Consider the following 144,179-nt stretch of genomic DNA (forward strand, 5'->3'; position numbering starts at 1 on the left):
ACGCCAGTTGGCAGTATCTCATAGACGACGAAATGGCCATGTTCCCAATGAAGCTGTCGTCGTGCGTGACGAAATGTCCGTCGGCATTCCCTAGCTTTCGAGAGAGGGGCTGTGCATGGACTGAATTTCGGTACTTTCCCTTCAGGCAGGTTTGTTCTGAATTCACGGTTATTGCAAAAGTATTTCGCATATGTGCACAAGTAACCAAAAGAAGAGGAGATACACTGCATAAAGAACAAACGTAGACCTTATGTTACGTAGGCGCATGCGGTAACAGGCTCACATAAAAATTATACAAATCCCACACACTATGGGAAACGGCAAACATGAGCAAACAAGGCAAAATTCCGCAGCATGACAAGATAGGAGCTCAAGATTTTGGAACAAATGTATCCCTCAGCCACCAGAATGGACCTTGAAGAGCAAGTGGAAATTTTATTAGGCATTACAGAATGTGTCATGTCGCTAAACGCGTCGTGCTCGAACCTGTAGAATTGCGCCCCACCAAAATGAATGTCCTATAAAATATGCGTATTGTGCTCCGTGGCTTGAAACAAGCGCTGGCTGTTTTTTTTTTTTTTTCGATGACAAAGATGGGTCTCGGACCGAATGGTAAGACGTGAGCTTTATGCGTGGCGCAAAGCATGTTTTCCTGTCGAGGACAAGATAAGCACCCGGAAATCTCCAAGCGTGAATGGGGCTTTAGAATGTGCTGATCTGGGGTGAGATCGTTCTTCAAAATGCGCGTTTAGTTTCTCCTCACGCATATAGGCCGCACCGACGCGTCAGCCGCCGACTGGGCTGACAAATCGCGTGAGGCGAAACTGAACGCAGACTGAACGCGTGTTTGGATCGCGTCACTGATTGTGTTTTTTCTCGAGCTTTTATTTCGTTTGATCACTTCTAACTAGCAACCAGAGCTTCATTCAGAATGCTTTTATTTGTTACCTCCTTATCGCGCCTATTTTACATATAAGCACGAACTATGTCTAGAATCATCTTAGTAGCGTCATTACCGGGCTTATGACTGATTCGTTCAATGTAAGTGCCTATATTAGATTTTCAGGGCCTAAAAATTTCTTTTTGAATGTCTTGTGCTAGCCTTGTCTTGTTTGCAATGTTATAACATCCTGGCGAACTGGACTGAAGGCAGCCTATAACGCTGTGGCGGCTGTTATTAACATCGTTGCAACTGGCTAGTGCATTTCTGTGAGAAGGGCTGAAACTGCTACACGCGAAGATACACTCGGATGTCACATAATCTACTTGTGGGTTCAACTGATATCTTCAGCTGACGTCAACTGGAAACTTGAATGCCTGGTTGCGACTCGGACCACGAGTGTGGGGCTAACTTCGAAGTTTGAACCTCCTGCTGTTAAAACTATTTAGAAACTTCAAACTACCTGGTACAAAGATATAAGCTGTTATGTATTGAAAGAAGTGTTGCAGGTTTTAAACAGCGAACATTTTGAAATTCCATAGGGCAATAGACCATCAAACGTACTGAACCAGAGGTATGTGCCGGTGACTTCGGTGGATGTTGAGCGTTGTTTCCCTACACAAACTAATGCCCAGAAAAAATAGGCACATCGTGAAACACGTAGATCTTGAGGTGGTACTTGATTGTGACTCCTGTAACAACTATTCCTGTGGTTCCATGTCTAGGCACGCTATGTTTGAGACAGACCTTGTAACCTACGTACCTACCTCCTTTTATTGTATTTAGAATATAAGTGAATTCTCGTAACAGGCAATTAGTGGGCTTTATTTCTCAAAAAATCGTAAGATGTTCTCAGATCAGGACAACATTCATTTGGGCTAGATGGCGCATACTTAAATTAGGAAGAAACAGCGCCAGCTAAGACGATCACAAGTGGGGAGAGTCCTGTGTCGCTCTCCCCACTTGTGATTGGGGAGAGTCCTGTGTCGTTCTCCCCACTTGTGATTGTCATAGTTGGCGCTGTTCGTTCCTAAATCAAGTATTCTCAGATGGACAGGAGAAGTTATTTTAGCCTATACATGGCTAAATGTTAGTTTTTTGCGTCTACAAATGCGTAAGTAGCAACTCTAGTGCCTGTTGAAGGCGGCTAGAACCGCGTTATGTAGTGCCTAAGCAACCGGTGTCTAGTTATGGCAAAGTGCTTTATAATTCCTTGAGTTTATTGAAAAGAGAAAAAGTTAGCGCTTTCCAGAGGGGAACGCCAAGTGGCGCCGAGCAGTGCGGACGCTCTCTCAACGGCTCCTTTGACGATTGTATCCTGTTGCGGCCAAACTCAACGGACAACTCCCGAAATTGGACCAGATATACCGGAAGGCGTAAGGATGTTGCCAATACCAAGTTTTTGGTGATGCGAATTCCGGTTCTTCCGAAATCGAAGATCATCGCCTGCACGTCGACTCGCCACGCTAACCCTAACAACTGGTGCGGAGAACGCGGCTCCAGGAGCCCGTACGCGGTGTAACCGCTACGTGGCGAGCAGCACTCCACCCGATATGGACGCGGACCAACCAAAGACCCCAATGCACACGGACCAGGACTCCGAACGTCACATGGAGGCAGTCACGAGTGTTGATGACGACTTTCTCTCACCTGACGAGGTGAATTACGAGGAGTCCACCACCGACGCCGAGAACGCCGAGGACATCAGCACGCAAGTTCAGTGGCAAATTGCATTGTCACTACGAACGCGCAAGAAAATCAGAAAGGAAGCGCGGACCGCCGAGTCGAATGGCGGGGTCAACCACCCCAACCACGAAGCAGGGGCGGAGCGACGGGCCGGAGACGCTCGGCGCGTCGCGCTTGCACAAGGACAACGGGGGCGCCCTAGCTTCGGAGGAGCAAGCGACGGGACCCGTGACGCAATACTACCTGCAGGAGAGCGAGGTATGAGGCGACGCATGGCGGAAAGGGGCCACCCACGCCGAAAAGCACCCCCTCTACCCAAGAATGACATGAAAATCATTATTAGACCGAAGCCAGGATTGGCGATTCGGGAATTGCGGACGCATGAGGTATCCAGAGCCATAGTCCAGGCGTGTGGCGGATCTGCAAACATCACAGGAGACGATTTCTTGCTGCGGATACGGCCGGGCTCTAACATCGTCATAGCAAGCGCACCCGAAGAACGAACAGGGGAACGGATCCTGAGGATCAAGGAGCTGGAGCTGCGAGGCAACCGACATTCTGTGAACACATACATCTCCATTCCCGACAACCTCCTTAAGGGAGTCATACATGGACTGGAGCCTGGCACTACAGAAGACGAACTCATACACAACTGTCAGGAGTGACAAGCGTAAACGAAGAAAGAGGACGAGGAAGAAGGAGTGGAGCGGGCGCGTGGAGCCGCCATCTTGGAGAAGGGGCGCGCGCAGGGAAGGACGTGGTGGCCAGGGCGCAGCGTTCCAGGAGAAGACGGCCGGAGATCGCCTCTCTGGGTCCTGCCCCAGTTCCTAGGCGACACATCGACGTCCCGCCCGAGTACCAGGCTCGGCGAGCAGATGTCCGACGTCCCCGGAACTACCGCTGGCCCGGACCTACCTGCCAGGTCACGTCAGCGTTTGCGCCGCTGAACGTAGACGCGCGGAGGCTGGCTACAGCCAGTCACCGTCCCGTCCGGAGAACTATGCTGGGCCGGCGCGCACCGGGAGCGCCAGCCGGCATGAGCCGCGCTCTGCCGGAGCGTGACAGCCCCTCAGCGACCGTGCCTTCGTCACGTCGGCCGGGGCATCGGTGACGCCGGACACTAACAACGACTGACGACGACCAGATCGCATCGACGGACCACAGACCGGGGGACGCCGATACCCGCGTCGAACAGAACCGGTACTGTAAGCGCCACTACTACAGCGAATAGACGATCGCCGCACAGACGTTTGTAAACGCGGTAGTGTGAGCGGAAAGCTTAGCAAGGGAGGACGCATTCCGTGTGTAATAAGTGTTGAATCTTACCGTGTGTTCCTGTTACTAAAATAGCCTATTGAATGAATGTTACGTGTGTGCTGCATCTTGCGTTCGTGTGTTCCTTTCGCCCGCTGAAACAAGCGTACCAGGCGTTAACTTATGCGCGACAACAACCTAAGAGTGCGGACGCAAGGGGTACGAATACTCTACGCCCGTATGCTTGGCAAATTGAGGACGGCAGTGCTGACGTTCGATGGCCCCATCGTGCCACGCTACGTATATTACTACGGTGGCGAGACGCCATGTATACCCTACCAACCCACTCGACAATACTGCAAGATATGCCAAAATCAAGGACATAGGACTGATGTCTGTCCAACACCAACTGTCAAGGCTTGTGCGAAATGTGGCCTCCGCGACCCACCAGCGGACCATGAGTGTCAGCCCAAGTGTGCCCTGTGCGGGGGAGCTCATCCTACAGCGGCACAAGAGTGCACCAAAAAACTGAAGCGCGTCCCGCAAAGGGGAAGACAGCGCATGAGACAACGTAACCACGTGACAGGGACCCCCAAGAAGAGGTGGCTCAGTTCGGATCGAGAGAACTCTGGCTCGCGGGAGAGATCCCGCTCGCGTACCACGTCGACCTCCCGAGGCCGATCCAACTCTCAGGGCAGAAAAAAAGAGGAGAAGCAAAGCACCAACCATCAGAAGAGCAAGAAACAATGTCCGAAGAATGAAGGCGACAAAAACAAGGTGAGCTGGTCAGCAATAGCCTCCCAACCCACACCTCAAACAACTGCACAGATAACGCGCCTAGAACGAGAGCTAGAACTCATGAGAGTTCACTTAGGCGACCTAGAGCGTGAGAATGCGATACTAAAGCAAATGCAGTCGCAGCAACAGAACACACAGGCAAAACCGGACCAGTCAGAGCAAGGTTCGGGGCAACTGTACCAGCACCCCAAAAGCGCCCTAGATTACAGTCGGTCGAAACACTCCAGACACGAATCCAAGAGACTTTCCAAAACTGTTACCATCATTCGCAGAACAGATAACCCAACAGGTGTCAGCCCAAATAACACAACAACTAACGCAACAAATGTCTGAGTTTGAAGTGAAGTCCGACAAAAAACTCCAGGCTCTGCAAATTGAAATCATGAAAACGGTGCGTAAGCAAATTACCGGAGCTAACATTAGAGAGAGAGCCGAGAAGCCATACGCCAGGCCAGGGCTAGTAGCCATTGCACAGGAAAGCAACCATGCCTAAACATCAACCAACTATTACGGAAAATTGCGAAATCTGGCAGTGGAACTGTCGTGGATACCGACGGAAAAGGGGACTTTTGACACAGCTGGTAAGCTCACAGAGTGATGCACCAGCTGTCATAGCCCTTCAGGAAGTCGGATCCCCTCCAAACCTTCAGGGATACGAGGTGTACACACACCCGGATTCGGAGAAAGCAATAGCTACTTTGGTAGCGAAATTGATCACCGCAATCAAACATGATCCTTTTACTGACGCGGATATTAAGCATTTATTAATAGAAATCATATATAAAGGCCTGAACAAAAAGAGTGCCTTTATACTAAACATTTACAGTCCACCAAGCCAGAGAAATACAAAGTTTGATAGCCTCCTCCAGGAAACTGCCCGCCTGGTAAAGGGAAGACCACTCGTAATAGTAGGTGATTTCAACGGCAAAGATCCTAGTTGGGGATACCCAAAACAGGACGCTAAGGGCAGAAACATTCTAGAACAAACGGAACAACTCGACATGACAATTATAACGGATCCTGCAGTGCCCACTAGACAGGGCAACAGTGTGCGCATGGACACCAGCCCTGACCTCACGATAGTGCAGAATTGTGAAGATGCGCAATGGATAAACACCCTAAACGATTTAGGCAGCGACCATTACATCATCAGCACCACAATTCGGACTGGGAAAATCAAACGACACATAGGAATAGCCAAAATTACCGACTGGGTGAAATACCGCCGGATGCAAAGCCAACAAAGCACCACAATCGACGATTTAAGTAAATGGTGTGAAAATTTAAGAACACAAAAGGATAAAGTCACAAAAAAACTAGCCTGCACATGTGATATACCTCAGATAGACCCTCACCTACTGCATCTCTGGGAGGCACGCAGAGGACTAACAAAAAGAATGAAGCGACAGTCACAGAACCGGAAGCTAAAAGTACGCATTGCAGAAATCACCCGCAAAGCGGAGGAGTACGCAACGCAACTAGCTACGTCCAATTGGGAACGCTTCTGTGACTCCCTTAATGGCACACTGAGTACCGCAAAAACTTGGCGCATACTAAGAGCAATTATGGAACCAACCAAAACCAAGAACGAGGGCTGTAAAGCGGTGGAACGGCTAATCCATACGTACCCAGGGACGGAACAAGAACTCAAAGAAGAATTATATAACAAGTGCTTCGGAACAGACTCATCTCCCGCACCCTGTGAGAGGAAATACGGGGGAGCGCCTCACCCTGAACTCGATGAACCCATCTCCATCGAAGAAGTTAGAGCTGCCATAGCGAAAATGATCCGAAACACAGCGGCAGGCAAAGTCCGGATAACTAACTCCATGGTTAGAAACCTAAGCGATGAGGCTTTACACGCATATACTACCTTTATTAATGAACATTGGCAACAGGGTACTATTCCAAGGGAGTGGAAGCACGCTCAAATAGTTTTAATTCCCAAGCTTGGCAAGAAATTAGCAATTAGTAACCTTCGACCAATCTCCCTAACTTCCTGTCTGGGGAAACTATTTGAAAGAATTGTGAATTCTAGATTACAAAACTACTTAGAGGACAATGAAATCATTCCAGACACTATGTTTGGATTCAGACCCAAGCTCTCAACTCAAGACATCCTCCTACAGTTGAAGGAAGAAGTCCTAACAAATATACCAAGATCAAGCGAACACGTTGTCATGGCCATCGACATAAAGGGCGCTTTTGATAACGTAAGCCATCAAGGAATACTCGATGGCCTGGCTGAAACAAACTGCGGAGAGCGGATATACAACTATGTTCGCAGGTTTTTAAACCAACGAACCGCTGAGATTAAATTTGGCGCAGTAGAAATGAAGACCTTCAAGGCACCCAACAAGGGCACTCCCCAGGGCGCAGTGATCTCGCCAACGCTATTTAACGTGGCGATGATAGGCCTTGCAAGGAAACTACAAGCCATCCCGGGTATCCAGCACGCCCTATATGCGGATGATATTACAGTCTGGTGTGTCACGGGGTCGATACGTGAAAAGGAAGAACGATTACAAGCATCTGCCTGTGAAATCCAGATATACGTGCGAGCCAGAGGGCTGCAATGCGCATCAGGAAAATCTGAGATTATACGAGTCTGGAGAGGGAAAGGGAATCGTAACGTCCCGACGGACCCTGCCCTTAAACTGGAAATCAGACTTGGCAATGATGCAATACCTGAGAAGACCACAATCCGGGCACTGGGCATGTGGCTACGATCAAATCAACACTGCCAACACGGGCTTAACCTCATCAAGACGGCAACACAAGTCTCAAGAATGATAAAGCGGGTAACCACTAAAAGGAGGGGGATGAAGGAATCGGACACCCTTCACCTAATCTGAAGTCTGGTGGTTAGCCGCTTCATTTACAGCTTGCCGTATTACGAGCTAACGAAAACAGAGAGGGATGCGATCAATTCGTGCTTACGGAAAGCATACAAGATCGCCCTACAAATTCCGCAATGCGCCTCAACCGAAAAACTCATGTCTCTTGGAATTCATAGTACATTCGAAAAACTGGCAGAAGCTCAACTGATAACTCAAAGAAACAGACTCGCACAAACGACCACGGGTAGGAAACTCCTTGGCAGACTCGGGTATCACGAGTTCCTAGAAAAACACAACCAAGCTAAACCCATCCCCACAATAATCAGAAACAGCATCAAAGTGGCGCCAATACCCAGAAATATGAACCCAACTCTACATGCAGGCAGAAGAGAAGCCAGAGCTGCATACATTGAGAAAACGCATGGCGATAAACCAAACTCCCGCTTCGTGGACGCGACAGGATACCCAGGCAGGCAGAAAAGAACGGTAGCTGCTGTCACTGACTATTTGGGCAGAGAAATCATTAGCGCCTCCACTCGCAACACCACTATCGTGGAAGCAGAAGAAATCGCAATAGCCCTTGCTATCAAAGCGACGGAACCAAACCAACAACAAATAACCATCCTATCAGACTCTCAAGCGGCATGCAGAAGATACCTCAGAGTATGCACCGCAGCCTATAGGATTCTACGAGATATAAAACCCCGAGCCAGATTTCACCTTACATGGGTACCCAGTCATGAGGGAATCAAGGGAAACGAAGAGGCTGACAGAGTAGCTCGTGCGCATGCTACACACCACGGTTGCTCACAGGACACCTCTTAAGACCTGATCCCGATTGACCAGAACTACTCTGCAATTTTAAACTACCACAGAGGAAATAGAATGAAACTACCACCCCCAGATAAAAACCTTAGTAAGGAAGAACAGGTTATATGGAGAAAGCTGCAAACGTATACATATAACAACCTGCACATTCTCCATAAAATTCACCCTGAAAGATATGCGGACACATGCCCATGGTGCGGAGCCACGCCAACCTTAGACCACATCTCATGGGCATGCACGGCATATACACAAAAGACAAACACAGAAATTACGGATCATACACAATGGGAGGCGGCGCTGTCCAGCTCACAGGAAGAGGTCCAAAGGGCCATCATCCGATAAGCGAAACGGCGTGCGGAAGCCAGTGGGGCCCTTGTCTAGGGGCTCCAACCATTGAGCGTTTTATTCTTCAATAAAGTTGTTCTATCTATCTTCTATCTAGCGCTTTCCAACTCCTTTAGTGCGATACCCGACGAAATACAAGCAGGCCGACTTGTTGATGTCTGCTAGCTTTTTTTATTGAAGAAGTTACACATCAACCATTAATTGATAATAAATTAGTACACTCACTGTGCACACCGCCATCATAGCTTTACCGATGTGGTGGGGTTCACTGGATATAATTATGACCACCTGGTGACGTGTTGCTGTAAATTTTCCTGAAGAGCGTTGGGCTTAGAGGCAGTAACGTGCTCCCTCGTCCGCGGTCTGGTTTCATCTCTGACTCTATGCCCACGTGTACACGCGGAAGGAATACAAAAGCCCTCGTACATGGAAATTTGGTACACTAAGAAAAAAATTGGTCTATAATCCTCGCTGTTAAGGTGGTTCGACAGCGAAGCTGTGAACAACTAGAACAATTATCCATTGAGACGTAGTTTCAAATGATTCACATGGGGACATTCACATGTACGTTACCTAATTATTAGGCTATACCGGTTCAACGGCTTGCGACTTGTCTTCCGCCGCTACTTTGTGCACCTACAAAGAGTGGACTAGACTGATTGACTTAACCACACTTACGCCGCACCTCGTATGCCCGCTTGACTTCAGAAGTCCTCACTATACGAGGCCTTCCCATAGCACTGTCACACCACAAATCGGTTCCTAGGCGGGTTCTTTTAAGCACGAAGGTGTAGTTACATCGCTCCGCTCTTCGTATGCTACAGTTGCCGCTTCCCGGCGGCTGCAACGTATGCAGCCGTAATCTTTGCAAGAAACGCTATGCAAGAAGGCCAGATTTCTTGTTATTTTATATTTACCCCGAAGGGCTGGCGCCGACGCTGCCGCGGAGGCGAGCGCCATATGCTGGTGCTGCAAGAACCCCAGCGGCACAAGCCTCCCGAGTGTCTTCCCTGCGGACACGACAGACCCATTGTGAGGTGGCCAATACAGCTTCGCGGTAAAGAATTTCTCGCACAAAATGTCGAGAATATTCCGGAGCCCTCAACTGAGGCGCACACTTTGGCTTTGGGAAATCAAACGCAAGAATTTATTTTATGGTTGTCACCTTGAATAACAGCACATATCGCAGGGATAAAAGAGCGTGCTTGAGAAGTATTTCTGTGTATCTTTATTCTTCCGCTTGCAGAGATTTATAAACTGCACTCGCTTCAGGGCTACCCTATCCACTAAGCAACTGCGTCACATTTGTTGGCGCACACGCACACACATACATACACACATACACGCACACATACAGACGCACGCACGCAAGTTACCTCGTTTGGGAAGAGCGTATTGACGACTCTGAGCCACTTGAGTGCGCTTGTCTCCGAAACTGCCGTCATGAAAGCATCCAGCGAAGCACACGCTTCCTTGGAAAGATTGGTCAGTCGCACGTGGTCCAGAGATAGTGCGGCGAGTCGCGACCGCAACAGACGAGTGACAGCTGAGAAGACCGCAACCGTGATCGATGTATTATTTAAATCTGAATCACTCAGGTAAAAGCAGCTGAGTGAAGTGATCCGCTTCATGGTGTTGCACATCAGTGAATCGAGGTTACGCTGTTCCCGTGGCTGGAGTCTTAACTGCGAAAAAAAAATACATGGTTATGTAAACCCCCGGCTTCAGTAGTGGTATCTGCATTATACAACAGTTGAAACCTCTGCGTTTTAGTAGCGGCAACAACGACAAATACCGAACTGAATGCAAGCGTTGTCCTTTCCTAACGAAACGATGACATATTTGACCTCAATATAGAAGAGAGCACAATTGACATATTTTAGGATAGAAAGTTTCTTGGTAGTACTTCAGTAAGGATACAGCTTCTTCGTCCGTCTCAAAAGTAGAGATATTCTTTTTCTAGTTGGGCGTCCGATACACACCGACAGGGAGGACATCCGCAAGTGAACAATACTGCCGGGGCGATAAGTTCGCAGGAAGCTTAAGGTGGATGGAAGCAGACACATTTGAAACTGATATTTACAATTTCTTACAAGAGAGAGAGAGAGAGAAAGGCAAAGTAAAGACAGGGAGGTTAACCAGAGATTATCTCCGTTTGTTCTACTTAAATTGAGGACGACGCAACGAGCTATGTAAAGAAAGACGATGGGTTTAAGGTTAAAGGATAAGAAAAGAGCAGATTTGGTGAGGGAACAAACGCGAGTTAATGACATCTTAGTTGAAATAAAGAACAAAGAAATGGGCATGGACAGGACATGTAACGAGGAGGGAAGGTAACCGATGGTCATTAAGGGTTACGGACTGGATTCCAAGGGAAGGGAAGCGTAGCAGGGGGCGGCAGAAAGTTAGGTTGGCGGATGAGATTAAGAACTTTGCATCGACGACATGGCCACAATTAGTACATGACCGGGGTTGGAGAAGTATGGGAGAGGCCTTTGCCCTGGAGGGGGCGTAACCAGTCTGCTGCTGCTGCTGCTGATGATGATGATGATCTCCGTTTGGCTACCCTGTACTTAGGGAGGGGCAAGGGGATGCGATAGGTGAGAGAGAGAAGGATTAAAAAAAGGAAAAAAAGGAAGCTACACACACAGGCACGTACACACAAACTGTTTCTGTGGGCACTGTCACGCAGTCCACACAGCCGTTCCTAGTGTTATGCAGTGTCACCGTACAATCCTGCGTCACACAGTGAAGTCACAATTTGTCAGAAAGTCCAGTGTCTTAAATACCGCAGCAGCGCCTTCATAGACGATTGCGCTGATGTTCGCGTAGGCCTATTACACATAGAAATGCAAGGTAGAACAGCAACACACAGTGTGACCCTATGTTGGCAGAGCCGCCATATGTTTGAAGCACCGCGAGTCCAGAACGCTTAGTCGGGGGAACAGGGCGATGTTTTCTATTGTTCGGTCAGCCCGAACACCGACGAGTATTGTTCACTATGGTCCACCGGTACACCGATCGCCAATCTTGTACAAGCATCGTCGCGGGAGTGGCTCGCCGACTATTCAAGCTGGATGGATGCTATGAGCGTTCCTTTTAAAATGGTGTTGGTAGGTTGCGCCACCAATCTCTTGCTATTATATTGCTAAGATCTTACCGATCTTAAAAAGAAAAACATGAAAATAATCCCGAGGAACTCCCATCACACATCTTTATGAACCCATTTTGGCAATTTTATTTCTGTACGCCTCCCATGTTTGTCCTTTCCCTACTTTTCTCCTACCAATCTTCCAATCGCCTCTCACTAATCTATTGCGGACATATTTGTTTTCGCCATGCCTTCGCTGAACCCAAGGGCTTGAAGGAGGCCAGTGGGGCCTAAATACACCCCTGGGCAGATCACATTCTAATAAAACATGCTCCATCGTTTCCCTAGCTTTACCATAGCAAGCACATGCTTCTTCCTTGTTGTATCTCGGTTTATAAGGGCGTGTTCTAAGACACCCTGATCTCGATTTGACAAGTAATGAGCTTCTCTTTGAGTTATCATAAATTGCTTCTTTCCTGATTTCATTTCTTGCTCTTATGTAGTTACTCGTAGCAAGTTTCTGTTCCATTGCCGCCACCCCATAATATTGTCGTAGCCTCTGTGAGTTGCCGCTTGACGTTCTTTGTTGCTCACCATACTCGTCATATAATTGCTGGAAAGCTTCCTAGTTCTTTTCCTCTACTGTGAATCAATGTTGCCCCTGTAAAATTATCTGAACACTCTCCCAGTCCATTTACGTACTTCCATATCCCTCAGTCGTTCTTCACAATCAATTTTACTTAGACCTTCCCTCACTTCAAAATTGTCTAGCCCATATCACAGGGGACAGCTTCATTTGTAGTCATCCCGTGAGCGCCCGATGCGAGGCGTACCACTGTCCTTTGGTTGTCATCGAGTCCACATTGTACCCCTGACTTCAAGCAAACAATCGCGTTTCCAAATGTAAGTCCTTGAACCATTACACCTTGCCACATACTCCGGAGCACCTCGTACCTATTTTATGACTATAGCGCTGTTTCATTATGGTCGCATTTCTCTTCCCCTTTACTGTTAGTTTTGCCTGTGTTTCCATATATCTTTTGCCTTCTTTATACCCATATACCAATGTATTTATATTCTTTTACACAAAGTATTTCCTGGCCCTGTATTGTCATTATCTGTTCGTTGTTTTCATTGAATACCACACCACCTGATTTCTGAACACAATATTCAAGACCTAACTTATCACCTAACGCTATTAACGATACTATCCAAGCGCTGCATATCACATTGCTTGTTAGCTATGAACACAATGTGGTCCGCATAAAGCAAACCTGGAAGCTGCTGCTCTACTACTGTACCCACTTGTTTGTATAAGAGATGGAACGTGGTATTACTTGCTTCTAGCGCCCTAAAAGAAAGAAGAAAGAGATAAGAGGCAAATTGAAAGAGGCGAATGATAAGAGGAGGAAGAGTAAGCTTTCGCCATTTATTTCTTAAGGGAAATTTTAAGGGACCCAGTAATTTTCCCTCAAATTCGACCTTGTCATATCCTGGGAAAGATTCGGCTGCTGTTTTTGCGGATGTAATTTAATGACCCTTTCTCTTCAAATTTGTTTCCAACTTCGTCTACGTAGGATACGTTTTTTCTATTTTTGTAGACTTCCTACCTAATATGTTTATGTCGTTCCAAAATATTCTAGATGCGGTCTTTTTTTGCTCACGTATTTCTAACAGCCGACTTTCACTTTCACCTTTTATGTTTGCATGAACCAGTATTTGAACCATAAATTGTTTCTGCCCGTATATTTCTTATTTTCTGGCTACTTCACCCCGTGGAAACTGGGCTTTCTGCCTACCTGTGCTCTCGGGATGCTTTCTGTCGTTCGGCGATCACTGCTCGTATCACCCTGTTCCACCAGCTTTCGGTTTCTTTTTGCCTTTCCAATGAGCATGTTCCTTCTTTTCCTGTATTTCTGTCGTTACTACACTTACAAGCTCACTATATTCATACTCTTTGCTTGGGCATTTTCCAAGTTCTTCCTCGACTTTCGTGGCCATCTTTTATGTTTTCGGCGCTCGAACTTGGACTGGCCATTATTAGCTCCTTGCTCGCTTCCCCAAGTGCATATCCTATTTTCAAAACGATGCGTTGGGCTTCGTCTACGCTCGCTTACGTTTACTTAAGTTTCAGGTGTTTGCCCCAATCTCCCTGAAACAACGTACAAAAGTGCGCCAGAAGGGAGAGAGTTACAAACACAGTCCCGCGCAAAGTCTCAGAGCATAAGACAATGGGTACAATCAAATACTAACAGGCAGCACCTGGAAGCTAAGGCGGCAGGGTGATTCACCTATGCCGTGTCGCCCCGTACAGAGCTCGTAACTGTGTACCCCCTTTAGAAAAACCGATAACCTAGCAGCGTGGCAATTGTGGTCCATACGACTATAAAAGCTATCGATGCGGCACTTTTGGCTCGCGGGAACTTGTCAAGTAAATGGTCGTCCAGAAGAAGATCCCTGCAGCCGTCAATTGGCCACGCTCTTAGAGGTTGTCACAATGGGCATGATGCGCGCAGTGCCTGATGAATAGGCCATTTACGCGTTCTGTGCGGTCGCCGTGGTAGTCACCCGCCTCTGACAGCCAATTATCCCATTGTGCTTTGCTCGTTAAGCAAGCGTCATCGGCCACATACCGCTAGCCGTCTCTTCACCCTTCCTTAGCAGGCGTATCCTTCGATTGGACCAAATGGGGGGTAAATGCCGATTTCATGCTTCCCGAGGTAATATTAAAGAAATAACTTGTGATTTTCCACCAGCAGGTTTACAACTTCGTACCAGGGCTGCGAGCACGTGTGCTTTCTCGCGTCGCGAGTAAATTTCGAACACCTGCAGGTGGTTGTAAAAACTTATATTCGTACGAAAATTTGATTCATATATGAAAGCAAAGTATTTAGAATCCATAGACCTAAAAAAGATTTACTTTCGCGCACACTTGAACTTTCCTATTGAAACATGCAAAACGCTGAAATGCTTTTATGGGACAACCACTGAAACGACATCTATGAAATTTGAGGTAAGAGCGAAATTTTACTGGCTGTAGAAAGGAGAATCTTGATTGAGGGCCTGGACGTTCTGAAAGTATTGTAAAACTCGGAACGTTTCAACAATTTGCAATGCGCTGTTCAGAAATCCGTAACACAGCACCAATAACAAATATTGGCGTTCTGTGATTTGCCTATGTTGTAGCACCAGATGCGAACAAATCTGATACATAAATTTACAGCTTGTGCAAGTTTGTTACAACTTTTTCAAATTTTTTGAAGTCCTACTCAAAATTAGTGGTATATTTCTGAGGTGTGCAGCAGTATTGTTACGCTTAAGAGTAGGCTTTCTTAATTGCTAACTTAGACTTGTAACCACAAATTCTGCTTTAAATTCTAGAATTTCGAATTTATCAAGGCATTGACGGCCTTAACGTGAGTCATAACGCAATATAACAGGATGTGAGAAAGGGACAAACAGCGCTGCTTCTTATGTATCCAGTAGATTGTAACTTTCTCGTTCGAATTTAAATGGTTTCATCAAATTCAGTGAAGTGGTTGTCAGCAAAAACAATTTCTCCATTTTTATGAGCTTAGATAAGAAACACAGGCTAAAGCTTCCACTTCAGAGGAAGCTGTAACTCAATGCTAACTCCAATTTTCCTATTCGAACGAATACATGTGTAACGCCAAATTTTTTTAATGCCGGAAGCGCTACTACAATCGGAATACTATTTTGGGTTGGGAACAGGTAAATTTTAGTGTTTGTACATGCAGAACTTAATATAGGGTCGGGAGCTTTATAAAAGGTTTGTTGAGAATCACTAGAAGCGTTGAAGAAGAGATTTGCCAGTGGTGAGTCGTAGCTGTAGTTTCTAAGGGAACACGAGAAATTAAAAATGAAGTATCCTGAAGAACTGCCATATCTAATGACACGTTCAATATTTGCAGGAATTTTTCAGAAAAACAAAGATGAGCTGGGTTGGGAGAGTGAAAATGACTAATAAATGCAATCTCAATATTAGATGTGCCGTTAAGAATACATACGCCTAAAATGAACGAAATCATTTTAGCACACATAGATGTCTTCTCGAACGTAAATATGACCCATTCAGAAAGAGTTCATAAAGTTGGAGCGTAGCATGTAAATTAATGAGAAATGGAAGAAATTCATAAAGTTAGAAATTCAATTCTGGCGTTTTACATGCCAAAACCCCGATATGACTAGGAGACACGCCGTATTGGAGGATTCCGGATTAATTTTGTCCGCCTGGGGTTCTTTACCGTGCAACCAATGCCCGCCACAAGGGCACTGTTGGATTTAGCACATATTGAAAAATGGCCGCCGGCGCCAGCATTTGAACCCGCGACTTCTTCCTTAGCAGCGCAACGCCAAAGCCACCACTCAACCACGGTGGGTGTAAAACGCTTCTAAGGAAAAAAAAAGCTTGAGAGGTAAGAAAGATATAAAGAGCTATGGCTTCATTTTACGAAACGTGCATCAGTTGAACGCCACTGTTTAGCTGATCTTGTCAATAGTATAAAGAATAGGCTACCAGATCATCCTTTGAAACAATAATATCTCTTGGCTGCGCCTAAATAAAATTAATTATATCACGGGGTTTTACGTGCCAGAACCACGATCTGATTTGGCGGCACTCGAGGCCAATCGAGAATCTGCTTCGTGCTAGCGTGGCGCGTGTTTGCGCCGTGCGTTAATCGTCCAGTGCTCGAGGACGATAGCGTGCTTAACGAACTTTGTTGCAAGACTTTCGGGGAGTCATTTTTAATTCCGTGCAGTTCGACTTGTTCCAAAGTTGTAATATATCTGTAACATTCATTCTGATCCTGCGACGCATCCTGCTAGTGCCTGTCCTTGGTAAGGACTACTCGCGAACGCCACCAAGAAACCAAGTCGCTTCGAGTGGCGGCACACGAAGTTTGCCTTTCCTCGTCTTCGCGCACATGTATGTCTGCACGCTGCGGGCATAAAAACGGCACCGTACTTAAAATGTATCACGTGCCTTTAGGCGCTGCTGAAGAGTTCGTACGCTGATATGGTTGCCTTGGGGCAATGTTTTCGAGCCTACGGAATATTCATAAAAGTATGTGTGGAATTTTCTGGCGAAGATGGCTTTTCATAGCGATTATGACTTCCTTTTTCATACATCCTCATACACGACATAGTTTGGTCTTCGTGGTCATATTTAAAATGAAATCCCCATCGCTCGATGGTTCTGCAGCCAAACGTGATTAACTCATACAAGCCTAAATTTGACAAGGTCAGAATTTTAAAATAATGTTTGGTAAAAAGCCCTTCAGAGGCTCCAGTATGCAGCATCAGCGATTTATTGATAGAAAATTTATGTGTGGTCGTTGGTTTTGTGCCATCTCACGACACTATGGGAATGCACTCCTTATTAGAGCGATAGAATTAAAGCTATTGATTCCGAACTCTGGGGTCACATTTCTGCCAACGCACTGTAGTTCTCCTGTGACACTGGAAACATAGTTTGCCTGTCGTGTAAAATCACAATTTTGTCCAATCTGGCCAATCAATATAGAGTTTGCACGAAATACTGTTGGCTGTTTGAATGCAGTGACTTATATATAAGCTTTCTTGTAGGTGGCGGCTTTGGGCTTTTCAAATGTGAGCAGGTCAGCGTCATCACTTCCTGCGCTGTACTGCTAGAACGCATTCATATGCATAAAGAAGGTATGCAAGTATAGAAAACTACCAATTCTTGCTCGTGTAACAGTGCAGTATGTTGCAATGGTTTGTTTAAACCTCTAGACTCCATCCTTGTTAGATTATATTGGGTGGTTATAAAAGGTGCCGACTCCTGACCACGGCATTTGAGTAACTTTCTAACCAATCTCTTATTATCACATGCTGGGGCTCCACACAATAAACGTTAGACGTGACTGTAGCCGTACTCTAGCATTTGCAGTGAGAGACGATTGCATCAGAATCACAATCAACTCGGTAATCAAAACCTTGCGCCCATAATTAAAAAAAAATACTTCAACAAAGTTCACTAAAACTGCATCAGTTTAGGAAAGACGCTCGTAAAAGAGCTCTATCCTATATCATGAATATTCCAAATGGGTATTAGACTAGGCATAGCAGTTGGTCTTATGTGCATGAAAAGTGAACACTTCGTCTAGGAAAAATTTCATGTATATGTTCCAGACAGGGTTGCATCTCGATAAATTAGCGTGTTGCAAGACTAGGTGCTATACAAACAAGTTAAGGTCATGCTTGCGCTTACTTTCTGCATGCTTTGACATTTTAGTGGTGGTTCAGTGATAAATAAATGATCATATCAGCATTACAAAGCTTTGCCTAGTGCTTCACCCATAATAGGGCTGCCCGATGAATAGTTCATGCAAGTGGCCTATTCATTATTGCTTTTTTCCTCTGTTACTAACGCACCGTACTATCAGGTGGAATAAGGGAGATTGTTGAGTGCACCTCATTATAAATGTCAATGTGGTTGAAAATTTTTTTCAGACTTTGGAGGCGGGGGGAGGGGGGCAGCTTTGGTTTGCAATAGCCTGATATAAAAATATCTGCCCTCCTAATAGGACCAAAACAAATCACGGCTACATTAGTTTATCTGCGTTAGGATGTTCGATACCCCATTTACTATAGGTTCTCGAAACCTCACCCAATCTGCCTAGTGTCCTACATATAGGTCGCTGCAGTTTCAAGTGCTGTAAGTCGCGAAATTTTAGCTACACAGAATAGGTATACTGCCGTATATACATTTCGTCCCTTATGGACATGCAGTCACATTCTCGGCAACAATCAATTATATTTCACTTCTTATTGGTAACTTTTTCCATTAGGTGGTGCCCTTCACCAAGTCACAAAATTTAATGTTGCAGCGGTCATTACACAGAAACGAATACACACACACACACTTACCAAAGTTGGCACAGAGAAGAGATATGACCTTCTAGATACCGGTTGCCAAAGTGGAAGCTTTTACATAAGAAATGTGAGGGGGTACTGCCAACGGAACTGTACTACATGTAGGACACTAGGCATATATTGGTTAAGCGCAAAGAGCCCTTCTATCATTCTTTTCAGTGTGACAAATATCGAATCCCGATTATAACCTACCATCTTGCTCAAATTAGTGTGCTCATTTGCGAATCATTTGCCGCACGTAAGCGACGCCTGACGAGTAGGTAACGAGCATGCATGTTTTACGCTTGCGTTGTTCTTCACATGCTCACCCATCCCTTCCATTTTACGATATTTATACTCCCTACAATTTCTTCTCCTGTTCTTCGCTCGCTATTCTTTTTCTATATACCTTTCGTCTTCTAGAGCCGACACGCGTAGTGTCTCTCCTGGTTTATGTCTCTCCTCTTAGGTTTATGGGTGCAGACCAAAGAAGTAACTAAAAATATGCTGCAGTAAGTGACCGACAACGGTGGACAGGGGCAGGCAACCGTAACAGACACAGTTCACATACGATGAATATATACGGCGTTCGGCATGTGAACTTAACTACGACATGGTACAGCTACGTATTGAATGAAATGAACGAGATAAGCGTGTGGAGAAATCTGATATAAATAATTCCTAGCCTCATCCTAGCCATATTTCTGTATGTATGTAGGTAGGTTTATGTCTCGCCTCGTTTTAATACAAAAATGATTATGGTGTGACCAATAGTGGAATTGAAGCTCATCCAGAGCAACTGCCCACGACTAACCACTAGGCCAAAATTGGACGCACACTTCTCTGCCACAAGCCTGCCAACTCTTTGAAACATTTGGCTAGCGAGTCCCTATGCCCTGTCTCTTGTTTCTTCGTGACATACGACCCTTTAGGGCGCTCATTAATTCAGCACTACCTCCGCGATCGGCCACATACCCCAGCACTCTCTTAGCAGTAGATAATGCTATGTAAAAGCTGTGCAACGTCGTGCCGGCTTGATCAGGCCAAGTTAATTAGGTTTCAACATTTCTTCCCGGCAGTAGAAGCACCATCGTTGTGCTAACATACACCGCATGACATACACATGGGCATGCACGAGTGCAGAACACTCAGTTGCAAATCATGTCACAGTCTCTCCCCAACTCCCGTTGTGTTCCTGTGTCCAACCCAACTATTCGCAAGTGTAAATTTGAGTTTAAAGTCCACAGCAGAAATCGTGCCATACGATCGTCTTCAACGTGATCGTCGTCGTGCTGTAGATGTCATATACTCGCTCTTCCGCGACACACACACACACAACTACTGGATTTACACCCACACGCTGGTCCGCCTGGTAACTCTTTGCAGACGCAGTAGCACATTGCTTCGCATAAAACCGATCGCCAGAGCGCGCGGGACCTGTCCATTTGTTTCTTTTTTTGCATTTCGTCTTCAGTTAGCATTTCAGAAAGCAAAATTGGCCGGATTTGGGTCGAAGTTCAGATTTAAAGAGTTAAAAAGTCGGGAATTGAAATCGTGACGTCGGGCTCAGCAGCAGAATGGCATGGCCACTGGTTCACCACTACACTGGCTAGCCACGCTCGAATGCGATTGCTTGAAATCTTCGTCGCAGTGCCATATATGCTGCAAACCCTGATCTACGATCGCAAAGTTACTATTCAATCATGCAAAATATCGTGAAAAGTCAATGACCGAGGGTTGCTTCTTCCCCGGCGGCTGCTACGTTGCCTCGTTGTCCTCCTCGTCCGTCGCTCCGTACAGAGTGGAGACAACCGCGGCGTCTACTGCCGCGTTGCCCACGAGAATTGCGGATGCCGCAGTAGACGCTTTGGCGACGCCGTAGGGACGCATTGCCAGCGCTCGTGTCTTGAAAGCAATCTGCGACGTGGCTAATGTGCACGCCAGCACGGGCGTCATCTTCAAGGTGATCTGCGAGGTTTGCAGAGTGCGCGTAGTGCCGGCAGCTTCGTATGCGCTTTGCTTTCGACAGTTCGTACGCGCTGAAGCGAGACATGAATGAATTTCAATTCGCTTGCTGCTGCCGCGATTCCTAGCTCCAGCATTTTCACAGACAGTTTCCGCTGTCATCGAGCTATGTGCGCTCATGTCTACATGTGCGGCGTGACACCGTGCTGCTTAATTTAGTTAAAAAACGCTGATGGGCCAGTTGGCTTCAGTTCATGATAAAATATATAAGTGCGACTGAACAAGGACGTAGAAAGAAGCAGACACACAAAGACAGCGCTGTCTCTTCATTCTTCCTACGTCCTCGTTGAGTCACGCTTACATATTCTATTATTGTTAATTTTGTTAGCAAGCAAATATTTACAAGTTTATACTGCCGATCAATCTACTATCCGTACTTCATACAGCTATCTAATTATTTGCTATCGCAATGGGCGCTTCGCCTTTCCGACGGAATTGCGAACTTTTGTTTAGCATACTTCGATAAAAAGCGTTTCTTACGCCATTGAATACAAAAAAAATTCTTTTGTAATTTTTTTTTTGCTGTAACTGCCGGTCTTCTGCCGTTCTAGATACAGGACACCAGGAAAATTTTGTCGTTACCAGGCGTGTAAAATATAGAACAATTCTTACGAATTCTCCGGTCAAATTTTTTACTACGCATGCTAGTTTCCTTAAGGCAGTGAAAATACATAGTTTGGCCTGTGAAGTCAAGCGCTTGCTAATGGGCTAAATCATTTTTTTCTTTTCAACAAATACTGTTGCCACTTTTCATGCAACGATTTATTACGATAAGCCTTCTGGTGTGAGACTGCTAGTCGCCGTTGAAATTCAAGCAAGTCACATTTATCACTCATCTTGTACAGCTAAAACGGATTGTTGACACACACATGGTAAAATAAGCAGCCAAGAATGCCAGCTCTTTCTTGTATACAGTGCAGTATACTGCAATGATTTAGTAAAGTGTGTCAAATTTACGTTGTTAGGGATGTATCCGGGGATTATAAAATGTTCTCTCTTTTACCACGACTTTCGAAAAGTTTTCTTTGTCCCATTATCACTTGTTTGTTTTCCACACCGTGAGCAGTAGGCGCTACTGAATCAGGTAATCCTGCATCACTGTAACCGCTACCAAGCAGATTCATAATGAACTCGGTAATGGAAAGCTGGCAGCCATACTTTGAAAATTACTTGAATTAATAAGGTTTCAGCGGTACTGTATCAGTCTAGGAAAGGCACGCCAACAAGAGACTATCTCAAAGCACTTCATCGTATCCCATAAATCGCGTAAGCATTGATTTTGTTGCAGTGCATCGCACTTTGCCCTATCTAGAAAAGAGGTGGACATTTCATCGGCGAAAATATTTTCCAACATATCAGTTACAGTCTGGGCTGCTTCATAATTTGGCGTGCCTCAGAACTGGGTGCTAGAAAAACGCGTTCTGATCACGCTTGTGGTCTGTTTCTACAAAATTTTGGACATTGCGCTGGTGGATCAATGATAACCTAGTTACCCTCACTGCATACAACGTTTTGCCTACTGCTTCATCAAAAAACGTTCTCTCCGGCAAATCGTTTATGTTTCTGTTGTGCTGGTGTCTGATTTCTTCATCAGTTATTGCCGCAGCGTGACTTTAGAACCGAATAATCTAGAAAGATAAGGGTAGCTGATCAACAATGCCAGTTTAGCCCAAGATTCTCTTCATGCCATTGTGGAGCCTTGTTTGCAACAGCCTGAGCAAGGAATTTGTTCTCTCCCTAGAAAAGCGAACGAAGTAGTTTACGCGACATTACGTTAGTCTATTTGCATAGCATGTCTGGCAAACCCATTACCATATGCTCTCCAAATCTCACCCAGTCTGCCTAGTGCTCTGTGTATAGGACGTCGCTTTTTGAAGCGCCGCAGGTGGCGAATATTTTATTACACAGCGCAGGTACCCCGTTGTATAAGCATCTCATCAGTTAAGAACAGGTAATCACGGTTTCGGCAACAACCAATTTTGTTTGAATTACTTTTGTTATCTTTTTCTGAAGTGGGATAGCGCCCTTCTCGATTTTGGCGCGGCCACGATGTTGCACCTTTCGTCACGAAGAAACGGCCGAATACATACTTACCACAGCTTGTGCAGACAATAATTATCATCTCATAAATGCAGGCTAGGAGCCTCAAAATTTTCTATAACAATGTGGGGGTGTTGAGTAACAAAATCATATACTACGGCTGGGACACGTGTGTATGGGCCAAGAGGAAAAGGGTGCATATGAAGTACAGGAGATTAGCATGAAGTTCTCGTTGACTACTCCGCAGATGGGGCAAGAAGATCAAGAAAGGGGGAAGAGCGGTATATGCAGGAAGAAGTGTGCACAATATCGAGCAGTACCAGACGGCGTTCATAACCTCTTAAAGCCCAACGTGTCTTTTCGGAAAGCTGATTTTGGCATCCCAAAATTCTGATTTCAGGAAGGGAGAGAGAGAGAGAGAGAGATGGGAGCAAGAAAACGCAGGGAAGGTGACCAGACTGAGCCCAGGTTGCCACCTTACGCGTAGAGAGGAGGTTGGAGGAGTGACGGAGAGAGAGGAAATCAGCAACCACACTTCCACATGCACTAAGTTAGGTGCAGCATGTCTGCAGTCCGACACTCGTCCGTTGCCTTCGGGTACTGAAGAGGCACTCGAGTGGCTTCCTGGGCTAATGAAGTGTGAGGCCAGGTTCCCAAGCCCTTTGCTTCTGCAAATCCTCTATCGTCTCCTCTGTTCAAGGTACACAGGAGAGTCTGACGTTGGTCATGGATGCGAGGACAGTGGCACAGAAGACGACTTATCTCTTCACACTTGCACTTAGTGCACATCGGCAAGTCCGCCATTCCAATTGGAAAGTTGTAGGAGTCAGCGAATGCTACTCATACACACCGCCGACACAGCAGGGTTACGTCACTTCGTGAAAGGGTTGCCGGTAATGTAAGTTTCAGTGATTGGTCGAGGCTGTTTCAGCGATGGCCAGTAAACAAACGCGATGGAAAGAGCGAGATTGCGAATCACTTTTGCAGCGTTTACTCTCGATAAATGTATAAGGAGTGTCGGTGCTCCAGCCTGGGCACCTAGAACAGCGTCATTGGCGAGGACATGATATAATCTTTCAATGGCCGCCGTGAGATAATTGCATCGTTAGTCATCATCGTAGGGAAAAGAAATTTAACCTAGAGCCGATATTGAAACTGTTAATGAGCTGTAGCGGCATTTGTTGCGGAGAGCTTGGAAAACAAAATTCTAAATGTGTATTTACTATGTTGCGCGGTTACCCAAGTAACTTCTTTTTTGTAGAGACGAACTCTCAGTGGAGAGAAATATTGCTGAACTATTTGCTTTGAACATTACATGGTGTGGATCACTGTGTTGGCATTACCGGGTCAAAGTTCTTTATGTTAGGTGCGGTAACCTGAACGTAACGATAATCTGGTAAGCATACCTCAAGTATGTCGACGCAGCGGTGCCTAGTGACGATGCAGTGGAGGAATATGATCGCTGTCACCATGTGGTGGTCTCTCTTGATTTGTTCATAATTGTTGAAGCTTGTGTAGCAACGGACAGCAATTTTTCCCGGCGCGACTTCAGTCAATTCAGCCCCTATGTAGTAGAGCAGTTCATTCAGTCCTGGAAGCTGCTTGAGAAGGAGGCAGGCGCTCGCCTGGCTGTCGGTGCAGTGTACAGGCAGCGGCAGGCTCGACACGCTGGCCTCTGTTCCGAAGGCCGCTAGTCTTCTGGCTTGTGCAGAGACGTCCTCTACTTCCGAGTTCAGGAGCTCCATGCTGAAATCGTCGTCCAGAAAAGCGTTCCAAACCTGTGGTCGTTCCATCACTTCCTGCAGAAATATCGAACACCGAAACATAGAAGCATCGAATTAAGTCTAAAATATACTGGTTCTGGAAGTTATGAGGCTACAGTTTCCTACATGACAAGGGCGAAATATCTCGTTGAAATTGTTTAGGAATCGTGGCAATGATAGGTGGGCAAATATTTTTCTTAATTACAACGGCCTCTTTGAGTGACCGCCTGAAAAATTTTTGTACCTCATTTAGTTCAGTTTGGTCGCGGGCGGAACTCCCAACATTTTTTTTTTCTTAGGAAATGCCATGTTTCAAAGACGATTAATTTATTTTTCTCTGAATATTCCGTACGAATGAACAATTGAACACATAACTGCACTATCAGTGTCTTAGAAGGGAATGGGTATAGCCCTGGAAAACGTGAATAGAAAAATTTAGAGTACTCCTATGCGCTTTTTATCAGTTGTGAATGCGAAAACACAAATGTATGTGAACGCCACTGACCTGTCCTATTTATGAACTCCTCGAAGGCAAGCGAGCGCGTTGAGAAGTTTGAATAGCACCTCCTAGATAGCACAATTCCGTGCACCTCAATCCATGACGTCATGCTATCGTATAATCTAATGGGGACGTTCCCCTATAAGTCTAAGTAAGCCACGTTAATTTTGACAGAGTCGCTTTCGTCACGCGGGGCTTGGCAATGAGCCTTTCGATTTTCGTTGTCCGGGTAGCCAGACTGCAGCTCTGACAGGAAATTACGTCATATGGGCATTGTGGCCACGTGGGACAAAATTTTCCGGCAAGTCTCGGGCAGGCCAAGGCGCCCGGGTCATACGAGCTTCGCGAAATCGAACAGCCGGCAGTTGGCGCTAGCGTGCCGAGGCTGGCGTTCACTCAGTGTCGTCTGCTCCGCCGTGTGTTTGAACAAGATGGTGGCTTCGGCGGACGAGATTGTTGTGCTGCTTCGAGCAGTAACCGAACTGTCGCACGCATACGAGGCTACTGAAGAGGAACGCGACGAAGTGGACGAGCATGTCGTGAACCTTCTGCTCGCCCGTAATTCATAATATATTACCTGTGTATGCCATGCCTGTCTGCATACTTGTAAACATAGCACACAGCAAGCGCGAAACACAGATGATTTTTTTTACTAGGTAACTAGTGGAAAAAGCAACATACCTACCTGCTTGTTAATTCGAACAGTCGGTGCTCAAACGGGAAATTTGAAATGAATTTCATAAGAAAATATGCCTCTATATTCAAATATATGGAAGTTATTTCCACCTATCCTTATACAGACACAAAGAAAAATTGGAAGCAATATCTTTTGTAACTAGTTTTGGCAGTAACTCGCGTATGTAGTGCTGCCCTGTACAGAGGACTGGGGACCAGGGAAGGCGTTTTCTGAAGTTTAGACTGGTTGCCCCGTTCATGTAGTTTTGTTCTCGCAACGTGCCCGGACCTTCTCGTTTGAGTGCTCGGATAACAGCTCTGACTTCTGGCTCAAGTTCACTTGTAGGTCGCCGACAACGGCAGCTAAAACCATTTCCCGCTTAAAAAATTGCTGGCTCTCTCGTAACCGAGAACAGACGTAAGCATAGAATGGCAACCGGCAAAGAAGATTGGTTGGAGATGCCACGAGGCACAATCTTAAGATGGGTGTAGTGCATGTTCGCAGCGGCACACCCCACCACACCGCACCGCGAGATATTGTGCCCTGGTTCATATGGTCGCTGTCACGGAGCAAGGATTCTTGAGGAGGCGATACCAGGCCCCGCACACACTCAGGTTCCAGCGATCGCCACAGAGGGCGAAAAATCAACCGCGGCGCGTTCCAGCATAGGCTCGCAAGTGGAGCTACTGTAATTTGGTCGCATACTTTAATTTGTATACTTTTTGCTAGGGGCACTCAACGAGGCTAAATATTGAATTTATGAATGTACATATTATAACTGTCAAATATAGTTAACGTGCATTTTTTTGCAAAATAAACAGACAGTTGTTTTTATTAGACCTATGTTATCAAGACCTGTGCTTTATTACTTGAATAAAGGTTTTAAGACCTCACTGACGCGTGGTAAGCGGCAGCCCACTGGTATCGATTGCAGTCCGTGCCGTTTATCGATTAAATTGTACGGCAGCTATATTTGCGAACGGGGTATAGTCGTTTCTTTTGTGCAGCATCACGCAGGTTCCCATTAATTAGACAACAATAATATCTCAGCCAGTTCGTGCGTCCGACATTCGATAGCCGCTACCAGGCGCACGTGTTTAAAGACGGTCAATTTTATCAGCTGTGGAGTTTCACTGGCGTAATGGCTACATACACGGCTTCCATAGTCAGTGATCCGCCGCCTCTGGCGCATAATGACAGGTTGCTGACGTAAAGCCATGGTGTAAGGCCGTGGTATATTGAATACCTTTGAAATGTGGAAAACAGTATATAGGCCAAACTTCAAGATGCACAAACGAAAGACTAAAGGAATCTAAACTTGGCGTCGAGCAGGCTAACAGGAATCTAGTTATCCATGTCAGCGATTGCCCCTGTAAAGCTCGCGGTGCAGAATTCAGACGCTGCGAAGTGCTGAAGAAACACAATGACTAGCTGGTCCGGGAGATAATTGAGGCAGCCGAGATTACCAGACTTCATGACCAATGCGTTAGCACGCCGTCCTTTTTACTGACAAAAAAAGAACTTGAGTTTTTCACGTACAACCAATATCTTGAGTGCAAAACAAAGTGCGTGTTTCACATGATGAGCGATCACGCACACTGCGACACTTGTAGGCAATGTTATAAGAAGCCGTGTTTCTTTCAAATAAACGTTGTTGAAAGTCAGCGCTTGTGGTGTCGTCTTCTCGTCTCGTGTCTCGTCTACGTTTTGCGCTGTTAACACCAGGGTTGAAAAAAAAATGTACTAGCTAGCGTGAAAACTCGTCGCGGCAACCGAGCACAGTCTGTCTGGAAACAACCCAAGAAAGTGGATTAACCTTGCAGCCTCTGGGTGTGTACACCGGTGAGTAAAAAAACACTGCTTCGCATTTTCAACTTTCAATCTCTTCGGGTGCGAGGCGGATAAAACAGAGTCCTGTAGTCAATTTCTTTTTTCACAGTGGAAAATCATAATAAAGTAATTGCTCTTCGAAGGCAATTCAAATAAGGCTCTCGTTATTTTAACACGTTGCTAAAATTCCTAACACGGAGTACAGTATAAAAAATAAATAGTTTTGGCTGTGTGTGCATGAATGATACACTGCGATAAATTCACAGCGCATTAGTGTATCATTCATGTACACACAGTCAAAACTATTTATTTTTTCACAGCACATTAGTGCAAGTGGAAGAAGAAGCGAACCGACAATGCTTTGTCCGCATCGGCTCCTGTTTTTTTGGTAGTTTCTGACCGGATTTCTTGCTTGTGGTCGCCCAATTCATGGTCGACGGATCCGTGAAGTTGAGAGCTCCAACTGGATACCAGACTGTTGCTAGTGAGTGGACTTCTTCAAATTTTAGGGATCTTTTCACTTCAACCGCGTCGCCGGTGGACCATAAGAGTTCGTGGCAGGAAACCGCTCCCGGCCTTTTGGCCGCTCGGCGAGACCTCTTCTTATGGAATATACAGTGCAAGGGGAGGAGCTACGCCCCGGCTATTTTCTCGAGGATTCCGGCTGGCAGTTAGCTGGCCGAAAACACCATTTGACGAAATCCTCGAAAGACAGGCCCGGCAATGGAGCCAGGCGTAACGCGGTGCCCAAACACAACGGTCGTGGCAGGACCGGAGCTGGTGTCAAGAGCCGCATTCTTCATCGTGGTAGAATGCCGCCGCTTCCCAGGGAGAGAGAGAGAACTAAATTTTTATTTAAGAAACGGTAAACCGAGTCAGAACCCGGTTCACCCTAGGTGCGAGGATTCCTCATTCCAAGAACCTTCTTGCTTGGGCTGCCTCCTTGGACCGGGCGACGAGACTGCGTTGGTCGTCCAGGTCATCGGAGGAAAGCTTGGCCTCCCACGTTTCAGTTATCGTATGGTTCTGCGGTGAGTTGGGGCGCTCTTTTCGTGCTTCTATGGGGCGGCTTTCTTTGGAGTCGTCTTGTGGAGCTTGTGAGGTAGGGTCTGCGGATGTGTCACGCAGTGGGCAATCCTTGACCATTTGTTGCCGGGTGTCTGGAACGTCGCAATGGGGGCATGTGTACGAGTACTGCGTAGGATACAGTCTGTGAATGATTATTTCGTGCACGTAGGTGTTGGTCTATAGGCGGCGCAGGATGACTTCTTCCTCGTTGCTCAAATTCTTGCGTTGTAAAGCGTATGTTCTTCTGCTGAGTCGGTGGTGTTGCAGAAGCTCAGAGTACTTTTGGGCGATGTCATCAACATTAGTGACCGGCCTAGTGTGGGATGGCAGGAAAGCCCGGCTGGTATGCTCGCGGGCAGCGGCGTGTGCCGCCTCATTTCCTGTCATGCCCTGATGGCCTGGAATCAAGTCGATGTGGGTGTCGGAAAGCGGGGCGCATGCGATATGATTTCTTAGTATTTTGAGCGCTGTTACTGATACGCGTCCTTTTTGATAGTTGCGAGCTGCTGCTTGGGTGTTTTAGTATTACTGCTACTTTCGGGCACGTTGTTATTGCCAGAGCGATTGCCGCTTCCTCTGCAGTCTCGGGGGCTCTTGCTCGGATGGTGACAGCTGCAAGTTCTTTGCCTTGGTGATCAGTGACGCTTAGGGCAAAGGCGTTTCGTTTAATATACCGGGCAGCATCGGTGTACCTCGTATCAAAATCTCTCCCGTATTTCTCGCTGAGTGCGCGGATTCTGCTTTGCGGACGCTCCTTATGATAAGTTGGATGCATATTGCGCGGTATACTTGCAACGCTGATGCAGTCTCGGACTGCAGGTGGGATTCTTACTTTCTGGTCTGTGTCTGCAATGAAGATTTCACTGTAGTTGAGGTAGCGCAAAACTGCACGTCCGGTCGATGTGAGGTTGAGCCTCTTTTCGAGGTTCCGGAGAATGGCTTCGTGGCTCACGTTGTCGAGTGCGCCCTTTACGTCGATTGCCAGGATTCAAAATTTGCGTCTGTGATCGAGGTAGTCAAGCAAGTCTTCTTTGAGGAGCAGGAGTACTTCCTGCGTGGACAGATGCTGTTGGAATCCGAACATGGTATGCGGCAAGTGTCCGTTGTCCTCGAGGTATCTCGCTAACCGGTCGTGCACCATGTGCTCGAGGAGTTTGCTTACGCAAGATGTGATGGAAATGGGACGGAGGTTTTCGATACGAAGGGGTTTGTTGGGTTTGGGGATCATGGTCACCTCCGAATACTTCCAGGCTGTTGGTAGGTCCCCCTTTTCCCAGCAGTCGTAGTAGTATTGTAGCAGTGCTGTAGTGGCAGATTGCGGGAGGTTCCGTAGGAGCTTATTAGTTATTCTGTCCTGGCCGGGACTGGTGTTTCTAGTGAATTTGGCAGCGTGCAGCTCTGCCTGGGTGAATGGTCGATTGAGATCTGGGTTTGGTACACCGCCGTACATCTTTCCGCTCGCTGATGAAGTGGGCTTGTCGCTGCTAAGTTTTTGCTGAAGCTCACGAAGGAGATCATGCTCCGATCCAGCATGATTGCGGATCAGTCTGCGCATATCTTGCCTCTGTTGCGTTTTGGTGTGATAGGTAGCTAAGAGAGCGCGTAGGAGATACCAGGTTTTCTTGGTGCTGAGTGTCCCTTGTATGCTGTCCCAAAAGGCGTGCCAATTTTGCCTGCTAAGTTGATCCGCGTAATCTTGGGCCTGTATGGTGAGAAGGGCAATTCGTTGCTTAAGTTTTCTATTCAGCTTTTGTCTCTTCCACCTCTTCAGGAGGCTTCTTTCGGCCTCCCAGAGATGAAGGAGATACGGGTCGACTGCGGGGGTGTTGGTGCTTAGCTGGATGCTCTTGGTGTGATTTTCTGCGGTGATGAGAAGGCCCTTGAGCCAATGGTCAATGTCGTCGATTCTTGTGTTGCCGCTGAAGTTGTCTCTGAAGGACTTCCAGTCTGACCGATACACTGCGATAAATTCACAGCACATTAGTGTATCATTCATGCACAAACAGTCAAAACTATTTATTTTTTCACAGCACCTTATTCCAAGTGGAAGAAGAAGCGAACCCACAATGCTTTGTCCGCATCGGCTCCCGTTTTTTGGGTAGTTTCTGACCGGATTTCTTGCTCGTGGGCGCCCAGTTTCATCGTCGACGGATCCGTGAAGTTGTGAGCTGCAACTGGATAACAGACTGTTCCTAGTGAGTGGACTTTTTGAAATTTTAGGGATCTTTTCACTTCGACCACGTCGCCGATGGACCACAAGAGTTCGTGGCAGGAAACCGCTCCCGGCCTTTTGGCCGCTCGGCGAGACCTCTTCTTATGGAATATACAGTGCAAGGGGAGGAGCTACGCCCCTACGATTTTCTCGAGGATTCCGGCTGGCAATTAGCTGGCCGAAAACACCATTTGACGAAATCGTCGAAAGACAGGCCCGGCAATGGAGCCAGGCGTAACGCGGTGCCCAGGCAGAACGATCGTGGCAGGACCGGAGCTTGTGTCAAGAGCCGCATTATTCGTCGTGGTAAAATGCCGCTGCTTCCCAGGGAGGACATAAAATTGTGATCAGAGGGACGGGTGGCCTGAATAGATCCAGGATATCCAGGATATATCCAGACTGGTGGTGGCTGATGCAATCAACACCGCTGCTTGCATCGAAAATTCGAAGCATGAAGCGGACACGATCTGTCCTATCAACAGAATATCGTCGTGGTCAGTACCCCCGAGGAGGAGAACGCAACCAAATATGGTAGAATCAAGAATATTTTGGTGGCGGGTTGTCTGCACGAGGTAGTGGCATACCGGACGACACCACATGCTACGTGCAAAGGTGTAATACGAGACGTAGCCCGTTGTGACGGGCCAGAGGTGTTGCAGCGCAAGATTGTTAATGCAGGAAACCCCCTGGCGCTGGCACCCAAGAGGATCAAGGACACCGGCACCGTCATAGTTGCCTTTGAAGGATACCGGGTACCCAACTACGTCAGGTATGACAACGCACTGGTCAGATGTGCTTTATATCGTAAGCAGATCGACATCCGCTACATTTGCAGAAGGTTTCACCATCGTGCCGACGTATGTCCGACGCCCAGCGAAGCTGTATGCAGAGGATGTGGAGCCTCGAACCAAGACAAGGAGCATCAGTGCATGCCTAAATGTAAGTTGTGCGGCGAGAGCCATCTCATGGAAGGAAAGGAATGCAGACAACGCTTTGAAATCCCATACGTCGTTCGACGTCGTCAAAGACAACAAGCCAGAGCCGAAAGGAGGCATATGAGAAGCCCTACCCCGGATTACCGCGGTGCCGAGCTCCAGTTCCCGGAGCTCCAACAGCATCGGTGCCAGCAAACAGCCCCCGAGGAAGGTCACCGTCGCTGCAGGTGATGGTCTAAGGGTTGCCACCGTCCCAGGAGTTTATCCCGGAGCCATTCCCGTGGTGGCTCCCGGGGATGGTCTGCTTCCATGGTTTGCTTCAAGCCCAGAAGCCGATCCAGGTCAAGATCCAGAGCCCGGGAACATCATCGTAATCAGGTGATCCACAAGGAGGGCCGCCCTACTTGGGCAGATCAGGTCCGTGGAGGACCATCAGAGGTAATGTCGAGGTCGCTGCCAGAGCATGATGATAGTTAGGAAAAAATCAGGGGATTAGAGCGCGAGAACGCGGCCATAAGAGAGAACATTAACAGGCTAATGGCTGAGATAGCAAAGATTAAGGGCGCTAGGAACTCGCAACCCACAGCTACCGTCAACGCGGAAATTCCGGAAGTCCTTATGGCTGAGGGTAGCGACGGATCACGACCACCGAAGAAGAGGGCAATAGCTTGTGATCAGGAGAACGTGTCACGTAAAGCTAAATCAGAGGTGCACGAGATGTTAACCGCTCTCAGCGAAAGTATGAAACAGGTGATAGGATCACTGAGATGCAAAGCAAGACTACGAACTTAGAAGCAAACACCAGCCAGCGGTTGGCCAAAATTGAATCCTTTTTCGAGTTTGTTGTGGGGCCGGTAACGCCACCGAACCCCCGGATACGTCTTTCTGACCCAACAGCTAGCAACGTAGACCCGATTCTAGTCCCATCTAGGGTCGGTGTCCAGCTCGTAAGAGATAGCTCCGCCCCTTGAGACATTCCGAATTTGGCAATGGAACTGTAGATGCTTCTCTGGGAAGAAGGCTCCCCTACAGGAATATCTACGCAGTTGTGAAAAGATACCCCAGGCTATCTTACTACAGGAAACCTTCTCTCCTGGCATTTCTATGACGAGGTTTTGCTCGGTCTCCGTGCAGTCGTAGAGGAGGGGGGTATGCACTCTCGTTAGTAAGGAACTCACTCATGTGACACTTGATCTCAATTTGGCTGGTAGTAATATTGAGTATGTTATGGTAGAGATCATACCTGGTCGGGTCAACCGAGGCCGCATATATGTTCTTAACATATATAGTAGTCCCAACGAAAAAAAGACAGATTTAACTCTGCTCTGCAAGGGCGTAGACATGGCACGCTCAAGCCCTCTTATTGTCGCAGGGGACTAATGCCCCGCTTCATGTCTGGGGTTATAAATATAATACCAGTAAGGATGAGCATCTCTGGCAGAATGTCGTGGATCTGGACCTGACGCTTATCACTGACCCTAACTTTCCAACTCGAATCAGGACATCCACGTGTAGATACTCTACCCCTGATCTCATCTTCGTCAAGAACGTGACTGAGGACAAATGGAATAACTTGGCTGAGAACTTTGGTAGTGACCACTGTATTTGAGAGGCCCAGCTTCCTATTGTGGGTAAAAAACAGCGGGAATTCTCGTACATGGACTGGGATAAATTCCACAAGCTTCGGGAGGAGAGGCCTCCCTCAGATTCCCGACCTACCGTAGAGCAAAGGTGGTTCAGGTCCAAGAGGACGTTCGGCGTGCAACCTCTAAGGTCTGCACCGTCCTTCCTGTTGAGAAAATGGATAGCAAGTTAGCCCATCTGTTAGAGGCCAAACAGTCCATTCTCAACAGATGGAAGTGTCAACGACTTAATCGTAGGCTACGCAAAAAGATATCCGAGATTAACAAACACATTGACGAGCATTGTGTAACCCTCTCTAAACAGCAGTGGGAAGAGTTTTGCTATTCGATAGACGGCCAAATGCGCAACGGTAAAACTTGGAGCTTGCTTAAGCATCTGCTTAACGAGACCAATGCTAAGTTGAATTAGAGGCATGTCATTGGTAGAACCATACATGAGGCCACACGAATGACCTCTGAGGTCGAATTAATCCGCCGGCTTGCTAACAAATATCTCCCAGTAAAATCAGGCGGTCTCCTGTACATCTGGATTACCAGGGCCAGGCCAGTTCCTACCTGGATGCAGAGTTTGGCGTTGAGGAGATTCGTAGGGTTATACATGGACTCAACGGTAGATCCGCACCAGGGCCGGATGGCATCTCCAACAAGGCGTTGCGAAATCTACATGAAAAATCGATCGCATACCTTACAGGGGTCATTAATGAAATTTGGAGGAATGGAACCGTCCCATTAGCTTGGAAGACTGCTCTCGCAGTACCCATCCCCAAACCTGGCAAAACACCTAGCATTGACAACTTGAGGCCCATCTCGCTTAGATCCTGTGCGGGTAAGGTAGTGGAGCGCGCGGTGCCGAATCGGATCTCTCGACTCCTGGAGAATAACGACATTTACCCCCATAGTATGATGGCATTCAGACCAGGCCTATCCACACAGGATACCATGAAACTGATTAAGAATAAAGTCATAGACAACGACTCTAGCGACACTCGGGCCGTTTTGAGTCTTGATCTTGAGAAGGCCTTCGACAGCGTTCTATATTCTCATATCCTAGCCTCGATATCTCGACTCAATCTGGGTGAGAGATTTCACAACTATGTTAGGCTGTTCCTCTCGGATAGGAAGGCTACCGTCCGTGTGGCCGATCTCGAATCCCAACTGCTGGAACTTGGCGAGAGGGGCACCCCACAGGAGTCTGTCATTTCCCCCTGTTTATTCAATATAGCCATGGTCGACCTAAGCAGAAAGCTTCTAGAGATTGAAGGCATCAAACATATGGTGCACAGGAGGAAATGACGGTCAGGTTGAGGGAGCCTTACAGGAGGCCATAGACACTATCGAAACCTATCTTGAACACACCGGTCTCAGATGCTCCCCCTTGAAGTCGGAACTTTTGCTGTATAGTCCCAAGAAACGCGGTCCAAGGCCCAAGGGGTGAACATCGTTAGAAGACAGAGACATTAACCTATATACAAGAAACGGTTGCCGTATACCCAGAGTCGATTCAATCAAGGCCTTGGGCATGATTGTTGAGTCAGGGGGTACAAATGGCAAGACTATACGCAAGCTAATTGCTAAAACTGAAAGTGCTGTTCGTTTAGTTCGGAGGGTTTCAAATCGGCATCATGGACTCAAGGAGGATAACCTCATTTGACTAATGCATGCCTTCGTTCTGTGCCACTTTACATACGTAGCAGCCATGCATCGATGGAAACGGGCAGAGCGGGATAAATTGAATGCACAGTTTGGGAAGATTACTAAGCGGGTTCTCGGGTTACCCGTATACACTTGTACAGAGCACTTAATGCAGCTTGGCATTCATAACACTGTTGAAGAGATTGCAGAGGCCCAGAAGCGCGCACGGCTAACTAGCCTCACAACAACGAAGGCAGGGAGATCCATCTTCCAGGAACTCGGATATCTCCCCGATAGAGTAGCGGAAGAGTTCTCTGACGTTCCTCCGTCGATTCGTGAGGACACTACGGTCACGGCACTACCTAGGAATATGCACCACGATCATAATCGCGGTAGAAGGAGGCCAAGGGCGGCCAACCTCCTTAGGCAAATACACACTGATCAGCGACAGGTCAGCATTGTGGATGCCGCTTCTTGTAAGGGACGTCGGTCGTTCACCATCGTCACTGTCGATGGTCGGCAAGGAATCACCAATGCTGCCTCGGTTCGGACGAGGGACTCCGAAATAGCTGAACAAATGGCTATTGCACTAGCCCTGCTGGATAGCTCACAGGATGTCATCTATAGTGATTCAAGATCTGCAGTGAGAGCATTTGAAAAAGACACCGTTTTCAAACAGGCCCTCAGACTTCTTGGGGGCAAGGCAATCCCGCACCACTTCATTTATTGGTTTCCCGCACATCAGGGTCAGATAAAGGGTGCTCCTCCCAACCTCAATAAGTCGGCTCACGGGGATGCGCGTGAACTTGCCCACCGCGCTACCCTCGACCAATCAGAAGCCGACTCCGCAGAGAACAGGGACACGCCCTCCACCTACAACGAGATTACTAAACACTACTATCTAAGCCGTAGAACCTACTTTGTTCCTCATCCGCGCCTCAATAGAGATAAAGCATTAACGCTCCGTCTACTACAAACGAATACCTATCCCAATCCGTCGCTCTTACATAAAATCTATCCAGATACTTACACCAATGCTACCTGCCACAATTGTAGAGAAATTGCCACGTTAGACCACATGCTCTGGCGGTGTGCCCGGTCAAGCTCTATTATCGCTAACAGCTCGGACAGATGGGAGGCGGTTCTCCGTAGCCCTTTCCTGGCTGACCAACTCTGGGCTGTCCAGCAGGCCCACGATGCGGCCGAGAGGCTCGGCCTTCCGGTTCCCACGTGGGAGCAGCCCGCTTCGTGAAGACGTCATTAAACTTTTACCATACCATACCATTAGTGCAAGTGTACTTCCAGTGATACAGTTTGACTAATATTTGATACATAATAAGATTACTGTGTGAATTACCTAGTAGCTCGCAATAATTTAATGGACGCTTCACTAAGCACATCCCGCAAACGGACACTATTGAAAGAAATACACACTCAAAACAGTGGTGTGTGTGTGTGTGCTTATCTGCCACGCAGCGTTTTGTGCACTGTTCTTAGCCGTACATGAATCACAAGCTCACCCATGCTTCCACCATTGGAATTGGAGCTTTCTTCTTTTGCCTCCAGCCTCCAAGAGGCTGCTCATATTTGATCACCCCTTTGCACTCTATTGTCTCTGAACGTACAAGTCAACAGTGGATGTAACACCACAGAGCCAGAATCCCCACAAGGTAAGTTTCTGAACACTTCAGCGAGAACTGTGATTTGTTTATTAATTGGACAAACTTTGGTTCAACATTATTTGCTTCCATGTTTGTCATGGCTTCATGATTTCCCTTTTCAGGAAGGACAAAGATTATTGCTTCTCAAGCTGCCCACGCCAAGCCATAAGAAGCTCAACGGTCACCATAATGACAACAGGTCCTGTTGAACTACGTGCCTCACCATGAAATGTTTGCAAATTTACCAGATAACGGGCTGTGAGCGCTATCATGAAAGCAGCAGTCTACAGTTTTGTATCGTACTGAGTGGGAATTATAAAATTTGACATACAAGCTTACTTGATTTTAAGGGCGGTTTATAACAATCGGAGAAGTAACGAGTTGAGACCCGGCTTGTTTCTTTTCTCGTCATGTAGCAAGCTTCTACTTGGTAATGCACACATCATCTCCTATTTTCATATCAGATTGACGGGCGTTACCACCAAGTCTCACGTGCTCCCTCATAGCGTTAATTTGTTACATGGAACTACAAAGAATATTAAAGGCTTCAAAACCGCTAAGTGCAATTTTGAGGAAATGACGCTTCATGTTCACTGAAACTCTGGCAGTCAGTCCACTTTATTATTATATTTTTCATTTAAAGCACCCTCAGAGCCATATGCCAATAAAGAGGGAAGTGGATATAATGCAGTAGAGTAAACAAACCAACAAGAGCAGTGAGTTCTGGTAATACGATGATTCTCCTGATTCTACAATGTTAGCTAATGTTTTGCAAGAAATGCTTGTTATCGGTGATGGCTACGATACTTGAGGGAACGTGGTTCCATTCCTGAGATGCGCGGGACATGACATATTGAAAGAAAGACTGTGTAGCAAGAATCAATACCTGCATTACTGAGATGATCGATGCAGTTTTAAATGTACATGAGGCCGCGGTATGAAGTAGTCGTGAAGTGTGTTATGACGGAAAATTTTATGAAATAGTGAAACAGGGCAACTGCGGCGATTAGCTAGCGGAATAGTTGCTGGTCAGTTTCATTAGGGAATTGAATTGAATTGAATATTTGATGTTTATTGGCGCAAGGGCCAGGTGCGGCCGAAGAGCGCCATGCTAGTGATAATGAGTTCGCAGCGGACTGATGGGTTCTGTGATCTTAATGTACCGTGGCTGTAAAGGGGCCTAAAAGAGTTGGTGTAAATTCCATAAAATCTACGTGTAATAAAATTATGGGAATGACTATTGGCGTGTACAATAACGTTAGAATGCATTGAGAAAGAATGATGCAATATATAAAATACGTGAGATACTGAAATTGTCTAGAGCACTACTGCCTCACTAGAGCCCTTGAAACCCAAGGGCCCAGGGGCATGTGCTATACAAAGCGAATTCCTAGCGATATCCTCTAGAAAAAGTATGCGCTACGAAATGTATGGGCTTGTAACATGTAGCACAACATCTTTCAAGAAAGCCAGGACTGCTTTAGTCTTAAAAAGCGGTTCTCCACCAAGAAACATAACCGGATACAGGGGAATGCAATGACGGTATACAAAAAAATATTTCCTCCTGTCTCTTTCGGCTTCCCGGTATTCCAGGAAGACATGCAGGACAGTCAGCCTATCGCCACATCTACCACAGGTTGGAGGCTCGTTAGGGTAAGGTGAAAGTTATGTGTGTCGAATGTGTGTCCTATTCTTAGTCTAGTGAATAGGACGTCTGTTCTTTGTCTTTTCGTAGTTGGGTGCCAGAACCTAACTTGGGCTTAATTAGGTGAAGCTTATTACTCGTTTCTGCGTCCCACAGGCGTTGCCAGTGGCTTCGCAGTTTGCTTCTTAGGAAAGGCTTCATGTCTGTGGCAGGGGCTGCAGCAGAACTAATACCCTGCGATGCTATTGATTTGGCCATTTCGTCGGCAATCACATTTCCCTCGATTACTCTATGGCTAGTAACGCAGCTTTGTAATCGTAGATATCGTAGTAATCGTAATTAGTAGATGTTACATAAGAGTGAGCAGAGTTCATTGAAGACAGGATTTGTATGTTTTGTAAAGGAATGAGTGTTTTTACAAGACTTAATGGGTCTGTGACTATGATTGCTCTTTCAAGTTTCAGTTTCTTGACATGTTTTACTGCAGACAGTACTGCATAGGCTTCTGCAGTGAAGATACTTGTTAGGGGACACTACACGTCAGATTCAGAAAGAGAGGGACCAACAGCAGTGTAGCATACGCCAGCATGGGATTTTGACGCGTCTGTGTAGAATTCGGAGCAGGAGTACTTCGATTGAAGCTCACGGAAATGCATAGCAATTTCAAGCTCAGGAGCGTGCTTTATGACCTTTACAAAGGATACGTCACATTTTATCACCTGCCACTACCAGTGCGGTAATAGTTTTGCTGCAGGCATTAGGCTATGTTCGAGTATGGGGACATCCATTTCTTCACTAAGTTCTCTCATACGCAGTGACAAAGGAAGTCTCATAGAGGGTCTGTTACGGAAAAGTGTTTCACATGTCAAGTCGTTAACTGTCGTGTAACACGGATGTTCCTTATTAGAGCGCACTTTGAGAAAAAACGTGAAGCTGATGTATGTTCTCTGAAAATGAAGTGACCACTCATCTGACTCTACGTATAGACTTTCGACAGGGTTTGTACTAAAGGCGCCAGTGGCCAGGCGGATACCCAGGTGGTGGACTGGGTCTAACATCTTTAGCGCGCTCGGGGCGGCAGAGTGATAAATCAGCGCACCAGAGTCCAGTCGTGATCCAACTAGGCTCCTGTAAAGATTCGGTAGACACTTCCTGTCGCTACCCCATGTTGTGTGAGGTAAAATTTTAAGTAGATTCATTGTTTTAAGACATTTCGCTTTAAGATATCTTATGTGCGGAATGAAGGTAAGCTTGGAGTCAAGTATGACACCTAGGAATTCGTGTTCCTTGTTGACAGGTATTTGTTGTCCATATATTTCGACAGTGGGATCTGTAGCAAGCTCTTTCTTCCTAGTGAAAAGAACGCAAGAAATTTTCTTGTGGTTCACTTTGAACCCGTTTTCGTCTGCCCACTTGGAAACTTTGTTCAAGCACTGTTGTACTTGTCTCTCATAGACTGTTAGGTTGTAGGATTTGAAACCTACTTGTATGTCGTCTATGTAGACGGAATAAAAAATAGATGGTGGTAATACTTTGCGAAGCGTGTTCATTTTACCGACAAAGAGCGTACATCTCAGTACGCCTCCCTGGGCTACCCCAGTTTCCTGTATGAATGCACGCAACAGCGTATTACCTGTTTTCACCCGGAATGTACGGTCGTGCAGGTAGCTTTCTATAACGTCCAACATAGTGCCGCGGATGCCCAGCGTCGATAGGTCAAGCAGGATTCCGTAGCGCCACGTTGTATCGTAGACTTTTCAATGTCGAGAAACATGGATAAGAAGGATTGTTTATGCACGAAGGCTTCACGAATGTTTGCTTCGATGCGCACTAGATGGTCCGGCTGTAGATAGTCGTACTCTAAAGCTACACTGATATGGATCCAGAAATTTATATAGTTCAAGGAAGTGTAAAAGTCGACAGTTTATCATTTTTTCAAAAAGTTTGCATATACAACTTCTGAGGGAAATTGGGCAATAACTTGTTACTAATGTGGGGGTCTTTGCCCTGTTTCAGAATCGGAATGACAAGGGCTTCTTTCCATGCGGTGGGAAGGTACCCCGCAGCCCATATACCGGTAAAAAGCTCTAGCAGGGTAGTTTGAGTACCACTGGGGAGATGTTTTATCATGTCGTACATGATTCTATCGGGTCCAGGTGCAGAGCTATCACACGCAGTCAGGGAGGCTCTCAACTCGGCAGTGTTAAAAAGGCGCATTAAAGGGTTCGTTCTCTCTGCATTTGCGGTGAAGCCTTGCGTTTTGCTACTTGTTGGTGTTTTAGGAAAGCCTTTGGATAATGATCAGAACTGGAAACGCGCTGGAAGTGTTCGCCAAGGGCGCCAGCTTGGTCTTCCAAGCGGTTCGCTTAACCGTTCACTAGGGGTGACGGATGGATTTCTTTTCCATGTAGCCTTTTCAGCCCATCCCATACTTTTGTTTCTGTGTATACGAATTGATACTTGAGAGAAACATCTGCCAAGTTGTCCTCTTTGCCTGCTGTCGCGTTCTTCTTCCTTGTAATTTAACCTGTTTAAATTCTATTAGATTTTCGGCTGTAGGACTTTCACGTAGTTTGTTCCAAGCTTTATGTTGTCTCTTCCAAACCTCTCTGCAATCATCATTCCACAAGGGGACCCGTTTTTTGGATGAGGTGCCTCTTGTTTGAGGAATGAACTTTTCAGCGGCGTCAATGATAAAAGCGGTGAAGTATGAAACAGCATGATCTAAAGTAAAGTAAAATTATCTACAAGATTCCGTGATATGTGGGTCGATTCCCTAAAACGCTCCCAGTCAGCTGAGGCCAATTTCCAGCGAGGGAAGTGTGGAGGAAAATCAAGTTTGTTTACGAAGTTCAGCGTTACTGCGAAGTAGTTACTTCCGAAGGGGTTAATTACATACCATTCTAGAGTGGGAAAGATGGAAGCGGAGCCGATCGCCAGGTCTATTGATGAGTACGAGTTATGATGGGGGTTATAATATGTTGGTTCTTTCTTATTAAAGAGGCACGCACCGGAGGTTAAAAGGAAATTTTCCATGAGTAGAACTCTCGCGTCGCATCGTGAGTGTCCCCAAATTGTGTTATGAGCGTTAAAATCTCCCACGAGTATATAAGGCTCGGGACGCTGGTCAATGAGATTATAAAAGACTGTCTTTTCGAGATGATGGCTCGGGGGTATATAAATGGTAAATACAGTGACCAACTTATTAAACAAAATGGCCCGAACTGACACTGCCTCAAGGCGTGTCTGATGGGCGACGTGTCGGCAGGCTACCGCCTTGCCGGCTGCTATTGCTACACCACCGGAGGCATGTGCCTCGTCACTGTCTTTTCGGAAGATGGTGTAGTTCCGAAGAAAATTTGTGTTGGTAGGTTTGAGATGTGTCTCTTGAACGCACAGCAACTTGGCATTGTGTTTTTGTATTAGTTCTCTAATGTCGGCAAGGTTATACAGAAGACCTCTAACATTCCATTGTAGCATTTGTGTCTCCGTTATGGTAAATGTGTTGGGCGTTGTGTGTTTGAGAGATAGGGATTTGCTCACGGGCCCTTTCGACGCCCCGTGACGGGAGTTTTGTCTTTCTTGGAGCGGTCGAAAGGTGCTCGCCGCTCCTTAGGCGCTGGTGGCGCCGTCTGGCTTGTCGTTGTGTCCATCGCCTCTTGCGAGGCGCTGGGCACGCGCTCTTCCGAGCACTTTGTTTTGACGTGAAGGCCTCGGCACGTTGGACTAGACCTTTGAGGCCACCTGCCCGGCGGTAGATGGCTCCGTCTGCTGGGTTGGCGTAGCAGCGCTAGCTGCAGCCGCCGGGGAGTTGGTGGGGGCGGCGGATGGCGTAACTGCCGCCTCACTGGGTGTGGGTCGGACAGCTGCCGGATGCCGTTGTGGCACTGCCCTGCCGCGCCCCTTCGATAAAGCTGGTCTTAGGCAGGTATGACACCAGCCTACGTGCCTCCTTGTCGATATCTTTTCTTTCACTTTGATCGTGACAATTTCTTTTTCTTTCTTCGAAGACGGGCACGACCACGAGTACGCGGCGTGCTCTCCATCACAGTTTATACAGTGAAAAGAGTTCTCGCAGGCTTCAGACGTGTGTTCATGGACACTGCACTTCGTACATGTTTGGCGGCCTCGGCATCTCTGCGAGCTGCGGCCAAAACGTTGGCATTTAAAACATCTGAGGGGATTTGGCACATGTGGTCTAACACGGACCTTGGTGTAACCTCGGGCAGTATACTTGAGCCGAATGTAAGAATTGTGTGTTTGGTCGCGATTTCCTTACTATCCCGCCTCAGCTAAATTCTCTTGACATTGACAACATTCTACTCACTGAAGCCCCCCAGGAGCTCCGCCTCTGTCAGCTGGAGCAAATCATCATCCGAGACAACGCCGCGGGTAGTGTTCAGATTACGGTGTGGAGTTACTGTCACGGGAATATCCGCAAATGAAACTAGACTGGGCAGTTTTTCATATTGTTTCTGATCATGCAGTTTTAAAAGATCACCACTTGCCATTCTTGATGCCTTGTAGCCTGGACCAAGGACATCAGTTAAAGACTGAAACTAGAAATGGAGAAATATTGCGTACTTGTTTACCTGATTTTTCCGAGTGAATGATGTGAAATTTTGAGAAGTTGGGTCTTTTGACGTCCAAAGAACTGAAATACATCTTCGGTGCACTCTCTTTTCTGAGGGCGATCTGGGAGGGGAGGGAAGGAGCTTACCATAGAAGAATGTAATTTTCGGCAATAACGCCAGCCACCCACCGTGGAGCCCTACAAGGGGACGCTACCGGGACTGTAAAACATGTCCTGCAAACGCCAGCCGTACGTTATCACTATGACCAAATATTAGATAACCTAGGTTGGCTATTCACACAAGGTTAACCCTTGCTTCCTGAAAAAATTGGAAGTAAGCGGATGCTAGGAGAAGACGGGAAAGATGAAAAGTGAGAGAAAGACGAAGGCTGGAGGGAGAGAGAGACAGGAAAAGGCAAGCACCGATTTCCCCGGGGTGGTTCAGTCCGGGGGTGCCGTCTGTGTGAAGCAGAGGACAAAGAGGTGTGTTGCCTCCGACGGGGGGCCTTAAAGATCCAAACAGCCAGCATTGGCTCAACCTCCAGGATCCCCCTTTCTCCAGACACGGCTAAGCCGCGCACGGCTACACGCGGGAGGGGCCGACCCTCGTGTGCTCGGGTAGGTGGTGTCGCAACACACCAAACGCCTGCTGACGCGGACGCCCCTGCGGGGTTCATTAAGGTTTTACTTGCTGTACGGTTATAATTAGAAAGAATGTTACGCGAATGAGATCCCATATTGTGGATGCATATTCAAGTTTTGAGCGTATTGTAAAGGTGCAGTTTTAAAGTAGAAAGTGCTTTGGAAAAGGTGCACTGTAAGTGCCTGAGCAGGTGAATAGCATTGGTAATGACATACTCCATATTGGTCCGATTTAAATTATTTGTAATGTGTACACCAATATATTTATAGGTCACGACAAAATCTTTGGGAACGTTGTTAAGATGGTAAGTGATAGGATTAGTATTAGATCTGGATATTGCAATTTTCATTTGTTAACTACAAAACGCTCATGTACAGCTTGCATTAAATCAGTAACTAGGCTAGCCCCGCACCGTAATTGATGGCTAGAACAGACAACTTGACACAGCTGGCCTACTCCACACTTCTCAAACATGACAAACCAATAACATCAATTTTTCTTTCTCTTCAAACAGCAGATCACATGCCTTAGGACAGTGTGTTCGCAAAAAAGTTTGAAATATACTCGAAGTTTGGCATAACATTTCAGCCAATCAACAGTGGACGAGCAAGGGAAGCCTCAGCATGTGAACTTATCTTCGTCACGGCCCTCACAAAATGTTTGATTGCTGAAACGTAGGCTACAGGCTGAGGTTTCCCTTGCTCACCTCTGTTACTCAACTGAAGTGTTCAATTCCTTGTAACCTTTTTGCACTGTTTGAACACGCAAACTGAGATGTTTTTTTTCAACATCAAACCGTAAATTGAATTTTACAAGGTTCTGTGAGCATTAGTTGGGCGTACTTATATGCTTATTTAGTGTCCTTGTTTATACACAATATTTTCAGAGGCCCTTGTAAGCACTGTCGTCTCAATAACATTCCCCCGCCTTCCTGCGAGTACTCCACTTGTGTCATAGCCTTTACTGGTGCACCTGAACAATGAATGTGCAGCAGAAATTACAAGAACGCACAATATGTTATCTAAAATTTAGCATAAAGCTTTTTTTTTCTCTAGACTTCGTGCCTATAGCAAATGTGTTATGAAGACAATGCGACATTGCAGCGCCAGCTTACCTTACTGAAAGTACATCATTGCCAAGTACTTCTTATGTTCCTTTTTTTAGTGCAGCTGAAACCATCGAAGGCAGACGACGTACGTATAGTATAAAACACGTCAAACAGCACTGTACGCAACGGAAGTACGAGCGTAGCCAAGCACAATATCGTTGTCCTTGCTTCAGCGGCATGCCACACACAATGAAACAACTTCGCTCGATTTCAGCTTTTCATTCCGTTAAATAGATTACTATCTGTGTTTCTGTACGTTGTAAACTCAGGGATTGACGGCATTAGGTCCACCTGACCTGTGCGAAAATTGTAGGCATGTACTGATTCATACACGATTGACAACAAACAATGTAAGCGTACTTGTCGGACGTGCTTTTTTTTTGTCAGTTGAGGCCTCTCGGTCACCTGGCGATATAATAAAGGTATCGGTAGTCATTTTAGAGTATCGAACACAGGAACACCTCTCCGAAAGCGGTAGCAAAACGCCCAAAAGTAGCGAGCAAGCAGCGCGACGAACCCTACCAGCCGCTACCGTAACGGCCATATTGCTCACTACAAAATGATGATGATAGTTTTGATTTTGCCTGCGCCATCTCTCGGTCGCATACTTTAGTTCACAACGCCATCGCTACTCTTATTTCAGTTGCACTGTGGAAGGTACAGTTGCCCTTCTCTAACTTTGTATAGGTGTTCTGTGGCGAAACAGCACTCGCTTGGGTGTCCCAATGAAATCACGGCGTGGGGCACGGCGCTGGATGACCCTGTCGCGAGTTGGCTCGCCGAAGGGGCGCGCTGGTTCAAAGCGGTTCGAGGGCGATTCACCACTAGAGCTTTACGCACGAATGAGTTTGTTTTTTGCTCCAGTTCGCCGGCTCCGAATGCCTTGAAACAATTAACAAAAGAAATGTGTCACTTACAGAGCGATTACCTGCGTGATGTAGTTTTCAGAACCCGAAATCTATAATGTGCGATTTTCAAAACGCGAGATGGATAAGTTAGGTATGATTTGTTCCACCGAATGACGGTACTTACCCTCTATGCCGTTAGTTCATATTTAGATACAATACCGAGAAACGATATATTTTTGCGATACACACAAGGGAGATACTTTTTCGCTCTGCTTCTATTGCAGTGCATCGAATAAGAATATGGAGGACTGTGAGGTAATTGCCGAACTTACTACATGTAGGAGGATCCCCACTGTCAAGAGGTGAGAGCGAGTACCGTAAGTGTGTCCTATTCTTAAGCAGGCAAACAAGTACTACCTGGCACCGTGCTGTTTTCTCACTTATCCAGTTCCCTAGTTTTGGTTTTATCATGTGTAGCTTATGCAATGTTTGGGTATTCCACTCTCCTTGTCAATGCTTCCTCAGTTTACGGCGTAGAAAAGACTTTAGGTCCATGGCAGAGATGTGTCTGTGTCTCTAAAATCTGTGTCTCTAAAATTTACTGAAGTAGCGTTTTTTGTCAGCAGCTCCGTTATCTTTTATACCTTTGCGGCCAGGCACCTAGCATAAGACAGTCACTTGGTTGCATAGATATGCGGAGAACAACAAGCTGTACAGTTCATTCAAAACATAGTTTTTGTTTTCGTAGGCTAATTAGAGTCCATTTAATTTAATTAGCCTTAATTAGCCTTAACGACATCTGTGGGCCTCATGTGTTGAACAGCCCAGAGCATAACGTGTGCTTCCGCTGTGAAGATACTGGTGTGCAGATTTCGTGCCCCAGGGGTCGGAAATGAGGGTCCGAAAGATGGTTAAGCAACACCAGCAGGAGACTTCGAAGCATCTGTGTAAAATTGAGCACAGGAACACTTTTCCAGAAGTTCAACAAAATGTGAATATATATTTGCCTCAGGTGCTCCCTTCGATATTTCTATGCAAAAGATGTCCCACTGAATAGTCTGCAACTCCCAAGTCGGTGGAAGCCTAATAGGAGCCACTTGGACATTCCATAAACGAGGGACTCTTGTTGTTTCTAAGAGTGCATCCAACTCGAGGGACACAGGAGGCCGGATGGCTGGATGGTTACGGAACAGCCTGAAAATGGACGTCTCGAATAGTAAACTGACATGGATGCTGAATATCTGATTTGATTTTCAGGACGCAGGAGAAAGTTAAATATGTCCTTTGTAGATGTAGATACAATTCCTTGCATTCAACGCATAAGCTGTCTAAGTGCTAGTCCATAAAGCACCTGTAGCAAAAACGAATACCAAAGTGATGAATCAAATCCAGCTTCTTCGAGGCACTAGGCGTGGTAGCGTTATACGCTATGGCTCCGTAGTCAAGGAGTGGTCTTGTCAGACCATTATAAAAGCTCAACAGGCACCTTCCGTCCCTTCCCCAGGATGTGCGGGACAAGAGCTTCAGTAGATTCACTATCTTCATACACTTAGATTTCAGATATTTGAAGTGGAGGATAAATATTAATTTATAGCCTAAAATGAGGCCCAAAAATTTATGCTCATGGCTCACAGGTAGCTCTTGTCGATTAAGATAAACAGCGAGGTCAGGGAATATGCCCCTTTTGTTCCAGAAAAGAACAGACGTGCTTTTTTACTGGTTTAGTTTAAGCCCATTCTCGTCAGCCCACTTACACAATTTGTAAGACCAAGCTGTACATGTCGCTCACTGATCAAAATGCTACGCCATTTAAAACCTAGTTGTACGTCATCCACATACAGAAAATAACGCATTGTACGTGGTTCGATATTATGGAGCGAGTTCATTTTGCAACAAATAGAGTGCAACTAAGCACAGCAACTTGTGGTACACCTGTTACCTGTGTAATTAGACGAGATAGCACATCACCGACCATAACATGGAACGTGCCGTTAGACCGGTAACTTTGTATAAGATTCAGCAACTCGCCTGGTATTCCCGTTTCAGCCAGGTCAAGGAGAATTCCTAACGCTACGTTCTGTCATATGCCTTCTCCATGTGAATAAATACTGACAGAAAGAACTGCTTATCCACAAAAGCATCGCGAATATTCATCTCGATGCGGACAAGGTGATTAGTTGTGGATCTACGTTCCCTTAAACCACACTGTAGTGAGTCTAATAGTTTACTTCCAAGAAAATGAAGGAGGCACCGGTTAACCATTTTGTCAAACAGTTTACATAGACAGCCTGTCAAGGCTATAGGCCTATAACTGTTGACCAAAGTTTATTATTGCGTCTTTCCGGGCGGACGGAATGCAGCCGGCACAGAACACGGAGTAGGAGAGTGACAATAGTTTTTTGTGGATTTCAGGGTGTAGGTGCGATGATTTCGTACACTATTCTATAGCTTTCTGGCGCGGACTTGTTACAACCGTTTAGTTCAACCTGAAATTTCGCCATGTTGAACGGACAGTTGTCAAGCTTATTTGTATTTCCTTTCGGATCCAGAGGCAGTTGCTCCGCTTGTTGCCGGTATCTCATAAATGTATCTGAGTAGTGGGATAAGATGGAAATATTTTCAAGATGTGCCCTTATAGATTCAGCTTGGTCAATAGGTGTGTCACCTTATGTGTTTATTAATGGCAGAGGATGAGTTTAGCGGCCTGTTGTTAAGTTCACCCTGTTCCAGGCTTTTATTTCGTCTGTATGTGAATTATAGCTAGATATGTACTATTGCCAGAGAGAGAAACGAAGAGGGAAAGGCAGGGAGGTTAACAAAGGACCTGCCCGGTTGTCTAGCCTACACTTCGGGAGGGGGAAAAGGAAAGTACAGATAAGGAGAGAAAAGAACAATAACAGTCATTCACAGTCAGTGGCAGTGGAATCTCCACGGTCATTTTTTTCCCAGCTTTCTCTTAACACGGCGGTGCGTTTTTCCACCTTCAGACTTTATTTTCTTGAAGCTTATCAAGTTATAGGCAGTTGTATTCGTGAAGGTAACTCCAAGCCTTATTTTGATTTTTGAGGGCTTTCTTCCACTCCTCCTTCCACCAGAGAATACGTCGTTTAGAGGGCAATTTATTCCTTTCAAGGATGCATGTTGACGCAGCATCAGTCATAAACGCTGTCAAATATGACACTATATGATCGATAGGAAGCGTACAGATGTCATACCAGGTCACTTTCTGTACCATTTTCAGTCAGCACAGTGGACTTTCTAATGGTACAGATGTTGATAACACTCATAGCTTTTTATTATTTTCAATACAATTGGGAAACCGCCACTCCCGTATGAATTCTGATCACGTTCCACTCCAAGTATGGCACAAGGGTACTTGATGCAGTGCTCAAATCTATAGATGAACACATTTTCTTTGCCAAGCTGCAGAATGTGGGCTCTTCCCTATTTAGCAAGCAAACACTTGTGGAGAAGAAGAAGTTCTCTAATAATCCCCCTCTCGCATCATATCGAGAATCTCCCCAGAGTATGTTATGTACATTAATATAACCTGCTATAATATAAGGTTCGGTAAGTTGTGATAAAGCTCTGTAATTTTGTTTTGGAAACTTGATAACTGAGAAAAATGCATAAAAACTAACCGTGACTAGCTTATCAAACAGCACGGCTGTGATTGCCACTGCCTCAAAGGTAGTTTGCAGATTCAAATTCTGGCAGGCGACACCATTATCCACCATTATTGCCACTCCGCCCGACTAGGCAAGGCCATCGTTGAGCTCTTTGCGATAGATGGCCTATTGTCGGAGAAAGTAAGTGCGTGAAGGATTGAGGTGGGCCTCTTGAACACAGAGCGCCCTTGGATTTAGCTTATGTAGTATTTTGTTAATGGGATCAAGTTTGTGCATTAGACCTCAAACATTCCAATGTAGTATTTGTGTAGCTTTACTGGAAGTGTTTTGTGCTGTGTGTCAAGATAAATAAATTTACGCCACGAGACCTTTCCAGGTTTCCCGTGATACGTGATTTTTCCCTTTTCCCGGAGCGCTCCACGGAGCTACGCCGTTCTTTAGGCGCCGGACTAGTGTTGCTTGCATCCATCGCCTCTTTAGAGATGCTGGATGACGGCCGCTCGGCGGGCACGGTCGGGGTTTTTCCGGGCCTCTCTGCACGCGTAGGGACCCTGGGACCGGCAAGCTCCGTCATCTGCTGTCCCTTCATTCCAGAGCACAGAACAGCACTGGCTGCTCCTGCCGGAAGGGCTGATGGCGGAACCACCGTCTCACCCCATATGACTCGGGCAGCCGACAGAGGATGTGGCACTGCCCCTCGGCGAGTCACATGACTGCAGGTCGGATTCGATTGATTGTGAAGAGAAAAATGCTTACGCGCTGCTGGGTAGGAGATGTTTAGCTTGACCTTGAGTTGAATTATTTCTTTTTCTTTCTTCCATGAGGCGCACGATAACGAATAACCAGAGTGGTCTCGATCATACTTAGCACAGTGGTTTGTGAAAGCACAGATGTCTGAGGCGTGTGATATATATGCATACTTTGTGCAAGTAGCATGACCTCAGCAGCTCTGAGACCCCCGCCCGAAACGCTGACACGTGAAGCATCGGCACGGATTGGTAATGTACGGTCGTACGCGAAGTTTACAATATCGGGTGTCTAGTGAGTCATGGAGTTCACTTGTTTCAAATGTAATTATTACATGCTTGGTTAGAATTCCCTTGTCGTGCCGCCTTAATTCGTTGCACCTTTACTACATTCTGCTCTTGCCATGTATCCAATAGCTCGCTCTCACTGAGTGCTATGAGGCCATCTTCGGAAATTACACTGGGCACTGTGTTCATTGGCCTGTGGGGACCCACAGAGACAGGAATTCTACCAAACTCAACAGTCTTTCTCTCTTTGTTGTATTGAAGCTTATCACGCCCTTCCAGAAGGTCGCCGCTTCCGATCTTACTTACTTTTTAACCAGAAACGATTGCTTCAGTCAGACATATTGCGACAGCATATGAAGATAATGCACGCACTGTCTTGGTTTTATGTTGGCTATGTAATGAATGGCACATGGGAAATGTTTCTTTGGTATCATGAAAATGTTAAGGGTTTAATCACCGAGCTATCAGGGAGTGGGGGAAACTAGAAGCCATATACACCATTAATGCCCGCTTCCCACCTCGGAACGCAACCTGGGAGTGTCACAGAATTAGAACATTCGATTTTGCGTACGCTAGCGGACCATTCCCGCTATAACCATATTATATATATATATATATATATATATATATATATATATATATATATATATATATATATATATATATATATATATACCCAAGACTGGATATGAGCGAAATGAGCACAAGGCAAAAGCGGGAGCCAACGTTTCGGCAAGTGGACTTTTTCATCGCCTGGCTATATTACACAAGGTTATCCCTTGCCACCCACAAAATAGACAGTTAAAAGAAGTGAATAGAAGACAGGAATGATGGAAAAGTGAGAGTGAAAGCAAAAACACTCAAGAGGCGAACAGGAAAAGGCGACTGCAAATTTCTTCCAGGTAAGTCACTCTGGAGGTGCCGTCTTTGTGAAGAAGAGGCCGAAGAGGTGTGTTGCCTCCTCCGGGGGCGCCTTAAAGGTCCGATCACCCGGCATCAGTTCAACCTCTAAGGATCCCCCTTTCCCTGGACACGGCTAAGCCATGCACGGCCTACATGCGGGAGAGTCAAACACTCCTGTGCTCGGTGCGTGGTGTAGCAACACACCTAACGCCTGCTGACGCAGACACCCTTGCGGGTGCTGAGGTCACGCAGGCATTAGGCCGTCCCCATACTTGGGCCATTCCCGAAGATAATACAATACCGGGCCGATTCGCGGCGCACGTGAAGCAGGCGTTAAACCCTCCCCATACGTGAGCCGATCCCAAAGATATAGCTATGCCGGTCCGACTCGCGCCGGAGGTGATGGAAGTGTTAAACACATGGGCCGATCCCGAAGATAGTGAAATACCAGGCCAACCTGCCGCGGAAGTGCACTCCGCCAATAAGGTGCCCACATGCACAGCCTCGCCGGTCATCCTTCACAGAATGGAAGGGCACTGGGTTTTTTTTTCTTGGAAGAAACGCTTTATCACGATATGCACATGAAAATTCCAGAGGATATTACGTGAATAGATATCCACGATCGTTATTTCACTACCCCTGTGACGGAGACATATGGTGGATATAGTATTCATGAGAGGAGCTTGTTCGTATTGCAATGTAACCAGCTTGTGCTGTGAACATTTACCAAACGTGATGGTCTTCAGCGATCTTAGTGCGTAAGTGCCTGAAGCGGTGCAGTGGCAAGCTACAAACCTTTATACACACTGATTTGCGGAAAATGATGAAGTGTGAGCGTCAGAATCGGGTATTGGAGCAGATGAGATACGGGAGAGATGCGGGTGGGAGTTAAATGCGACTACACTCAACAAATGTACACCCTCTCGGTCGTCTCTTGCCACGCATCAATAATCGTCATCCGTGTTGCTTGTGTTTCCTTTCTTTAAAACGCTGCGCTCGCTACTTTCCTGTCGAGAATTCTCTGTCGGGCTGATAACACGCATGCTGCTCGTGATTTGGATGTACCTGGCTCGCAGCGTTAAAGAAAGGAAATACGGACAAGAGAGATGGTTATTGTGCTGCAAGATACGATCCAAAGGGTGCAATTTTGCTTAAGAGTGTACTGCACTCGAATTAAACACCCGCCTGCATCCTTCCCGTCTGTTATCTTCTGCACTAGCAAGATAAAAGTAGCAAATCTAGTGTCTTCGGCTAAGTAGCTAGGAATGCCACCACCTGCGCAAAAAGTGGCGAACCTGCGCGACGTGGCCTAAATCAGATCAGTCGGCTTTCCTATATGTTTTTCTTCATGAGTAGCCCGCTGGACGAGCAGGGGCACAGTAGACGACCGAAGCTGCCAGAGCGAATATCAGAGCGCCAAAACGTTCTGCTTCCACGTTACTATGTAGGTTATGAGAGATACGTCCCCTGGGAAAGGAAACCTAAACTCAATCGTAGCAGAGACTATTTTAATAATTGCAAAAGCACATTCGGAGGCGTGGTAGTATTTTTTCTAGGGCTGCGCGAGTTCGAGGACCTTACCTAAGAAAAAGGAAAAGCGAAAAACGTGACGTCGATGCCCTTCGGAAGTTCAATATCAAAACAAGAAAAATGTCCCACATACTACACGGAATCATTGTCTATGCCAGATATCCGACATAATTCCCCACATTTGAAAACAGTCTCGATATGTCCGTCGGAAGGCACAATAAATATCCTTCTTTAAGCATTCATTTGACGCCTGTGGGACTTTTCTCTGAACACCAGTTTGCTTGCACAACACGGCCCTACACATATCCCAATCATAATCAGGATTTTTGCAGATGTCTTCGGAAGTACAAATGTCCAGCGCCAGACACCAGCAACAAATTGCTGAGACGTTTCAAGTGGAACTGCAGAAGAGACAGGGCTTCTTTAGGCGAAGCTTGTACTCCCTCACCCTTGTCGCAGTCGGCGTTGCCGTACAAGAAAACTCAAGCCGCGAGAAAATAAGAATTGCTTGTCCAGCTGCGGATTCGAACCACCGACCTCTGGGTTGCGAGACCACCATGCTAACCAATTCAGCCACTGTCTTGTTTTCTTCATTGCCGACTTTGGGATTACACACAAAAAATACACCAAAGATAAAACATGCCAGCAAGGATATTGCTGGCGCGACATATTAACATTTTTTTCAATACTGCCAATTTATATAGCATATGAATCCATGTTGGCTGTTCAGGGAGTGTCAGATGAACATCACTGAGCCGTACTACACCTTCAATAAAGTGATCGTGCGCAGGTCGCACTTTGACATCAGCATTGTTGAACTGCGTTAGAGCTTTCTACAAACTGTGGAGGCCCAAGAGCATTATAGCGTCGTACAAAAAACCTTCTGCTGCTTCCGTTAAGAGTCTTATTGCATGTGGATATAAAGGTAGCTCTTTCTTTAACGACCTTTGTAGCACGTCCTAGAAAAATATGGGATCCAAGCAATTTTAAAAATGCATGCTCTATCATTTCAGTTTTCTTGCATAAGAAGCAGTTAATTTCCACGCGACAAAAATGCCTTTGTTACGCGTCCATGTTTTAACTGATAATGCATTAGTCTGTAGTTTAAAGAAAGAAAGTTGTAACTGAAGGGTGTACTGGCATTCTTTTAACCCTTTTGATAACATCCCCTGGGCCTCCACGGTTTCACATATGGTAAATCAGTAGAGGCAGCATAGTGCCCATTAGGTCCTTATAAAGTTTTTTCCTAGTAATATTTGCGAGATACTGCATTGAAAACCGCACATCCAACATTCTGTACGCAAGCACGACTTGTCGTAGATAACCTTTGACGGTACGATGCATTGCTTCACACATGCATACCAATCCTGGAAGGTGACGACATAAAAACACTTGCAGGAAGGTACCAAGGAACAAATCATTCGGATCGCGAAGGTACATAAAGCGCAACCCAACATTGTCGCACAAATAAATGTGCCAAGACCCCCTTTCTTTACAGGCAAGAACATGTTTGTGTCACTGGTTCTTTCCTCAAGTTGACGCCCATATGAAAACTGAAGACATGGTGGATTTTGTGGTTGTTGATCGGCGAAGCACACAGCACATTCATGACATACCATACCTTGGACGTAACAGATTGTGGCACGCGAGACCATTGACAGTTGCCGCACTTGCCACGATTAAGCCTTTTCCTGTGCTCTCGCCGCTTTTTCATTCCAGTACGGCTCCGGGTGGCGATAAGGGTCGAGAGGCATGTCTAGATACGTTGTTGCAGGGTTGACCACCGAAGTCGACAGAAGAAGTCTGGTTTTTCATTCCATTCACCATGCCAGAGCACATAACTGTTCTCCCAAGTTATTTGCGCCCTGGTGTACTTGCAGAAGGTTTCAACTACCCCCACGGCCTCATAAATACTATCTCTATTTGAATAAAATATGGTGATGTCATCAGCACATGCCAAAACTCACATTTGTGGACTGTAACTTGAAGCCAGTTATCCGTTAATTATTCTATATGACCTTGCACAAAGGCTCAGGGTGGGCCGCGAACAGCAGGTGAGACAGCGGACATCCTTGGGCCTAACAGAACACTACAATTGCAAACTGTCAGTCAGGTCCCCGTTTACAATGACCCGTGTTGAGCAGTTAGCATAAACCATCCTGGCACCTTCTGTTATCACGCTTCCTACGTTGGAATTCTCTAATGAAAGAACATCGTCGGAAACACGGTCGAAGGCTTTAGAGAGATCTAGTTGCATCGTAGCCACTCGGGCATCAAATACATAACAACATTCTAGCACACTTCGAGCTTCGTGCAAGTTTGTGGCGATGCTTCGACCCTTTATACCACAAGTCTGATGCATGCCAACCAGCCTCGTTATCACACCCGGCAATCGTATGTCCAACACTTTTATAAATATCTTACAATCGACGTTGGTAAGGTTCATCGGGCGACAAGACCCCACTAATGGATGTTTTTCAAGCGCCCCAGTTTTTGGGATGAGAACGATGTGCGAAATTGTGAAGGACAGTGGCGTATGTTTTTGCCGATAGGATTCGGCAATAACTGAGCAGAATCTGGGCTATTATTGTTTTAAATGTTTTAAAAGACGCTACTCATAGGCCGTCAGGGCCAGGTGCCTTGCCAACAGGTAGTGCATCTATTGCGTCCTCCATTTCTTTCACGGAAACCGGCTGTTTCAGATGCGTTCTTCTTCATCCAGCTTTGGCACTAACAACAGAAATTCTGCTTTAAAGCCCCCTATAACGGTACGCTGTTTGCCGAGAAATTTTTTGAAATAATTCGTGACGACGAGCTCGATAACAATGCCGTCCGTCAAACCATCATTCCCGCTCCTTATTTGTCGTATTTCCTTATTATAAACGTATCGCTCTTTGGCGCGATAACGCACGTTTTGTAGGCGTTTACCTGACCCACAGCTTCTCGGCCCGTGCCCGAATAACCACCGCTCTGTAATTTTCTGCATCTCTTTTTTAAACTGAATTCTTATGCTTGTTTATTCATTGGTGTAAGTACCTGGTAGGGAGCATTCTATACCTGTAAGAAACTCAAGTTGCTCTCGAAGCAGCGTTTCGTTTCGTTTGTCTTCATACCGCAATGTGTTACTTGTTTCATTGGCTTTCATTTTTACTACTTGCTTAAAATCCTCCCCCTCTACACCACCGCTTAAAGATTTCACCAAAAGTATCTTCTTTAGTTTCCCATCTACATCCTTAACGAAACCCTCATCCTCCAACGATTTCGTATAAAGTTTCCAAAGTTCCGACCTAAAGTACTTTTTTTCTTTGTTACCAAATGTGGCAATAACTATGAATGTTTGATGTTTTATGGCGCAAGGGCCAACTATGGCCAAAGCGCGCCATGTCCGTGGTAATGACTTCGCAGTGCAATCATGAGTTCGATGAAGTTGGTGTGACGTGGCTGTAGAGAGGCCTTAAAAATGGTCGCGCTAAAGTGCATAAAATCTGTATAATAAGATTATGGCGATGTCTTATGACGTGTAGTATGAACATTTAAAAAGAATGATACGATGTGTAAAAATATATAAGGTTATAAGATATGATAGAGCACTACTGCCTCCTTAGAGCCCTTGAAGAACAAGGGCCTGGAGGCATGTGCTATGCAAAACTGTTATCGCAGTGGCATACTCTGGAGCGAGGATGCTCTACGAATTTTATGGGCATATAACGTGTAGTACGACATCATTTAAATAGTTGAGGACTGCCTTGGTGTCAAAAAGCGGCTCCTTACCAAGAAACATAGCCGGGTGTAGAGGGATGTAATAATAGTATGCAAGCGGAAAATCTTTCTCTCCGTTTCGGCTTCCCGACACTCCAGGAGCACGTGGAGGACAGTAAGCCTCTCACCGCATCTACCACAGGTTGGAGGTTCACTTCCAGTGAGCATATAATTATGGGTGCCAAATGTGTGTCCTATTCTGAGGCGACAAAATAGGACATCTGTTCGCCGAGATCTCGTTGGGGAGGGCCTAAAACCTAACTGTGGCTTTATAACGTGCAGTTCATTATTTTTTTCTGCGTCCCACATGCGTTGCCAGTGGTTTCGCAGTTTCTTTCCTATGTAAGGTTTAAGATCTGTGAGAGGCACCAAAGCAGTATTATTAACAGCAGGGGGTGCAATTGACGTAGCCATCTGGTCTGCCAGAACGTTACCTTCGATTGCCCTGCGGCCAAGTACCCAGCATATGATGATATGCTGGTTAGATAGATAAGCTTTGCACAGGTCGGAGTAGACCTCAGTAAGTACAGGATTTTTATGTATGTAGGGTGACATTAAGGTCTTCACCACACTTAGGGAGTCTGTATATATTACGGCTTTTTGGAGTTTTGATTTCCGTATATGTTTACAGCCGACCCATATAGCATAGGCCTCTGCCATAAAGATACTTGTTTCTGGATGTACTACATCGGATTCCGAAAAAGATGGACCGACGGCTGCATAGGATACTCCGGCATGCGACTGGGAAGCGTCTGTGTAGAACTCTGTGCATGAGTGCTTGTACTGAAGTTCTAGGAAATGCATTCGTATTTCGAGTTCTGGTGCGTGTTTTGTAACTCTTACAAAGGATATATCACATTCTATCACTTGCCAGTGCCAAGGCGGTAGCTGCTTCGCTGGAGGCATCAAGCGGTATTCGAAGATTGGAACATCCATTTCTACGCTAAGCTCCCTCAAATGGAGTGAGAAAGGCTGTCTCACAGAGGGTCGATTACGGAAAAGTGCAGTACATGTAGAATCGTTAATAGTTTCACAACACGGATGTTCAGAATCAAAGTGCACTTTAAGGAAATATGTGAAGCTCATGTAAGATCTCTGCAGATTGAGTGGCCACTCATTCGATTCCACATACAAGCTTTGAATGGGGCTAGTTCTGAATGCGCCTGTGGCCAGACGGATACCCAGGTGGTGGATGGGATCCAGCATCTTTAGTGCACTCAGGGCGGCAGAGTTGCACACTATGGCGCCATAGTGATTGATAGTGATAGTAACCGTGATTGAATGAGGCTCTTATAAATATTCATTATACATTTCCTGTCGCTACCCCATGCTGTGTGTGATAGCATCTTTAGTAAGTTCATAGTTTTTAGACCTTTAGTTTTGAGATATCTTATGTGCGAGATGAAAGTAAGCTTAGAGTCAAGTATTACACCTAGAAATTTCTGTTCTTTGTTGACAGGTATTTGTTGTCCACCCAGTTCCATGCACGGGTTTGGAACCAGGGCTCTCTTTCTTGTAAATAGAACACATGAATTTTGGGGGGGGGTCGACTTTAAATCCATTTTCGTCTGCCGACTTAGATATCTTGTTCAAACTCTGCTGTACTTGTCTTTCGCACACTGCAAGGTTACATGATTTAAAACCTATTTGTATGTCATCTACGCACACGGAATAAAATATAGCTGGTGGTAATGAAGCGCGGAGTGTGTTCATTTTAACTATAAAGGGCGTGCAGCTGAGCACACCTCCGTGGGGTACAACAGTCTCCTGCATAAATGGACGTGATAGTACATTCCCGACTTTCACGCGGAAGGTAAGGTTGGACAGGTAACTTTCTATCAGTTTTAGCATATTGCCACGGATGCCCATTCTCGACAAGTCTCGCAAGATTCCGTACCGCCACGTTGTGTCGTACGCCTTCTCTATATCGAGAAATATCGATAGGAAAAACTGTTTGTGTACGAAAGCGTCGCGAATATATCCTTCAATACGTACAAGATGATCGGTTGTGGACCGCCCTTCTCTAAAGCCACACTGATAGGGATCTAGCATTTTGCTCAGTTCAAGGAAGCGAATTAGTCGCCGATTATTCATTTTTTCAAATGCCTTACAAGGGCAGCTTGTGAGGGCTATCGCGCGGTAACTTGCCACTGAGGAAGGGTCTTTGCCTTGTTTCAAAACAGGGATCACAATGGCTTGTTTCCATGTGGTTGGAAGGTACCCCTAGGCCCAAATAGTGTTAAAAAGTGCGAGTAGTGTAACTTGCGTGTGATTGTGTAGGTTTTTGATCATTCCATATATTATTCTGTCCGATCCTGGTGCAGAGCTCTTGCATGCGCTCAAGGCAGCTCTCAACTCTGCAATACTAAAAGGACTGTTGTATAGTTCATTCTGACAACATTTTCTGATGAAAGGCTTACATTCTTCTATTTGTTTGTGTTTGAGAAAGGATTGCGAATAATTTGTTGAACTTGACACGTTCTCAACATACTCCCCAAGTGAGTCTGCCTGGTCCTGCAGTGTATCGCCCTGTGTGTTTACCAGAGGGAGTGAATATGTTTGCCGCCCTCTAATCCTATTAACACTGTTCCAGGCTTTGGCCTCATCTCTGAACGAGTTAATACTCGATAGAAACTTGTGCCAACTTTCTCTTTTGGCCTGTCGAAGGGTTCGCCTGCCTTGGGACTTTACTTCTTTAAAGTTGATAAGATTCTCTGCAGTGGGAGAAGCGCGTAGCAACCCCCACGCCTTGTTCTGATTCTTACGGGTGATCCTACATTCGCTGTTGCATCACAGTACACGTGGTTTGCCTGCCTGACCACTTACTCCGGATATGCATTTTGATGCGGCACCTATTATGAATGCTGTAAGATAATCCACAGCAACATCAATTTCTAAAGAAGACATGTCAGCCCATGAGATGCTGGTGAGAGTTCGAAATCTCTCCCAGTCGGCTGTGTCTATCTTCCACCTAGGAGCTTGTGGAGGATATTCATATTCTTTACATTATCTTATCTGCATTGGGAAGTGGTCACTCCCATAAGGATTGTTTGTAACTTCCCATTCGAGTTCGGGCAGTATGGACGGGAAAACTATGCTGAGATCAATTGAAGAGAAGGTTTTGTTTTCAAGACAGTAATATGTGGCTTTCTTCTCATTCAGAAGGCACGCACCCGAAGAGAAAAGGAACTGTTCAACAAGACGACCTCGCGCATCTATACGAGTGTCGCCCTACAGGCAACTGTGCGCATTAAAGTCGCCAAGAATAACGTAAGGTTCAGGCAATTCGTCTATAAAGGACTGAAATTCATGTTTGTTTAAATTGTAATGTGGGGGCATGTAAAGGGAACAAATGGTAATGAGTTTGTTTAGGAGAACAACTCGAACCGCCAATGCTTCAAGGGGCGTTCGTAGCTGTAAGCGCTGACAGGAAATGCTTTTATGGATAAAAATGGCAACACCGCCTGATGTTACAACAGCATCATCGCGGTCTTTGCGAAACGTGACATACGGTCGGAGAAAGTTTGTGTGTTGTGGTTTTAGGTGTGTTTCCTGTAGACACAGCACTTTTGGATTGTGTTTTTGGATAAGCTCTTGCACATCATCAAGGTTCCGAAGAAGACCTCTGACGTTCCATTGAATTATTTGTGTATCCATATTGGAAGTCAATAGGTGCTGTGTGTACAGAAACAGAAGTAGCGATTATGGAAATTACAGAGATTAAATTATAGAGCCCTTTCGAGGCCCTGTAACGGGAGTTTCCCCCTTTCTGGAGCGTTCGAGGGAGCCTCGGCGCTCCTTAGGCGCTTGGTGCGCCTTGAGGATAGGCGTGTCCATTGCCTCTAGTGAGGCGCCGGACACGTGCTCTTGCGAGCAAGAAGTTACCCGAGAGAGTCCCGCCTTGGAGGGCAAGACCCCTGCGCCCACCAGCCCGGAGGTCGAAGGGGCTCCTTGAGGGATTTGGCTGCGCCGGCTGTTGCCAGCACAGGAAGGGGCCGGGGCAGCCTCGGCTGCGCCAACCTTCGGGGTCGATGATCCCTCATTCTGGGTTGACGGAGCAGCGCTTGCTGCAACCGTCGCGGGGGCAGATGGCGTAGCTGCCGACTCACTGCTTGTGGGTCGGACAGCCGCCGGATGCCGTTTTGACGCTGCACCATGACGCGCCACTTCGGCAAAGTTTTTCTTTGGTAGGTATGCTACCCGCCTGCATGCCTCCTTGAACGAGATATTTTCTTTCACTTTGATCGTTACGATTTCTTTTGCTTTCTTCCAGGATGGACACGACCGCGAGTACGCGGCGTGCTCCCCATCATAGTTTACATAGTGGAGAGCGTTCTCACAAGTTTCAGTGGTGTGTTCTTTGGCACTGCATTTAGCACAAGTTTGGCGGCCTCGGCAGCTCTGCGAGCTGTGGCCGAAGCGCTGGCATTTAAAACAACGGAGTGGGTTTGGCACGTACGGCCTAACACGGAGCGGGATGTACCCGGCCTCGATTGACTCGGGCAGGACACTTGAGCCATAGGTGATTATTAAGTGCTTGGTTTGGGTCTCTTTGCCATCTCGCCTCATTTTAGTTCTTCTAACATTGATAACATTTTGCTCACTGAAACCCTCCAGGAGTTCCGCTTCAGTAGGCTCAAGCAAATCATCATGCGACCCAACACCACGGGTGGTGTTCATTGTACGGTGCGGGGTTACCTTTATGTGGGTCTCCCCAAATGATACTAGCTTCGGTAGTCTGTCATATTGCTTCTGGTCGCGGAGCTCCAAGAGGAGGTCACCGCTTGCCATCCTCGACACCTTGTAACCTGGACCAAAAACATCAGTCAGGGACTTTGAGACAAGGAATGGTGAAATGTTTCGCACTGCTTTGTTTGGCTTTTCAGAATAAATAACGTGGAAGCGGGGAAAATTCTGGGTTCGGTGTCCAAAAATCTTGAAGACATCTTCCGTGCGCCCTCGTTTCTGAGGGCGATCAACAAGGGAGGGGAAAGAAGCTTCCATGAAAAAAGGTATACATTCAGCAACAGCGCCGACCGCCCACCAGGGAGCCCAACTAGGGGACACGGCAGAGCTTGCATACAAGTCTGCACGACGCCAGTCGTGCGCCGTCACTATAACCGAATATGGTGTACCCAAGGTTGGATAGCCACACAGGTTAACCCTTGCCGCCAGGAGAAAGGAAGTAAAAAGAAGAGAGAAGGAGACAGGAAAGGTCAAAAAGTGAGAGATAAAGACGAAGATTCGAGGAGGGAGAGACAGGAAAAGGCGACTGCCGATGTCCTCCAGGTGGGTCAGTCTGGAGGTGCCGTCTATGTGAAGCCGAGGCCGAAGAGGTGTGTTGCCTCCGCCGGGGGGCCTTAAAGGTCCAAACACCCAGCATCGGCTCAACCCCCGGGATCCCCTTTTCCCCAGACACAGCTAAGCCGCGCACGGCTACACGCGGGAGGGTCCAACCCTCGTGTGCTCGGGTACGTGGTGTTGCCACACAGCAAACGCCTGCTGACGCAGATGCCCCTGCGGGGGGCAATAACTAGATAGTGGTCACTGAAAGACACTGGTTGAACCTCGCACGATGTGCATATTGGAGCAAGTTCAGGCAACACGTAGAGCCTGTCCAGTCGTGCATGGCTATCGCATTGCAGATGTGTGAATTGCGGACGCGTTTTATCTATTGCAACACTTCCGATATGTAATGCCTCTGGGCTTTTAAGGCTTCAATAAATGAAATAAAATGAAATATGTTCACATTTGAGGTTGCGAACTGCTTTATTCAAGACCTCCGCACTTTTATCTCGCACTGGCATACATTTTACACCGTCTACCGCACGACAAACACAATTGAAGTCTCCCAAGAAAACTACTATTTTAGAGCGCAGCTCTTTGGCGTCCGTTCCTGGGTTTCGCGTCGTCGTCGGCCTCGTAACCAGCTCCGCCCCCCTTTCATCCCCCCAGCGCTAGCAGCGACCGACTGATACCGCTGGATGCCGCTGACGCCGCTAGAGAGTCAAGATAACGTGACTGCATAGAACACCGTCGCCGCCATGCAGAAAGAGGAGGAAAGGGTCCCCCCCCTGTATCGGCGTCAGCGGCATCAGTCAGTCGCTGCTATCTCTTCCCTCCTCCCTTTATCATGTTGTCCGCTTGCTGCGCGCGCTTCTGCCCCCATCGTTTGCCGCTGGGTGTACACGCCGCCCCGCTCCCCCCCTCTTCCTGCGAGTCTCCGGTTGTCAAAGCGCCGGCTCGAACTTAATTCCTTTCTTCGCTCCTCCTCCAATGCAACCCCTGTGCGGTGGCAATCAGAGAGCCAGATCGGTGGCGGCAGATCTGTATATGTGCACCGCCCGAGCCGAAATTGCCGCTGCCGTTCGCCCTGTGCGGTGGCAATCAGAGAGCCAGATCGGTGGCGGCGGATCTGTATATGTGCACCGCCCGAGCCGAAATTGCCGCTGCCGTTCGCCACTGCGAAATTATCTGCCAGTTCTTTCTGAGCCATGAGCGAGACGACCGATGGAAGTCCTCCGTCTGCTGCTGCTGCTGCTAAACGAGCTGCCAGAGCAGAGGCCCAGCGCCGTCGCCGTCAGAATCCAGAGGTGCGTGCCGCCGAAGCAGAAGCTTACCGTCGCCGCCGTCGAGATGATCCAGGAGTACGGGAAATATAAAAAAAAATTCTGTGATAGCGCATACATGTGTTGCTCGATTTCTTTGCCTCAATCTATCGAAAAGGTGAAACAGCTTATTTGCTGCGCTCAAATTTCGCATTAGGAAGTAACGTAATCGTCGGTAATTTTTTTCGATACTCGAAATACATCTGAAAACGCTCAAAAAACTGTTTTCTCTCCGCCTCTACATTTGGAGCATACACTCAGCCACTGTCAGTCTGCATCGTACGCACATGACATTCTGCATTCTCAGCCACTGTCGGTTCATCATACGGGCCCTATAAGGCGGGGTTTTATATGCCTGAAGAAGTAGACACATCGCGATGCGTGGGCCACTCAAAGGCGTCCCCTCCAGCCGGAGGAGGACGAGGGAAAGGGTGTGATCGCGTGTTCGCTCGCCTTGCGCCCGCTGTTTCCCTCCAGTTCCGGCCCAGCAATCAGATGGGAAGGCCCCGTTTTATTCGTTATGCCGAAGAGCAGGCTGCGTAGAAGGATCATCAGCGGCCCATGCATAGTGCCTTCGGGTGAAGAACAGGCGGCGTTTGATGAACGCCGCCGGGAAGTCGCGCGAGTAAGGGCTCGTCGTCGACGTGCCGACCTCATCGTTAGGTAGCGCTAAGTCGAGGCGTTCCGACAAGGAAGAGCCGCGGATACTGAGCTTCGATTGCACCCTTCTTCACAGCAGTCAAATGGCGGTCACTATTTTTTCTTAACCTTTTGATACATGGGCCATAAGGTACGCACCATTTTGACACAATGTCATAGAAGCTTTAGACATATTCTAATAATGTGCCGTACTTCTTTGCGGCCCTGTACACCCAGCATTAGTACTCTTTCTTCCACGAGTATTGTACATCGTCTTCGAAGTCTTGAGAAAACTGTGTCGACGTCCCAGAGTTTACATTCCCCAGAACACACACATCTTGCGAACAGTGTACTTCACGACCGTAAACATTACACAATATTAATGTCATGACCTACGCGCTACATAAGCGTAAATATTGCATCAGATTACAGAACGTGTATACCTTGAAAATAAACAGAAATGTGCGCATTTGAATTAATTCTATATTATTTAATTAACTATCGTAAAAATCAAACTATCGTAAAATAAATTCACATCTGCTACGTCAATTTTATTATGCGCTAGAAGATACAAACTGGAACCTGGTTTACGCAGAAAGTGACCCTGACAAGTCATACCGCCTCTTCTTTCACACGCTTAAGGCTATCTATGATAGATGCTTCTCGCTTGTTCAATGCTCCCCGAGGCAAAAAAGAATTCGTAAACCCTGGATTAGTCAATGCTTGTACAAAAAGATCAAAACCAAAAATAAGATGTATCACGCCTTTGTACAGGCACGTGACGCTGCTCTGCTCAACGAATACAAAAAGTACCGAAATAAATTAAATGCATATTTGAAAAAAGCTAAGACTTGCTATTATCAAAGCCTTTTCGCTAGGATATTTAATGATCCTAGAAAGCTTTGGAACGAGGTCAACAATCTGTCCCAAAATTCGAAACTGAAGCGTCCCATAAACATTGCAGCTTTTGCTCATGGTAAAACGGATGTTGAAGCACTCACAGATATGAATGAATACTTCACTAACGTCGGTAATTTTCAGATTCCCAGCAAAACGGCCCTTAGTACCGAAACTCGTCTTGATTCCGTGCAGAAACGCGCCAGCTTGATACACTCAATATCATTCCAGGACACCGTCATAGCACGCGTTAAATGTCAGAAATTTCTAGGTGTGTGGTTTGAAGAAGGTATGTCATGGAATACACACCTAAACAAACTAACCTCAGAACTAAGCAGAAGAGTTGGTTTATTATTCAAATTATCAGATCTCATTCCTCTGCAGCTAAAGAAAGCCATATATTATGCCCACTTCTACTCCCGTTTATCCTCCTGCACACTAGTTTGGGGCACTACAACGACTACAAATTATAACAAACTGGAGGTATTACAGAAGAAAGTGCTGAGGATTCTTGAGAATTATCATGGTGAACCTAAAGATCTACCAACTAATCTTTTGTTTATTAAACACAATTTGCTCAAAGCGAGTAAAATATATGACTACAAACTCCTGCTACATATACATAAACATAACCTGTTACATTCAGCACACACAACGTCAGCTCGTTATGCACTGCGTAACGAACGGATAGCAACACCACGAACACGTACAAATTTCGGAAGGGCTGTGCTCGCTTATCAAATACCTGCATTAATAAAGCGTGTGAATTCCCAAATAAATTTCAGCATGAAACTCTACAAATTCAAGTCTCAAATAAGACGTTTTTTGTTGTATGAGTGAAGAACCCTTTAACACAAGTGCATATTTATTTTTCATGTTTTTATGTTTTCATTGTATGTTCGTAGTAGACATATCTGTATTTGATTTTTTTCTTGATTGTATATTATTTTCACTATTTGAAAATACCCTGTGATGTAAAGTCTTTCAAACTGTTCTTTTGTAAATATATCACTTTGCCTGCTGTCTGTATGGTCCCCAGGCGCCCTCAAGTTGTCTATGACAACTTTTTGCCTGGAGGACCCCAACATTTTGTTGGAAATAAATTGAACTGAACTGAACTAATAAGTGTGCTAAACTTCGTTGGACATGGAATATAGTAAGTGCGTTAGATCTGCATATTTTTGATGGATGGCAAACCCGGTCGTCATCAGCCTTACGTGCGGCTGTTTTGTTGGCGGCGATGGTGGAGAATAGAGGCAAGTTGAGATACTCAGAGGATACGAGGGTTGAGAGTTACAGTAGTTGGTATTGCATAATTAATGTTTCCCTAGCACATTAAACATGGACAGCATAAGGCACACATACAGTGCAATGTGTGCATCTTGTCCGTATGTAATGCTCTGAGAAAAGAGTAGGTTACACGACTCAAAGAAGTCCGACTTCAATTATGGATACGTCAACAAAAAAACTGGTACATGTAACCTGTAGGTGTTTGTCTTTTTATTAATTTTTTGCTGTTTTCTTATTAATTTAAATTAGCTGCCTCTTAAATTGGATATGGCAAATTTGGTTGGGGGAAATCACTTCGTTAAGTGCATTCCTGACATGGATATTGCGCAAGAGTGAGCCCTATCCTGAAGAACGACGCTGCTTGAAAAAAATATTTCTTCAACGATTACGGTACTGCGTAACTGGAAATTTAAGTGAAGCTCTACGGTGGTATTTCGCGATATATTGAGGCAGAGTTTCAGAGAGATATGTTGTAAAATCGGCGATTGTAGGAAATCATGTGCGGGTCAGGCGCGCCTGATCTTATACACGACTCGTCGAAGGTTTCATTGTAATCTCTGGTGCAACGTGGCCTCCAGAAATTACTACAAAGTTCGCGTCGCGCATACAGTCAACTTACAAATCAGTCGCGAACCATGATAAACGAAACAAGCGGCAACGAGACCTAACCAAGCAAACCAAACAAGCTCGAGCAACGTCTAGCGCGAGCAGACCATAGTAGGATAGTAGTACACTGGTCGAGCTGAGACAAGTTACGAGGACGCATCGAGCGGTTGAGTGTTGGTGCGCATCACAGCAGCTCAAATCTTTCATATCACACTAAGGGTTCACTTTTTCACCTTTCGCTGCGGTGCTCACTGCAGGAACGTACGCCTAAAAGCTGTGCTGTAAAGCAAGAGCACATACATTGCCTCCGAAATTAGTCGGCGTAGGATATGAAAAAAATGCAGCGGTAGGTAATAATATAATAATATTTGGGGTTTTACGTGCCAAAACCACTTTCTGATTATGAGGCACGCCGTAGTGGAGGACTCCGGAAATTTTGACCACCTGGGGTTCTTTAACGTGCACCTAAATCTAAGCACACGGGTGTTTTCGCATTTCGCCCCCATCGAAATGCGGCCGCCGTGGCCGGGATTCGATCCCGCGACCTCGTGCTCAGCAGCCCAACACCATAGCCACTGAGCAACCACGGCGGGTCAGCGGTAGGTAAAGGAAGCATGAAAGTCTGCTGCACCGTTCGTTCTAGAGCGCTAAAATCATCTGCAAGTCTCCACAATATGCACTGAGGAAATGGAACTAGATAAAACAGAGGCTTATTGCTTAACGGGAAAGGAGAAAGAAATGTCATCGTTTCGCCCGAAAGGCCAATAATTGATTTCGATCGCAAATTAGTAGTTTTATCGGCCCTATAAGCTTATAGACACATGCAGGCATACTAACTACATTAACAAGCATGGTGTCACGCGCTCAAGTAAACGCATCTCACTCGATCACCGCGGAAACTGGCTGTCGAAACGCTGGCGTGAGGTAACGCGGCAGCAGCAGCGAGCGAAGTGACATTCGTGCTCTATCGCTTCAACGCAAAGTAAGCGCAGAGAACATCCAGCACGCCAAAAGCTAACAGCCACCGACACAGATCGCGCTCAAGATATGGCCCGCGGTGGAAAACTCCCCGGCTTTGGTGGCAGAGGTAATCGTCGCGCGCACGCGCGCCGATCCAGATGGCCGAGACTCCCCCCCTCCATCTCCTCTCCCCTCGCCCTCCCTCGCAACTCCAGCACCTTCGAGTGACTCCGCCGGCCCGGCGTCAGCTTCTCCACTGCATGATGTTTCATGCTTCGTTATCTGCTGTTATCGGGAAGCGTGCGCTGCTGTGCCATTCTTTCTCTATGGCTGTGCGTTGGCCGGCCTGGGTAGTTTCGTCAGTTTCGTGGTTCTCGGCAGTTGTGCGCTTGTGCTCCGCGAGGTTTCACCCGTTTCACGACTCGTACCGCTCGTGTATCGTGCAGTGGTGCACGAATACCTCAAAAACAAGCCCTGCAAGGTTGTTCCGGGTACCTAAAGACAACAGGTGAGCGCGCAGATACAAGGACATCAGAAGGCGCATGTACACGAAAACAGCCCTGTCCATGTGTGTGCCCCATGAGCCTCCGGACGTCGCTGCGCCTTGATTGTGCTACACTCCCCTCTTGCCGGTAGAGAAAGCTGGCAAATAGATGTTTCTTCTCATTGTCACCTGGTCTATGACTTGTATTTTTCTGTGCCAAGTCTCATTCTGCAACTTGGGTAACTTTCCAAGCTTTCCATTCCGCCGTCAGTGCTTTTTCTTTGGGTCACGTTCTACAAACGTACTAACAGCTGAAAAATTACTGTTCGTGTTTGTGTATTATCTCAGTAATCGCCGACGGGAAAACCGCTTGAACAACCTTCATGTGTAGGCATGATACGCTTTTTTTGCTTCCGGAAAGCATGAGCATTGCAAGTGTCCTATATGCAGATTTTTGCAGTTTGTGTTTATTATACAAAGGAGTGCCCAGTAGGTACGACTTGATGCCTTAAGTGACGTAATTTTACTGCTGAGCATTGCATTCGGGGCGAAAGAAAAGTCGTGTTGTTGGCTTATTTCACCTGGTATTTGATTGAGGCATAGGCCTTTCTGCGATTGTTTTCTATGTGCTGTTGCCAAAGCCGACTACCATCTGTTCCCCCTTGTCACCGTTACTCAAGTTGTGGCGAAGTGCAAGATATTGTGATAATGTGTATTTCACTTTTTAGTACAATGTTATTTTTATCCTTCCATGTCTTTTTCATTTTGTTCAGTAGTAATGAACATGTCACGCATTTCATATACTATCGTGCAGGTTTATAAGTAAGCTCTTTTTTGGTATGGCTGTCAATCAAACAAGGTTAGCATTTCATTCTATTTTTAGGTGTTTTGCGTGTAAGTGTTGTTGCCATTACCAGTGAGTTTTCACTTTCTATAGTTGTCATGACTATGTCATACACGTCGTCCAGTTTTGTGAAATATCTTATTGCATATATCAGAAGCTCGCCTACATTTCCGTCTCGAGTGCGTTATATAAAATTCTTGTTTTTTATCTGTGTGTACATGAAACGGCCTTCGCGTTTTCTAGCGATTTCTTTGTTATTTCACCGTCGGTGAACTTTTGTGTTTAGTACTCTTGTATATGTCATGCACCTTTCACTTTTGCTCATATTTTGAGCGTGTATCGCACCAGGGTATGTTTTCGGAAACAAAGTCAAAGCGAGACCAAAGATCTGCTGTGTTGGAAGCGAAATTTTTTATGTCCCGGCACATGCTGATATAATATAAGAAAGGGCAAGACTGCGTGCGTACCAATGCATAGCCCACGGCGCACCACGCGCCAGCTCGCAAGCAATGCCAATGCGCGGCGCAGCGCGCGCATTGCTTGCGAGCTGGCGCGTGTTGCACCGTAGCGCGTGCGCGCGCGATAAAAAAAACATCGGGCTCAAGGACTCATCCTGCTTTGGAGTGCTTTTTTTGGACTTTTTCAGGGACAAGGAAGGGCCTGGCCGCCTCTTTGCAGAGCCGACCTCGAGACCACTCTACTTCGAGGAAGAAAAGAGCACCGGCCCCTTCGCCATAGAGCACCCGTTTCCTGCCGCAAGGCTCGGCCTATTAAACGCAGAAATAAAGACGTATATAAAAAAACGACGCGCTAAGCACAGGTAAAAAGGACACAAAGTAAGCAGCGCGCGGCATGGGGGAAAGGGAGCGGAGTGGGTCGGCATAGTGGGTGCCGGAGTGGGTGCCATGACAACGTAAACAATCGTTAGCGCGGCCATTTTGCTTCTCTGTCGCCCTGCTGTTAGGGCCGTAACTGAAGAAAACCTTGGCGCTAGCGTCGAAAGAGTGTCTGCTCGAAAACAGCCAATGGCAGCCATGCGGAGATTCACCCCTGTGAAATTGCCGCGCGCAGCCGCCACATGGGTAGTTGCAGCGGGAATGGAATGCCGCTTGCTCTCTCTTCTTTCCCCCCGATGCCTCGCATGGTTGGGTGCCTCGCGCCCGGCGGAAGCCTGCACGCTTCTTCCTGATTTTCCTTTCTTGCTCGCGGGCGAGATTGAAAAGCGATCGTCGGCTATCCTTACATGCTTTCACTCGCACATACGCGTAGGGCGCGCGTCGACGGTTATCGCCCTGGGACGCCTCATGGTGACGCCGACTGCGACGGCAGAAATGCTTGCAATTTGGCTGGTGACACTGCATTATAAGTGGTACAATAGCGCGCTGCAACGTTTACTGTGATCCGGCATCCCGACTTTACAGGACACCGCGATGACTTCCGCGGCGGTGGGTGCGATGCCGAACGCTTTTTGCGAGTGCCCGTTCTACAGCACCTTGGCAAGGTTATCTGTCACTGTGAAAGCGTTCAATTCGGGGAATAATTTTTAAATGTAGTGAAACTAGATCAGTGGCCCTTGCCGAAGCGCAATGGGGAACAGACGAGAATACGTGTGGTGCGCATATATTACCAGGGAAGAAGTTTGGGGGTGTAGGTAGTCCAATCGTAAACGGGGATACAGAGCGCAAGAACGAAGCAGGAACACTGGACGAGCGCTAACTCTGAACAATTGATTTATTGTGGAAGCAGCTGAGATAGCTAGAGCAGGTGACGATTGTGTTAGCACGCAGTCTATTCTTTTATTTAAGAAAGAGCTTGAATTTTTTGGCATAGTAGTCACATGACTGCTTTTCCTTTCTTCTTTCCCTTCAGTGCGTTTGTTGCAGTCGCTTTCCTGTGAGTGTATATATGCTTACCGGCTGCGATAAATCAATTGTTCAAAGTTAGCGCTCGTCCCGTGTTCCTGCTTCGTCCTTGGGCTATGTATCCCAGTTTACGAGTGCATATATTACGTGAAGGATTCTATTGCGTCTACGGCTCTTTTGTAAACGATGCCAGAGTACTATCAGCTTTGAGTCATGCCAAATTCAAAGTTTTATTGATCAGTATTATCTGGGGCAAATCAAAGCAATATTAACTACCGATATGTTTTGCATTTGGCACATTGTCTAGGCGGATAGAAGTCAGACATAACGTGACAAGTACATTTGATTTCAGAATGTGGGCTGATGTCGACGGAATTGCCGAAAGAAAAAAAGGCCCGAGTAGATCTGGATGCTTGGTTCACGATAGAGCTTCGTAAAATGCGGCTGTCTTCTCTCTATTTGACGGTTTGCTGTCGCCATAGATGGCCAGCACGGACTTACGCTGTGCGAACGAATAATATAACAAGAACATCACGTCGGGATTATCAAGGCATCCCGCAAGGGGAGACAAAAGCGTTTCGATAAAAAAGCACGCTGCGATGCTTTTTTTTTTCAGTGGTTTGTACAGCCGATAGCAAATTTCTACGGACCAGGCCAGACCATACCAAACAAGGGCGACTGTATTGTTTCCTCCTCGCCACTGCCCAGTGAAGGTGGGGACATATATTGAAGAGGCCCTTGCCGCCTCTATTTGATTGGTTCGTCCGTCCCCGCCATTACCACACTCTCTCCGTACCACGATTATGTCAGAGCTTGTATATCTCACTGTGTTTATATAATGGTTAGTTATAGATTTATTGTCAGAGTAATATATTACTATATAGTAACAACTGGCATTACTGAGGAATATAATCATTTTCCAACACTTCATCTCTCTCCTGTTAGATCTTGCGAGGAGCCCTTAGGGGTTTAATATCTTCTGATAAGTGATACAAGCCCAGCAGCACGTGTGTAGTACCAACAATATTAGTTACATTGACACTGCTTTCATGGGAGAAACGCGTAGCCACAGTTGTCAAAGAATTCGTCGCGCAAGAAAGAGCGAACTATGACAACAACAAAAGACATTTGCAGTCTAGCTTCTCTCGACAACTGCTGGTGAACCAGAATTTTCGCGGAAAGGCCGCTTCGCGCGTACGCTCGCATGGTCCCTAAACTTTTGCGGTAGACTGCACATACACTTAGTCGAAAAACTAAGGCACGTAAAAACTGTCATATAAACCCCGTATTGAGAGGGCTCTGTTTCGACTCGTACAGTCTGAACTCTGTTACTGGCTGCTGGCCCCGATGGTGGCATTGGACCATACGGAGCAGCCGTAACGCTAACAGACAATTCGCTACGGCTTTCATTACGGGTGCGATGCATGTAGCAGACGCGCAAAATTGATTTCGGGCGTTTTGTGCAGCCGCCATAGGCAACATTCTAAGCTTAAGAAAGCCCAAAGATTCGCTTGCTGGGCGTCGATAGGTTCTCTCGGGGCAAGTTGCTGTGCCGTACTTTACCCAGACGTGCTATTCATTCTACTTATGGCTCACGTATTCATTTGTACAGAATTTAAATTAATGGGTCTTTCTAAGGATGTAAACAATAACTTCGGCTACCTTTCGGCTAAAACAGTCACTCTCTTTTTCATTACAGAGAAAGAAGACCGCTTTTGCTGCGCCTGTCACGCTTCAAACCAAGTAACATAACAGAACATACACTATAGCACAATTGCAACGAAGTAAGCGCCGGCAGTATACCGAATATTCTGTCTACTTCTCAGAAATGCGAGACATTCGGCTTACCTCTTGAGGATGATAAGAGCGGGAATTCCTTGACACGTCGTGCCGAGAATCTGCGCCAGAGCCTGCGTAGCTATCCGATGCGGCCGGACGACGAAGCACCACGCTACAATCGCAGCAATATTCAAGATAGAAATAACCGTAAACCCCCCCTCAGCCTAAGGGAATGCCGCTAGTCTTGGATTGCACTGGCTTTCCAAGTTCCAGTGCCTGCTAACGAATACATTTGCGTGACATTTCTGTTCGCGCCTTTCTTGTGAAAATCACAAGCATAATTGATATTGCTGCTGTAAGCTTGTTACCGTGTACGTAATACGATTAATACTTTTCTATGCTGAAGTAACCACACGCTTGATGTATAGTCCCTGCTAAACCAGAACGAATCGGTGAGACCACCAGAGGCTCTGTTCTCGATACGCGTTGCAAAACTTTTTTTGGGGGGGTTTTCATCAAAATGACGAAACATGACGTGAGCTATAGGCTTTTACTAGTAAAACATTTTTTTCTGGTCCTTGGCAGCTATATTGCGGTGTTAGCACTTAAAAAACAGTCAGCGGTAACGTGCAGAACCCCGTTTAACGCACCTGCAATTTTCCCTATATGTGGTGGCGGTCTGAGATAGCCGCCACGTCAGCTTGTTGATTTGCTGAAAGGAATATTACGTCAGGAACTTCACCGGAATGGCCGCTTCGTAAATGTTAATTTGACGTGGTGTTACGTTGCACTCGGCCGCCATTGCAGACATTTTCCGGCACAATTCCTGGTGGGATGATGTGCGCCATATATGCTAATGAGCTACTTTATGCAATGGCGGCTGAGAGGCATGGTATCCCCGCATTTTACCTGTCCTTTGGGACCATGAAAATATTTTGCTCGTAATGCGCGCCTACCGTCGTTGCATCGCTCTCGGTGCGGACTTTTTTGTTTTAAGCGATCATTTTAAAACGAAGCTTTCTTTGCCTCTTCTCTCGTCTTTTCTACTGCTGCTGCTGCGATCCATGTCTTGCGCGAGTGTACAAGGTCGTACCACTATTAGTAAGAACATGAAGCATTGTGGCCGCGCATTGAAGCTAAGCGGCGCAGGCTCGCAGGGGCTTCGTGTCGTCTGCTCATAGTGTTCCTGTATATGCTCCCTGCGGGAGCGTATACAGGAACGTTATCTGCTCAAGCACCGGAGCGCGCCGTGCTTTAGCAGATGACACACGACACGAAGACCCACCTCCAAGCCCCTATGCGCTTGCGCCGCTTACTCGATGCGCGGCCACCCCATGTGCGCTGGCGCTCCTCGGAGCGCGGCCGCACGGCGCCGTGTTCTTACTGAGAGCGCACGACCCTATCCATGGTAGGGGCGCGGGAGAAGCATCTGTAAACCCTTTCCAATGAACACGTCGTGGGCGTTGCCACAACGCCCTCTCTGAAACTCCCTGGCCATAGAAAACGCCCTGTGGACGGCTTTAACTACGTGTCCCAACCCGCCTTGGTTGCTTATTGACTATGGTGTTAGGCTGTTAAGGACGTGGTCGCGTGATCGAGTCCCGGCCAGGGTGGCCGCATTTTGAGGGGGCTTCAACGCGAAAACACCCGTGTGCTTAGATTTCGGTTTTTCGACTCCGTACTACGGCGTACCTTAAATTCAGATTGTGGTTTTGGCACGTGAAACCCCTTGATTTTTCACTACGCGTTACACTCAGCGCTCGCTACTTTCCTATAGAGAACGCTCTGTCACGCTTATAGTGCACAAGCCGTTCGTGGCTGCGATGTATCGGGCTGGCAGCGTTAAAGAAAGGTAATTCGGGCAAGACAGTTGACGATTATTCTTTTGGGACAAGATAATAGCCAAAGGGTGTAATTTTTTTTAAGAATGGACCTGCACAACGTAGAATGAAGCCCATTTCTTCCCGTTCTTGAAAACACATTTTAGCGGACATCAGGAACATCTAATGAACTGCTAAACCCTCCCCAATTTTTTTTTTCCAGTGTGTCCTTCCGGAATTTCAGTCACGCCTACCGAACCTTAAAGAACGTGCTTGATTCAGAATGTCTGTGTTTATTATTCCTTCCTTGCCACGTTTTTTTCCTTTTTGAAAAAAAACCCGTTTTCCCGATTCCTTCCGAACTGGACGGTATGCAGGATGCACTGAAAGATCCAGCTTTCCCAGGCATCGGCTTTTACTTCACGTGGGTACCACGTGCCGCGCGACGTTTTATATTACGTCACGGAAAAATATGCGACAAAAGCGAAAAGGACGTAGGAAGTAAAGCACCGGTTTTTTTTTTTTTTCGTAAGTGCGCCCCCAAAATACGAGTGAGGGCCTACTACAGCGAAGCTGTATATGGTTAGCCGATTCGTCCGCCCGGCCGTCTCTTGCCTGGGCTCTGCAAACACCTCCTGCGCAACCCAATGAGCATTCGCAAGGGAAAATATAGAAAGAGAGAAAAACAGCGCGCGATTGGCTGCGCCAGTAGTGAGGTCAGCGGGGGGAAACTCCCCAGTTTCGGTGACAGAGGTAATTGGCGCCATCTATGGAGAGGGCGAACCCGGAAATCCGTTTCCCTTGCATGACCTCGTAGATCGCCGCACGCATGTGCGCCGATCCATATGGCTGAGCCCTTCTCCCACAACTCTCCCCCTTCCTCCTGACCCCCTCGCAATTCCCTCACTTTTGACTGTCCCCGCGCGTGCGCCGTGCGGCCCCGCCGGCCCGGCGCCCCCTTAGCCCGCTGCATGACGTTCCATGTTTCGTTATCGGCTGTTATCGCGAAGCGTGCGCTCCTGTGCATTGACCGGCGTGGGTAGTTTCGTCAGTTTCGTGGTCCTCGGTAGCTGTGTGCTTGTGCTCCGCGACGTTTCACCCGTTTCACGACTCGTACCGCTCGTGTATCGTGCGGTGGTGCACAAATACCTCAAAAACAAGCCCTGCAAGGTTGTTCCGGGCGCCTAAAGACAGCAGGTGGGCGCACAGACCCAAGGACTTCAGAAGGCGCACGTACACGAACACAGCCCTGTCCATGTGTGTGCTCCATGAGCCTCCGGACGTAGTTGCGCCTTGATTGTGCTACGCTTTCCTCTTGTCAGTAGAGAAAACTGACAAATAGATGTTCCTCCTCATTGTCACCTCGTCTATGACTTGTGTTTTCCTGTGCCAAGTCTCATTCTGCAACTTCAGTAACTTGTCGAGCTTTCCATAGCGCCCTCAGTGCTTTCTCTGTGTGTCACGTTCTACACACATACTAACAGTTGAAAAGTTACTGTTCGTGTTTGTGTACTATCTCAGTAACCGACGATGGGAAAACCGCGTGAACAACCTTCATGTGTAGGCATGACGCGTTTTTTTTTTATTCTGGAAAGCATGAGCATTGCAAGTGTCCTACATGCAGATTTTCGCAGTTCGTGTTTATTATACAAAGGAGTGCACAGTAGGTAGGACTTAGTGCCTTAAGTGACGTAATTTTATTGCTAAGCACTGCATTCGGGTCGAAAGAAAAGTGTTGTTGGCTTATTTAACCTGGTCTTTGATTGAGGCATAGGCCTTTCTGCAATTGTTTTCTATGCGCTGCTGCAAAAGTCGACTACCTTCTGTTCCCCTTGCCGATCGTTACTCAAGTTGTGGCCAAGTGCGAAATAACGGGATAATACGTATTTCAGTTTTTATTACAATGTTATTTTTGTTCTGCCATGTTTCTCAATTTGTTCAGTAGTAATGAACATGTCACTCATTTCATAAACTTTCGTGCAGGTTTATAAGTAATGTCTTGTTTTTGGTATGGCTGTCAATCAAACAATGTTAGCATTTTCTATTCTTTAGGTACTTTGCGTGTCATTGTTTTTGCGATTACCTGTGTGTTTTCTCCTTCTATAGTCATGACTATGTCATTCATGTAGAACAGTTTGGTGCAATATCTTACTGCATAGATCAGAAGCTCGTCTACATTTCGGTCTTGAGGACATTATATAAAAATCTTGTTTTGTTTATGTGTGTGTACATGAAACGGCCTTCGCGTTTTATAGCGTTTTTTTTTGTTATTTTACCGTCTGTGAGCCTTTGCGTTTAGTACTCTTGTATATGTCATGCACCTTTCATCTTTGCTCATTTTTTGAGCGTGTATCATACCACGTTATAAGAAAAATCTGTTTTCGGAAACGAAGTCAATAAAGCGAGACCAAAGATCTGTTGTGTTGGAAGTGGAATTTTTTTATGTCCCGGCACATGCTGGTATCAGATAAGTATGGGCAAGACCGCGTGCGCGCGAACGCTTAGCCCACAGCGCACCACGCGCCAGCTCGCAAGCAATGCAAATGCGCGGCGTAGCGCGCGCATTGCTTGCGAGCAGGCACGTGGTGCACCGTAGCACGCGCGCGATAAAAAAAGAACGCGCTGCGTACAGGTAAAAACAAAAAAAGAAGTAAGCGGCGTGCGCGGCATGGGGGAAAGGGGGAAGGGAGCGGAACGGGTCGGCGTGATAAAAACAAAAGAAAAACGTTTGGAAGAGGCGCCGCGCGGCTGCTGTTCCTGTTGCCATGACAACGTGAACAATCGCTTGCGCCGCCATTTTGCTTCTGCGTCGCTCTGCGGTTAGGGCCGTAACTGAAGGGGACCTTAGCGCTAGCGTCGAAAGAGCGTCTGCTCAAAACAGCCAATGGCGCCCTTAGCGCAGATTCACCCCCCTGGTGAGGTCGTTGTTCGCCGTCTCAGCTGAGCGCGCGCTGATCAGTTTCTCTTTAGTCCCGAAATGGGTAGACCATGCGATATGCGTATTCCTAGGAAGCCGACAGCTCTCGATGAGCAACTCTGAGAGCAGAACCGGGAGCGAGCTCGTCTATGCCGTGTCGATGCTGCAGCTCGGACACAAGAACACGCTCGTGCAGCTGAGCGCAAGCAGCAACTACGTGTTCAGGGATCCGGCAGTCAGCTTCGCTGGTTAACCATCTGTGCGGAGTGCTAGGGCAGTAAGATATATATGTATATGTGTATGCGTGTCTGTGTGACGCGAGCAAGAGGTTGTGGGCGTAGACAAACATTGTCGTTGTTGTTGTTGTCCTGAGTGGCCGTGGCACATACCCACAGTGGGGATTGGCCAAGAGTCGGGTTGTTCAATTAGGTGCATAAAAATAATAGTAATAACAAGGGAGTCAGCAGTTTGAGCGTTGGAGTTTAAAAGTAAATGTTTTGTGTTTGGAGAAAAAAGGAAAAAATCAGATGAAAACCGGGTATAAACAATAATAATAATTAATAATACTAGATAAGAAATAAAAGAAAGCTATTCTTTGGAGGGAGAACGATCAGTCTAAGATGGAGAGAGAGAAAACATTTATTCGTCATGAGATTGGGCGACTTCCTCGAAGGGTGGAGCCCTTAGTTCAGGGCCCCATTGGCTCGCGCCACTCCGCGTGCCCGCCGGATCAGCGAGCTGGCCCGCTGCGGGCCTGCAGCGGGCCCGCTCATACCCGCTGCTCTTGCGGGTCTGAGCTGGTCAGCGCAGTCTCCCAAAAGTAAGGTGGAGGAATAGGGGAGTAGCCCGGAGGGTGTCGGCACTTCCAGGTGCAATGATATACTGTGGGCTTTGCTCCACAATAGGGACAGTATGAGGGATATTGTGTAGGATGGAAGAGGTGAAGATAAAAGAGGCAGGGAAATGAATTAGTCTGAAGCTGTCGCCAGGCGACGGCATCTTCTCGATTAAGAGAATTATGTGGTAGAGGGAAGTGTCTCCTGGTATCTCTGTAATATTGTAGAGTTTCAGTGTAGTTCAGTGGTTCTGTCGGTGCGTCGTCTGGGTTGGACAGCTCTTCCAATGGCGCCCGGTTAGCGTGCTCTCGGGATACCGCATAAGCGCGTTCATTACCATGGAGAGAGGCGTGTCCAGGTTTCCAGATGATACGCACCCTGTGTAACGCTGTGGGGTGTGATGATGTAAGGATGCGGTGTGTGTAGGGTGTCACCCTCCCTTGTGCCAAAGTCCTTCCTGCAGGCGGTCTGAGAATCAGTGACCACTGTGATAGGTCCATCCGGCGCCGGCATGGTTGAAACGTGTACGATAGCTAGGGTGATGGCTGCCTCTTCCGCCATGCCACTGTCCACATTGTTGAGTGTCGCCGAAGCCCTCGGAATGTCTGCACTATCTAGTAGGATTAGACATAGGGCACGTTTCTGTGGTTAGTGGGCCATGTCGGTGTATAGAACTGGTGTGTTTGATGTGTCATCGCCAAAGAGTCGAGCCAGGGCTTGTGCTCCTGCCTTTCTTCGACCTTTATGACTGTCAGGGTGCATATTCCGGGGAATAGGGGCCACGTGAACTTTGTTGCGAATGCTAAGCGGAAGAAGTATGCGGTTTTCCTGTTGTGGTTTGTGAAACACCAACCAGAACGGACAACAGCGTAAGCAGGGATATCTGCCCTGACCTAAGAATGGTCAAGGGGTCGACTCAGTGCGCCTGGAACAACCTACTGGAGAATCTGGGCAGTGACCACAGCATTCTAGCCACAGAAGTCCAACTGGTGGCCATACGCACACAAGAACATCCAATTAAAATAACGAACTGGGACATGGAAATTGATTTGTTTCAATGAGGTAATATTGGATTGCCAAGCAAACATTTCTGTGGCTGAACCCAATAATGGAGGTTCAAAAGGTAGGATCACAGGCTCTGATAAAGTTAGACCGATAGAGCGTAGCGGGATTTCGAGTAGTCGTTTTCTTATAATAGAAAAACGTCTGCAAGACAACAAGAAATGGTCTGTTGTCTCCGCTTCGCCACCGAATGAGCATAATGGTGAGGGGACCAGACCAGCCCTGTGGAGGTAGAAGTTCAATGCAGGTATACGGCAGCGCAGCCTTGTGATGGACACTTCAATTTTCCGTGTTCTGCAAAAATTTATGTGCCAAGGGTGTAGGAGATGTCCGTAATTCACAGAGTTGGTAATTGTGGAGCCTGATACTGCCTGTATAATGACACTCTTGCGAAATCTAGCAGCGGTAACATAAGCAGTCAAATGGCAGCAAGGGAGAATCGGGCCACTTATCGGTGTCTTGGCTAGAGAGTCTGCTATTTCATTTATGATTAGTCCTTTATGACCAGGCGCCCAAACCAAACGCACGCTTCTCAAGTACCCAGGTGCCAATGAATGAAATGTCCGCATCACGCGAGAATCACTAGAGGCAGTAAGGGATGAGCACAATGACAACGAATCAGTTACTGTCACGGCTGACGTAATTGATCGTCCTAATTTGCGTAATGCCAGCACCACGTCCCTGAATTCGCCTAAAAATAGCGGTATGAAATTTGGCAGCCGAAGAAGAAATGTCCAATCGAGAATCGGGGAAAATATTGCTATACCAGACTTTTCTTCACATTGTGAAGCATCTGTCGCAATTACAACTTTTGTTTGAAGGTTTTTGAGATGGTCTTGTAATATACCGTCTAGAATACGGTGTGGAAGTAATTTTGCATTATTAGGAAAAATGTTCTCGAATTGAATATTCGTTGCAACAGCTCTGTCGGGAATAGGAAGTACATCGCATATGCGCACGCCCAAAGAGTCAACAGTTTTTGCACGAATATAATTTGCGCAGTATGTAGTCGCGGCCAGGTGACACCGAAAAACAATGCAGGTTCGGAAATAGAAATTGTTTGGGTATGACGCAGTGGTGACTCATAAATCTTTCAGAACGTCTGCACTGTCAAAGCCGGAACCTGCACGAAAGAGGAGGAACACGGGATTCTAGATAAAGAATAGAATTTGCAACAAATTTAGGAAGACCTGAACACAGACTTAATGCTTCTCTTAGAGGATTAGAGGACGGGACATATAGGCTGGAGCTCCAGAGAAGAGCACGCAACCAAATTCTAATACAAGGCGAACGTACATACGATATATCATTAGGAGTGTATCTCTTCTCAATCCTATTCGACGACTGCTCAGCCTACGCAATATGCCAATTGCACGGGTACCTTTTGCAGTAACATGATCTATGTGTGAGCGCCAATTGAGAGAGGCATTATAAATTATTCCGAGGTATTTAACAGATTGCACCTGTGGTATGTCCTGAAGGTGGTAAGACAAAGAAATGTGCACTATGTCACGTATCGGAAAAGCGAGAACAGCACATCTGTTAGCATTGAGTGTTAAGTGCCTAACATATTACCACCTCTCCAGAGCCTAAAGGTAAGATTGCAGCCATTGGTACAGGGTGTGGTTGTCGTTTGCAGATGCAAAAAACGCAATATTGTCTGCATAAACATAAGCAGTTACTTCTTGATGACAAGGCAGTGTGCTCATGGGAGTATTAAAAAGCACCGGGGAAAGGACTGAGCCATGCGGTACGCATCTCGTTTGTTTTTGCTTAGAAGAAGAAACGCCGCTTTCGTAGCAATAGAATTCTCTTTCACCTAAGAATGACTGAATCCACGCTATTATATACCCAGGGACACCACAGGAAGTTAAACGATTGATCAATACAGTGTGCTTCACAGTGTCGTATGCTTTAGCGATATCGAGCGTCACTAAGGCAGCGTATTGCTTGTGACGTCGAGCGAGTTGTATTCGGCTTTCTAAGTCGACGAGGGCATGCCAGATGGAGCAGCCGGCCCTGAAACCAATCTGATAGGGACTAAGAATGGAATTATTATTAATGAATTTCTTGATACGAGGTTGAAGAAGCTTCTCAATGAATTTTACTATGTTTGATGTAAGCGCAATGGGCCTATTGTTCTGCAATACATACCTTCCTTCTTGTTTCTTAAGCATCAATATTAATTTGGCGAGCTTCCATTGCAACGGAATCCAAGCATATTTAATTGAATAATTCATCAGGTCTAAAAGAACGTTAGGCGAATCCTGTAACAATAATTTTAACATTGCATTTGTGACACCATCAGGGCCAGGGGCTGAATTCGCTAAACATAGTGCAGGCTCATTTAGTTCAGCTAAGGAAATTAGAGTAAAGCCATCCCAAGGATCTAATGTAGAATGAATAGCCGGGAGCCTGGCCGTTCTCTAAGCCTTCGGCAATCTCTTTTAGGGAGGCGCTCAGTTCCTGCGGGGTCAAAACAATTGATTCTAATGTTAAGGGTGTTGGTAGCACCTTCCTAAGACGAAGGAATGCAACTAAAGCACGTTTATTTTTTAAATCACAGAGATAATCGTAATGCCTAATATCTTATTCCTCTTTGGCTCGATTAATAGTACGCTTAAATACACCAGCGTGAAACTGATAATTTTTCCAATTTGTCGGGCACTGATTATGCAGAAGCATTTTCCAAGCGGCCTTTTTTTCTATAGTCCCGCGTACACTCATTATTCCACCAAGGACAAGCGGTGCCTTGAGCCGAAGGGATGACAAATTCAGCTTGCTTCCGGGAATGCTCTAGAATTGATCAAATGGTTGAAGCGATTTCCTTATCATTGGCAATGGCAAGTTTCGAAACGGCAGAACGCAAGAAAGTCTTAAATTTCGTACGGTACACAAATGTGCATGCATATTATTCTAAAGATGTTATTGGACAATTGAAAATGACACAGGAAGATGATCACTGTTGGTTGCTGAGTCAAACGCTACCCACGACAACACCTTGATGCCAGCGCTACAAACTGTTAAATCTAACACTGAACGAAAGGGACCTCTAGCAAACGTTACTTGTCCTGTGTTCTGACATGAAAGGCGACTATCAACAGTCCGCTTCCATAGTCGCTTACCACACAAATCTGTTTTTAGCCCCCACAACACGTGATGCGACTTAATATCCTCTACAAAAAAAATTTCTTTTCTACAGGCAGCCACAGCTCTATCAAGTTGGCGTGTACTTTGCACACCGGTGGGGAAATAAGCATGTATAATTGAAAAGGGATGGTATGCTGGGAGACATAAATCTATGGCCAAAATTTCGCAGTCGCAGTCCATGATTTGAAAAGAAATTTTTGCCTTGTGACAAATTTTACTGGAAACAAGTATCATTAATCCTCCACCGCGCGAGTCTCAATCTAATCGGGAAGACGGAAAACCTTTTAAATGAAAAATTTTCTCTGGTGAAAGCCACGTTTCTTGAAGAAGTAAGATATCTGGATTGAATTGAATAGATAGACAAGATAAATCTGTTAAAGCTGAAAATATAGAACGACAGTTCCACTGCAGCACTTTCAACTGTCCAATGGTGTTGAACGCACAGCAGCGGAAACTGCTGCCTTTAGAATACTTTCTGTAAGCTCAGGAGATGGTTGACTCTTTTTTTATTTTTGGTTTATAGTTTTTGAAATTAGAGACCCCATACGTTTAAAAGCTCGAGTGTCAAGTTCCATATCTGTGACACTAACAGTGTCTAAATAAGAGGGCTCATCCTCGTCTGGTTGGACTAGCGAAGTTGTGTCTGTGAAATGTTCTGCAACTGTGGAAGGCGTCTCTACCTGGTTGCTAGGCATTCGAGGTGTGGCGTTAGATACTGGGGAGTGCATTGTTGTCTTAGTGGTCTGCATTATGCGCATCATGTGACTCGAAAGGATTTACGCTAAGCAATCAGAGAGAATGGATATCAATTTATCCACAGCTTTAGCCATTGCTTTTCCACAGCAGAGTCAATTGTTTCTCAGAGAAAAAAATTCATGCTTGGAGTGTTGCGCGCTGTAACACCAGAGTATCCGAAGGCCCTGTCTTTGATAACTGAAATTGCATCTCTTCGGGAGCAGCGACGGTGGTCGATTATTTCAAGAATTTGTATTTCTTGAGCGCGCGCTGAGCAGTTCGAATAGTCTTCTGGGTGTTGTACCCAACAGAGGCAGCACTTTTGAGATTTAGCAGAGCGTTCACTTGCAGAATGACCATCCCCACAGGTGCGGAAACGCAAGCTAGACTTACATCCTCCTGCGCTGTACCCGAATCTCCAACAATTCTGATACTGGACTGGACGTGATGCAAGCGTCTCTACACGGAACACAAGAGGCCACACCTTTATTTCAGATGGACATGATGTGACCACAAAAGTTGCAAGTACAGATTCTGTCGGAACCCTCTCGTTATATGCCAGTCGTTTGCAACGGTAGATAGCAATGACGCCTGCTGCGGATACCTTGTCCAGGGTTTCAGTAGGACTTAATCGGGAGTCTACGCCCCGTACAAGACCCTTAGTGCACGCAAGGTGAGGCGGAACAAAAGCACTCACTGGGGTGGAAGCGAATGAAGTGCATTTCAAGAGGTCTTCAACACAGGTCTGGTCGGATGAACGACAGACTATACCTCCCCGTTCGAACGCTCGCACATCGGTGATGGTCTGGAAGTGGTTGGACGTTGTCTTAAGTGCCTTCTGGACAGCCTGTGGATTCATGATCCTGATGGAACCGCCATTGGTAGGCAAGAGCGTCACAGGAATTGTGCTGACGCCACTGCGAAAAAATAAATCTATTGGCAATTCAATAGGTGGCAGGGATGCTGACGAGGCGGATCGCGCCTAGCCAGGAGAACTGGCCGACATCTGCTCAAGATGGCTGACGCAAGGAATGCCAATCATCATCATCATCATCATCATCAGCCTGGTTACGCCCACTGCAGGGCAAAGGCCTCTCCCATACTTCTTCAACTACCCCGGTCATGTACTAATTGTGGCCATGTTGTCCCTGCAAACTTCTTAATCTCATCCGCCCAAATAACTTTCTGCCGCCCTCTGCTACGCTTCCCTTCCCTTGGAATCCATTCCGTAACTATTAATGACCATCGGTTATCTTCCCTCCTCATTACGTGTCCTGCCCATGCCCATTTCCTTTTCTTGATTTCGATTAAGATATCATTAACTCGCGTTTGTTCCCTCACCCAATCAGCTCTTTTCTTACGCCTTAACGTTACACCTATCATTCTTCTTTCCATAACTCGTTGCGTCGTCCTCAATTTAAGTAGAACCCTTTTCGTAAGCCCCCAGGTTTCTGCCCCGTACGTGAGTACTGGTAAGACACAGCTGTTATACACTTTTCTTTTAAGGGATAATGGCAACCTGCTGTTCATGATCTGAGAATGCCTGCCAAACGCGCCCCAGCTCATTCTAATTCTTCTGATTATTTCAGTCTCATGATCCGGATCCGCAGTCAGTACCTGTCCTAAGTAGACGTATTCCCTTACCACTTTTAGCGCCTCCCTACCTATCGTAAACAGCTGTTCTCTTCCGAGACTGTTAAGCATTACTTTAGTTTTCTGGAAATTAATTTTTAGACCCACCCTTCGGCTTTGCCTCTCCAGGTCAGCGAGCATGCATTGCAGTTGGTCCCCTGAGTTACTATGCAAGGCAATATAATCAGCGAATCGCAAGTTACTATACCTATATATACCTAAACCTCCTATATGAACACAACAATCAATGCCAATCATCCAGGAACTAAAACAAGGTTAGTCAGACACCCAAAATCACCCGATACTTAGCCAAAACACCACTGCAGGTCAAAGAAACGGTTGCTCTGTCGAATTCAACAGGAACCAGGGAACCAGGAACGTCGACGCTCTGTCGAGACTTCTCGACATAATCTTTGTCTCCCTCTTCTTTCAGACACAGTCTTGTCTGTACGATGTTTCCTATTTCCCCATCTCCCGCAAGAGAGTGGGCGCACCAAACAACATTGCACAGTGCATGAAGGAGAGATTTATAAATGAAAAGTATGAAACCGACAGCTAGTCCAATGACCCAAGATAGTTCTGGAATTAACTTAGAAGTTAATGCCTCTCGAACTAGCAGAGTCCTATAAATACCTAGGTGTCACTGTATGCAATGATCTGTCTTGGCATAAACATATTTCTAACATCATATCATCTGCTAATAAAACACTAGGTTTTTTAAAACGTAATCTCCGCCAGGCACCTCAAAACGTAAAACTGCTTGCCTACAAGTCCCTTGTCCGGGCAAAACTTGAATATGCATCTGCCATCTGGAGCCCGCACCAAACATATCTTATCACCTCACTTGAATCTTTTCAGAACCGCGCTACTAGGTTCATTCACTCACAATATTCATATGATGTCAGTATTTCCGCACTTAAAACACAATCCGGACTAACATTACTGTCTAATCGCCGACGCGTTGCTGGTCTTATTACAAGTTCTTTTTCAGTACCCTTCATCATGCGCCATACATCGTTCCTGCGGCACGCATCTCTCACCACACCAGTCATCCGCAGCAAGTCGCACGCCCGCGTGCCCGAACCACTCATTTTTCCGCCTCATTCATTCCTCGAGCAGCTAAAGACTGGAACGGCCTTCCTGCTGACATTGTTAGCGTCACTTGCCTGTCTTCATTCCTACAGCGTGTGATTGATCACTTTGAATATAACTTATGAAGTGTACCAAATGTAGAACTTATGTTAAACCCACCCCTTATGTAATACCCCCTCCGGGGGTCTTTAAGGACAATAAACTGAACTGAACTGAGAAGTTCATTGAAAGCGCATGCAGTCCGGTGACGTCCAGCATAGCTCAGGTGGACGAGCCTGGCCATTGCGCTTCGGACATACACCGCAAGGCGTACCACAGACGGTGGTACGCATTTACATCTTGACGCAACTGAAGCTGATGCACCTTATGTAGCAGGAGCAGTTGTTTCTCTTGAAGCTAATGCGGGCTGAAGAAACTACGTCGCGAGTTTCGTTTGGGGGGGATAGTGCGCTCACGTGTTATGTACTGTTCGAGAATGAATCGTCTCGTTCCTGATGGTTGGAGATGCGCCGTTCCCGAAATGACTGCTCGTTCGTCGAGGTTTCTGAGGCCATAAAATGGTACCATTTCGTTTCACCGTCGCATGCGGTGTCATCGCAGTTGTCCGCGCAATAGGCGCAGTCTTGATTGGTGCTGTTAGAAAGATATTTGGTGGCATTCTTCTCTTAAAAGATGACGTACTTGTGTTTGCCTTGCGTCGTCTGTGTCGAAGTCGTCTTCGTGGTTACTGAAGTTGTTGATGAAGTTGATGCTGATGTTTCTGATGTCGCGATGGGTGTTGCTGAGGCAGTGTTTGCATCAGAATTGGCGTTTGATTTGTTTTGCAAATGAACGCGGTAATCTATAGGTATCTGGTGCATCGTTCACTTTTCGGATACTTTTCTGGTAGCAAGGTAATTGTTCGATGCTTTACAGAAAGCTCTTTAGAGGCTGTTGCATCGACACAATGAATAGACGCCAGTGTCACATGGCAAGGCGCGGTGCTTCGTGCCTGCGACGCTTTGTCGAAGCAGCGGCTCGTTAGGGTGCTATAGGCGGAAGAAAGTTGTGAAGAAAGCTGCTCCCTCGTTTGGGCATAACCCTTCTTTTAGCTTCATTAATTCATTCAGTCATTCCCCACGGATGCTACTCAGACGCCAATAACATATAGATGACAAACATTGAGGTCTTTCTACTGCAAAAAGAAAGAAGCTGCGTTAAAGACTAAGCCCTTGTAAACGATGAATAGCCTAATGTAATCCATCGTATACTAATCGCTGAAATCATCAGAGGCCTAAATGCACAAAAGAATTTTCTATCCATTGGCGGAATATTTTTTATGCGAACATTGTTCGAAAATTTATTTTCTTTGGCAAGGCAGCTAATGCTATAATTTCTGCTTTGCCTTGCAAATGACGCGCAACGAAAGAACGAAATTGATGGCGCGCAATATGTATTATGAATTTATGGGAAACAACGAAAGCACAACGTTTTCACTTCTCGTGATCGCCTGCCTCGTAACCGCCTAATTAGCCTAAAGCATTTGCATATTTTTAGGACATTTGTATTTTTCAAGTTCCCGAAATACGATATGTCTTTCTCCAAAAGATGATAATTTTATGACTAAGTCCATTGTATCATTCTGACCAATTGATGTCATTGTGAACGTCGCCGAAGAAGAAGACGTGAAGTGAGCGTGAACAGAGCGTCTTTCGTCGTTTGACTAAGGAACAAGGACAGGAACAGCGGACATCTGCTTGCCAGATTTCTCGAATAGAGGTTCGAAGGTGAACGCTTGGCTGCTAGCAAGACGCTGCTACGCCACAAAATGAGTGGTCCCAGGTCGACGCCGCAGAGAGGAGCTGCACCGCCAGAGCCACCAGGCCAGCGCGTCAAAGCTTCTGCTGCCAAGAGCAACCCGTCATCACTGCGTCCTGCGTCAAAGACGAGGACAGCTCCCGGAACAACGGGAATTCAGCCTGCATCAACACAACCCCGCGACTCAGCGCAGATTTCAGTGCAGCCAGATGGTCGTAATCCTTCGGCAAAAGTGAGGAGTGTTCTTCGACGACCACAACGGCACCAGACTCCAGATGAATGCGCCCGGAAGTCTTTGCCGCCACTGATCACGCCAGACAAGACCTCCACGCATCGACCTGAAATTCCGCAGAACGTGAGTCGTAAGTACACAAGGTGCGCGCAAGAAAAGGATGATTACGCTGTACCTGATGCTAATATGGAATACGTTTCGAAGCAGAAGGGACGAGAAAGTCGGGGAGGGAATTCTCAGGCGGCGGAACAACGTGTTGTGCCTGCCGGCTTTCCGTCGTGCAATCCGCACAAAAGCAGTGTTGCTCCACCGCGACCCTATCCTCAGGCCGCGGTTGAAACGAAGAAATGCATCGTCAAGCAACACGATACAGCGACCCGTCCGTCGCGAAGCCGCGTGACAGCAGCGAAAAAGGCGGATTTCGTCGTTGTCACGGAACGCGGCAGTTGTGGTGGCGGTCCACCGAAAAATCCCATTCCTTGGCCACTGAGGGAGACGAGGTGGAACGCGCTCAAAGCCGCAGTGTCGCCTCCAAAATCTGCAAAGTACGCGTCGCCCAGGGCAGTGTCGTTTTCCCCAATACCTGCCGATCCTGTTAAGAAGAAGTCGCAGTCGGCCTACTTACTGCGCGACATTGAACGACCGGTTCTACAACCTCGTTCGGGATCACGAAGTCACAAGCGGGCCTCAATGGCAGGCACGCGTGATAAGCGGCATGCCCTCCGAGGGCCGAGAAACGTGCATCGTGGAGCAAAGTTCGATCCGTTCAAGCCGCCTTCCAAGTTGGAGGAGCTCATCGGCACGACTGGCGCCAGCTTCGCGACACCCATCATTGCGTCTCCTCCTAGAAACAAGCTTCCAGTGAAGCGCCTGTCTTCATTTCCCGGACATCCCATTCCCGAGGCAGACGTGAAACCGCAGAAGCCTGCGGCCCTGAGCTTCTCAAAGCGGGATGAGATTGTGGCGATGCAAAGGCTGGCTACTGTTTGTGTTTTTGTGTGCATTATAGCCGCGGCGCTGTTTGTCGGATACTATGTATCGTGGAGCATTCAAGACCGCGAACCAACCACATACAATCCGCCATTAACCAGCAGCGGCAGGAGGGAAAATAATCGGTCACTGCCCTTCTTCCCGCTGGTCGTCGCGAACGAAAGCTGGATAGAGTCGGAAACATGGAAATAATGTTGGCGGGCCGGACGTTTGCGATACAGGAAGTGTCTCCATGCAAGCAGCGTGTTTGAAGATAACGGATCTACAAGTGTCGCAGTCTGCACAAGGACGTCCTCGTCGCCGTAAAATGGAATCAGACTTTTCTCCTAGATGTTTCAAGCTGTACGTTTAGTATATAACCAATTTATCGTAAAATGACATTTAATAATATATAACTTTTAAATGGGCTCGTTTCTGTGTTATTCCTCACGGCGAAGTTGTTATTGCGGTGGAAGAGATGTTGTCCAGTCTCGCATCTATTGAAGATATCGACGAGAATTCATGAAACAAACTATTGCAGACGGGTAAGAGTTACGTTAGCATTCTAGGAACCACGTGCTGGTCAATACATAGCTCTGACTGATAGACAAGCGTGTTCTGAGCAATCCACAAATGGCTGTCAATTACGTTTTGGACCTAGAGATATTATTCAGCAGTGCGTCGTCTCTTAGCTTTAGGAAATTCGAAGTGGTAACTCAGGGAGAAAGGTGTCTCTAGGAAGACTTTTCTATAGAAATCTTTAAGTTCCGGATATTTTGGGTTGCCACAAGAAAATAACGTGTGCTAACGTTTTGTACGCTTGTCTGGGGACCTAAACTTTTGGCGTATTCCAAATGCGTGGCGTATAAAGATAGAGCGTATCGTGTTAATGCGCGCACTGGTAGAAATATGCAGATTTCAAAGCTTTCGAGGCGCCGTAATAAAATGTAAAACCCTTGGTAGCTCTTGAACGGTTTTTTGAGCAGTGAGTGAGCTTGAGTGGTGTTGTTCTATACGAACGGCTTAACATTTATGCTTAATCATTGTATATGTGTCAAGGCTATTATATATGTTTAGAATCAACCACACATTCCAGCTTCATTGGTAAGCGCTAATTGTAAGCTATCGCTGGGAGTAGCTATGTCGGCGTATTATTTAACTTGCGTAAAGGTAGTTTTAGCGCTGAGAAGACACAAGGATAAGTGACAGCACATGTAATGGACACATGCGGCGCTGCGTGTGTGTATTCCATGTGCATTCACTTATCATTGCGCCGTCTTTGCTCTCCAACTCGATGTTCTTAAGCCCCAATCGGTCTCGCCTTCTAAGCTTCGCCCCAGCTTCTACCTAATCTATTATCATTGCTTCTTGTATGACCGAATAAAAAAGCTTTCTGTCAATCCACAGTAACGATCATGGGAAGTACGATTGTGTGTCTGCGGGCCCGCTTGTTTTTGAACTAATCTGGTCAGAAGATAGAAGCTCTGGAGTGTGCAGATCTTAAAACTGTGCTCACTGAGTGAACTGAATAAGGAAGCCTCCTCTAAATAATGGTTTAGTCAATTGACACAGATCCACCCGAGGAGCTTGAATATGGTCGGTGCAAGTGGCGCCAAACGGAAGCAGGAAAACTTAATAGTACACTTGCTTCTCTTGGCTGTCCGCTGCGCAAAACTATTTCTTGAATTTCGTTTTTTTTTTAATTCAGCGTAAGCTGGTGTGGGCTCATTCCCATGGCTGTTTCGGTTGGCGATGGTGTTCGTGGTTGCCTCCAGGGCCCGTGTCTGGTGTCTGTAGCAGCCTTCGCCGGAAATGAGAAAAAAAAAAGATACCCATTAACCACCGATATGAAACCCAGACCCTCTGCGTGTGAGTCAGTTACTCTACCAGTGAGCCATACCCACGCTTCTTCTTTTTCTTTAATACAAGGGATGATAATATTTGGCAAAACAAGAAAAACAAAAGCGCTATAGTGCACAGAAACTTGAGGTGACTGAAAACGCATTGAAAAGTAAGGCAACTACGTGCAAGCGTCCAATAAAGGCATCCATTACGGTGCTGTTTCTTGCGAAGCGTACACACTACGAACGTAGGCAGCAGATTCCCGAAAAAACGACCGAGTGCTTTGCGGTGGTTCTGCCTGCCTGTCATACATTCCACTGCGCCAAAAGCTATGTAAGCCAAGTATCATGAACATGTCATGTGGTGGGTCGCAGGCATCCTGAAAAAGCAGGAAGCGGATTGCGTGTAGTGTGATGTCTACATCTTTTTTAAGTGTTCTTTGGAGAATGTCCCAGAAAAACAAGGCATTCCTACAATCAGGCATTCCTGATCAATCGTTTCAGCATGTGGAACACAAACAGTAGTTTGTCGACCATAGCACAAAACAGCCTCCCTTTTCTAACCAGATTTTTTCTAAATGGTCTAACCCTGACCATTGGTAGGAGTCGAACCTACGATTTTTGTTGTTCAATAATGGGAAGATAATTCAGGCACAGTTAACTGAGGTATAGTTAATTAAGGCACTCGAACCGACGAAGTTAGGTTGGAGTCGAACCCAAAGCCATCGGTGGATGGGAGACACAGCCATGATATTTGGGGTTAAGACATAGGTAATTAGGATATATTTAATTAGGGCACTAGAGGCCACGACTTATGGTGGGAGTCGAACCCACGACCTTTAGTGCTAATTAAAGCGAAGTTAATTAATTCAGTCGAACCGACGAGCTTTGGTGGTAGTCGATTCAAACGTGCGTGAGTGTCAAACGCACGCACATGCACACACATACGAGTTTCGAGAATGGCTCAGCGAGGTGCCGATTCAATGCACCTTTCTTGCCCATGCGGAAAATAACGGTGGTAACAGCGACACCACCTCCAAATGGCGTAGAAAAGCTCGTTACATGTGCTCACCTAAAATAAGCATACAACGCAACCCACGAATCAATGGAACATACTATCTATGAGAGTATCAAACTAATGTGGAAGCATCACAAGATCAAAGACAACGATGAGTACAGGGAGATCGTACATTTTGGGATTTCAAGACCTGTGATTATGCTGAAAAGAAATACCACATAGACTAAAGTGATTTTCTTCAATCCGTTGATTGCTTCAGTCTAGGGTTCTAGCCCAAGACTGAAGCATCCAAGTCGTCCTCGATGCCCACGTCTGTGCTGCGTGCGTTGTCGACTACGTGAACAAGGCCAATTAGAGAATGCCAAATCCTAACAAGGAGATACAAAAGGTTATTGAAGAAAGGCAAGAGCCTTAAATTAACTGCATTCAATCGTTGCGGCAGATTAATCTACAGCTACTCAATTTAGTGGAAGCGTCAGCTCAAGAAGCCGCATGGTTTTTCCTCAAATTGGCAATGTCATCCCAGTTTCAAGACATGGTCAGTCTGAATACATCAAAGCCAGAACACAGGAATCGACTCAAAAACACAAATGAAGAAATGGAAGAAGGAGGACCGGACGAATTCAGTACTAACGTCTGCAAAAATTTGGCTCTGGAGCGATATAAAAACAGACGTGAAAATTTGAAATCAATGTGCTTTGTCTCTTATATAACCAAATGTCGCCCACCAAGCGATACTTTAAGACAACAACAAGCCATTCTATGGTAACATGCCTACCCGAAATTCGATGATGTAAATTTTAAAGAGGAACATGTACTGCTAATTTTCCCATTTAACAAAGAGGTGGATATTCTGGATTCCATCAAATTTCTGGGGATCTTTGTAGAAAACCTTGGATGGTATAAGTAAGGAGAAAAGAAATAATAGGAATAACAACGCACGCAAATGAGAATGTCAATGTAATTTGATGAATTTTCTCATCAGTTCACTGGCTTTCGCCTTCATCCATTTTAGCGGAAGTTAGATTGACTGTCAACTTTTCTTGTGTGTTTTCTTAATGCATAAAAAATTTTGATTTTGTTTCAGGTTTTTCTTTTTTGATGTGTCCTGACAGCTCATGTCTAATTTCTACATACGTTCTATTATTCATACTGTGTCCTTTATCTCTAACTTTTAAAATTGTGATACTGTTTTATTCAGTTTGTCATATTGGGTCAACCGGGCCTTTGCTTTCTATGCCTTGTTTTCTCCCACTGCTCAATTCAGTCTTCTTTCTCCTGCAGTGGATACGTAGCATATGTAAGAAACGTAATCACCATCAACAATAAAGAAGAACATGACAAGAGGAAGCCATGATCGCAACGAGGAAGGAAGCCATCTTTTTGATCGGAATTCACCTCGTGAGTCTCGCTGTATTTCGTTGAGGCCGTATGTTTTTCTACGTTAAACGTACAACGGATTTGACAGGTGTTTAATGCAGGTGGTAATTTTCACTGCTGGTCTTTTTTTACGCGCTGTGCAGGTTCCGAACATTATCGGCGTCGCCCGCTTTTCATACGGCTTTCACCCAACGGCATCAGATAAGGTACTTTCATATTTGTAGCGAACTTGCTAAACCTATATTGCTCAACCTGGTCCGGCTCAGCATTAAAGAAGCGGAGGTGGTGGAAGTTAGTCCGAAGCACTCGAATACAACGTCTTTGTGCACGTTACCCTTGTGTGTCTTTCAAACGCGTCGAAACCCGTAAACAAATTTTGAGACTGATGCTGCGACGCACGCGAGGATGGTGTGTTCGGCTTCCGCCTGTGGCCAGCTCCTATGGCTCCTGAGCACGGGCTGAAACTTGAGGTAGCACGTTCCATCACGGCACTTGAGTCCGCAGATCTATAAGCACGACGTGAGCATTCAGCGGCACGTGAATACCCGCGCCTCAACTCGCTCGACCTATAGTTTTGCAAGCACACGCTTTCGTGGCATTGAGCCGGCTGACGGCTCGTTCATAGCGCCCAGGGTTTGTGGTACGACAACGCGAGAAGCTTCAAAAAGGAGACTTCGGCTGGTATTGAACGAGCTTTATGGCACAAGGGTTGCGTATATTAGGAATGTGCTGCGTGACGTTATGCCTCGTCTACGCAATTAGCGACTGCAACGCACGAGGACACGGTAGTTATAGCTCATTTACAAATATGGCAGACGTGGCTAATTTGAAAATAGAGGCAGAGGGTGTGGCTTCTTTTGTCAGCGACAGGTGGCGTGAAAGAACTTCTAATAACAATCTAGAGCCTTCTATGTAACAAATTTTTGCTAACATCCCATTCTCAGTGGCCATAGCCTTCTTGAATTGTACAAAGCTTCTGCATCGCAATAACAAAAACCGGAGGGAGGAAAAGAATACGAAAACAGCAAGTTCATGTCGCTTCTGTGTTCCTTTCTTAACTACGATTTTTTATTCAGCTGCACAAGCTTTGTGCAATCGCAGAAGACGTACCGGCTAGCCCGTGAGCCGATTCATCTGGTGAGCGGAAACTACGTTGGCCCTTCAGAGGAACATATCCGACGAAAATATGTAGTTGCTTGTGGCTGTTGATTACACAAAGAAATTGCTCAGGGCAGAAACTACCCCAGGCGTTTCCGCCCAGTACAGCTTGGTATACAGTGCTCTTTGCGGTGCATATGACAAAGTAAAAGGCTCAACTATTGAACTCACTGTGCTTGTTACTGTGCGGGAGCTATTAGTTTCCCTGGACTGGTGATTTACTGGCAGATTCGTCAGATGTAGTCACCCACCGTAACCTTGGCGTCAAAGCAGAGCTGTTCGACGCCCCGTGCCCAGTTTCAAGAAGCCAACGCAAGCGATTCGCACTTTGTTTTGTAGAATGGCGACATCCTGCTAGTTGGGTTAGTTGTGTGGACATCTGAATAGGTTTCGAAATTTTCGCAGCGTTTCCTTGGTCCTTACTTTGCCATACGCATGTTACGACCCGCGACCTACCACTTGGAGCAATTTCACATAAAAATTCATTCACTTATAAGACATTTACTAAGGGACTTACATAGTGTTGACCAATGTCTCTCGTCAGTTGGTGCGACAACGTGCTGAGTACTACATCTTTAAGCGGGAAGAAACATACCGTCTAAAACGCGAGATTTCTATCATTTCGCCCTCGTCGAGTCGCGACCGCCGCAACAGGCATTTGATCCCGCGACCGCGTCCTTAGCAGCGCAATGCCAAAGCAATTAAAGAACACGGCAAGTCGCCTCACATTAAGAGCACTACAGAGTCGGCAGACAGAAAAAGAAAGAAGCATTCACTGCTCTATCAGACTACACACGGCATATTAAAGGTGCTCTACAATTGTGCTATTTGTACCATTACTCCAGCACAGAAAAAAATGATAAGGAGCTGAGTTACGGCATGGCTTGTGGGGTCAACGGGTGCTAATGGGCGAATTAACCTGCCCATTAATTCAGTGATAGCGTCACATCTGTCGGTAGGTGCATTCGGATCACTTGAATGCGATGTTCTCTCTTTCTTTTTAGAGCACAACTCTTAGGCGCCCGCTGCTGCGGCGAGCGTCGGCGGTGGCGTCACCAAGCGAAGGAACGGAGCGAAAGAATAAGGCGAACGCTGAGCGCAGCAGGGAATTAATACAATACAATGCATACGAGATGGCGCCAGTGCTGCGCGCGTAGTCTGGGATCGTCTGTCGGCGGCGGCTGCTGTGAATCGAGCCCATTCGTCACCCACGCGCTGGCTGTCGCCATCTGCAGATTAGCGAGTCAGTGGCGCCGCACTTCGCCCCATTTGCAACGTGTTGCACGAGACAGATTGTCCGCGCCAGCCAATAGATCGCCAAATGAAAACCCGTATGGAGCGGCGCTCAAATTTGTCATTAGCGAGTATCGTAATTGTCGGTTTACTTCTTTCGCTTCAAAAATCGAGGGCCGCTGTACAAGCTGTGGCCTGACAGGTCTATTGGACTGCACTTCGGTTGCTTGATCCGGGCACTGAGGAAGTGCAGTTTGAAGTACAATTTTAATTGTGCTTCCTGTCTTGAACGAGCGTGACCGCGCGTTACGTATTTACCATCTCAGTGTCAGACGCGGCTAATACTGTGACGGGGCTTTCTCTCTGTGAAGGAGAAGGTGGCCTCGTATTGGATATCTGGCTTGGAGCCGAGTCTGTCACAAACATTTGCACCGACGTGGTGATGATGCTACTTTTTCGGAGGGAAGTAGAAATTGCTTTTACTTTATTTATCCACCCCCAGTTTAAAACTTTACCCTCTACAAAGATTGCAATATTCTGCGCATTGTAACATGGCGAAGGGTGCAATAAGTGCATCAGTATAGTTGGCAGTTCCCTTCGATAACGCATTTGAGTTACATGAGGATTATAGTAATCAAACAGGTGCTCAGAATTATTTACATTCATATGAACTACGCATTTGGGCATCTCATGGTACCCATACCTTTTTACGTGAGAAATTTGCGGAACGTTTTCCTTATGCCGGTTCGCACAAGTACTACATGGCGGTGATCGGGTCCTTTGCCTAAAGGAACAAATCGTTGCTTTCGGCTAGGTGGTTTATGCTTTAGTCCCCAGCCAGCCAGCCAGCCAGCCAGCCAGTCAGCCAGGCCAGCCCAGCCCAGCCCAGCCCAGCCCAGCCCAGCCCAGCCGAGCCGAGCCCAGCCCAGCCGAGCCGAGCCCAGCCCAGCCCAGCCCAGCCCAGCCCAGCCAGCCAGCCAGCCAGCCAGCCAGCCTTCCTTCCTTCCTTCCTTCCTTCCTTCCTTCCTTCCTTCCTTCCTTCCTTCCTTCCTTTACGTGAGAAATTTGCGGAACGTTCTCGTTATGCAGGTTCGCACAAGTACTACAGGACGGCGATCGGGTTCGTTGCCTAAAGAAACAAAACATTGCTTTGCTGACATTGCTGAACAAACATTGCTGAACAAAACAAGCCAGGCAGCCAGCCAGCCTTTATTTTCACGAAACATAAACATCTGTGAAAAAGGGGAGACGGCGAAAAAGCTGCGGGGACTGCAGCTTGACTAAGCACCGTCCACCCTGTAGGAGCAATGAGAGGGTAAATATACAAACAAAAAGTATAGATAGGGCAGCGGGAAGAAGCGTATAGAAAGAAGACACCTGAAGAGGACTCTGCGGCCCTCTTGCTTACGTGTGTTTTCTTCATCGTGTTTCTTCGCGCTGCCCTGTCCATACTTGGGACATTTAAACCAGGCAAGCAAAATACATCCAGCCGACTTTACTAACAAAAAAATACTAAAAATAGGTGGTATGTCACCCGGCGACGTCTACTACACGCCTGATTTTCGAAATCTGGATTTTAGCGTTCAGAAACTGCGATCGCATACGTTTCCACTGAAAAAAGTATGCATAAAAATTGTAAATTCGTGGTCTTACACTGGTGCCAAAGAGTGTGTTCTTACCGCGAGTGCCGTGAAGCCTCAGCTTCCAGTCTGTCTGATCGCAAGAGGAGATGGACACAAAATTGCGATTACAGCTTAATTATGGTGAAGGGGCTTTGTGAACGCAGTAAAGAAAGCGTTGCCGATCTACAGGAGAAGCTGTTGTGGACACGTGAGACAAATATCAGTTGACAGCATGCAGCACAGAATCAACAATATCATGTGAAAAATTATAAAAAATTATTTGCCGTCGCCTTCGCAATGTCGTCGTCACACGCAGTGAAGGCCACGAACAGCTATCAGCTGACTTTTGTGATCACTAGAATATTCTCAATTATATTGTTATTACTAATTTGGAAGTCACTGAAATGTCGAAGTTTCGTCAGAAAGTGGAAGCATCGATTGCGATAGCAAATTAGCAGACAGCCATATGATCTAAGGATAGCAAATTCATCGGCCGCATCAACTTGTATAAACATTGGCTTGCTAACTAGATTAGCAAGCATGGTGTCAGCCCCTACAGCAAACTTGAACACATCCCACTGGATGACCGCGGACACTCTCTGTCAAAACGCTGGCGTGAGAAAGCCTGGTACAGCAGCGAGCGCAGTGACATTCGCGCTGCTTATCGCTTCAACGCAAAGCGAGCGCCGAGAACGCACAGCACGAACAAAGCTGCGAGCCGTCGACGCAGCTGGACTCTGCCGTCAACGCAGATCGCTTTCAACATAAGGCAGCGCTAGCATGCGCAGGCGCCACATACGCATTTGTAGCCGGAGCCCCCAGTGCCCGCAACGCTGGGTGCCTTGCGCGCGACGAAAGACGGGGCGTTTCCTCCCCGCTCTCCTCACTTTCGTGCGGACGAGATTAGCCGTGATCGTCGGCTCCCCTCGCACGCTTTCATTCGCCATACAGCGTATGGCTTGCGGGCGACGGTATTTACCGCCCTTGGACTTCACGCGGGACGTCATGGCGACGGCGACGGTAGAAATGCGCCTGGGGTGTCCATATGATTGCTATCCCAATAAAAGGAAAATGTATTTGCTTTATGCCGAGATCTAAAAAAAAAAAAACGAAAGAAGAAGTTCGTCTTTGCGCTGCCGGCTTACAGACAACAGTAACACGTAGCTGCTTGGTCTCCAAGATTGCAGTGGTGTGCCGCGCGGACTCCGCGGCCAACATGGGGTGGCGCGACGAGCCCTCTCGCCCTAAAGCCCCTTAAACTTCGTAAAGTAGTGCCACGCTTTGAAGAATGCCGCCTCCTCTTCGCGCGCTCTGGCCGAGGCCGACGCCGCGTCGCTATTGGCCTAAAAGCATCACGTGGGCCCTCACCCCGTGCATCAGCACCATTTTTGCTCCAGAAGCGTCTACGGAGTGGCGAGGAGCGCATGTTGGCGCCGTTGCTACGCTCGAGCAGTGTAGGCGGCGCCACGGTCGGTGAAGGAACTTGAAAGAGAGAACCGAGGAGGAGTGAAAGCGGAGGAGGAGAATGTCGCTACTTTACGAAGTTAAGGGGCTTTATCTCGCCCGAAAGCCTAAATACCCGGTGCGACGCTCAACTTATGGGCGCAGCCTTGTCCCCTAGCCACCTCTTCTGTGTAGCTTCCAGCGCGCTAGTGGCGACGAAAGGAAACAGGATCATCGGTGTGATGGCTACATCTAGCTGAACATTTTGAAACAATTTTGGGGCAGCAGGTACGTAAGACGACCTTTTTTTTATTTGGTGAGGCCGTTCTACGTTTAGCTAAAAAAGTGTTTTAGGGGCCTTACGGGCGGCTTAATTTTTTAACGCTCCGAGTTTCGTGTTTTCGAGAAAGCGCTACTTAAATTTCCGCCATGTAGGAAAGCGCCACTTAGTTTTATAATATCGACAAAAGGAGTCTACAGAGTTTAACTCCGGACAGTATTTTGCACCTTATGCAGAAAAATTTATTTTAGCACCGAAGTTTTTATTACATGATGCAAAGAGTGAAACTGAATGACTCTAAAGAGGTGGGAAATACGCTATTTTGTTTCACAGCGCCATGTCGCAGTTAGTGTAGCTAGTGTAGCGCACTATGACATATGTGCTTGTTATATTTAGTAATTGAGATAACGGGATTTACTATCACGTCTAGCAAGTTACGCTGCCCTCGCGCCTTTCAGTCTAGTATTTGGGACGCAGATTACCACTATGCGATGCCCCTCAGGTGACAAGTGAGAGTGAATATATATTACATAGCAGAGTTTTTATTGGCAAGTGCAAAACGTATGTGTTTTGAAGAAGGTGATGATAGTATCCTAGTCTATCAGCGTACATATTTGGACAAAATCTCCCTTTTTGCTAGCAAGTGTTTCTACAAGGTAAAAAATATGGGGTAATTTAAGCCACTTCCATATTTATCTTAGAGGAGCGAAAAATTTTAATACCTATTATACTGTACCAATATAATCCATTGACCATGTCTTCCTCAACCCCGTCCTCCGCTTTTTTTTTCAAAGATATCATACCAATTATTCTAATTTATTAACATTATGTCCGCACTTGTGATCCCCGGTTATGTTGGTAGAAATCAAGTAGGCACTTTGGGACTAAATAGTGAGATATTGGAAGCGAGAGAGAGAGAAAATGTCTTACGTGAAATGTTGATGGGTCAGTCTTGGCTTGGCGCTATACGAAAGAAGCTTATTGCCAAGGGACCTAACCAAATCCCTTGATTTAGTTTCTGTCATTCACAATTGTATTATGAATATAATTTGAAATTGCGCCGATGGCCGGCGCTTGAAGGGCCCACCAGTTCCACATTCTAGCCAGAGGAAGGACCTTGAAAGACTGCCGTATCTATTTTGGCTGTCCCTCAAGAGTGCGTCACATATCTTGTGGCAGCTTTTAGTTCTTAGGGGCACCATCATTTGAAGTCTCTCGTAATGCACAGTTTGTATATACGAGTCCATTTGTAGCGCTGGACAGTTCACTACAGGCTGCAGAGCCGCGATGTACGCGTTTTATTGATATCGAAGCAGTGATAAAACGAGGATGAAGTTAAAAGCAGGAACAGTGCACACATAGAAAATGTTGCACTTCCCGCTTGGACCTTCAGCCATGTCCTCATTGTGTTTTGGGGCTGCAGGTTAACGTACTTATACGAACACCAACCAATTTAGTCATGTAATGCAACCAAATCTTTCGAAGTCCTTCCGGTTCCTGTATAGAGGAGGTGACTTCGGGAAGCCGTAGCATATGTTTACGGAATGTGTGTGTGGAGTTCCAGGAAGGTGGCCTTGCGGATGCCCTACATGGGGAGAAATGGCCAAGGTTCCAATGGACAGTTGGTTTGGTTGTTTGGTCTGTACGTGGCAGGAACGTGTTCAATTTGGTGCTTGTTATGTGACTCAGTTCAATGGTTTCCCAATGAGAGTGATTTTAGCCGAAAATCAGCCTTGAATTACGTTGACAAACACGTAAACCTACGAACCTGGGTCCATATGCTCTGAGCCGTGAGTCAAGTTGTCCGTGACGTCTAAACGTTTGCGAGTCGCTGGTGCGGAATGCGAATAACTCTTCTGGTTTTTGGCATTCGCAGTGCTACATAAATTTGGGTGATTTCGTTTCTATGACTAAAATTACGATATAATGTTTGTAAACATCTGCCAGCCCCTTTTTTAAAATTAAGATGTGGCATATTGAAGCTTTACCGTGGAAATAGCTTCATGACAGGGCGATATTGCTTTCCAATTTGCAGGAGTCGACTGCAGCGCCACCTCATTTACGACACCCCGTGAGTATCCTTTCGAATTCTCGCAGGTATAGAGTTATTGCTTTCACACAGGACGTGTTTTCTGTACGGGTAACTGTGAACGCTGTTGCCAAGTATCATGGGCTGTCCGGTAAGATATATTTATAATATACGTCGCATTATAATTAACCCCAACAATAGATAGTCACAAGTATCATTTATTGCTACATGTTCATAGAGAGAAACCGCCAGGACACGCCTAATGTTTGTTAACTCCACGACACACACGAATACTCTGTTTAATATAGCATTTGTTGGAATTTTATGCAATGGAAGACGTCAGTAAACATTACGCAAATTACACTTCTTTCTTAAGAGGAAGCTTTAGCTCTGGCCCAACTCCGACGCGGCCTATTCAAATACATGTAAAACGCGAAAACGTTTTTATGAGATAACCGCTGGACCGATTTTGATCAAATTTGTTGCATATGAAAGAGAAAGTTAAATTCTAGTGACTGTTGGAAGCGGAATTTCGATTTAGGGCTTGAATTTTCTTAAAACGATTTTCAAATATTCGACCGTTTGAAAAAAATAGAAGCACGAAGTTTACAAATTCATAGCTCTGCATCAAGAACTGATATCGCGGTTCTGTAAACGGCACCCATTAGATCATTCAAAGCGGACAAATTAAATATGTCATTTTTCATCTTACGTGAATTTTTTACGTTGATTACAACGGTTTTGCAAAAGTTGTATTTCCCTATGATTAATATTTTTATATTCATGTGTAACATATCAATTTTGTCCGCTTTAAATGTACTATTGGGTGCAATTCACAGAATTGTATTATCATTTTTATTGGTTGAGTGACAGAGTTGTAAACTTGATAGTTTCGTTTTTTGAAAATTTTCGATTTTTGCCAATTTTTAATAAAAAATTGACAACCTAACTCAAAAATGCGAAACCAACAGTCACTAGATTTTAAGTTTGTCTTTTAAATGCAAGAAATCTCGTCAAATTTGGTGCAGTGGTTGCCGAGAAAACCGAATTCTCCTTTTACATGTATTTAGATAGGAGCACTCGAGCTAAAGCTTCCTCTTTAGCTAGCCGTCCTGCTTCTCCTTCTGGTCTACTAGGAAAGTTCTTCTAAGCAGACGAGAATAGATGAATGCGGTCCACCGTCGTCAGGAACAGTGTACACATTAAACATCATACTTAAGGGGCAGTGTGCAGACTAATGTTTACATTCCAGTGCATGACTAACATTTTTTGGGCACTCCACCAGCGCAGTGAATGGATGAATTAAATTTACTATCTTTCTACATAGCAAAAAGAAGCAGCAGTGGAAGGGATTATAGCCAGACCAGAGCTTCTGCTTCTATAAGCGTCAAATCCTAGTCGCCTGCGACAAACACCGAATTTTTAAAGCACAGAAATTAGCATTGTCATTGAGCTCACGTGTTCCATTTAAGAGTAGACAACAGCGCGTCTCTCGTGCCTTGTATTTTTATTTTATCATTTTTTAGTGAATATAATAATACGAAGAGAGCTTCACACAATGACATATTTCAGTGTCCCTCCCTATAGTTCATAAGGAAACACAATCTAACTCACAGGATTCCGATGGCCTTCGCGCTTGGTGTATGCGTCAGTACTCCTTCTATAGCGTTGAGTGACCATACGATAACTTTGCTTAATCTACACGAAACCGGGAAGCAGCGCTATTTGTGAATGAACACACGCGTTTCACATTATTTGTTTTTGTTCGCAGTCTGATTACTTTTCTTAGGCATGTGCCTGCCTTCTGTCTTCGAATGAGACAGTCGTTAGCTTGCGCACCATGCATCTTGTGTGTGATATGTGTTTGTTGATTATTACAACAAAGCAATGCGGGTTCACATCCACTTGCACGAACACGCAATTAAACTTCCTACACACTTTTAATATTTTGGTTGAGCGGATATGTTTTTTTGGGAGTTCAAGAGGACTCGAGCCTGCATGCTTCACCAAGGTTCTCGAAATCCCCCCCTCCGCCCCGCCATAGGGTTGAGACAACGGTTGTCCCATGCTTATAATTATGATTCTCTGCTACTGAAACAGGCATTCGATAAAGAAGCGACAGTTTAAGCATATTTTATAGCTACCATTGATCTTAACCATAAACCGTTACGCTCAAGTGACCGATGCCATTGCAGGATACAGAGGATGCAGACAGAGCTTACAAAGGTTCGTCATTTCTTGAGGCAGAAGCATTGATCTGTGGGGATTTCTTTTGATAAATTGAATAAAAACGTGTACTCGAGGTTAATGCGGTACTAAAATTAGGTGCAAATGAATTGAAACTTTATTTGCAATTTATGAATTCTTATATGCGTGCCCGAAATTTCAACATATGCCACTTGTACACAACGATCGCGTGAAGGTTTACGCCGCTTTCTACAGGAATACAAAGTAGGCATAAATTCATACCCTTATGATATTGATTAAGCAAATATAATTGAACAGGACCACATTAATCAAAGAAGGGTACACGAAGTACAAAAATACACACGTCAAACAACACAAACAGGTGTTTTGTCTATCGAAAAATTAGTAATGTAATTGTTGCGTTACAAGATAGAGTCTTCTTCTTGTAATGCTCGTGTTGAGCAAGTATAACAAACCAGTTTTTAGGTTGCGTTAAATAGTTTGATACTGTGGTATAAGAAATTGTTCATTCTGAAACTAGACAGCGAGCGAATCATTTGTGCATTTACTGAGATAGCTGACTGAACTGCGCGTTGTTTAAAGTCGTACAGCGTAATAATTTGGCAGACATGGAGGTTCACAATCGTAGCAAAGGAGAGTCATGCCCACTTAGACATATTTCGAAATATCGAATCTCCTAAAGAGCAGTTCTTCCTCGCACTGGGTATTTCGGCAGCTTAAATTTCAGCACAAAAGCAAAAAGAGCTTCAAATAGCGCAAAGTGGCATTTCTTCTAACGTGCTGTGTTTTCCACGAGAATATTTGACCTTTGACACAGCGCAAATCCCAAACGCAGGTGCTAATGACGGGCGCGTTGGGCGCGTTTGTGGTGTGGAACACCCTGGCGGTGATGTGCTGCTGCTGCGGCAACCTGGCCGTCCTACTTTACCCGCCTAAATGGGTGAGAGGGCGATTGCGTCAGCCGGCTTACACTCACTTTGCAAGGCTGACAACTGGCGGTGAGTTGGGGACGCTTCTCTGACGCATTGTTTGAAACATTCACATAGCCAAGTATACACAGCAATTTTGAAAAAGTTGTCGCTTGGCCTTCACGTACGTTATAATAGTGATCCTACTCTGAGTGCCCTTTTTTATAATTTGCAGGCAGGCTGTGACTGGGCGATACAGACGACACAGACGTCTGTCTCAAAGCTTGCTATGTAAAATGCGTGTTAAAATTGTAAATCAGGATAGTCTTCAGGACTCCTTAGCACTTGGGTTTGATATGGTTCACGCACCGTCCCTTTTCCCCCTTGACATCGCGTACCTATGTGAGTCAATGCTTGCGGTGCCTGCTGTACTGCTTGTTTACTTTTCGCGCTGCATCCTTTTCCACGAATGCACTATCAGTCAATGGCGGCACCATGCAGTCGTTGGCGTATGTCGAAAGCATGCTCCTCTTCTAGCAGCATGGTGTATAAGAGTTGAAGTAATATTGACCAGGAGGCAATGAGGACACGCTTAGAACTGGCAAATGAGCGGCGATGATGTTCTGGCGATTAAATACTAGCTCGTCCTGAGGACCAGTTCTTACTGAGCGCTCGCCCTGCAACAAGATATAGCATAGCCTGCACCGTCTTGCTACACCGCATGGCAAGCAATCTCCAAATGATGGAAATGGCATAGCCGCTTGCACCCTAATCACATGCCAGAAAAATAACGCGCTGAACACGTTTCGGTGTTTGGGCTTGAGCAGGTAGTTCTTTGTTTTCATCAGTTTGAAATTTAGCGCAAAAATCTTTCTCTCTAGGCGCTTGATCACGGCATTTAAATTAAGCTTGTCATTACGTACTTTCTCAAGTATCTTACAGCAACATATTCTCGGATTGATTTGGCTCAATGATTTGCTGTTCGCAGTACACACACCGAGACGTGGAAGAGCTCAATATGCACGAGAAGGTAATTGGAAAGGAATTACTCGACAAATGTTCATTTGCTAGTCAGGCGTTCTAGCTTATGTCTAGCTTTTAGATTTCATCATCATCATGATCACCATCAGCCTGGTTACGCCCACTACAGGGAAAAGGCCTCTCCTATACTTCAACAACCCCGGTCATGTACTAATTGTGGCCATGTCGTCCCTGCAAACTTCTTAATCTCATCCGCCCACCTAACTTTCTGCCGTCCCCTGCTACGCTTCCCTTCCCTTGGAATCCAGTCCGTAACCCTTAATGACCATCGGTTATCTTCCCTCCTCATTACATGTCCTGCCCGTGCCCCCCCCCCCCCATTTCCTTTTCTTGATTTCAGCTAAGATGTCATTAACTCGCGTTTGTTCCCTCACCCAATCTGCTCTTTTCTTATCCCTTAACGTTACACCTATCATTCTTGTTTCCATAGCTCGTTGCGCCGTCCTCAATTTGAGTAGAACCCTTTTCGTAAGCCTCCAGGTTTCTGCCCCGTAGGTGAGTACTGGTAAGACGCAGCTATTATACGCTTTTCTCTTAAGGGATAACGGCAACCTACTGTTCATGATATGAGAATGCCTGCCAAATACTTTTAGATTTGAGCGTTGTTCAATCTTCAACGAGCGTCAGCTCAAATCATTTTCCTTGACCTTCAATTTTGTTCTTCTTTTTCTCGCAGATGAAGATTGTGATCTTCTGGGCAACCTTGATCATAGGTCTTGCATTCGGAAAGGTAAGCTGGAACGATGATTTTCCGTTTTGACCTAAAATAGTGCTTTTATATATATATATATATATATATATATATATATATATATATATATATATATATATGTATATATATTGTCATGAAAAGACAATTGAAAATCTACCCGGCGTCGGCGAGACAGACAGTTGTACAAAATGGCGTACACAAAACTCAAGCCGGCGTCCTGAGGCTCCGCTTCTTCAGCGCCCACCTCTTGCCGAGCGCGCGTTTCAGTTCCAGCGCTGGCGCGTGACACCTAGCGGCGTTATCCCCCCGCCAAAAGCAAAGCATTGACCCGATGCTTACTAAACTACGATGCTTACTAAAAGAAAGAGCAAGTCTGCAAATCTTATGAGATCGGGTTGGCGCCGCCTTAACGCGCGAAATACGGTTTGAGGCGAATAACGTGCACTATCCAAACGGTGCCGCGGCGCCTCGGCGCCGCGGCACCGTTTGGAATGACCTCATAGTTCACTTCACTAACGCGGCGTATCACTTTGTAGGGTCCCAAGTATCTACTAAGCAGCTTCTCAGACAACCCCTTGCGACGGATTGGAGTCTAAACTCAGACTTGTCACCTGGCTGGTACTCCACTTGCCGATGTCGAAGGTTGTACCGTCGTGCGTCTGTACTTTGCCGCGTCGTGATGTGTATGCGCGCGAGTTGACGAGCTGCCTCTGCGCGTTGAGTAACTTGCTCCGCGTCGGAAGTAAGTGATGCCTCGGTGTCTTGCGGGAGCATTGCGTCTAGCGTGGTCTGGACCTCACGCCCGTAGCCAAGACGGAACGGTGTGAATCGTGTTGTTTCCTGAATGGCGTTGTACGCGAATGTAACGTACGGCAGGACTTGATCCCATGTTCTATGCTGGACCTCTACATACATAGACAGCATGTCAGCAATAGTTTTGTTTAGCCGTTCCGTCAGTCCGTTGGTCTGCGGATGATAGGCAGTGGCCTTGCGGTGCTGCGTGCAGCTCAGCTCGAATATGTCCTCTATCAGTTGGGCCGTAAAGGCGGGCCTATCTGATCGATAAAGAACTGGGCAACCTCGTAGGCCGTGGCACATTGTACAGCTTTCGTCTCGGCGTAGCGTGTTAGATAGTCTGTGGCGATTATAATCCACTTGTTTCCGCTGGCTGTCAAGGGAAAGGGTCCCAGAAGATCCATGCCGATTTGATCAAGCGGCGCGCTAGGTGGTGCGATGGGTTGGAGTAACCCCCCGGGCTTCAGAGACGGTGATTTCCTGCGTTGACACTCACGGCAGCTTTGCACGTAACGCTTCACCGGGGTAGAAAGTCTGGGAAAATCGTACTGTTGCAAGAGTACGTGAAAATCCCAAATGTCCAGACGTGGGCTCATCATGGCAGGCTAGGAGAATGTCATCATGGAGGGTGGCAGGTACGACCAATAGATACTCTTTGTCGCTGGCACTCGAGTTTTTCCTGTAGAGGACACCCTTTTGGAGGCAGAATGTCGAGAGACTGCGAGAAATGTGTCGTGGGATTGTAACATTCTTGCCTTCTATAGGTGATCGATGAGAGGGCGTATTTCGGTGTCCTCGCGCTGCCGTGTGATCAGGTCAGATGCGGTGAGGGCCCCAAGGAATGCGACTTCTTCGTCGATGTCCTTATCGCAAGTTTTTACGGGAGCGCGACAACGTGTCCGCATCTTCGTGTTTGCGGCCCGATTTGTAGACGATGGTAACATCGAACTCCTGCAGACGAAGACTCCATCGAGCAAGTCACCCGGACGGGTCTCGTAAGTTGGCTAACCAACACAAGGAATGGTGGTCTGTCACCACGTTGAAAGGGCGATCATAGTGATAAGGCCGAAATTTCATGATGGCCCACACAACCACTAGACACTCTTTCTCGGAAGTGGAGTAGTTGATTTCGGCGCGTGATAGGGTGCGACTGGTGTAAGCGATCACTCGCTCGACGCCTTCCTGTTGTTGAACAAAAACAGCGCTAAGACCGATGTTGCTTGCGTCGGTATGCACCTTGGTGTCAGCGTCCTTATCAAAGTGCGCAAGAATGGGTGATTCCTGCAGGCTCTGCCGTAACTCGGTGAAAGCTGCGTCCTAGTCATCCGTCGAAACGAAAGGTGTATCTTCTCGCGTGAGGCGTATGAGTAGTTCGGCGCTCGGGAGAAATTAGCGATGAAGCGACGATAGTAGGCACGCAGACCGAGAAAGCGGCGTTCTGCGTTCTTGTCACGAGGAGGTGGAAAAGCAGCAACAGCAGATGCTATGTCTGGGTCAGGCTGGACACCGTCAGCGTTCAAGACATGCCCAAGAAACTTCAACTCTTCGTAACTGAAGTGACACTTTTCTGGCTTTAGAGTGAAATTAGCGGAGCGGAGCGCCTCAAGTACCGCCTCTTAACGCTTCAGATGTTCTTCGAAAGTCGCCGCAAACACAACAACGTCATCTAAGTATACTAAACAGCTGTGCGACTTCAGACCCGCCAGAATAGTGTCCATCATTCTCTGGAATATGGCCGGTGCAGAACACAGGCCAAATGGAAGTACTTTAAATTCGTACAGTCCACCCGGGGTAACAAAGGCCGTTTTTTCGCGATCTCGTTTGTCGACTTCGATTTGCCAATATCAAGTTTTCAAATCTATGGATGAAAAATACCTGGTTCGCCGCAGTCGATCCAACGAATCATCGATCCGCGGAAACGGATAAACGTCTTTTTTTTGTGACGTTATTCAACTTTCTATAGTCAACACAGACCGGCACGTAAACGGGCACGTGTAGCCGACTGACATATGGTGTTACCATTCCTGAGCATGCGCAAATGAGTTTTGTGTCTTCTTTCTTTTTTCGCCTCAGTGCTCCCTTCAGTTGATAGTCGGCGTTCGTGTTGTCCACTTCTCTACTCTTGTGTCCTGTCTGCACGCCTCACTCCTTTTTTGCATAATGAATCCTTACCAACTAGCTCAGCTTTCTGTCGTTCTAAACAGAACCGAAGCGTTCCGTCTTTCTTTTTGACAAGGGCCACCGGCGACGAACAAGGGCTTTGGGATGGTTGTATGACGTCATAGTCAAGCATTTCTTTCACTTGTGCATTAATCACGTTTGCCCTCTTTCGCCGACACGTGATAAGGCAGCTGTCGTATTGGACGAGAATCGTCATACGTGATTATTCGGTGTCTCGTGATGGGTGTCTGGCGTACCTTAGAAGTAGATGCGAAGCACTCCTTCAACCAAAGTAGCAACTAGCGCAGCGCTTTTTGCTTTTCCTCCGAAAGGTCTGAATTGATGTCGATATTGCTGAGTGCCTGAGCTTGGTTGTCCTTTGTCAGAGACGCAAGGCATTCAGCAACGTCTGCTATGGGCTCAGCAAAAGCGATAGTAGTACGACGAAACAGGTGCCGATGTTCCTGGCTGAAGTTCGTCACGAGGAGAGCAAACTGTCCACCTCGAAGAATAATGAGTGTGGGCTGCACAAACACCATGAGTCAGCATAGAGGAGGAATTGCCCTCTGCAACAGCTTCGCCGTCACGCCGATCGTCGCATATGACCGCTACCAGGACACTAGCGCGTGGTGGTAAAGTTACATTGTGGGCGTAAACCCGAAGCGCGTTACGTCGGTAGTTGTCGCGACTGTTCGCTGATCTCTCTGGCGAAAAAGTCACTGTGCGCTCCCGGAGGTCTATAATGGACCATACTCTCGCAGAAAGTCGACGCCCAAGATGAGGTCCCGAGAACAATCACGGAGCATAAGGCAGCTAAAAGGCCCAATAAAGACAGGCGTCAGGCAGGGAGATACGATCTCTCCAATTCTATTCACAGCGTATTTACAGGAGGTATTCAGAGACCTGGATTGGGAAGAATTGGGGATAAGAGTTAATGGAGAATACCTTAGTAACTTGCGATTCGCTCATGATATTGCCTTGCTTAGTAACTTAGCGGACCAACTGCAATGCACGCTCACTGGCCTGGAGAGGCAAAGCCGAAGGGTGGGTCTAAAAATTAATCTGCAGAAAACTAAAGTAATGTTTAACAGTCTCGGAAGAGAACAGCAGTTTACGATAGGTAGTGAGGCACTGGAAGTGGTAAGGGAATACATCTACTTAGGACAGGCAGTGACTGCGGATCCGAATCACGAGACTGAAATAATCATAAGAATAAGAATGGGCTGGGGTGCGTTTGGCAGGCATTCTCAGATCATGAACAGCAGGTTGCCATTATCCCTCAAGAGAAAAGTATATAACAGCTGTGTCTGACCAGTACTCACGTACGGGGCAGAAACCTGGAGGCTTAGGAAAAGGGTTCTACTTAAGTTGAGGACGACGCAACGAGCTATGGAAAGAAGAATGATAGGTGTAATGTTAAGGGATAAGAAAAGAGCAGATGGGGTGAGGGAACAAACGCGAGTTACTGATATCTTAGTTGAAATCAAGAAAAAGAAATGGGCATGGGCTGGACATGTAATGAGGAGGGAAGATAACCGGTGGTCATTAAGGGTTACAGACTACATTCCAAGAGAAGGGAAGCGTAGCAGAGGGCAGCAAAAAGTTAGGTGGGCGGATGAGATTAAGAAGTTTGCAGGGACAACATGACAACAATTAGTAAATGACCGGGGTAGTTGGAGAAGTATGGGAGAGGCCTTTGCCCTGCAGTGGGCGTTATCAGGCTGATGATGAAGAAGATGATGATGATTATTGTTATTATAAGGCAGCTGGCTGGAAACGTACAACCACGAATTTGTACTCTGACCGTGCACATGCCGAACGCTGTTACGATATGCCCACCAGCAGTACCAATTTGCATTCCAGACCAAGGCGTGATAACTTTTCTAAGTTCAGTCGCTAGTTTTCCGCACAAGATCGAGTAGTCGGCACCCGTGTCCAATAAGGCACTAACGTGGCGGCCGTCGAGCACAACAGCTATATCTAGGGAGAGTCTGTCGCAGAGTTCGGCTGCTGTCGTCGTTGAATTCTGCTCAATAGACCGTGCTTGCGTAGATGGGAGGTCTTCGGAAGGGCGATTATCAGCGGCCTCAGCCCCGTAGGTCGCTGTTCTTAGTTGTCCCGGCGAGGACTTGGCGATCATCCCTGCGCTGCCATTGGAGGGCTTCTAGGATCTGGAGAAGATCGCCTGGGGGACGGCGAGCGCGACTGCCGCCGCCGGAACAGTGGCATAGCCTGCTGGTTCAGGTACTCTTCAATCGCCCTAGGCTTTTTGCCATATCCAGGCCTTGGTGAATCCGCGGCAAAACCTTGCAGTCCGAGGCGGCGGTATGGGCACTCGCGGTATTCGTGACCGACTTCTCCACAGTGATAGCACACGGGCCTTCTGTCAGGGGTACGCAAGACGTCATATTTCCTTTCGAGCGAACGCCGATACTCCACACGTTGGATCCATTTCACTGATGGGAGCGGCGGGATGTATGACGCGGCGTAAGACGTGGCGGGGATGGAATGGGTCGGAGCGCGGATAGGGACTCGTCCCAAAACTTTCGCATACGACGGCCGCTGAAACTGTGCTGTCACAGGCGGCGCATTGCTGCTTGGGACGGGACCTTGGATCGCTTGCTGCACTTCACTTCTCACGAGGGCAGAAATGGAACCCAGCGTGGGCTGAGGCGGGAAGCTGAGCCGTGGAAGCTCATTACGAACCACAGAGCGGATAAGGTCTCGGAGAACGTCTAGGTTTCCAAAGGCAACGGTGACCGTCAGTGAAGCAGCATTCGCGTGCCTGTCATACATAGCTGAGCGCTGGTCCGAAGGTGAAGTAGCGTTCAGTTGCCTTTCATAGAATGCTGAGCGATGGTGCAGCATCTTTTCCATCGTTGTGTCGTCGATTAAGAATTCACCCACGGTCTTCGGCGGGCTTCGAACCAGGCCAGCAAATAGCTGTTCTTCCATACTGGTCCGTGGGGGCGTCGATGTTGTTGCGGAGAGGTCAAAAAGCTTTGGAGGTAATCCTCGGTTTCTCCTCCTGGCCGGGTGAATAGGGGTGTCCACTAGTATAAGGCTGGTACTCCTGCTACCAGGAGGGGTTTGTGGCATCGGATGAATCGTACCCAGCACCTACGCCAGTTTTGTCACGAAAAGACAATTCAAGATCTACCCGGCCTCGACGAGACAGACAATTGTACAAGATGGCGTACACAAAACTCAAGCCGGCGTCCTCAGCCTCCGCTTCTTCGTCTTCAGCGCCCACGTCTTGCCGAGCGCGCGTTCCAGTCACTTTTTTCTCAGCGCTGGCGAGTGACACTTAGCGGCAATACATATACATATATATATATATATATATATATATATATATATATATATATATATATATATATATATATATATATATATATATATATATATATATATGTGAATCAGTGCTTTAACCTAAGGCACAAAGGCGTGACAAAAATAACTAGCGGGGATCCGGGTGCACCATTGTTTCCAATCCATCCATGAATTTAGTTCCTTTGTCTGTGTAGCGTTCCCATGTCTGTGTACTGCCTCATCTACCGCGAGCTCTGTTTACTAAAATAAATTCTTACGATTTGCGTACCTAAAATCACCGTCTGACACTGAGGAACGTCATAGTGTTCGAGTTAATATACATCACCTGCGCTTCTCTTAACGAGCTCACACTGCGCGTTAAGAGAGCGTGCTTGCATTTCGTCGCCATCGTGCTGCGGCCGCCACGGCCGGGATTGAACCTCAGACCTCCAGCTCAGCTGCGCTACGCCGTAACCTCTGGGCTGTCACGGCTGCTTTTTGTTGCATAATGCATGTAAAGCGCCCTCTATATATGCTACTCAGGAGGCCCGTCCTACAATCCCCTCACAAACATCCTTTATGCTATAGTATACGTTTTTCAAGGCATGCATGCATGATTATCTGCCTTAAACCCCCCAGCATCATGCAGACTAAAAAAAAACCTGCTACGTGTCGGTGACGCAGTTGTCGGTTTAAAATAAAGGAAGTGCTGCGTCCTGCCGGAATAGTATCTGTTAGACGATTCGGAATCATGAGGTTTAGTGTCCCGAAACTGGTAACCAGTTGTAAGCGACGCCGTAGCCTTGGGCTTCGTTATTAACTTTGAACCTCTCGTGGTTGTTTAAATTGTACCCAATGCACAGCACACGAGGATTTGCAGTGATTGTGCGCTCACAATCACTTAAGATGCTCGTATGAAAACAAATCCGAAATAAATTTCTTGAACGTAAGTTATTGCGGCTCTTGACTTGCTGAGTAAAGTATGCGCTCTTAAAGTAGTGTGAACAATCCAATAAAAGAGTAGTTTGCGAAAGATTGGCAAGCTTCCTGAAAATTAACTAGCCTCCAGCGTGAGAATGAAGGTTCTGTACAAGTTGCCGATTCAAAAGCTCTCGTTGTTGAGCTCAACCTACAATTTAGATTTATCGAGCTTCTGTTGATAAGAGCTCGTAAACTAGGAGGCTTATCGTTCGCAAATATCAATGCGCTTTTTCTATAATGCATTATAAAATGCACTTACTATAATTTTGAATAACGTTTGTGACGTTTCATTTGGTGCGCCTTTTTTTGCAACTTTTTTTTAATCGCCAATCGCAGATCGCACAATTCTTGTCCATGACCTGTATCATTCAAAGAAGCGGACATTACTAGTCCGAGAAATCGAAACACATGCTTATTTATTCACACAAATTCTCTAATTAGCTTAATTATTCACTTTACGGCACATATTGCAATTTAGAAATTGCAGCTGCTGAATATCCAAGTTGTGTCTGCCTAAAATTAATTTCCAGTAAGACACCAGTTTCGAGATATTTCCTCAAGTGTGGGACGAAATGCATGGGCGTTCCAGTATAGTTTTGTGCTTCAATGCATAACAGAGCAGTATGTTAAAAAAGTAAGTTGAATAGCGGTGAATTTTTATGAACAGTTTCGTGGTGCATATCTCCAAACTGGTGCCATTCTGGAAATTCATTCCAAGTGGATACGCCTTGCAAACACGCTGGCTGCAATTCGTTAATTGCAATACGTGCATAAAATAAATATGAAATTACTTGGTGAATGTTTGTTAATAAGTTAAAAATGCATTTCGATTTCTCTAAGGAGATAACATCTCCGGCAGAAGAAAGAATTACGTGACGCCATATCCATTCAAAAGAGAAGTGACGTCATTTTTGTTGTCAAAGGCGCGAAACATGGTTTGGTTAAATTTCATTAGGCCTTCATATTCAATTTCCCCGCTACTCGGCATGATTGGCTTGCCAAGCTTTGAGCGCAGAAAGCGATGCAGTAAAAGATCAGCCGTACAAGTGTGGAAATCGCACCCCTGCGCAGAACATGCTTTCTTTCGAGGTCGACGAAAGCTTTGGGTGTAGAGTGCTGGTCCCATCGTCGGACGTCAAGCCCATCGGCCAGCTCAGTCACACGAAGACGGCTAAAGCAAACAATTATATAACTACTTTTGACGTCAAAGGTTAAAAAACGATGACGCTACCCACCCCGCCAAGTTCACACAAGCGTCGACAAGCAACGGAAGACAATTCGTAAGGGGGGCGTGTTGTAACTTGTGAACATAACGAATGCGCCTTTTTGTACGCTTCAAGAGCTACATTGCATTGGAAGTGATAGCGGTGTCATGGTGCTCACCGAAATAGTTATTTATTGATAATGATAAAGTAAGGTAGCGTTGTCTTTTCCCTTTATGTCGCGCGTATATAAAATCGATTACGAATTTTATTTGCCTTGAATGATTTGAACGCCGTCTCATTTTAATTAAAAACGCAGTTTTTTTTCGCAATCCTGCTACCGTCCTGGAATAGTCCCGCTTCAATCGCTGCTCCCATAACCACCCTTGCTGATCTCGGTGACAATTAGTCCTGAACCGCGTTTCGCCTGAAGCTTCTGGAACTATCTGCATCGACCTCGTATGTTGTCCGTGAAATAGTTGATTATATCGTGCTTGACGTCCCCGCGGAGAGTTCTCGCAGGCAATTCAAGTTTTGTATACTTGACAGAACTCATTGAAAAATTAGGAATCCGTAATTCGTTCAGAAGCGCGTAGCTTCTGAACGAATTACGGATTCCTAATTTTTCCTAATGATTATGATGGTGCGGGAGATGTCATGAAAATAAACCTTTATTAGACAGAATGAATTGGCGCCTCAAGGGAATATACGAAAGAACGACTAGCTATAAAAGAAAAAAAGGGATTACCGGAGATGCCAGTGGTCATCACCACGCTTAACGACAGCGAAAAATTAAGTACAACCACAGCCCAAACTACGAGTTACAAATCTTACTTTCTATTGGGTTAACTTGCATCTAAAAAGACAGGCAACACTGAAGTAAGAAGGACCGTGGCGAGCCCAGTGGTTAATCTTGAAACCTACTCTCGCGGATGGAGTGCGTCCACAATTTATTGACAAGCTCCATGTTTGTAAACATGAAACATGTGACATCGGGGGGGGGGGGGACACGCGTAGGCAATATATAAAAAAAGTGTTTTATGTTTATTTCTCATCAAGCCACTTCAATTCGTGGCCACAATTAAATATGATCACCCCGTACAAGCACTGAACTTAAAGAGGCCACTACCAAGGAGGTTCAAAGATCCACTACCATATGAGATATTACGTCTTTTTTAACTGCGAACAGGGGTCGACATGAAAAATCCGTTGTCGGCGTTGGCATCTGCGTGAGCGAAAGTTCCCGTAAAAAATTATGTAGATGTATAAGCCGCCTTGCTATATGACATGCCATAAGTGGGGGTCATATTGCAACACTATTCTATCGCTAATGTTGCTCATACCACGTCATACATTCTTGACAACGTTCTTCCTCGGAATTTTGAGGATGATAGCCCACAAACAAATGTAATGAAAAGAAACACCGACAGTGCATGCCTTTTATGCTAAATCTTCTCAGACTGAAATATTAAAAGTGCGAAACATTAACAGAAATATCAAAATTATGTAATTTTTTTTACGCGACTGGTGCACAACCTCCTGGATCAGCCTACACAAGGGGCCGCATTTTCACCAGCAAGCTCGCCTCCGTGAATGGTGTTCGCCGCCAGCGCTTCCCGGTAAACATAGCGGTTACATAAGCTGAAGTTGCCGGTAAGCGTTAGCGGCACTCGGGGCTCTTCGAATGCTCTCACATTCTACTCTTAAAGGCGAAGCTTAAGCGTCCTCCAATTTTTTAATGCTTAAGCACTCTTTGCTGATTACCCCAGCCCTGTCACGCCAAAATATGTATTGCATTGCGTCAGCACAAAAAATGGGTTATTTGCAAGGTTAGGATATTTACTTGTTGAATACTGTAAAGCTAGATGATTGGTTGCTTTAAGCGTCAATGAACAATTTAAACGAATAAATAAACAAATAAAAAAATTTGGACGACCCTTAAGCTTCGCCTTTAATAGGAAGCTTTAGCTCGCGCCCAACTGCGACACGGCCCATTTAAATACATGTAAAACACAAAAAATGCTTTTCTGAGATAACCGCTGGACCGAAAGCGTTATTTCGATTTAGAGAGTGAGCTCTGTTGAACTAATTTCCAAAAATTCAAAAGTTCGAAAAAGAATGGAAGCACGAAGTTTATAAATTAATAGCTCCATCAAGAACAGAGATCGCGGTTCTGTAAACGGCATCCGCTAGATCATTCAATGCGGACCAATTTGATATGTCCATTTATATATTGCGTGAATTTGTTACGTTGGATACAAGGGTTTTGCAAAAGTTGCATTTACACATTGCAAATTTTTTTAGCTTCATGTGTCACATATCAATTTGTCCACTTTAGATGTACTATCAGTTGCAATTCACAGAATTGTGATATCATTTTTTTTAATGCTGAGTTATGGATTTGTAAATTTGATAGTCTCCTTTTCTGAAAATTGGTGACTTCTGGCAATTTTTTGCAAAAAAAATGTACAACTTAAATAAAAAATAGAAACCAAAAGTCACTAGATTTCGAGTTTTTCTTTTAAATGCAACAAACCTCGTCAAGTTTGGTGCAGTGGTCGCTGAGAAAAACGAATTCTCCTTTTACATGCATTTAGATAGAAACACCCGAGCTAGAGCTTCCTCTTAAAGGTGGAACGCGATAGCATTCAAATATCCTTGACTGCTTGAGACACTTCGCGGCGACCGCAGCTTTCTTGCGGATGCACCGAGGCGAGCGCCAAATTAATGGCGTTGTTGCAAGGAACCGGGCGGGCCGCGCAACTCTATGAATGGTATAAAGGCACGAAAAGTGGTTTGTGTTTGAGTTATCGCGTGAGATAATTACGTTTTCTGGAATATTGAAATTACAAGCTGACGCTATTGAGTCTGTAGGTTGCGTTTACGTCGTATTTTACAATTTTTCTCACGCACTTTGAAGGATTCAATTACTTCAGTAAGGCCTCTGCGCCACCCGAAAGGCCTGCATGATTGTGGTTCGGAATGATTTTTCGCGTAACGACGCCTGACGCTGACATCGTATTTTTTGCGACGCTGGGCAGTTAATGCTATCGCGTTAAGAGAGAATACGTATGCGATACATAGGGTTCATTAGCAAATGCATGGGGATGCTCATAGTAGAGGTGGGCGAACCGAAATTTGAGGGCAGGTTACATTGAAATTGGCCCAACTTGAAATTTGAACGTGGGCCAACTGAAATTAGGTAGTGGGCCAACTTAATTTGGCGCTGTGCAATCTTAAATTTAGAAATGGTTCAAGGTAAAGACTTGGGGTGGGCCAAGTTATATTTGGGGGTGGACCAAATTGAAATTTAGGGGTAGGCATACCTAAATTTGAGGTGGGCCAACTTGAAGTTTTGGTGTGGGCGAACTTAAAAATTTGGACATGGGCGAACTGAAATTTGGCGGTAGGCAAACCTAAATTTGATGCTGGGCCAGCTGAAGTCTGGAGGTGGGCCAACTTGAAAATTGGACGTGGTCTAACAAATGTGGGCGTGGGCCAGCTAGTACTTTGGGCGTAGGCCAACTTCAAATTTCTGGCCTGGCCAACTTAAACATGGGGATGGGCATACGCAAACTTCTGCATTTTTATTGCATGTGGGACACAGATGACCTGCATTAAAGAAGCGCAAACAGACGCACGTCGCTATCCGAAGCATTCTTCTTGGTTTCCGCGCCGTGTTTGGGAGGAAGCTAACAATAAATTTCAACAATGTAAAAACTAGTTTGGTAGGTTTATAGGTACAAGGCTTCTGTGTGGCAAAACTGGTCTTGGATGATTTGTCATTTGTATAGCGTTTAGTAAATCACGCAGTGCACTTTTCTCAATTGGAGCCACATATAGCACCGTTTGAAAGAGCCTGTCGTCCCGATCAGAAATTGATCGTACTTACGTAGTGCCAGGACTCCCGTGATCAGAGCGTTACACTTCCCAACCGCTACGAGATTCTTCAAGCATCGAGGCAGACCCCTGGATACCTCCCAGCGGATTGGTCCAGGAATTCGCACAACCGACGTCGTCCGCCCGGGCACCACAGCGTTTCGCCGTGGGAACCAGGGCTCTGTCCTGCCATCTGATCGCATTATCTGCACCTCCACTCAAGGTGCACTGTTTCGTTCTCAGTGCACTAGAGGGCAGCACCGTTGATGATCTATTTGATGCGCTAGAAGCAGGGACCGGTCCTTTCGGTAAAATTCCCTCAGCACATGAAAGGCGTAAAGTTTGGAGCCGTTGCCGCAAGTGAAAGTGCTGCTTGAAAGCTCAAGAAACGGGGCGCTATTTTGTTGACTGGCGGGTTGGTGCCTCTAGTAAACATCAGTTCGAAATCGTCCAAACCGAGTGCCACTGTGGGTCGGCTATGCAGCCCTGGCGGCAGCTCTCTTGGCCTACGGCAATGTACAGCAAGCTCATGAACCAGTCTTCAAGGGTGGCCAAGGAGTCTGCGCTAGCATCCGAGTGCCTCGAAGCGAGATGAAACCTATCCCGAACTTTGTGTGTGTTCAAGGTTACACCATATTGTGTGGCTATCGAGGCGTCCAGAAGGTGTGCTCGAGGTGTCGCCTCACAGGCCATATAGGGAAGGATTGCGCCCCCTACGATGCATGCGTTGCAACATATTTGACCAGGCTACGCATGGGTGCAGAGAGCCATGTCGCAAATGCTGAGAAAACCGCACAACAGCCGACTGTATACGACAGAGATCATCTGAGGCAGCAACAGCAGCAGCAGGTGTGCAGGGTGAACCACAAGCACTGGTTTCATTTGAAGTCCAAGCACCAACGGGAGAGACAGACACCGAAACCGTAAGATCGGATGCTGGCTCCCAAGCAGATTCACAAGAGGAGACAGGAAATTTTCTTCCTCTTCACGAGGGGAAGTTCCATACTATCCCCACCCACACGAAACTTGTGTCTCTTCCGAAAACTCTGAGGACCACAGCTCGTCGACACCCGCAGCAGCAGTAAGTATCACTTTCGAGAAAGCAGGGGGCTCCATAGATAACTCTGATGCTCCATGGACCTCGGTTGGCAGTGGCACACGACCTACGGGAAGATCAAGGTGCCTAATCGTCAGTCCAGACAAGCCCGCACAACAGACTCCAACGAGCTCCCTTGCGAGCAATTTCACAACCCACTCCCTCCTGATGAACTTGCAGAACACACTCTACACAGGCCCACTCATCGGTGCGATCACTGGACGCAGTGCTATGGACATTGATCGTAAAGTTGCAAAGCGCGCTCACCCCACGTCCACGGACTCTGAAGGTTCTTCAGATAGTAGTAAGCCTCATAAACTCCCTAATGCTCTGGCGCGGTCAGAGCACTACTCGTAGCGATAATGACTTCCCGATTCGATCTCCTACTTTTCCTAGTTTCTAGAATAACTGCGGGTGGTCTCCTCATAATTGCGATGGTACACTTTATTTCTCTAACTGTTCGAGGGTTTAGAGACCTGGACATGCAGAGGGAGATTATGAACTTTGCTAGAGCATACAGCGCCGATATTGTTTTTCTTCAAGAAAATAAATCCAGTTCCCCGTATGATCTTCAAACCTTTTGTTCATGTTTTGGTGTTGAGGCATTTTTCTCATTAACAGATTCCTTTATGTGTGGAATCTGAATTTTGTATTTTACGCCAGCATTTCGTTGGGGCGCCCATTATTTTGATTTTGACAGACGCACGCTAGCTGAAGACGTCAAACTTCATGGCCGGCGTGTAAGAGCACTTGTAATTTATGCTCCAGTTCAGCGTTCCTTCACGACTGAGTCTCTTGATTACCTTGATTGTTTTGTGTTGGACAATTATTCCAATATATTTGGTTGGGGATTTCAACTGCCTCGATGATCCTTAAAGAGATGTAAGTGGGCGTAGACAGGGCAGGCCATACAGCGTAGCGCGCGCACTGAAACAGCTAATTTGCAATGTCAAGCTTAAAGACGCATGGGTGGGCACACATGCAGATGAGTTTATTGCTACCTGGCAACGAGGCTCAGCATTGGCCGAATAGATCGATTGTATTTCCCCCAAGGTACTAGCCATCCACGTCATCATTTGTGTAGTGTTGAAGTTCCCTCCAGATGTACCGCGCATCTACCATCACTGTCCACTGTCAGTAAGGCTGCCGTTTCACCAATCCCCGTTCAGTAACCAATTAAAAATGGACACAACACTAGTACATGATCCAGCGTGCGTAGCTGCCTTGCTTGTTTGACTTGAAAATGCGTGCAGCTGCTCACCCGTACCGTGCGGCTAATTGGGACGCTTCGAAGAACAGCTGCCGTGCGGAGCTAAATAAAGCAGGGCGAGAAAGAAAGTTAGGTTTGACAGAAATAAACGACAGGCTCCGCAAAGCGCGTATCGTGCCGCGAGGTGAACCACATACGTTCACTGTGCAAGATTAACTAAATAGGCTGATGGCACGCAATGATCTTCTGCTCCAACTTAGCTTCTGAAATGCCACGACGTTGTGCGTAAATAGTAGGCCTGTAGCAGATCCTGTGGTTCTCCGTAGCTTCCTCAATGGTTCTTTAGAAGAACGGGTATCAAATCGGTTCGTTGAGTTGCCCAGCGGTACACATTCTGACCGAGCTGAGGACATAGCGCCCGTCTTTACAGCGCATTTCGCAATCCTGCTCACAGCAGAGGGCACAAATACAGAGCACCTGAGCGTAGCTGTACACGATTTTTGCTCAGCCTTACCCGAAAACACCGTGAGAGCCTTTGTAGACTGTTGACCCTTGAAGAGCTTCGCTTTGTACTTCAGGGAATGAACGCCTCAGCTGCGGCTGGTCCTCGCGGCTACCGCTCATCTTTTACAACTCTTTCTTTGTTGAAATACATGCTCGACTCTTGTCGATGCTCAACAGGCTTCTTGCTGACGGGATCCGATTAGAAACGTTCCGAGGAATCCGAGTACGGTGCACCGTCCAACCCAATAACATCGAGACCAATTTTTTTACTAAACTGCGATTGTAAAATACTAGGCGCTATCCCAGCATACCGCATCCAGCACCACTCTTCAAGAAATAATAAATAACGTTCGAACACGCTGTGTTCCTGGTTTTACGATTTTTGCTTCACTTGGTTTGGCCCGTAATCTCTTCACGTTTGCTTCGCGAACAAGAGTTTCTTGCGTCTTTGTTTCGTTAGATCAAGAAAGAGGATTTGATAGCATTTAGTGAAAATATTTTTTACAGTATTAGAATGCTTCAGCTTTCCTGCACGCTTGGTTGAACTTCTTGGTCTGCATATACAAACCTAGAAGAAAAATTATGCGGTTTTATGTCAAAAACACGATCTGATTATGAGGCACGCCGTAGTGGCGGACTCCGGAACTATGGACAACCTGAGGTTCTTTAACGGTCACATAAATCTAACCGCATAGGTGTTTTCGCATTTCGCCCCTATCGAAATGCGGTCGCCGTAGCCGGGATTCGATCCCGGGAGCTCATGCTGAGACCCCCAACACCATAGCTACTTAACAACCTACATCGTAATTAATGGCTACTTAACCAACCCCACCGCCATGAGCCGTCGTAGATGCCAGGGTGGACCATTCTCTGCACTTCTCGTACTCTGCATAGAGCCTTTGCTGCAACAGGTGTAAAGTTGAAATCGATACGAGGGTTTCCTCTCCCTGGCCAGTGCGAGGTAAAAATAGCAGCATATGCTGATGTTTCTCTTTTTATTCGAAATATTGATAGCGACAGGGCATTCCGGCGGCTGTTTTACACTTACAGGTGCATGTCTGTTGCGCGCCTACATCCAGCGAAAAGTCACGCATTGCGATGTGGAACATTTTATGAATTTAAAGATAGCGTCCACTGGGTCGATGGAGTAAAAGTCCTAGGTGTGACCTTCCTTGCATCCGGCGAAGTAGCCCGTATCTCCTGGATAGAAATTAGGCACAAGGCAGATAAGCGTACTGAAGTCGCCAGAACTTTTCATTTGCCCTTTTCTGAACGCTCATACCTCATCAAGACGAGCATTGTAGCGTCCCCGTTCTACTTGGCTAAAATCGCACGCACGCCTCGTCGAGTTCTGCAATCGTTAGCCACTGCGTGTGGATCGTTCTTTTGGGATGAACACGCAGAAAGTTCCGCAAAAGCTTTTGTCCGCGTGTCGACGAATATGGGTAATTTTAGCATTCCAGACTTTCAAGTGATGTGTTGTGTGTTGGCGTTAAGAAGCACGTGGGAACTCATTTCGGATATGAACAACCGCAGCAGAGAGCTCACAACGTTGAGACGGGACCGATGGCAGAGCGGCAACCTGTGTTTTACGCATACCTATCGAGATCGTTGCATCTTTTGCAAGACACTTTGCGAGACTGTGAGTTGATTGAAATGTCCCCCGCGGAAGTCTGTGAGTGCATTGCCTTGAACAGCTTGAGTGATGGCCAGCGTAGGAAATGCCGCACAAGAAGGCGCAGGCCCTTGGTTATCGCCTCCCTTCCTGCCGATGTCCGTGACTTCCCCTGGTTAAGAGAATGGCAAGCGCTGCCAATGGCTTACAACCTTGCTGCGTGGTGTGTGGCGCCCCCCGACTCGTGTCCGCAATGCGGTCGGACGGAAACTTAGGATCATGTCCTCCGTGAATGTTCTGTGGCGCCCACCTTTTGGCAACTAGTGACGCGCATGTTTCATGTTCGCATTCAATGGCAGAGTCGCCACAGGGACATCCTTGTTGAACTGATAATGGGCATTGGTGCCTTTGTATTGTGGAAGCGGGGGGACTGGCTTGATTGTGGGAACGCGAGCAGAATGACATGTTTCTTCTGCTGAATCGTTTGAGAACAATGATTATAATTCATTCAAACGAGGAACTGATCGTACTTTGGTAAGAAGCATTCCTACTGCGCTGGTCAACGCGATTGATTCGTCTTAGAAACACTAAAGTGATCACGCCTATGCTTCCCTAATAGGAACGTAGCCAACTGTTTGTCCTATGTCTGATACATGCGATGTCAGGGGCCACTTTTTGAACTTTTGTATGTGCACCATTTGCACTTATCTTCATTGTACATCCATTCGCATGAACAGCAGATGCCTATGTTTTCATGAGTGTGCCCTAGTAGCACATGAATACGAGTGTTTCTGTTTTGGAAAACAAACACTCTCCAAAAGACGGTCGGGGTCCCGTGCTGAGGCTTACCATCGCACTGTGGTTGGCTGAAGAACACCACTAGTCCCAATGAGAGCGGGTGCGGAATGTAAATTATGGTAGTGAGGATCGGCGTGCGCGCCTAAATATAGCGACAAAATTGTTTACATGGCAACACCAGCAATAATACCATGGCTACATGCACCATCAGAAACTAGAACGACGCATGACAACATGTTATGGTAGGCAGAACACTTGAACACGTTTAAAACACTTAAATTCACAATATTGTATTATCGCTACCATCTTCTAACATACGTTCCCTGCGTATGCATCCTTTCTTTGTTTTTCCTCAGCAAGATCTTCCTCCTACCCCTCGCAGCTGCAGTGTCGTCAATAATGTCTTTCAAGCATTACGAAAAATTCGTGAACGGAGCAATTTTATTACATTTTATTACTTTTTTGGTGACGTCACGGCGTGTTCAAGCTGCAATCCGCCTCGCAGTGTTGTTTGTGATTGACGTTTCTCCTCGCTGCTCATTTAGGACGAAATTGATGCCCTCCTAATGACTAAGAATTTTTCCCGAACCTAAGTTTATAATGAAAACCGCATGCCAAATATTTCATCCGTATCCACATGGCATGCAGCGCAAACGCAAAAATTTAACGAGCCTACTTGTTACTGAAGGGTGTTTACCATTTTCTGCGCATGCGCACTTGCATCACCCGAGAAGTTTACGTACCCAGACAAGATGTGCGCGTGAAAAATAAAGCTATATTGTCCTTAGCACATTGATTTGTAACGCCTAACCGCTTTAAGAAACCTTTAAAACACGAAGTGCTCTTCCTCCACTCCTTCGAGCTGTACACAGCGTTGCACTTCGACGGAAGAAGACGCTACGCTTTCCCGTAATTGCCATGAAGTGTCAGTGAAGTGCACTGACGACTGTAGTCGATAGGCAGCCAGTTAAGTCGAGTTCAGTGGAGGGGCCTTCTATAATATGAGAGTAATATACTCATAAATATACATTCCCTTCCGCAGCGGCGTATTGTGAAGCAGTTGAATAATTCATATCCTTAACGCTCGCCCGCAGGTGTATTACACGAGCCTGCTGTACCAGTTCTGCAGAATCTACAAAATGACCAGCGGCAAGGCGTACGACGGAGAGGGCCTCGCGGAAATGGCATGCAGCGGACGAGCGTCCAGGGCGCGACCACCCGCTGTGCCCACAGCCGCCGAAGGCAGGACACCCGCCGGCCTGTCGCCACTGCACCCGCACGGCGTAGCGCTGCCAGCCGCAGTCGCGGAAACCCCACTCACGGCAGTCCACGCACCGAGCGGCCATTCCCAGTCCTCCCTTACACCGCAAGACGTCGGGACGGCCGTAACCTCCTCGATGACGAGCTCCTCGGCCATGCCTCGGCTGCAGACGGCGGATTGTTCCGCAGCGGTGATTCCTCGGCCAATCGTTCAAACACCGACCGAGCCACGGGTGGCAGCTGAACGAGATGTCGCCGTGGCGGTCGACTCCAAAGTCACGACTTCCAGCCGTCGGTCGGTCGAAAAAAATTGGCTGAAGGCTTAGCTTGGTTAAGCCTGGAAGATTGCGAAAGCAATACACTTGGTTGCGACTTGGTTCGGCTGATGGTGTGGACATGATTGCCCTCTGTTAAACTTATGGCTATACATAATCCGATATAGCGCAAGGCAGCGCGCCGACTACTGCGAGGAGTCGAGCTGTAGCCCCATTTATCCTCCTAGCGTGACGTCAGACCAGCGAGCGCCCTCTCTCGGTAGCGCCGCAGCAGCGACGCGCAAGGCTTCGCCTCCACCATCGATGCCGCGAGCTGGGGCCCCATATCTCGGTCTGGCGTGACGTCACACCAGCGAGCGCCCTCTCTCGGTAGCGCCGCAGCAGCAGCGCGCAAGGCTTCGCCTCCACCATCGATGCCGCGAGCTGGGGCCCCGTCTCTCGGTCTGGCGAGACGTCACACGGTCACGTGACGCGCAGCTGTGTAAGGAGGCGCCATGACCACCGATGGGCCGAAAGTGCGAGCAGTATTGCTTTCGAAATAAAAGCAGCCCTGCACTGGCGACGGTCGGCATGCGGGCTGCAAAGCTACGGAGACAAAGAGCGCCGACAAACGCACGCAACCGTTCTAGCCAACCCGCTAGAACCTGCCCGGGCATCGATGCCGCTGCAGCGTCTGCGGCAACCAGCGAGAGGCCGCAGACAGCACCGAAAGCGTTCGCAGACGTCACAGACGCCTCGGCGACGCAGAAGCTTCATATAGGCACTATTAACTGATTCCGGTGCAAATATCGCTTTCATTACATCATTGAAAAAGAAATAAGAATGTTGGCTTCTGCGTCGCTTGGTGTCGAAGCAACTGCAAATATCTTAGTGTCCAATAATTGCGCCACGTTAGTTCCGCTTAGTTTAGTCCGAAAGAATTAATTCTTCTAATAACAAAAATTTCACACCATAGCCAATATGTGATAGCGGTGTGTCGCCGCTGCTTGTATATAGTTTTATTCCGATAGCTCTGTAGATTTTTAATTCATGTAGGCCCTTCAATCAATGTTGTTCTGTTCGTACGGCGTCTGAGCACAGTTCCCAACGCAGTTAATATATTAGGCCGTTTACACCAACATAGCAACACAGGCCCAGCATTGAAGTTACGTGGCTAGAGGCGTATATATGAAAAGCCTGTAAAGCTACAGCTGTCCAATTAATATGCCAGTACGCGTAGTTTTTTGGGAAAACATAGAATAGAGAATTTTTGCCTTAGAAACGGTTTTTCGCGAAATCGCCCGCATACCTTTGTGGCATAATTGTAAAGGATATGTTATCGCTTAACGTGTCGGAACGTGAGCGGCTTGAAGACAGAGAGTAGCCGTTTGTCACGCGTTTGCCTCCTTTACGGCAAGTGAATGGTGTTCTCGAATTTGGCTTCGCTTTATTTCACCTCGGCAGCAAAGTCTGGGTACGTTGTCTCTCGTGAAATTGTTTCTCGATGTGGAGTGGGGAAGGCCTAACCTGGCCAATAGCCTGCAGGCAGCTCACGATGTCACTGAAACAAAATAGTGGCACCATCTGTCGCCGCTACCTCATCATCAGCAGCCAAGCAGGGGCAGATGACGCCACCGCTTTGTTGCAGAGATATGAACGAAGTTAAATTTTTTTGCGTAAAGATCTGGCGACTTCTATATCTTGCGTCATTACGCAACAAGCGAGTGAGATGCCACTGAAGCAAGTACACTGTAAACGGAAATAACTCCGAGGTGGGAGTATACTGCTTGTCCTATAGCGACCCCCCGGTTCGGAGTTTTTTTTTGCTCCGTATGATCGGAGTAGAATTTTTACTCCGTACGAGCGGAATTTTCGCGTGGTATTATGGGAGTTTTTTTTCTGTCTTTTCTTTATTTTTTGCTTTGCTATTGACGGAGTTCTTTCGAGGTGCAATGGGAGTATAAAAAGAGCCATCGCGTGAGTTTGCGCGAACATGTTTACATGCAGAGGCTGCTGGTCAAATTTCGAAATATGCACACGAGACCGCGTCGAATTCGACGGAACAAGTCAATGAAAGCACATATATCATGACATACATAAACATTTCAGAAACACCCAATGCAGAAATTTGAAAGACATCACACGTACACGCGATACTCAAGAAGCAACGGTGCCAGTATATATAGCCACGATATTGTGTGCCTCGAAACCGCCTAGGGAGCAGCTGTGCTGTTTTCAGAATTACGACTCACATGCTCGTTCATACGAGATCTCTCTCTCTGAAATTAACACAATACCTTAAGCAACACAAAACTGTTAATTCAAAATAGTGAGAGAGAAAAAGTTAATGGCGTAATTTTTCAAAATTATCATGCCATTCTGTGAGTGCTGAAGCGACTTCGCACACTGCCGGCGTTCGCGGCCAAAAAGTAGTGCGTTAGTTACAGTAAGCAAGAAAAATTTAAGTGCATGTGTTGCATAGCAAAATTAAATTTTTGCGATATAGTGGTAGCGTAGCAAGAAATTATTACGTTTGAGCATGACCCGCAGCAGCCGACATAATTAACACCGAGAAATGCGCAGTCATACATTTTATACACCGCACTACTTGCTCTGCGTCCGAGCAATCTGTCTCGGTTCCGAAAAGGAGCTACATCGCTGATCTGTCGAGTGAATCCCTAAACTCGGAGCCAGCAGGCATGCGTCTAAATCAATGTCTCGGATAGAGCGTAATGTTAATGCAATATAGGAAGCAACGACGTGACCAAAACATATATGCGCGATAACAATTCGATTCACATCGCTCAATAAGAAGCTTTATTTTCAGTACGCATACTTATGTCCTACCGTTTTTCTTCGGGCGAGGATATCCGTTCACAGATACATAAAAACAGTTGCTTGCACTCCGGTCTTTCTCACTGGCAACACAGCACCGCAACGAACTTGGGTTACGCCATTCATGCGCGACTAGCACGGATGTCGTCGCTCGAACAGTGGCTACTGTTGCCATTGCTACGCGGTCCTTTCAAACACTACACTGGACGTTGTCAGCATGTACTAAAAGGTCATAGAAGTCGCATTTCACGTACTGAAGAACACAAGACAGGGTGACGCAGCACGAAAACACAGCCAGAACGTGAGCCGACATCACGAGCCAGTGAGCAGCTTCGAGGTATACCTAAGCCTTTTTCCGCACTTGAAAACGTGGTTCTTGCAATCATCGTTGTCAGCAAAGCGATCACAGCTAATGTACTTGATGCTGAGATACAGTGAGCTTCAGGCATGTCAATAACACTTTCTGGAAGGAAATACGGGAAACAAATTGACGAAACGCTATCGCGGAACGACACTTCACAGACGTAAACAAACCGTCAGCCATGAGCACTGCCCGCTCCGCCGAACGCGCCCGGTCGCTGGCGAGGCGCACAGCCTCATGGGAAGCGCCACGTGACCAACCTGTATCGGCGGAGGGGAGTTTTTTTAAAACTCCCTGTCGGAGTTTCACGGGAGAACAAGATTTTTAAGCGGAGTAAAATCGCGTCATGTCGCCTTAATACCCCCGCAGCTAGCCAGCGGAGTGAAACGAGGGGATGGCGCTGTTTTGCTCCCATACATCGGAGTAAATATTTGAGAGGGGAGGTTTTAGGGCACATCACCTCTTAAAAACTCCCAGGTGGGTTTATTTTCGTTTACAGTGTATGAGACTGCGTAGCAGATGTGCGCGTTCGGCGTCCGATCTTTTTGTCTTTATTTATTTATTTCTGGCTGTAGATTCAGTTTGTAGATGGGATGGTAGCTTTTCTTTCTTTTTTTTTGAGGCAGATGAACCACTACGAACAGTTCAATCTTTCTCTAAAAAAACTCAGTAAGCCCATCGGGAAAAGAGATTGCCCTTGCTTCTGTGCCTGTGCGGCTTGTCACTCAATTCCCATTAGACTATATGCATCTAGTTTGCATTGGCGTTACGAAAAAGTGCTGCTTTTGCACATGAAGGGCACTAAATCATACCGCTGGCCTTCTTCACCTGCTAAATAAATCTCAAAGCGATTATCTGACCAAGGGTTTCCGCTACGCGGAGGTTGTAGGCCTGCTGCGGCTTTTGACAAATCTGGGGTATTGTATTGTATTGTGTTCATCCACTTGTACTTGAGAAATTTTCTAGATCAGAAGAGATGTGAGCACTTCCTTTGTCGTCACGTTGCAGTTAAGAGTTCTCGCCAGTCCAAATATGCGTGTGACCTACAATGACCATGTCAAGCGCCCCTTGTGTTTTAGTTTCTTCATTAAAATGTTTATACGGAAGAACAAAGCTGTCATGCAATGTTCATTGTTTAGTTCATTTAGCGGATGATTTGATCAAACATGGGCCACTCGACAGCCTTAGTGCCTTCGCTGCTGAAACTTTCATGTTCCAGTTGAAACGCCTTTTTCGTAGTGCTGCGCACCCTGTAAAGCAACTGCCCAACACAGTGTGTGAGCTGAAGGCCAGCGGCGAACTATACGTTTTTCAGTAGCCATGAAAACAGCCGATTTTATACAGAAAAATGCGCATTGCGGGAAGGTACCAACGTCATGTGAAGGCCCACAGTGTCACACAGCCATTTTCCCTAAAATTGCTTTAAAATCAGTGGTTGGAAATAACTGCTGTATTCTTTCCACCGGTGAGGTAGTTCTTGTTAACGACTTTTGCTTTGACAAGCATGGGTGGAAAGTGATTCCGGAAAGGAGTTCATGACATTCCAAGGCTTCTACACTTCACCTTGCATGTCCAGTGATTTGGGGATCGTCATTGCTTGGGACCTGACCTCTCCCATAGTGAGACCAGTGTATAGCGTAATATTCAAGTGCATTTTTCTGCCTCACGAGTTATCACGCCAAAAATATTTGGTTTTCCCTTTACTTTGTTTAGTCCACCACTTCTCACATTTAATAATCCTGTACTACTAGTTTAACGGGACAAGGGCGTTACGAAGCAATTTTTTCTAAAGGCACAGTTTAAATATTTACGATATATTATTGCGTAAGGGCAGAAGTCAGTCAGTCAACAAACTTTATTAAGGTCCTAAGGAACTACTAAGTCGTAGTTGCTGGCCGCTCCCACGTTGGGGCCAGAAGGCCATGGTCCTCCGCGCGTTCATGGGCCCTTTGGACAGCCCTTAGTTGGTCCTGGGGATCGCCGGTTTTAAGGGCCTCTTACCAGTAATGTTTATTAAAAGATTTGTTTTGTAACGCAGAGCATTGCCAGAGCATGCGTGGTAACGAGCAATACTCTTCAATGCACTCGGGGCAGTGTGGGTCGATGTCTGGAACAAAGGGACTAAACTTTCCTCTCGAAGGGAAAGATCCCGTTTGTAACATTCTCAATGTGGAAGATTGAGGTCTAGTTAGCTGTGGGTGTGAGAGCGGGAAGCACCTGTGCCGAAGCTGATAGTGTTTAACTATTTCATTAAAATAGAGTAGAGGGTCAGAGTTATGCTCACAATCCCTACTGCTTGGAGTGTCAGGACCATTACGGAATCATAGGCCTCGCGCTTGGTCATGACCTAGCTCATTCGGGTTGGGTTTGCTTGGGTATACAGGGTCGTCCACTCTTACGGTGAACACGGCTCACCGTGGCCGCGCTCCGCGGGGCGTCAGTGCGTCCGGCGCGGCGGTGCATCGAAGCGACGCGGCGCAGGCGCACACGGACCTCGGGGAGGCGCTTGGCGTCGTTTGCTACAGCGGTGGGGCACACCGCTCTTTCTCTGCTGTCAAGTGCACTTCGCTAGACCCACAGGTGAATGAGTGGCCGAGGCGGCATTGCGCGAAGGCGCACTTCACTAACTCGAGCATTTTTCAGCTGGTTCTGTCTACAGCTTGTGTACAGCCTGCTTAATCAATATATTTAAACAGAAACAAGCTCCTCATCACATCAATCACTTAGCATGTTTATATAAGTGATGAGGGTAAAAATACAGTCCTTTTTTCGCCCTCTTTATTAGGCTGGGACCATCTTATTTTACTCTCACAGCACTTGGTGTAGTGCATACCGAGACAGCTATTAGGCGCGCTCTTCTTGGTTGGAGTCATCCTGTGATGAGCCTAGCGCGCCGTTTCGCGCATCTCTTGATGCTAGAACGAATTTGATTAATTTACCTAAGATAACGACCGAAACCCGCAATAAATTTCGCAGAAAGTTAGAGAGTGATCGCTTCACGCGTCATCATGTTTGCCATGGATTTTACCATTAAGGAGGGCAATGATATTACTTCTACAGAAACTAAGAAGTGATATCCGCTGCTACGTGACTTTCTTATTGACGCGTTAATGTCGCTTGTAGGGCTGCATGGAGCGCATTACGCGATGTAGGAAAGTGCTCTCCCCGGCATAGCAACTGATTTGGCGGCAGTTTCACTGCCCCTTTTCACCTTTCTACATCCAATAAAAAAAATTCCTTTTTTTGTCACAACTTGGGTAATATCCCCGAAGCGGTGGCGGTCCTTTGACGGCTACCTGACGCGAGAAGTCGCGTTCTCGTTCAGAGGAATCGTCGGTAAATTGTTTGATTACATTGATTAGGTGAAGTAAAATATGTGGCGCCGACATTTTTTTGGATTTTTTTTTTCTCCTTTGCGTCAATGCACGCCCCATGCGAATCCTGTTTCTGTCTGTTTTGAATAGGTAATTGGAATGGATGGATGGATGCAAAACTTTAATAAGGTCCTGAGGTACGCGACTAAGCGCGCTGCGGGCCGCTCCCACGTTGGGACAGTCAGGCCTTGCCCTACCGCCGCATCGTGGGCCCTCTGGACAGCCCATAGTTGCGCCCCGGCATCGGGGCTCTTGATAGCGGAGAGCCACTTGTCCACATTGATTTGTTCCGTGCCTTGTAACGAGGGGCAACGCCAGAGCATATGGTCTAGGCTAGCGATGTCATTGCAGTGCCTGCAAGAACTAGTGGCATAGGTGTCGGGATAAATTTTGTGGAATAAAGCCGGTTTGGGATATGAACCTGTTTGCAATAATCTGAGGGTCAATGCCTGCGCTCTATTTAACTTTTTGTGGGGAAGGGGAAAGTCTCTCCTGCCGAGATAAAAGTGCTGCGCAATTTCGTTGTATGTGGTCGGTTGATCTCTGTTCTCCACCACTGCGGGCCGGCGTTGGAGTTCTCCATGGTCGCGGAAAGCGAGACCTCGCGCCTTGGAGTGGGCCAGCTCGTTGAGGTTTGTGGGGCCTCCCATGATGGATCCCATGTGAGCGGGGAACCACGTGAGAGTGTGGGTGGCGATGCTTTTGCCTTCGAGGATGCGACAGGCTTCCTTACACACGGCGCCAACGCTGAAGGCGCGGATGGCTGCCCTGGAGTCGCTAAAGATATTGGCATGTCCGTCGTCCAGGAGGGCCAAGGCAATGGCCACTTGCTCGGCCGCATGCGACGACGTGCTTCGTACCGAAGCGGCGTTAACGGTCGAACCTCTGTGGTTGATTGAAACTACCGTGAAATTGTTGCTGTTTGCATACTGGGCCGCGTCAACGAAGCAGCTGCCGCCAGGGAGTTCGGTTGCGCGGCGTAGGAGCGCTACCGCTCTGGCCTTCCTTCTTTCCACGTTGCGCTGGGGATGCATATTGCGCGGGGCGGGCGATATGATGATGTTATCTTTCTGCTCTTTCGGAAGGCCCTGGTAGGCATCTTCGACAGTGGCCGGGGGGACGCCCATCTCAGTTAGGAGTCATCTGCCCGCCCTGGTGCCCGAGAGCCTAAGAATCTGTGCCCTTTCTTGTGCTTCTGCAATCTCTTCCAGGGTATTATGAATACCCAACTGCAGGAGTCGGTCGGTGCGTGTGTAGTTGGGTAGTCCGAGCGCGCTCTTGATCCCCCTCCTTATCATGGCATTTAGCTTGTCTCGCTCGGCCCTCTTCCAGACGTGCATGGCCGCTACGTACGTAAAATGGCACAACAAGAAAGCGTGGACCAGCCTTAACAGATTCTCTTCGCTGAGGCCTCTCCTTCTGTTAGCTACCCGCCTGATTAGACCGATGACGCTGTCCGTCTTTTTTGCTAGTTTTTGAATGGTGATGTTATTCGAGCCCGCCCCTTCGAGTGTCATTCCCAAGATTCGAATGTGCGCGACTTTGGGAATGGGATCTCCGCAATTGGTGTAGAGATTAATGTCAATTTCAGAGGGGGGTTTCCAGTTCTGTGGCTTGCGGCCCTTTCTACTTGGGCTGTAGAGAAGGAGCTCCGATTACTTCGGGGAGCACCGGAGTCCCGTGTCGGTTAGAAAACGCTCTGTAGTGTCGACAGCTTCTTGGAGAGCGGCTTCGACTTGACCGTCACTGCCACCCGCGCACCAGACAGTGATGTCGTCCGCGTAGATCGTGTGACCGATGCCCTGGACCTTGCCTAGATACCTTGAGAGGTCGACCATTGCGATGTTGAAGAGGAGTGGTGAGATGACTGACCCCTGGGGGGTGCCTCTTCTGCTCAGCTCCATTTTCTCCGATTCCAAATCTCCAGCCTTGAGGATGGCGCATCGTTTGTTCAAGAAAGACCTGACGAAGGCATGGAAGGACGAGCCCAGGTTGAGTTTGGAGATGGCGTCGAGAACGAACTCGTGACGGATGTTATCAAAGGCCTTCTCCAGGTCCAAACCAAGGATGGCTCTCGTGTCCCGAGTGCAGCGTTCCAAGATTTGGATCTTGATAAGCTTCATGGCGTCCTGGGTGGAGAGGCCAGGCCTGAAACCTATCATGTTGTGAGGGAAAAGGTCGTTGGTCTCGATATACTCGGCAATTCTGTTATAGATTGCGTGCTCGGCCACCTTCCCTACACATGACGTCAGTGAGATTGGCCGGAGGTTGTCCAGGCTCGGCGGTTTACCGGGCTTTGGGATTAGTATGACCTTCGCCAACTTCCATTCTTCCGGTACAATTCCCTGCTCCCAAATCCGATTTATCTCATCTGTAAGAAACTCGATCGATGCGTCCTCCAGGTTTCTGAGAGCCTTGTTGTTAATGTAATCCGGGCCGGGTGCTGACCTACCGTTGAGGTCGTGTAGGGCGCGGCGGATTTCACTGATTTTGAAAGGTTCGTCCAGCGCGGAGTTCGGCTTCCCTTTGTATACTGGGTACGCCGCCTCATCGGCCACAGTTTTGAGCGGCAGGTACTTTTTAGCCAGCATCTCCAGCATGTCCTTTTCCGAAGACGACTTCTTGGCTTCGTGGAGCGCTTTAGCGAGGACACTTCTCTGGTTTGACTTGGTGCCGGAGTCGTCGAGCAAGTGTTTGAGAAGATTCCACTTCCCTCCCGTGCGCATCTGCCCATCAATTGAATTGCAAATGTCGTCCCATTGCTGCCTAGACAGGGCTTGGCAGTGCTCGTCGATCTGCTTGTTGATCTCGGCTATCTTTTTTCTGAGCTTGCGATTCAAGCGTTGGCTTTTCCACCTCTCGAGAAGTGATTGCTTAGCCTCGAGAAGGTGCGCTAGCCTGCTATCCATTTTGTCTGTCTGTAGATCCGTCTCTATGGTTTTGGTTGTGGAGCAGACATCTTGCACAATTAGTGTGCACCACTGGACGAGACTCTCCGGCTTTTCTCCACGGGCGGCGCGGGCTTTGCGAATCTCACGGAATTTGTCCCAGTCGGGCACCGAGAACGCCTTCTTTCGTTTCTGCTCCACTTGTAAGCTGGTGACCGTGAAGTAGTGATCACTACCGAGGTCTATGAGCAGATTCGACCACATGGCTGAGCCAGCGTTTTTAACAAAGGCGAGATCCGGGACAGAGTCCCTGGTCGAGGAGGTGCCCCGTCTGGTGGGAAAGGCTGGGTCCGTCAATAGAGAGAGTCCCGCATCTCCCGCCTCCTGCCACAGGCTTCTGCCCTTGACCGTGTCGTGCGTGTAGTTCCACGCGTGAAAGGGGGCGTTGAAATCGCCGGCCACAACCAGTGGAGAGTTTCGGGCGAGTTTCGTCGCCCTAGTGATGATGGTTTTGAAACGTTGTCTGTGATCGCTCGGGCTGCTATATACGTTAAGTATAAAAATGCTAGAGATGTTGGATTGGCTTGGGATGACTTCTACTAGGGAGGTCTCCGTCTTGCTAGGCCGGACCCCTAGATCGTGTGCGACGAAGGTGAACTTGCTGCTGATTAATGTGCAGATTCCTCTGCCGTCCCCACGGCGAGCAAGAGCTTTGTATCCCTGGAGTGAAACCTGATCAGTCATCGTTTCTTGTAATAATATAACATGTGGCTTTTCTGTGTGAGTGCGAACAAACTGCTGCAGGGTGCATCTTTTATGGCTGAGTCCCCTGCAGTTCCACTGCCAAATCCTAAATTGGGTGTGTGGCGCCATCCTTGCTGTATAGAGTGCCTTCCGGCGTTGCTACTAGGGTAATTGGAATGGAAAATCTATAATCGACATGTCTGTTTTCTAGCCTAAATTACGTCTTGCCGGGTAATTCAGTCATTATTCGCTTCTATTTCACTTCAGTACTTCCTCGGAATAGGCCATATGCATATTCTCACTAGCGTATAATAATTTGTTAACTGTGCGTTATACGTCCCGAAGCGACCCACGGCCTCTGCGTTACGCCCTCGAGATGGGCATCGGATAAATTTGGAGAGCAGGAGGAATTGATTTCTTTTTTTCCTTTTTTAGGGGGTAGGGGGTGGGCTAGGGCTGAGTGGGCAAAACCCAAATATGCATACGGCACAGGGACGCTTGCCACGGACAAGCGATCCTGTTGCCGTCGTGAGGAGGTGGCCGGCCCGTGTGTCGGACGAACGAGGTCACGATAAGTAAACCGGCGGACATGACGCCGACCCGGTGTCGTCTGCCGACAGCATGCCAGTGGTTGGCAAACGGGCTCGCCATTTGTAAAAGACAAGCCCGGCCCAAGCCAGATTACTGTGGTCGGGCCAGTCTACTGTTTAACTAACCATGGGCGTCAGCCCGATCTACCGCCGAGCCCCCCCCCCCTTTTTTTTTGCTTAGGTCATGCTACCTCATCTTAGCCTAATATGATGATGCGGTGCAGCCAACGTCTGCTCAACTCAGTGACTGGCCGGTCACGAGTTAAAGATGCTGGGATGACTCATTAAACGAGCGACACCAGAGGTATTTCCATTAAACGCATTCCTGTTGACTTGCATGATGAATTGCATTTTGTTCGGTTGCTGGTTGCCATGACACTTTGGCGATAAAAACGCTGCAACAGTGCAGGATAATTTTATTTCCCCGGTGCACTTTCGGAAACTAGCCATGCCGCGGGTACCGGGAAAATAAAGACGAAGCATTGTAGATATGTGCCTACAAAACTATTCTCAACGCGTTATATCGGAGATGACAAAAAGGCCACTGAAAACTGTGAATAGAATGGTCCAGGCTTACAACAAGCATGGAAGAATTGCGGATGCTCCCCGTGAAGCCCAGCAAAGAGTGACCACTGAAGCTGAAGACATGACCATCGTTGCGGCGGCTGCTGCAAACCCGACCTCCACCATTCGAGAAATTAAGGACAGCCTCAGGCTGGGTGACGTCTCTGACACGGCTATCAAGAGTCGCCTCTACGCCCCAGCCTAATAAAGAGCGCAAAAAAATGACTGTACTTTTTACGCTCTGCCCCTATAAAAAACATGCTAAGTGATTTAAGTGGTGAGAAGCTTGTTTCTGTTGATGTATGATAATTAAGCAGGCTGTTCACACGCTGTAGACAGAACCAGCTGGAAAATGCTCCAGTTAGTGAAGTGCGCCTTCCCGCAATGCCACCTCGGGCTCTCAGTCACCTGTGGGTCTAGCGAAGTCCACTTGACAGCATAAGAGCGGTGCGCTCCAGCGCTGTTGCAGACGACCCGAAGCACCTCCCCGAGGTCCGTGTGCGCCTGCGCCGCTTCGCTTCGATGCGCCACCGCGCCAGACGCAAAGGCGCCCCGCAGAGCGCGTCCACGGTGAGCCGTGTTCACCCTAAGAGTGGACTACCCTGTACATTGGTTGCCATATGCGCCGGTAGCCATGCGATACACTCTAAAATAAAATTACACCCTTTGGGTGGTATCTTGTTACACAACAATAAACGTCATCTGTCTTGCCAGCGTTTCCTTTCTTTAACGCTTCGAGCCCGGTACTTGCTAGTAACGAAAGGTATGCGCGTTATCAGCATGACATAGCATTCCCGACAGGAAAGTAGCGGGCGCGGCGTTTTCAAGAAAGGAAACGCAACCGAGGCAGATAACGATTACTGTCGCGTGCCAGATATACACCCGAAAGGGTGTACCTTTGTCTAAGAGTGTAGTGTGAACAGCATCAGGCGGTCATTGCTTGATTATAGCCACCACCTCTTTCGAGATTATGCTAGATAGAAAGGCTGGTATGGCTTATCTCGAGTCCTCGAGTCACTGTAGATGTAAGGCCGCGAGGAGTCATTTATAGCTAGCGCAATCGCAGCCAGTTCAGCCGCCGCTACCGTGGTGTGTCTTACCGAAGCTACATTAAGGATTTTCCCGTGAGGATCAGCTACAACAGCTACAAATTAATACGTGCGCCCATACTGGGCAGCATCTACATAGGTAATTAATTGCACGTTTTTGTGCGCAAAGTCAATGAGAGAGCGGGCTCGTGCGTTGCGTCTAGCTTCATTATATTGGGGGTGTACCTTCCGAGGGAAAGGGCTAACTTGAAAAGTGCGCTAACGGAGTAAGAGAGCATGATGGCATTCTCGTCGATGGCCAAGCGGGCCAGACCTGCGGACATTAATATGCTTCTGCCTGCGTTCCCTTAGAAAAATGTTTAATGTGTTTCTTTAGAAACTCTTTTGAATTTTTTTCTATGCAACCCTATTGTGTTTATTTTGATTGCCTATAGAATTTTCCTATAGAGTTCCAAAGTTATTTGGCCACCGCATTCTTATAGGAACTCTAAAACACATTTCTATATAACATTTCTATCGAGCTGCTTTAGATATGCTAAGACAAATTTCTATAGAATATTCCTATCTAGTTGCTTCAGAGGTGCTAAACACATATTTCTATAGAATATTTCTATGGATTTGTTTTGAGGGTGCTAAAGACATTTCTCTATAAAACATTTCTATCGAGTTGCTTTAGAGATGCGGAAGACAAATTTCTATAGAATATTTCTATGGGGTTGCTTTCAAGTCCCTATAAGCAAATGCCAATAGATGCTAGGCCGATGTGCAATTTACCAAAGTTCTAGAGAACTGTACTGTAGGCAATAAGGATTACAGTAAATGCAGTGGCAAAAAATTGGTGCTACAACCACAAAGTATTCAGTTTGAAATGTTTATTGTACTTCAGACTATATACATGATTCGTATATCTTACATACATGTTTCAGATTAGAACTTGCAACACACAAACTGTAGCTGCCAACATGCTTCTCGGGTCAAGCTAATGGTGCAAACACACGAAACATGAGGTAAAAAATCAGTGGCAGACTTGACTGCAGTTGACACTTGGCAATAACAGGCTTGACTAGGACAAGAAACCTTAGCTTTAAAACTGCAAAACGACTGCCTGTTCCAGCAGTGCACATTAAATGGTAGGATACTAAAGCCCGAAAATAGACTGATATGAATGTGCAATGCAATGTTGTGTCAGCCTGACGAAACCACACAGCATTTTAGTCTATATGTATGTGTACAATTAACTCTGGCAGTCCCTGCAAAAATGTGGCAAACAGTGGTCTTCAAAGAGAAGTACACCATATATCGTGCAAAGCTTAAAAGCTTGAATTTCGTTGTAAGGGAAACAAGTTTGAGATAAGAGCCAATATTCTAAAATTAGGGTGAAAAATACAAACCAGACCGACACACGCAATGCCAAAAAAATGATTTAGCTCGAAAGCTCCTATGTAATGCACATTAATTGTACAATCGTTTTTTTCGGCAACCATAGGACCAAATTTGACAAGGTTTGACTCATTTAAAAATTTTTAAATCGTAGTTTTTACATTAACGCCATCAAATTTTATTAAAATTGTTGAAAATAGCAAAACTTGAAAATTAGCACAAGTCCGTTAATTCTGTAGATTTTCCTACTCAAATATATTTAAAATACACAAATACTTTTGAAACAACAACAGGAATTATTTGAATTAGGTTTGTGGCATTTGAGAATTCTACTCGTTGCAGGAAGAACTATTTGGCAGGTTTAAGAAAAATAACACCACGAAGATTAATAACTCGCGTCTCTGTGCCAGAAACAGATATCGCAGTTCTGCAGACTGCATCTGTAATGTCTAAGGTCAACAAATTTGGTATATGAATTTACAGCTTACATGAAATCGTTTCAATGTTTGAGAGTTTCGCGCATCTTCTCACAAATTAGTGATTGTATATTAGAGGAGCACATGGTATCTCACATTTGCCAGCTTATATTATGGTATTAAGTCCAATAGAATTGTATCTCATTGTTTACTTATAAGTAAGATTTGTTAACTTTACAGCTTTGTTTCTTCAAAATTTGCAGTTTTCATAAATTTGTACGAAAAGCAGACTAGTTCTCTTAAAACATTTCGTCATAGTACTGTTCTACGTGAATTAAGCTTTTTCGAATAACATGTTTACTTTGATGCAACAATATGTCTTTATTTTACCTGATTCCTGGCTGGAAAACTGTACAGTATTCATGAGAACAAATAAATATGGTGGTTTGTCTTAGCATTCCACCACCAGCATGACCTGTATGGAGCTTTGGCTGCTGCTCACATGTTGCAAGTTCATTCTTACATGATCACCTGCTATTTCACTTCTCACGAAAGGAGCGAGGAACGGCTGGTTTTTGGCCTTATTTGGTCCGTCTAGTAATCGGCGATGGCGGAGCCTGGAAAATACAATTTAAAATAATTTTCAAAGGGTGTAATGAACATTCAGCCATAATGTATTAGCAGTCATAAACATGCTACAAATATCTATATAGTTGTGGCACTATGCTAAGTTTCATTTCATTATTTCAGAAAAAATTATAACAGAAAAGTGGCAGAACACTCCACCTCCCTCACCACTCAGCCAAACAGCGGCAGTTCTTATGAGAATCACTTTTAAAAATATTTTTACTTTCCGAAGATTCTGTGACATTAGCACTGGGCCAATGTGCCTGGCACTAGAATGTCATTGCTAATGACAAAAAGTATCTCCGAACGACAACAGCCCAGTCCCACATAATTCTCGTTTTGCAATGAGAACATATTCCCATTTATAACATAAGGAAGCAGGTACACTCACGAGCTAAGAGTCATATACAGATGAAACACTATGGGTAGCAAGTACATTTTTTTTAAAAGTATGGAATGACTTATTGGCTTCTTTTGTTTAGCGGTAGACAAAATTAATATTCCATCCGCTGTTAGCCATAGTTGGCATGTACTATGCTTAACATGCGAAAAATAAATTTGTCACATGGAGCTTGAGATTGAGAAATCATGATGATGAATGTAAGTATTCATTGCATGGGGACCAATAATGTTTGAAGTTGTTTTCGCAAATTATGTTCGATAACTGCCAATTTGTGGTGTTTGGAACACAGTCGCAGTGTCACTGTCAGATATAATGGGCACAGTATATTTGCGCGTTTTGAGTTATCGAAACAATTAGTTTCTAATCTAGCACGGGTATGTACATTGTTGTGTATCCTAAACGCAGTGACAAGACTTCCTAATTGTAATTGAAAAGTTAATTAGGTTTTAATTAAAGAGCGTCCTCCTTGCAACATAGCATGTGAAAAACAGAAAAAGAAATTATACTCAGGAATTACATAACTTTGAAAATTGATAGCATAACTGCTCTATAGGTCAAAAAGATAATTTGACAAAGAAATAAGGTGCCTGAAACTAGTTGCAACAAGCAAATTTGTTATTACGGAGGTTGCGTACAATTCAGCAAATAGATTGTGACCCAGTCTTTTTATGTAGCATTTCTCATCGAATTTGTTGGTCAACTGATTGCCGTGTGTGAACCAAAGAGATCAACAGTCTGAACCTGGCGCGTAGTCCCAGTGCCGTCGGTGCATGGTCAAATTAGACAAACATACTGGCCCGGTGAATGAATTATGGTGCTCTCTCTGGCACGTGTCGAGACACCGACTAATCTGCTGCATGTACATTTGATCAAATATACATATGATAACAGGAATAGACTACACTACCCCTGGCAGACACGCGACAAATTTATTGGCATAGAGTTAGTAGAACAACTCTAGAGGAAAAGCTGGGCCGGAAAAGTGGGAACCTCTAGGGCGCCGCCCTGTTGGTACTGGGCAATGTGGCCAGCGCAATTACTATTGAAAGAGCTAAAAACAAGTACAGGTCACCTTATGCTTTGTCATCTAAAAACGCATACCTGATGGCTTTATGAAGATGGTGCGCTAATATTAAGTTTACAGAAAGCGATCACTGAGTCCGTGACTTATGTAAATCACGATGTACGCATTCATGCAATAAAGGATGACGCGAATTTCGGTTTCGAATCTTTTTTGGATGCGTAGTAGTTTCGTACAGTTTAGGTTTGACATGCGATCGCGCGTCGACATCGGACGCTATGGCACACTCGTGCCTTATGTGCCACCGAAGCCCCGAAGTGCTCTGGCATATACCTTCATATGTAAGTAAACGAATGTATCTCCTTGTTAAGAATATCATGCGAGTAGGCAGCTCTTGTGGTGCATCACAATCGTTGGAGAAGCGTCACAGTAGAGCCTTCTTCTACATGCGGAGCGGTGTTTTTATTCGCAGGTTTTGATTCAGTAGGAAATTGCTGGACAGGCGGACCAGCGCACCGGAATTGTACTGGCAAAGCCAGAAGCAACTCAAAGAATCTGTTTAATTGTTGCACTTTGAACAATCATGTTCTACAAAGGCCACAGCAGAAAAACAGCCTGATGCCGAGTATTTCTGTGCCACGAAGTAATCAAGAGGCGAGTGCCTAATGCGGACGAAATCGAGTGCATCGAAGCTTAGAACGACAGAAAGCTGAGCTAGTTGGTAAGGATTCATTATGCAAAACAGAGGTGAGGCGTGCAGACAGGACACAAGAGTAGAGAAGTGGGCAGCGCTCGTGTTGTTTGCTTGTAAATACTCTACTCTTGTGTCCTGTCTGCACGCTTGACCTACGTTTTGCATAACGAGTGCATCAACCCACATATTAATAGCCTAGGCGTTTTATTAATTGTGCAATATTTTCAACACTTCCTTGCATGCTATTTCATGTGGAATATCTTTTCTGGTCACAAATTTGTGCAGCGAATCTATTTGCATGATCGACTCCGGGCCTGTGGGACCGTTCACTTGCGCTTGATGCTGAGTCTTTTACATGTATCCATAAACTGCAGATAGGCACATCAAATCCTTGCGAGCATTTTCAAAATTCAATTATTTTAGACAACAGGCACCATATGCAATACTGACATAATCTCAAATACCACTAAGCAGCTGGGACACATTTTTGTTGACCATAGTCGCAGGTAAAATAAGTAGATCATGTGGACAGCTCCAGCTCATTTTCCTTAAATCAGTGTGTACAAGGGGTATGCAAAAATAATTTTTTATCGCGCACAGCTTATTTTGCTGTATAAGCAAGAGAACCCACCACGTGAGTGTAACGTATCTTGTGCATCACACTAATATGTGCTTTAATTTACCAAGTTAGATGAGTTACTTTTATGGCTCATTCATCATATCACACATCAAGCTGCATTCATCAATCTTCAATTGTATTTTGCAAATGTTTAATGAAACATGTCTTCCTTTTATGCAGATATGCAATGGCAAGCCCTTCCGTGTGTTCCAAAGGTAAAATTTAAGCTCTAAATTAAAGAAGACATTTTTAGTCAGAAACAAACAAAAATGGTGAATGCAGAGTATTAGAAGCCCAAGGTACAGAAATTATAAGAAGTGTCGAATGATTTTAATGAAAGAGTCGTATTTGAAAATGCAAGAGTCTTTAGTGGAGGTCAAGCAAGTCAATATAGGTAGAATAGTCTGCAAAATTATGCGAGTGAGGGGATGTCAAACAATGGGTCAGGAAATGCGTTGTTTTTTTGCAAAACAAAAGCTGATTGCCATTACATAAGTCACTTTAGCATCATGAGACTGCTGCTTGATAAATTCAGAAATAAACCAAACAACGACACGCAAAAAAAACAATTTAATGATGCTCTCTCAACACTGGGGTAAATAAAAACAAACACATCACATCTAATGTGGACATATCAGACGCGTTGTGAAACACTAAAGGAAAAATTCAGTTTCGAGCTATTGCACTTGCCGCATAGATGTGGGGGGCCTTGCACTAATAGTGATAGTTACCACTACATTTAGAAATTGAAAGCATTCATGCAGACAAGAATGATTCTTTATATTTTTGGCTAACACTTCAAATGCCTCCACCAAGTGTTACAATGCTGTACGCAGCCATACCAAGGATCTCGAAGCGACACCTGCAGGTAAAAAGCAGAAGCACTCAAAGTTAGTTAGTTAGTTAGTAAAATGGGGTTTAATGGCGCAAAAGCAGCTAAGGCTATGCTGCGCCAAACACGAGGTGTTTTAAAATCCAGTTTGTGAAGGAAAAGGCTGGGTTAGTAATCTATATTTTATGTAAAAATCCAGTGTCGTGTAGAAATTTACGGACATCACATAATGGGACTAGCGGATCATCACCTAAAATCAGAGCAGGGTGTAAAGGTATGTGTAGTTCATATAATTTGTGCAAAAGTGTTGGTATGTGTGTTTCAGTCTGCGTACATGTGAGTAATATGTGCATAACTGTTAGTGGCTGTTGACATTTCTCGCATGTTGGTGTGTCTTCTTTCGTAAGTAAGTAATTGTGTGTGAGGTGTGTGTGCCCAATGCGTAGCCGGCATAAAACTACTTCGATGAACCGCTCTTGATGATAACACGACTTCCACTCGCCAACTATGGGTTTCGTGAGATGTAGCTTGTTGTCAGCACAACGGTCCCATTCGAATTGCCATTTTACCGTGAAGGCTTTTCTAATTGCACGGATGCTATCATTATATGGGAGTGTCGTGTTTGTAATATCTTTGTGCGCTGCCATCAATGCACATCGATCAGCTGCTTCGTTACCTGGTATCCCAACATGGCTTGGGACCCAGCAGAAACGAATGGACCTCCCGTATTCGTTAAGCACCAACATGTTTAAAATGTCTCCTATCACGGGTTCACACTCAGATTTCAGATGTAGGGCCTTCAGTGCTGGTACTCAAAGTGCTGGTGTGTACTGGACACTATGTTTGAAAACATTTACGCAAGAAGAGTGCAAGAAGCAGACATAACTGCATTTATTTCCATAATTCCCCATTTGAATGACCTTTTCTTTTTGCTTAACACTGCCTACGCCTAGCCACAGCAGCTCCCTCATACAGACTCCGCAAGCCAAGAGGCCGTGGAGGCAAATGCAGGTATGAGGCAAGAAGCAATAGCACTGGTATCAACATTCATCTAATTTCTTTCTTTTTCTTTCATTTAGGCAGCCAGCACACCCCAAACAGCCACCTTGAATGCGGGTGTGTCACCCTAGTCACCAAGGAAACATTTGAGGGAAAGCGACAGGCAATGTGAACAGCCACTTCTCCATGTAAACGATACTCTTTCTCTCGGATGTCTCCTACGCCTCGCCATGCCAGCACACTTGTGCACAAAGATGCCGCGGAGGCACGTGCAGGTCAGAGGCAAGAAGCAGTTGGC

The 144,179-nt window shown here is 46.5% G+C and overlaps 1 protein-coding gene and 1 long non-coding RNA gene across 2 annotated transcripts in view; one reads left to right on the forward strand and one right to left on the reverse strand.

The window, feature by feature from the left end:
• Positions 1–9,943: 9,943 nt before the first annotated feature.
• On the reverse strand, positions 9,944–72,482 carry LOC142579954 (uncharacterized). Its single transcript, XM_075690637.1, has 3 exons — positions 72,374–72,482; positions 24,151–24,543; positions 9,944–10,376 (listed from the first exon to the last, which is right to left on the reverse strand). The coding sequence occupies exons 2-3, from the start codon at positions 24,535–24,537 to the stop codon at positions 9,978–9,980; spliced, it is 786 nt and encodes a 261-aa protein (XP_075546752.1). The 5' UTR covers positions 24,538–24,543; positions 72,374–72,482; the 3' UTR covers positions 9,944–9,977.
• A 71,341-nt stretch (positions 72,483–143,823) lies between these two features.
• Positions 143,824–144,179, forward strand: part of LOC142578076 (uncharacterized) — a 521-nt gene continuing 165 nt past the window's right edge. The window contains exon 1 of the long non-coding RNA XR_012827157.1: positions 143,824–143,893. This is a non-coding gene — a long non-coding RNA (uncharacterized LOC142578076). The remainder of the gene's footprint in view (positions 143,894–144,179) is intronic.

Source organism: Dermacentor variabilis, chromosome 4, assembly GCF_050947875.1.
Source record: "Dermacentor variabilis isolate Ectoservices chromosome 4, ASM5094787v1, whole genome shotgun sequence".
In the NCBI taxonomy this organism is placed as follows: Eukaryota; Metazoa; Arthropoda; class Arachnida; order Ixodida; family Ixodidae; genus Dermacentor; species Dermacentor variabilis.

Excerpts from the sequence above, each read along its gene's own strand:
- LOC142579954 (XM_075690637.1), bottom strand. The coding sequence starts at position 24,537 with ATGGAACGACCACAGGTTTGGAACGCTTTTCTGGACGACGATTTCAGC. Across the intron at positions 10,377-24,150 it reads GCTGCGTCGACATACTTGAG|TTAAGACTCCAGCCACGGGA; the intron begins GTATGCTTACCA and ends TTTTTTTCGCAG.